The sequence below is a fragment of the Salvelinus alpinus genome, chromosome 2, assembly GCF_045679555.1.
Source record: "Salvelinus alpinus chromosome 2, SLU_Salpinus.1, whole genome shotgun sequence".
Classification (NCBI taxonomy): Eukaryota; Metazoa; Chordata; class Actinopteri; order Salmoniformes; family Salmonidae; genus Salvelinus; species Salvelinus alpinus.
In genome coordinates, this window is record NC_092087.1 from 53,445,075 (window position 1) to 53,589,253 (window position 144,179).

Genomic DNA, 144,179 nt, shown 5'->3' on the forward strand with positions numbered 1-144,179 from the left:
ATGGTGCTGAAGAAAGGAGCTGCTTCGTGTCTGAGCATGAAGTCCTTTCTAAACAAACTGGGTCCCGCTTATATACAGTACAACGCTTGGCTTACGCTAAAACATTTGTTGGAGTATTGTAGTTGAGTATGGCCACTGACGATCGGTTTACTACTTATTCCAATGTCCAATTGAATAACAGCCACCTTTCGAGAAAAAGATTTGAAGTTCCCCACTGGTTGAATCAAGGTTGATATAGGTCGTGTGTGTGTGTGTTTGCTAAACATTAACCCTCTTCGAACTGTAATGCCTTAAAATCACACGTTGCATTTAATGTATCACTGTGAAATGGAGAACAGGTAGGAGTCAGGTGATTGGATAGTGTTACAATGACCTCTATCATCTGTACAAGAGAAGTGCAGCTAGGCAGACTGAAGAGCATCAGTAATTGTAATGTATGGTTATCACTATAGGTAGCATCAGTGCACTGTATCCCAATCTGCTATGAACAAACAGAGAATGTGAAATAGTTCAATTAACCCTAGTTTTATTGTGGCTTGTAACCCTTCTATTAAACCTAGCTTATAACCCTTGCAGTATTATTCCATTGTTGTATGTACTGTATGTTAAAATCAACTTGACTGAATTGTTGTCCTTTACTATCTATTACCATTGGAGAATCTTTAAAAAAAGATTCATAAAATGCGTAACAGTAATTGCCTGTCTTCTATTCAATGGTGTTCCCAAATTTTTACTTGAATACATTACTTTCATACACCTTGTTACCTTTTCATTATTGAGATGAGAAAGACAGGATAAACCGTCGAACACAAGGCTCTCTGCACTGAACACTACCGGTGAGTTCATGGCTTAAGTAGATTTGATCTGTAGTTGGTACCTTCCCCTTATCTACACTGATTGACGTGGATTTAACAAGTGACATCAATAAGGTTGGAGTCAAGAACTGCCTACGGTGCTGGGTTTTTCCTGTGTGTATCACGAATGGTCCACCACCCTAAGGACATCCAGCCAACTTGACACAACTGTGGGAAGCATTGGAGTCAACATGGACCAGCATCCCTGTGGAACACTTTCGACACCTTGCAGAGTCCATGCCCCAGCAAATTAAGACTGTTCTGAGGGCAAAGTGGGGGTTCGTAATGTTTTGTACACCCAGTGTATATTGATACTGTAGATACTTCAAAAGGTATTTTCTGGTAGATTCCTGATCACAGCAAAGCAGATGTAATAGAACAGAAGCATCCACTGCCCCGTTGTGCATTCAATACCTCCATTGAGATACAACTGATTCATCAACTATCGTGTTGAAATGTTTGGATTTTTGGGATACAATTTTTCTCTGACGGGAGATCACGCAGACATCATAGTCCTGTAACTGAACAATAAGACAATAATTCCAAAGACCAAGGTTTTTTTTTTTCTCCATCAAATCAATGTATTTAACAGAATAGCTATCAAACAACATCACTTAGATTGAGGAACGAATACAGTCAAGAAGAGGAGGATGAGAAGAGTTTAAAAAACAACAACACAACTTGTCATTTTAACTCCATTGACGAAATAATTGCACAAAAGAAGACCCAGCGCTAGTTGAGACAAAAAAGCTAGAATTAACATACTCTCAGGGCAGGTTTCCCAGACACAGATTTAGTGTAGTTCTGGACTATGGAGAATTTCCATTAAAAATGCATTTTAGTCCAGGACTAGGTTTAATCTGGGGCTGGGAAACTGGCCCATAGTGTGCAATGATTCATTTGGTTAATTAGCACTTAATACATTGTTGTGCTGATAGGAAAAGTGTGTGTACAGTGTGGAGATAATATACAATTTATTCAATGTGATGAAGGCATACATGTATGTTTTGGGTTTACGTTGGATATTCTAGAAGTGGTTTAGAAAGTTACACATTTCGATCAAGATTTTTCTTACAAAACATCAAAGCAAAATGTGCAAACCAAAGAACAACCTTCAAAGTCCTTTCACAGAGCTTGATCAGTTAAAGTGTTATTTACATGTAAATACGCCAGCTTTTTTTGGAATACGTTTCCATTAAAGACCATTAGGAAACAAGGTATTTCAAAGTGTATGTCACGGAGAGCAAAATGTATCTTTCGATGAACTATGGGGTCTAAATACTCCTGAATCACGTCCTCTAATTGTCTCCTTTAATTCATAACTTCAGATACAGAAATACCTGGGTTGGTAGCTACCATACTGAACATAATTGCAAACATAACATGTAAAGTTTTGGCCCCATTTTTCTTGAGCTAAAATAAAATAACCCAGAAATGATTCATGCTGTATGCAAAAAAAAAGCATCTTTGTTTTTTTTTTAATATTATGTGCACAAATTTGTTTATATGTTAGTGAGCATTTATTCTTTGCCAAGAGCAGGAATCCATCCACCTGACATGTGTGGCATATCAAGAAGCTGATTAAACAGCATGATCATTACACATGTGCCCCTTGTGCTAGAGACAATAAAAGGCCACTCTAAAATGTACAGTTTTGTCACACAACACAATGCCACAGATATCTCAAGTTTTGAGGTGGGCATGCAATTGGCATGGTGACTGCAGGAATATCCAACAAAGATATTTCCAGAGAATGTAATGTTCATTTCTCTACCATAAGCCATAACATCATTTTAGGGAATTTAGCAGTACATCCAACTGGCCTCAAAACCGTAGCCCACGTGTAACCGTGCCAGCTCAGGACCTCCACATCTGGCTTCTTCACCTGTGGGATTGTAATAAAGCCCTTTTGTGGGGAAAAACTCATTCTGATTGTCTGGGCCAGGCTTCCCAGTAGGTGGACCTGGCTCCCAAGCGGGTGGGCCTATAACCTCCCAGGCCCACCCATGGCTGTGCCCCTGGCCAGTCATGTGAAATCCATAGATTAGGGCTAATTTATTTATTTAAAATGACTGATTTCCTTCTATGAACTGTAACTCAATAAAATCTCTGAGAATTGTTGCATGTTGCGTTTATATTTTTGTTCAATGTTTTATTTATTTAACCTTTTAACAGGCAAGTCGGTTAATAACAAATTCCTATTTACAATGACAGTCTACCCCGGCCAACCCTAACCCGGATGATGCAGGAATCCAATTGTGCACCCCCCTATGGGACTCCCAATCACGGTCGGTTGTGATACAGCCTAGAATCAAACCAGGGTCTGTAGTGACGTCTTTATCACTGAGATGCAGTGCCTTAGACTGCTGCGCCACTCAGGAGCCCGAAAGTATATATTGCTTTGTCCTTTCCATTCATTTCAGATCAGTGCTTATTAAGGAAAGGAGACAAAGGAAGGAAGATACTTCATACTATTGAGATACAGGCCTTCCCTGCATCCTTTCCACCCAACGACACCCTCATCTTCACCCATCACAACCCCAGTCAGAAACCCCAGTCAGAAATCATGGACAAAGCATTTAACAAAGGCGATGAGAAATAACGTTACATTTAAGAACCAAGACAACACGATCATGCCCTCTGGTGGTCTGTGACAATCTGAATTCAAACAAGCAGAAACAAATCTCAGATTAACAAACAACCAAACAAATCGATTCATAAATTAACATATATATTAAGCAGTTTTTGTCCAGGCCTCTGCTGGTGTAAAAATAATCATCCTTCTTAAGATAATCGGGAACATGCACTCCTGTTATTCCTATCTGGACACAGAACCAGACTCTAGAGCACACAGCTCTCAGTGCAGTCCGTGGTGCTGTCATCGGCCGATCGCCTCTTCAGTTCCCGGTCCTGTGTTTGGCGGAGGTGCACCTGGCTCCCCTGTCCCTTGTGTCGGGGCTCCTGGGGCTGGGTGTCTGATGACCCGTGGCCCAGCCATCTCTCGGCTTCCACCTGGAGGTAGGCCCGGACGCGGTGGAGCTGCGCCACGCTGCCGCTGAAGTCGATGACACGGCACTCGTATGTGCCCTCGTCTGACTGCTTGACGCTGGAGAGGCGGAGCTTGTGGGAGATGTTGCTCCCAGCCACTTTCACCACCTGTGGCAGGACATCATGTATTTGTGAGTCACGTGAATATGAATCATATTCCTGGGTTTCAACAGAAGTAATTGGGTTAATAATGAGTTAATCAATTTTAGTTAAGAGTCCATTTAGTTTACAGTGCAGTACTGTATAGTGTACATGGGTCTCCTCACACTTATTTTGGTGGCATCCTTAGACATCTCCTCCATTGGCCCCACCTATAAGGGATGTATTAAAATAAGTCAGGCATATGGCTGAAATAACATTAGCAAGTGACATACATTATCAATTGAGATATAATCAAACATGACTTCACATGTTTTTCTATGATTGTGTTTTGCTTTTAGTCTATTGATGTGAATATTGATGTGTATATTGATGTTTATTGATGTGCAGAGAGTATTTTGATGTGTATTGATGTATATACAGGGCTCAACTGTGAAAGAGACCTTGGTCTATTAACATGACTCCCTGTTAAACTGTTAAAATAAATGTAAATATATATACATATATTTACATATATATATATATATATATATATATATATATATATAGTATATACCGTATATGTCGACATACTTTCAAATATGTTACACGTCAGATAATCAACAAAGGAAAATGTGTTAGACTCCACCACCTGAACCATTGGAATTTTATACTGCGTACATATATTTGCTTTCGCACATCTGCAATTCAAAACCTTTAGCACTGTGCTCAAATAAACTAGTTTCTATCCACACTGGGAGGTATAATATATGTTTTGCTGTTGTTATGTCTGCTAGCTATTTCGTGGTGTCAATTGAAGAGGCTATCTGGGAAAGTTGGGGAGGGAAAGGTATTCATTTTTTTAAATAATATTTTATCTGTCTTTTTTCCCACTCCAGATACAAAACTTATGCGTACAAACAACAACTTACAGACGCACACAAACAATGGACACATCTCATTTGCACAGACCTGCATGCTCACACCCCCATCCCTAGTGCCTGCATTATTGTTTGCCACTTGGCCTTAAATTGTACCAATTCATTTTTCTCGGTCGCCAATGCTATTTCAATAATAAATCATTCGATTTTTTTCATTGTGTTAATGATGGCGGATTGATTGATTTCCAAGTTTTAATATACGTTTTTTTCAAGATCAGTGGGTATTGAAATATGCAGACAGACAGATTCAAATAAGTTTACATTGTAATACTTCTGACAGCCAACTTTCTTGCTCCGCCCATAACTTTTGGACTTCATAGCATTCCCAGAAATCATGGATTATTGAATCATTATTCGTTTTACACTTAAGACGTGACTCTGCTGTTGTGCTGTAGAATTTGTGAATTTTGTCTCTTGTACAATAAATTCTATACATTCGTTTATACTTGATTAAGCGTACATTTTCGTTAACTGTAATTTCGTTGGTTATGCTCCAACTTTCCCCCCATCTTGTGCCAACATCAGTTCTTTTTAAGTCTTGGTTCCAGTAGTTTATATTTCTTTCAGTTGGATATGCTCTCTACAAGGTTTTGTACAGTATATCTTCCCTATCATATGAACATCCTTTTTTGACTCAAATAAGATTCCCTCAAGATTGCTCTGGTGTCCAAAGGATTTCAAATCGACATTTTGTGATATGTAACCTTTAAGTTGCATGCATTTGAAACTATATACATTGGTCAGTCCAAAATTCATTTTTTATTCTGTCATGGAGCTAAATGTATTTCCTGTTACCAAGTCATTTATGGTCTCTATGCCTTTAGTTTTCCATTTGGACCAATTTATTCTGAAAACCTATCCAAGGATTGTTCCATAAGGTTGTATTTTTAGGGAGTGATATTTGTTCTTGTAGAATATGTTTCATTTTCTTCCATATTAGTATAGTGTTCTTAACTATGAAGTTGTTAATGATCTTAGGGGCATAGGTATGCATTATGCATCGAAACAGAGATTTGGAAAATCTATTCCTTCCTTTCTGCCAATTATAGTGTCTAGCATCACAGCAGGGGGTTTGAGTTTCCATAAGTTATAGTAGTCAACCTCCTCCCACAGTGCTAGTAAAATGCTAATCAGCAATTATGTATTATTTCCAATGCCAAGGGCTGCGGGTAATGCATTTCCTCTGCGTGCTGTATTATAGACAAATGTGGATTCAGTCGATTCAGTTCTGTCAACAGTAATGAACATTGTCTCTTTGTATGGTAACAGTGTGTTAACAAAGTCCATGTGGGCTTAATGATTGTTTTTTACATTTTTTAAATGTATTTTATTTAACCTTTATTTTTTTCAGGGAGTCATACTGAGACCAAGGTTTCCTTTACAGATGAGCCATGAATTACATAAATTACACATAACAAAATATAAATACAAAATGCAAGAAAAACACAGTCATAGAAAACAAACACATTCATCAGTAATAAGGTCCTCAATCAGCTTTCTGAATTGCCCTAAGAGGCACCAGAACATAAAAAAAAAGGTGTTCCACAAATAAGATGCACGAAAACTAAGAGCTGATTTATCTAACTCAATAGAAATCAAAGGAATTTCCAGAATTAGCCATACCTGAGACCGGATGTGGTAACTCGAATGTCTAAAGTTTAGTAATGATGTTAGGTACAGTGGGACTTTTTTGTAAAAGGGCTTTAGGAATTAAAACTTAGCAATGTATCAACCTATGTGACATCAAAGAAGGCCAACCAACTTTCTGCTAGAGAATACAGTAATGAGTACTAAAACTGTCACCCGTAATAAAGCGGAATGTGCTATGATAAACTGCATCTACTGGCTTTAATGTGTTCGTATAGATGATGTCGCCATAGTGTAGGACCAATAGGAACATCGACTGAATAATCTGCTTTCTACTATTTAGCGAGAGGCAAGACCTATTTCTATAGAAGAAGCCCATTTTTATTCTCAACTTCTTAAGTAACTCATCAACATGCTGTTTAAAAGACAGCTTTTCATCTATCCAGATGCCCAGATATTTGTAAGCATAGTGTCACGTATAAACCCTCTCTGGCCTCTAGGTCATCAGGCTGCTGATTATCCCGCACCATCGTCTTGCGGACCTGCGCCTCATGATACTCAGCTGGACTCCATCACCTACTTGATTATCTGCCCTATATCTGTCACTCCCCTTGGTTCTTTCCTCAGGTGTTATTGACTCTGTTTTCATGTCGGCGAGTTTGTGGTTCGTGTTTATTTTATTTATTAAAACACTCACTCCCTGAACTTGCTACCCGACTCTCAGCGCACTTGTTACAGAATAACACCTCACCTAAGGGAAGCAACAGGGAGTGTTTTTTTATTAAATAAATGACGAGGGGTCAGGGAACTGCTACAGGCCCTCAACCAGATCGCCAGGCTTCCCTCAGCCTCAGGCTCTCATGCCTCAGCCAGATCATCAGGCTCTCATGCCTCAGCCAGATCGCCAGGCTCCCCTGCCTCAGCCAGATCGCCAGGCTCCCCTGCCTCAGCCGGCTCGTTGGGCTTTCATGCCTCCGCCAAATCGCCAGGCTCCCCTGCTTCCACCAGCTCGTCAGGTTCTCATGCCTCAGCCGGATCGCCAGGCTCCCCTGCCTCAACCGATCTGTCAGGTTCCCGTGCCCCAGCTGACTCGACAGGTTCCTGTGACAGGTTTTCCTGGCGTGACAGGTTCTCGCGCATCAGCAGGGGTGACCAGTCCGCTCCTGATCCCCGGATTAGTCCCCTTTGAGGGCGTCCTGCGGCTGGAGCCGTGCGTCAGGGAGGGGCTACTGTCACGTATATTCCCTCTCCGGCCTCTAGGTCATCAGGCTGCTGATTATCCCACACACCTGTCACCATTGTCTCGTGCACCTGCACCTCATGACACTCACCTCATGACACTCACCTCATTTTATTTAATAAAACCCTCACTCCCTGAACTTGCTTCCCGACTCTCAGCGCACTCGTTACACACAGACACAATCGATATGGACACCATCCAAAGTACGTATGCTTAAATCAGACTTATTTTTATTCACTAGAGAACATATACTGAGTTTTACCTGCATTCAGTACTAATTTCAGCTCAATAAAGTTTTTCTGTAATACAATGAAGGCGGACTGTAGTTCAGATAGAGCCTGGTCAACCGTGGGGACAATAGTATACACAACAGTATCATCGGCATACAAGTGCAGGTTACAATTTTGTACATAAGTCGATATTGTTAATGTAAAAAAAGTACAGGACCCAGAATCGAACCCTGCAGGACACCTTTTGTAATATCCAGGAAACCTGAATTAACACCACTAGATATACAGTGCATTCGGAAAGTATTCATACCCCTTGCCATTTTCTTATCTTACAACCTTATTTTAAAATTGATTAAATGTTCCTCGTCAATCTACACACAATTCCCCATAATGACAAAGTGAAAACAGGTTTTTAGAAATGTTACATTTTATTTACATAAGTATTCAGACACTTTGCTGTTTCCATTAATTATGCTTGAGATGTTTTTACAACTTGATTGGAGTCTACTTGTGGTAAATTAAATTGGAGGAAACCTGGCACCATCCCTACAGTGAAGCATGGTGGTAGCAGCATCATGCTGTGGGGATGTTTTTCAGCAGCAGGGACTGGGAGACTATTCAGGATTGAGGGAAAGATGAACGGAGCAAAGTACATAGAGATCCTTGATAAAAACCTGCTCCAGAGCGCTCAGGACCTCAGACTGGGGCAAAGGTTCACCTTCCAACAGGACAATGACCCTAAGCACACAGCCAGAACCCGGACTTGAACCTGATCAAACATTTCTAAAGAGACCTGAAAATAGCTGTGCAGCGACGCTCCCCATCCAACCTGACAGAGCTTGAGAGGATCTGCAGAGAAGAATGGGAGAAACTTCCCAAATACAGGTGTGCCAAGTTTGTAGCGTTATGCCCAAGAATGCTCAAGGCTGTAATCGCTGCCAAAGGTGCTTCAATAAAGTACTGAGTAAAGGGTCTGAAAATGTATGTAAATAATGATATTTCAGTTCATTTAAAAAAAAAAATACATTTGCAAAAATGTCTAAAAATCTGTTTTTGCTTTGTCATTATGGGGTATTGTGTGTAGATTGATGAGGGGGAAAAAACTATTTTAGCAATTTTTGAATAAGGCTGTAACGCACCAAAAATCTTTTAATTCAAGGGGTCTAAATATTTTCAGAATGTACTGTACATTGAGTTTTATCTCTATAGTATTTTTTAACTAGTTACATGCAGCCTGGTCAAGGCCAATTGAGGAAAGCCTCTGAATTAGCAGTGAGTGATCAAAAGTATCGACATCCTTTGACAGGTCAATGAAGAGGGCAGCACAATGTTGCTTATTAGCCATACAGTTAACAACATCATTTATAACTAGGGATGCAGCAGAGATAGTTCTATGACCTGGTCTAAAACCCGACTGATGTACATTTAGAATACATTTAAAAAGTAATAAATATCTCAGCTGAGAATTAATCCAATATGGATGATAATGATAATCAGATACAGGGCTACTCTTTTATGAAACAAGAAAATAACTCAAGTGAATATTGTATGGACACTAGGAGGTTGGGAGGATGTTATACACACACCGACACATGTATCCCAAGTAGTGATTCGGGGCTCCATTTGTAACCTTTCAACAGGCAAACCAGGGTTGACAGTTACTAATATTTAGTGGGTGGATCTACATTGTTTAATTGTGCTCATCAAGTCCTGAGCTAACACAACCACTGCTACTCTATGTCAAACAGAATCACAGAACAGTAACTCGGATCATTGACTCACGTGTCACTCAAACACCCAAAAACATTCTCCCCTTAAAAGGCAAGTCCCGCCTCCGACCGTAACTTCCCTCTCAGCGGCTCACCTGATTGGAGGTCCAGGCGGGCTTCTCTGGCCAGTCTCTGTGGTTCTTCATGTACCACCACTGGATCTCCAGGGAGTAGGAGGGCCCCGCCCCCCGGAATGAACAGGCCATCTCCACATCCTGACCGCTATGCGTTGTGGTGTCATGAGGGACCTCCGTGAAGAGAGCTGAGTGGAGAAAGAGTGAAGAGACTGAGCATTTATACACCTGAAAAGTGAACAGAAAAAGTGACCAACCAGGGGTGGCACTGGAAATAAAAGTTATACATCTGTGCCTTTAAATCACAAAAGGGTCAAAAAGTCCCTGTCTGTGAAACCTTAGCAAAATAATTGCTAAAGGACAGTAACACTAAAAAATAGTGTTTCTTATTGGACATCTTCAGGTAGTCCCTCCCTGTTTCAGTCGTTTGTTTCCCATTTGGCACCTAATGAATACCACCCAGCTTTGCTGTGGGCTTTTTTGTTTTCTTGATCATTCAGAGGGCCAAAGTAGCCTGGGACATCTCTCAAACAAAGACATCACTCCCTCATATCCCCTATCTATCCCCACACATCCAGCTATTAGACCATCCCTTAGATGGTCCCTTAAAACACATGGCTAATTCATGGACTAATCATCCTTTATAACTTCACCGCCACAAAGGCTTCCTCCACCAAGAGCTTCAGTCTTATAGACAAGTCTTTGAAAGATAAGGTAGCCACTGGTATTCTGTTGAAGCGATGTGTTGTTGTTTAAGATGCACCATCTGCTATGCGGATAAAACTTCGGCAAGAAACAACAGGCGGATGAAGATAATTAAGTTGAAGGGCACTTTGGGGATTTTGGAGGGGATTTGCTTGTATGCTGTTGGGAGATGTTTTGTGTGTCTTAGTAAATTCTTAAAGACATTACAGATGTTTCAGACAAATGCAATTCGACTGGCTCATCTAATTGCCTTATGAGTCATGCTTTTTAAGGATGTTGTCCTTTAGGTAACGAGAAGCATGTGTACAAAATGTATCACAATAAATAACTTCAATAGATGTGGATAGTACGATTGTGAAAATCTGTGTCTTATCTAAGTGATTTACCCCTGAAAAGATGTACCCCTATGGATAAATAATTTAAAGTGTTGTAGGCATTTCTGTGTCCATTACATTTCGCAATCCTTCCTGACTGTCTATTGTTTTCCCATCTCTCCTGCAGCGACCCCTTGTGTATAGAACGTGCAAAGAAACACTACACCTGTCACACAGCAGCCTTTGTCTTGTGTTGTGATAAAATATTGTCCCAACATCCCTGCACGACAAAAGCTTAGAGAACACAATACACATTATCACCGTATCATGCCTCTATTAAATCAAGGTATATTCCAGGGGTCTCCAAATCCCATTCATGGAGTGCAGGCGTTTGCTTCAGCCTAGCATTAACACCCCTGTTTCAAATAATCAACTAATCATGATCTTCAATCTGGACCATGCTAAGTTAAATCAGGTGTGGCAGTCCTGGGCTGGAACGAAAGCCTGCATCCCCAGTAGCTCTTCAGGACAACTGGTTCATTTCGTTCACATCGATCATTTTGATCTATCTTCATTTGATCTATCATCACACTAATGATGGTGGTTAATAATGTGTGGTGAAACTAGATGTATGTTCAGTACATTCAGTTCCTGCTCTACACAGCGTAGAAGCCTGAGGTCATGTGTGATTGTACATTCATCACACCCCATTGAGTCTCACATTCTTTACAATAAAGATCGCTCTCTCTTGCTCACTCTCTCTCCATATTGATTTTATATGACTATGTACTTACAGTGGTGAGTTATTTTGGGAGTAAGTGCTTTGTGCTGTACAAGTGGATTTCTCCTATTTGTTTATTTTATAGTCTTGCACAAATATTGTTTCTCAATTAACAGATAATGCAGAGTAGTTCCAAGACAATTCAATTTTGCACAGGATACGAAAGATAGCTAAAAGAATGCATACAAGATGGAATGAAAACCTCATGGTTAAAATGTATTTTAAATGATTATACATCTGCCCATTTACCAAGGGATAATCAACTATTACCTCTTCTTGGTGAGGGCAAATGGTAAATATGTTAAAGGTACATAAACACTGCTGTACTTCAGCAGCCAAAGGCTTTAACCTTGAGAGGAAAGGCTGTGTTCTGAATTCCCTGCGTCTAGAACTATAACTATACGGGGTCCATCTCATAAACACCTGAGTGGTATACCACGAAGCAAGCTAGATCTAATCAGGGCGGACTACAGTAAAATGCTGCTAAATGAGCGGAAAAGTGAGAATTTGAGCAGGATGGAGGACAAGAAGAAAAATAATGACCGGGATGACTAATGTGAAGTTAAGAGGAGCTAAAAAAAGATGCCGGAAAATCGGAAGCAGATCTCCAAAAAGGAAACCTACATCTCCGGTTTATACACCTCCTGCTTTTCATGAATAATAAAATAAAACTGAGCTTGAGTACCTTGATCCTTCTACTTCTGATAGTAGCAGTGGAGGAGGAGCTATAGGAGGACAGGCTCACTGTAATGGCTGGATTGGAATAATGTAATGGCATCAAACTAATCAATCACATGAAAACCACTTATGACTCCGTTCCATTTATTCCATTCTAGCCATTACAATGAGCCTGTCCTCCTATAGCGCCTCCCACCAGCCTCCTCTGGATGGTAGTGATCATAGAGGGAGTGAAATGGAGATTGGGAAAGCTGTAGAGAGTAAGGGTGAGTCGAGGAGTGGAGAAAGAGCGGAGGGTCTGGAAGGTGCAGCTGCTGCTGTTCCTGAGAACGGTGGGAAGGAAGAAAGTTGGGAACTGAAAACTTGCGACCTGGAGTACGGTTCAAAGGAAAAGTTGACCATGAAAAGCGGACCCGTACGAGGTATCGTGGTGGGTAGAGAGTAGGCTAGGGGAGGTGCTGTCTGTCAAAGTAGTGTATTTATTATGATAGGATACATCTATCTTCCAGAGAGACCGAGTATTGCGCTAGACTGGGGGCGCGAGAGGTAACATGCTTTAGTCTATGAAATAAAGCTCCTCTGAAGAGGGTGATAACAGTGCCTTTAAAACAGCTAAATGTAAAAAATGCAATCTAAGTAATCCCCAAAAGTAATTATTTATCATGAGAGGGCCATAAACAATAACTAGCAATGCTGCATATTCCAAGAAAGGTTAAAATCTCACCTTTCAGGTACAAATTGTTATAAATTGCTGAGGTGTAGTCACTTTTGAGGACACAAGCTCAAGTACACAGTACAAATATGATACAAATATGAAAATACTAAATATTTTATATGATGTATTTCCTATTCAACAAAATGGTATGAATAAGGCTTGAAATTACTTATATTCTTTATAAATATAGTACAATCTAATGATACAATTACTAAGTATAAGATTTCACCTTCCTTATAATTGTAAAATACATATGTATATGTTTAGTGTAAGAGAACATTTGCATATTTTCTAAATGGTCTCTCTTGATCAAAATGCCTGCTCCCGTCGCTGTGAATGTCTCCCAGAGCTTTATCTTGGCTTCCTGAACTCTTTAGGCACTCACCTTTCATCTCATATTAATCTTGCCCGTCTATGAAAAACATAAAGTGTTTTTTTGTTTAAAAATGTACAAATTATTTTAGATGAATGGCTATAAATGTGCTACAGTGGTGGAACCACTCTCTCCCGCTGCACTACGATATATGGATTGCAGGCATGTGCTTTGTCAGTGTCTGCGATGTAGGGTTTAGACAGGAGTTGATGGACTGTCAGAAGAGCCAATGAAATGCTAAGAGTGACACTCCAGCTTCAAGTGGTTTCAGATTTCACATCCTATGTCACACAGAAAATATACTACTCTGTCCTTGGGAACCAGGGCTATTGCCTCAATGTAAGCCATTTCGATCTATGGTGTCCACAGATCGATTTATAAGTGAGAAGGGTCAAAATGTGGGCACTCAAATCATCATTAAATCATCATAAAAGCATAACCGTAACCGTAATCGTATACCCGACTGTAATTGATAGCATACAACAAACCATTTAACATGTGATTTCGCATTGGAGACCAAATAGTCTTATAGGCCTATGTAAATCCATGACTCTTGCATTTAACATGCAACTCACATAGACCTACACATAGTAAACCATATGCCGGTAATTAATAGACTATGAGGCTGGAACGTAATGCCCTATAACAGTAATAATCCCAATAGGCTTGGCGACATCTCACTGGCTCAGCGACCAGGAGATAGTAGGCTAGGCTCAGGGACCAGAAGATAGTAGGCTATGCTCAGGGACCAGGGGATAGTAGGTTAGGCTCAGGGACCAGAAGATAGTAGGCTTGTCTTAGGGACCAGAAGATAGTAGGCTTGTCTCAGGGACCAGAAGATAGTAGGCTTGTCTCAGGGACCAGAAGATAGTAGGCTTGTCTCAGGGACCAGAAGATAGTAGGCTATGCTAGGCTCAGGAGATAGTAGGCTAGGCTAGGTTCAGGGACCAGGAGATAGTAGGCTAGGCTAGGTTCAGGGACCAGGAGATAGTAGGCTAGGCTCAGGGACCAGGAGATAGTAGGCTAGGCTAGGTTCAGGGACCAGGAGATAGTAGGCTAGGCTCAGGGACCAGGAGGTAGTAGGTTAGGCTCAGGGACCAGGGGATAGTGACGAGGTGGCCACAAATGTAACCATTTAACACTAGGAGAGCAGAGAGCGTCATATTGACTCAAAACACATGCACTTTTTTATTACCCTGTCATTTTTAAAGTTATGTCCCACTCGTCCTTGACTTTTGCTAAACACGTCTAACACGCTATCGTTGTTAGAATCTTAATAACAAACATAATTTGTGTTCTAAGCAGTTTTAAGAGGACATATCAATGTTTCCCCCCTGCCTGTCAGGCAGCTGCAGCTAATGACGGCCCATTGAAACAAAATCTAAACTACATCGAAACTAATTCCACACTTATAATAATAGAGTTAGCCTAAAGACAACATTAAATTGACTATAGTCCAAATGGGTGAGAATATTATCAATTGTTAGATGGTATATGAATCATCTGATAAACAGCGCAGTTTGGAATGGACAACAGAGTCAGGGAAATGAAATGGAGTGCCAAAAAGTGACTTCTCTTACAGTGTCACAAGCAGGTAAGACGTTTTGATGTCTATATAGTATCAGAAAGAGCAGATTCTGCAGTTTCCAAATCACCTATGCTTGCCAAGCAACTCTGACAAATGAGCTATATTTCAAAATCTAACTTTTGAGGGCAGAATGACTGCTGTTACATCTGCTCCCCACATGCACTCCAACACTCAAAGCACAGTAATATATTTAAACTCAAAATCTGACATTCTGTTCTTTTGAAATGCATTTTTAATTCGTAAATGAATTCCTTAAGACCTGCCCTTAACAAATGAATAATGAATGGTCCTTGCGATGTTGTTTATTTAATGGATTTTAACACTTGAATTGTGGTGTTTTAGTGTTTATTCTTTTGCACATATAGCCTACAGTTGCATAAACGAATGAAAATGCTATTGTGTTCATTGAAATACATTTTCTTTCGGGGGGAGGTTCAGCACAGACTGAGCTCCCACAAGTCTGTCCTCGACGCTCCACTGCTCGCGGCCAGGGAGCAGCCTCATTTGTGAGAAGGAGAGAGAGAGAGGGACAGAGGGCGACAAGAGAGGGAATGTCAAGCAGGTCTGTCTTGTCAACTGGCGTAGACCATTGTAAAATGAGAGGGCTATCTGTCTTTCTCGTAGTAAAATGTGTCCCAGTGAACAAGCAAAATGCCTCTGCCCACTTGGGTGTGGTTTATGGAGCACAGGGTTATTTCATCACACCGGTACTGTCGTTTAAATTTATTTCACCGGCACATGCGCAAAACCAAGTAAACACCTGTAGATTTTGGTTACGTGCATGGTTTTTTTCGGCTACGATAGTAGGTCGAGGACCACGAGGAATCATGGTGGAAGTGGATGTCAAATTTGAAGTGCAGAGTTGGAGAAGATGAATAGACAACAGTAATAGTCGAAGAATGGAATGAAAAAGAAGAAGGTGTCGAAAATGGAAGGGTATGATAAGTGTATGTCGTACAAGGGTTCATTTCTTATTGGGCTGCGATTTTTTTAACAAAGATGTTTATCTGGGAGATCCATCTGGGGTCATGAAGAGGGTGAATCGTTTGCCTGTAAAAGTGAAATTAATCCGAGTAACCAGGAGCGGGCTTGTCCTAATAATTAATTATGTGCCTGAGGAATAGAGGACGAGGACAGCGGGCCTCACAAGAATCGTGTCGTCTGAAGTATCGCGCTTCGAACTCCGGAGTTGGGCATCTGTTAAGGGAGTCATCCCAGGGGTGTCGACGGATGTTCTCAAGGGTGTTGAGGGAAGTTAAGGCGGAAAACCTTGCATCGAGAATCCCAGGTGTGGTTAGTGCTCATCGCTTGACCCACATGGTAGATGGAGAAAAGGAAGAAAGCATGTCAGTTCTATCATTTTTGATAGTGAGCACTTAGGGTATATGAGGTAAGAGCATTTGTCCCAAAACCACTACAATGTAAAAACTGTAAAGGATTTGGCCATGTTTCAAGTGTGTGCAGACGAGTGGAGTGTACACAAATCGGAGTGAAGAACGGCTGTGTTGCAATTGTGGTGGGGATCATGACCCAGAGTTTGTGGAGTGCCCTATAAGGGTGAAAGAGGTTGAGGTGGCCAAAGATTGGGCGGGCAATCAAAAGAATTGATAGAACAAGTGACACTTGGGTTGAGGAGATGGTAGTGGATGCACTACAGCCCATAATTAATATTTGTCAACCAAGAGAACATGACAACATGTAAAGAAAGTGGAATATTTTGGTTACATTTTTGGTTTCGTTTGTTTTTTGGAATATATTATGTTTTCACCCTTCCCCTTTTACACCTTTTTTTGGCATTAAAGCTTCCCAGTTTTCACCCCACCAAGTAGGTGGCTGCAATAGACCATAATATGATGTAGTCCCCCGTAAAACCCCACAGAAGGAGGTCAGATGCATGTGTCATGTGCACGTACTTCCGTCTTGTGCACAAGACCAACTGAAGGACCAATACAACTGACAATCACAGACCATGGGTGTATCTCAATAGTCTTGAGATGACATCCTTTACTCATCTCATCTCCTTCATCGTCACACTGATCTGAAAGGAGTCAACATCAAATCAAATCAAATTTTATTGGTCACATACACATGTTTAGCAGATGTTATTGCGGGTGTAGCGAAATGCTTGTGTTCCTAGCTCCAACAGTGCAGCAGTATCTAACAGTGCAGTAGTATCTAAACATGATTCACAACAATACAAACAAATCCAAAAGTAAAAGAATGTAATTAAAAAATATATAAATATAAGATCGAGCAAGTTTAGATCTTACCGTGAAATGCTTACTTACAAGCCCTTAACCAACAGTGCAATTCAAGAAGAGTTAAGAAAATATTTACCAAATAAACAAAAATAAAAAATTATAAAAAGTAACATAACAATAACGAGGCTATATACAGGGGGTACCGGTACAGAGTCAGTGTGCAGGGGTACAGGTTAGAGGTCATTTGTACATGTAGGTAAGGGTGAAGTGACTATGCATAGATAATAAACAGCAAGTAGCAGCAGTGTACAAAACAAATGGGGGGGGGGGTCAATGTAATAGTCCAGCGGCCATTTGATTAACAGTTCAGCAGTCTTATGGCTTGGGGGTAGAAGCTGTTAAGGTGCCTTTTGGTCCTAGACTTGGCGCTCCGGTACCGCTTGCTGTGCGGTGGCAGAGAAAATAGTCTATGACTTGGGTGACTGGAGTTTCTGACAATTTCATGGGCTTTCCTCTGACACCGCCTATTATATAGGTCCTGGATTGCAGGAAGCTTGGCCCCAGTGATGTACTGGGCCATAAGCACTACCCTCTGCGGCGCCTTAAGGTCAGATGCCGAGCAGTTGCCATACCAGGCGGTGATGCAACCGGTCAGGATGCTCTCAATGGTGCAGCTGTAGAACATTTTGAGGATCTGGGGACCCATGCCAAATCTTTTCAGTCTCCTGAGGGGGACTGTCTTGGAGTTTTTGGACCATGACAGATCTTTGGTGATGTGGACACCCAGGAACTTGAAACTCTCGACCCACTCCACTACAGACCCGTAGATGTTAATGGAACAATGGTGGACATCTTGAAGCAAGTGGGGACAGCAGACTGGGATAGGGAGAGATTGAATTTGTCCGTAAATACTCCAGCCAGCTGGTCTGCGCATGCTCTGAGGACGCGGCTAGGGATGCCGTCTGGGCTGGCAGCCTTGCGAGGGTTAACACACTTAAATGTCTTACTCATGCTGGCCACGGAGAAGGATAGCCCACAGTCCTTGGTAGCGGGCTGCGTCGGTGGCACTGTGTTATCATCAAAGCAGACGAAGAAGGTGTTTAGCTTGTCCAGAAGCAAGACATCGGTGTCCGTGACGTGGCTGGTTTTCCCTTTGTAGTCCGTGATTGTCTGTCGACCCAGCCACATACGTGTCATGTCTAAGCCGTTGAATTGTGACTCCACTTTGTCTCTGTACTGACGTGTTGCCTGTTTGATTGTCTTATGGAAGGAATAACTACACTGTTCATTTTCGGCCATACTTCCAGTCACCTTGCCATGGTTACATACGGTGGTTCGCGCTTTCAGTTTTGCGCGAATGCTGCCATCTATCCACATTTTCTGGTTTGGGTAGATTTTAATAGTCACAGAACATCTCCTATACACTTCCTGATGAACTCCGTCACCGTATCCGTGTTTTCGTTGATGTTATTCTCAGAGGCTACCTGGAATATATCACAGTCCGCGTGATCAAAACAATCTTGAAACATGGATTCCGATTGGTCAGACCAGCATTGAATAGACCTTAGCACAGGTACTTCCTGTTTGAGTTTCTGTCTATAGGAAGGGAGGAGCAAAATGGAATCGTGATCAAATTTGTGGAAGGGAGGGCGGGGGAGGTCCTTGTAGGAATTTCGAAAAGTTGAGTAGCAGGGGTCCAATGTTTTACCAGCGCGAGTACTACAGTCAATGTGTTGGTAGAACTTCGGTAGCATTTTCCTCACATTTGCTTTGTTAAAAATAAATAAATACGGCCTCAGGATTTGTGGTTTCCAGATTGCATAAAGTCCAGTGTAGTTCTTTGATGGCCGTGGTATCGGCTTGAGGGCTGGGACTATAACCGAAGAGAATTCTCTTGGGAGGTAATATGGTCGGCATTTGATTGTGAGGTATTCTAGGTCGGGTGAACAAAAGGACTTCAGTTTCTGTTTGTTATCACAATCACACCAAGAGTGGTTAATCATGAAACATATACCACCGCCTTTCTTCTTCCCGGAGAGTTCTTAATTCCTGTCTGCACAATGTACTGAGAACCCAGATGGCTGAATGGACGGAAACAGTATATCTCGAGAGAACCATGTTTCCGTGAAACAAGGGGTTGTTACAATCCCTGATGTCTCTGGAAGGAGATCCTCGCCCTGAGCTCGTTTACTTTATTATCCAAAGACTGAGCGTTAGCAAGTATTGTACTCAGAAGTGGTGGATAGTGTGCACGCCTCCTGAGTCGGACTAGAAGTCCACTCCAAATAGCTCTTCTCCGCCAGTGGTGTTTTGGAGCAGCCTCTGGAATAAGTTAAATTGCCCTGGGGGGTACGAACAAAGGATCCAATTCGGGAAAGTCGTATTCTTGGTCGTAATGCTGGTGAGTTACCGCCTCTCTGATATTCAAAAGTTATTTCCGGCTGTATGTGATAACACCCAAAAAATCTGGGCTAATAATGTAAGAAATAACAAAAAAATTAAAATGAAGCTAGAAGCAGAGCTGCCATATCTGTCAGCGCCATCTTACATGTGGAAACCAATACTCCACTTTATACCGCTGAGATAAACCCAACAACACTTATGGAGGGCAATTTTCATGGTACATGCTACATTATAAAACTGGCTGAAAACTGCACACATATAATTTAAGGGTGCCTACACACACTTGAAATGCTCCAAAGGGTATATTACACCGAACAGAAAGTGACCCGAACATTGACCTTCCATTGAATCATGAACAGTGTGAAGGCATCCACCCTCCTTTTATAAAAGTGGTTTATTGGAACATCCAAATTAAAGTGTGGCATACCCAAGATAGCAACAGTGCTTGAGGCAGTCTACTGACAACAGCATACACCGGACAGCTGTTTGCTCATATTATCTAACTTAAAAGTAGCTAAACACGACCACAAATAAATAGGTGAAGGATGGTGATTGACAGAGAGAAAATGAACAAAAAGGATCACAGCGAAGTTATGAAAATTATGTTTTTTTGAACAATGAACTACAACTTTGGTTTGTGATCACTTTCATATGGGCATACAGCTTGAGAAGAGCCGTGAAAGAGAGTGAGCAGACAGTGAAGTCTAATATTGACAAACTGCCTTTGCTGCCCACAGTCTTCTGTATCCATAGCCTAACAGATGGAACCCTAAAGAAAAGCAAAGTCATCTCAAGGACAGCGATATGCAAGGAGTCCTGTATGAGGCTTAGATTTGGGATTCCACACCACAGTGGGATGGTCTTCGACATTTCCACGTAACAAAATCCCCATGAGCACTAACGTGAAGTTCATAGGAGCACATAAAATGAAAGATAAGATTCTATATTTTTTAGAAATTAAGGCATATACATTATTCAACCATTTTCCATCCTAAAAATGTGGAATAAGCAAAGAATTTGATTCTGGTATCAGATGAAAAAGCAGTCTTAGAAAATATTGAGCATAAAAAGTCTTAAAAGCTATTAACAATACATGAAAACACATTCATGTTGAATTAAAGACCCTGACAAATAATATCAACATTTATATTTAGCTTTGCAGAAATGATTTGCCTTCTGTAAATTTAAGAAATAATTGTCATTCTGTTACAAAAAACCCACCTATCTTTAAGATATTTTCTTATTTCTCTCCTTCATGAGGAGGGAAGATAATGACATTTCACAGAAGTAACTGTGGTTGCAGGATTACAAGATGATGTTATATTTACGCACCAAATGGTTGTTTCGATAAATCTCACCAGATTGGGTCTGCTGAATGATCGGGACCATTTCCTGATCCTGTGACTCTGCGATGAGGTTAACAGTGTGATAAGGGAAGTATAGGCTAATTGGAAAAACAGTTTAAACAGAATGTGATGTTATTTTTATTTCAAAGACGTGCTTTAGAGATTTGCATTAAGAATATTGGATTGTAGTAATAATGTGTCATACAGTAGATCCTATGTTTGGATTTCCTGAATCAAAGATGCACTGGACTGAATTATTGTTCTGATCTGTCCTTTCTCAAGGTTATGGTGGAGATGGTATCTAAATGCGCGGGAGGGGTAAATTTACCAAATGGTGTGGACCTCCTCTAACCACCTCAAAACCTCCTCTAACCAGCTGAAGAAATGGTGTTCACTACGGCCCTGTCCTGCACCACGTCTATCGAGTGACCTGAGTCCGAACCTAGCAATCGGTGTACAGCATCCAGTTGAAGTCATCAACTGCCTTTTCTCTCAGGAATACAACAGAAGTCCACATGGAGTGAGCATGGGGAGAGAACTTCTCTCATATTGCTGGTATACTGGCAGGCAAATGGACAAGACATAGTAGAGTTGTGGTGGGGTTCAGGTGAGACATTGAAATTGGGACATTGTCATGGGCCATCCACTTTGTATGTATCTTTGTATGTATACTGTTACATTGTATCCAATGTAACAGTATAACTTTAAACCGTCCCCTCGCCCCGACACGGGCGCGAACCAGGGACCTTCTGCACACATCAACAACGGTCGCCCACGAAGCATCGTTACCCATCGCTCCACAAAGGCCATTGGGACATTGTCATGGGCCATCCACTTTGAACTGTAAAGCTATCTGCAGAAGAAAAAATAAGAAATGCCACAAGATTGAGTGCCGGGAAAAAGGAGGGGATTGATCACCACTGCCCGTAATTGATTTAGACTTAGAATGTATAGTGATTTAGGCTAAGAATGAATTGAGATACTGATCTGCAATTATAACCCCGATGAGAAACTTAATACTAGAATTATGAGATGAATATATTGTGTAGTAATATAAATGTACATTCTGTCAGTGTGTTAAGTTGAGGGTTTTCATTTTGGGTGATAGAACCAATGTGAATCACTGAGCAATGTCATTCTAAATGTTGTTAGAATAACTATTTGGGTTTTAATTATGATTTGGAAGCTGAATGATTTTTAAAACTGCCTGATTGGAGAGATTTTTGGTATGTTAATCGGAGCAATTAATGTATTATGGATTGATTGTTTTGATTGTTGTTATGATGATTGTGACATAGGTAAAGAAGTTGTTGTGTACTGAAAATGTTGACCAATGACTATTCTCAGCATGCCTTGGTGAATGGAGAGGTGAACTCTCGTCCTGAGAGTAAAATTGATCCTAATCTATTGGATGAATATCCATTGACAAATTGTAATTTTTGATAATGATAATACTCAGGAACTATAGCAGGTTCATGCTAATGGCACATAGAGTCCATAGGCGATGCCTTATACATGGTGGAATCATGATACTTGTCCTAGGGCATGTTCATTAGGCACTAACCGGAATAAATGTTTTTTTTAAACCGTGTAATTCTGCTTTTAAATTGAGAGAATTCTCAAAATGGGGGAATGTGGTAGCATGATTACAATATAATGTTATATTTATGCACCAAATGTTTTTTATTTTTTATTTTTTTTATCCCCTTTTCTCCCCAATTTTCGTGGTATCCAATCGCTAGTAATTACTATCTTGTCTCATCGCTACAACTCCCGTACGGGCTCGGGAGAGACGAAGGTCGAAAGCCATGCGTCCTCCGAAGCACAACCCAACCAAGCCGCACTGCTTCTTAACACAGCGCGCCTCCAACCCGGAAGCCAGCCGCACCAATGTGTCGGAGGAAACACCGTGCACCCGCCCCCTCGGTTAGCGCGCACTGCGCCCGGCCCGCCACAGGAGTCGCTGGAGCGCGATGAGACAAGGATATCCCTACCGGCCAAACCCTCCCTAACCCGGACGACGCTAAGCCAATTGTGCGTCGCCCCACGGACCTCACGGTCGCGGCCAGCTGCGACAGAGCCTGGGCGCGAACCCAGACTCTGGTGGCGCAGCATAGCACTGCGATGCAGTGCTCTAGACCACTGCGCCACCCGGGAGGCCCCACCAAATGGTTGTTTTATTTATTAGAATAAGGTTCTGAGTTAACTGAGAGGAGTCTTTATGGAGCTTGGGCTGGCAACTGATTAAGTGATTGCTTGGTGATAAAAAAAACCTACAGCTGGCATTCCATAGCTCAGATGTGGTGGGAGTCACAGAGATAGAGATAGCCTGGAAGAACAGAACAAAGGCCTCAGTATTCCTAATTATCCTGGCAGATGACCACAGGATGAACCCAAAGTGGCTTATGTTGCCCTCAATCTATGTGGAAGGGGTTGAACCAGCTATGACTGAGCAATCTTGGCAACAGGTATTTAAGGAACAGCATGGTCTGTAAAGGGTAGGCAAGACTGTTGGGTCGTGGGTTTCATTATTGCAATAATTAATTGATATTGAATAAAGATTATTGTTTGAAGAAATGACAAAGTCTCTCTCAAATGAATATAATATTCCACCACATAACAAGATAGATCTACCAATTAGTTATAGTGTTTTTACTGCTAAAAATTTGGTTTAAGATTTAAGTGATTAATTTGGTTTAAGATTTAAGTGATTAAAATGCGTCATTCTGTTACCAAATCTGTAACAGAATAACCAAAAAATCTGAATGACTTCTGTTAAGGACCCTAGCACTAAACACCTCCCTCTGCAACTGGATCCTGGACTTCCTGACCAGCCCCCCAGGTGGTAAGGGTAGGCAACAACACATCCACTACACTTATCCTCAACACGGGGGCCCCTCAGGGGTGCATGCTCAGGCCCGTCCTGTACTCCCTGTTCACTCATGACTGCATGGCCAGGCACAACTCCAACACCATCTTTAAGTTTGCCGATGACACAACAGCGGTAGGCCTGATCACAGACAACGATGAGACAGCCTATAGGTAGGTGGTCAGAGATCTGGACGTGTGGTGCCAGGACAACAACCTCTCCCTCAACATGATCAAGACAAAGGAGATGATTGTGGACTACAGGAAAAAGAGGACCGAGCACACCCCCATTCTCATCGATGGGGCTGTAGTAGAGTAGGTTGAAAGCTTCAAGATCCTTGGTGTCCACATCACCAACAATCTATCATGGTCCATACACACCAAGACAGTCGTGAAGAGGGCACGACAAAGCCTATTCCCCCTCAGGAGACTGAAAAGATTTGGCATGGGTCCTCAGATCCTCAAAAAGTTCTACAGCTGCACCATTGAGAGCATCCTGACTGGTTGCATCACTGCCTGTTATGGCAACTGCTCGGCCTCCGACCACAAGGCAATGCAGAGGGTAGTGCGTATGGCTCAGTAGAGTACATCACTGGGGCCAAGCTTCCTGCCATCCAGGACCCCTATACCAGGTGGTGTCAGAGGTAGGCCATAAATTGTCAAAGACTCCAGCCACCATAGTCATAGACTGTTCTCTCTGCTACCGTACGGCAAGCGGTACCGGAGCGCGAAGTCTAGGTCGAAAAGGCTTCTTAACATTTTCTACCCCCAAGCCATAAGACTCCTGAAAAGCTAATCAAATGGCTACCCAGACTATGTGCATTTCCCCCCTCTTTTACGCTGCTGCTACTCTCAGTTTTTTATCTTTTTATAGTCACTTTAACTCTACCTACATGTACATATCACCTCAATTACCTCGACTAACCAGTGCCCCCGCACATTTACCCTGTACCGGTACCCCCTGTATATAGCCTCTCTATTGTTATTTTACTGCTGCTCTATTTGTTACTTTCTATTTTTTACTCAACACATTGCTGGTTAAGGGCTTGTAAGTAAGCATTTCACTGTAAGGTCTACTACACCTGTTGTACTCAGCGCATGTGACAAATATAATGTGATTTTATATGATTCAACTGAATTGGCTACAATGGGAGTTCATTGTAGTCACAAACCACAGTTGGGTCACCTGCTACTGGCATACTGTTATGTTCAGCTCATAACTGTTTTCTTTCTCTTTCTGTTGCGTGGTGGTCAAAGCAAAAGTGTGAAAACAGTCTGGACTGCCCTCCCTCTCTCTCTCCCTGTCTCTCTCTTTTCAGTTAATGTCACCTCTTCCAGCTCTTACTGACACCTACCCACGAGCCTCCTCTATTTCCATTTACTGTCACCAGCCCTCTCACCCACTAAGCACAGACTGACACCGGACGTCAATGGGCGTTGAAAAGTAGTTGAAATTTGTTCAGTCCAAATCTGAACCAATCATATATGTATTTTTCACAAGTTTGGACAGCTCAGTAACGTACAGTACAGTACAGTAAAGTAGAGTATAAGTCAGTACAATACATTACAGTACTATACAGTAGTGCACACTAGAGTAGAGTGAACTATACTCGACTGTGCTGTACTGTGATGTCCAAACTTGAAAATAGATGTCTCTGATTGGTGCAGATTTGATCCAGTCCATACAAACCAAATTTGTTACCATGGAATTGCCTTCTTATAGCTTTGAGGTAGACCTTGTTCTTTCAAATCCATCCAACCCAAAAGAGACTTATTAAAAATACTAATTCTGCAGACTCAAGCATGTTCTCTCGAATTCCCCTCCCTCTCTCTCGATTGTTATCGTTCACTCTCTCATATGTGTGTATCAGAGGAGGCTGCTGAGGGGAGGACAGCTCATAATAATGGCTGAAATGGAGGGAATGCAATGGAATCAAACCATGTGTTTGACGTATTTGATACCATTCCACTTATTCTGCTCCAGTCATTACCACGAGCCAGTCCTTCCCAATTAAGGTGCCACCAACCTCCTGTGGTGTGTATCCCTTTATTTTTCAGTCCTTCTTTCTCTCCCTCACCTACAGTTTCACACTCACACTGAGTTGCTTTCTTCCTCTAAAACAAACCCTCAGCTTTCTCCCTCTTGGTTCCCCTCTACTGAGAGCTGTTGCCTCTCCTCTTATTCTCTCACTCCTTCCTCCCACTCTATACCCCACTGCATCTCTGTTCTCTCTCTCTTTCTCACTCACTCCCTCTCTATAACTCCCCCATCTCTCTCTCTTCTCTCTCTCTCTCTCTCTCGCTGAGTGTGCAGTCCCTGTTCCTCCTCTCCTGTCTGGCGTACAGTGAGGCTCTCAGTGGCGCACTAATGCCAATGTGTCTCATGTGTGTCTGTGTGTGGGTGTGTGTGAGTGAGTGCAGAGTGGAAAGGACGTCTCTAGGTAGGAATTCCATCCATGATGTCCTTCTATACTCCAAGAGAGGAAGGATGCATGCAGCCTTGGCCCTACCAATTTACAGAGAATTAGAACCATTTCAAAGATCAAAGATGAAAACAAGAATTGTATCCTCTGTGTATAGGAAGAGAGAAATGGACAAATTGCATCTGAGAAAAAATAACACGGAAGAGTGATTCTCTATGCATTGACTGCATGCAAGGAAACAGTGAATTATTTTGCAAAATCAGCAACATGGTAACGTTCTTAATTAGAGTTGTTGATTTTCTTAACCATGCAGTGGTAGAGAGGGTTGTTCATGTGATGTTATTGTAATTCATCAAATTAGCATTTACAGTAACAAGGCACACCTGTGAATTGAAATGCATTCCAGATGACTACCTCATGAAGCTGGTTGAGAGAATGCCAAGAGTGTGCAAAGCTGTCATCAAGGCAAAGGGTGGCTTCTTTGAAGAATCTCAAGTTTTACATTTGTTTAACACTTTTTTGGTTACTACATGATTCCATATGTGTTATTTCATAGTTTTGATGTCCACAATGTAGAAAATAGTAAAAATAAAGGAAAACCCTTGAATGAGTAGGTATGTCCAAACTTTTGACTGGTACTGTATGTGTTTCTTAATCTTGTTTGTGCTTGCTCATGACTGTTTTAGAAATGTGGAAATAACTGGTTTCATATCAGTAATGCTCCAGGCTTAAAAAAAAAAAAGAGCACGATTCACTACATGGCCAAAGGAATGTGGACACCTGCTAGTCGAACATCTCATTCTAAAATCATGGGCATTAATACGGAGTTGGTCCTCCCTTTACTGCTATAACAGCCTCCACTCTTCTAGGAAAGGCTTTCCACTAGATGTTGGAACATTGCTGCAGGGCCTTGCTTCCATTCAGCCACAAGAGCATTCGTGAGGTCGGGCCTGGCTCGCAGCCAGTGTTCCAATTCATCCCAAAGGTGTTAGATAGGATTGAGGACAGGGCACTGTGCAAGCCAGTCAAATTCTTCCACACCGATCTAGACAAAACATTTCTGTATGAATCTCGCGTTGTACAAATCAGCTGGGCTAGAAAATCTGGACCCTCTCTTTCTAAAACTATCCGCCGCCATTGTTGCAACCCCTATTACCAGCCTGTTCAACCTCTCTTTCATATCGCCCGAGATCCCTAAAGATTGGAAAGCTGCCGCGGTCATCCCCCTCCTCAAGGGGGTGACACTCTAGACCCAAACTGCTATAGACCTATATCTATCCTGCCCTGCCTCTCTAAAGTCTTCGAAAGCCAAGTTAATAAACAGATAACTGACCATTTTGAATCCCACCGTACCTTCTCTGCTGTGCAATCCGATTTCCGAGCCGGTCACGAGTGCACGTCAGCCACGCACAAGGTACTAAACGATATCATAACCGCCATCGATAAAAGACAGTACTGTGCAGCTGTCTTCATCGACCTGGCCAAGGCTTTCGAATCACCGTATTCTTATCGGCAGACTCAATAGCCTTGGTTTCTCTAATGACTGCCTCGCCTGGTTCACCAACTACTTTGCAGACAGAGTTCAGTGTGTCAAATCGGAGGGCATGTTGTCCGGACCTCCGGCAGTCTCTATGGGGGTACCACAGGGTTCATTTCTCGGGCTGACTCGTTTCTCTGTATATATCAATGATGTCACTCTTGCTGCGGGCGATTCCCTGATCCACCTCTATGCAGACGACACCATTCTGTATACTTCTGGCCCTTCCTTGGACACTGTGCTAACTAACCTCCAAACGAGCTTCAATGCCATACAACACTCCTTCCATGGCCTCCAACTGCTCTTAAACGCTAGTAAAACCAAATGCATGCTTTTCAACCATTCGCTGCCCGCACCCGCCCGCCCGACTAGCATCACCACCCTGGACGGTTCTGACCTAGAATATGTGGACAACTATAAATACCTAGGTGTCTGGCTAGACTGTAAACTCTCCTTCCAGACTCATATTAACTTCTTATGGTTGCAGTCCAGTTAACGGGATCGATATGACAACAGCCAGTCGAAGTGCAGGGCGCCAAATTCAAAAAACAGAAATCTCATAATTAAAATTCCTCAGACATTCATGTGTCTTAAATCATTTTAAAGGTAATCTTGTTGTTAATCCCATCAAAGTGTCCGATTTCAAATAGGCTTTTCAGCGAAAGCACTACAAACGATTATGTTAGGTCACCACAAAACCACAATAATCACAGCCATTTTTTCCAGCTAAAGATAGCTTCACAAAAACCAGAATAGAGCTAAAATTAATCACTAACCTTTGATTATTTTCATCAGATGACACTCATAGGAATTCATGTTACACAATACATGCATGTTTTGTTTGATTAAATTCATATTTTATATAAAAAAATCTGAGTTTACATTGAGGCTACTAGATTCACTAGTGGCAAAAACATCAAGTGATTTTGCATAGCCACATCGTTTCAACAGAAATACTCATAAATATAGATGATAATACAAGTTATACACATGGAATTATAGATATACCTCTCCTTAATGCAATCGCTGTGTCAGATTACAAAAAAACTTTACGGAAAAAGAAACCCACGCTATAATCTGAGACGGCGCTCAAAAGTAAAACACCACAGCCGCAAAGATGGCGTCAACATAAACAAGAAAATATATGATAAATATTCCCTTTGATGATCTACATCAGAAAGCACACCAGGAATCCCAGGTCCACAATAAATGTTTGTTTTGTTCGAAAAAAATACGTTATTTATGTCCAAATACCTTCTTTTGTTAGCGCGTCTGGTTTACATATCCAAACGCTAATTCTGGTCAGCGTTATATCGGACAAAAACTTCAAAAAGTGATATTACCAGGGCCTCCCGGGTGGCGCAGTGGTCTAGGGCACTGCATCGCAGTGCTAGCTGCGCCACCAGAGTCTCTGGGTTCGCGCCCAGGCTCTGTCGCAGCCGGCCGCGACCGGGAGGTCCGTAGGGCGACACACAATTGGCCTAGCGTTGTCTGAGTTAGGGAGGGTTTGGCCGGTAGGGATATCCTTGTCTCATCGCGCTCCAGCGACTCCTGTGGCGGGCCGGGCGCAGTGCGCGCTAATCAAGGGGGCCAGGTGCACGGTGTTTCCTCCGACACATTGGTGCGGCTGGCTTCCAGGTTGGAGGCGCGCTGTGTTAAGAAGCAGTGCGGCTTGGTTGGGTTGTGCTTCGGAGGACGCGTGGCTTTTGACCTTCGTCTCTCCCGAGCCCGTACGGGAGTTGTAGCGATGAGACAAGATAGTAATTACTAGCGATTGGATACCACGAAAATTGGGGAGAAAAGGGGATACATTTTTTTTTTTTTATAAAATTTAAAAAAGTGATATTACCGGTCGAAGAAACATTTCAAACTAAGTACAGAATCAATCATTAGGATGTTTTTAACATATAGCTTCAATAAAGTTCAAACCGGAGTATTCTTTCTTGTCTTTGTGAGCAATGGAACGCAAGTGAGTACCATGAGGAAAAAGCATGATCAGAAAATGGCTGCTTGATGGACACCTGACTGATTCTGCTATCATTCTCTCCCACAACATCATAGAAGTCTCATTATAATTTCTATTGATGGTTGACATCTAGTGGAACCCCTAGGCAGTGCACAATCATTCATATCTCAAGGGGATTTCATTAGGGACTCTGGTGAATACATACAAGCTCAGATTTCTGACTTCCTGTTTTGATTTCAACTCGGGATTTTGCCTGCCAATATGAGTTCTGTTAATCTCACAGACATAATTCAAACAGTTTTAGAAACTTTAGAGTGTTTTCTATCCAATACTAATAATAATATGCAAATATTAGCAACTATGACTGAGGAGCAGGCCGTTTGATATGGGCACCTTTCATCCAAGCTACTCAATACTGCCCCTTCAGCCATAAGAAGTTAAACATCTCCGATCCAAAATCAAATCTAGAATCGGCTTTCTATTTCGCAACAAAGCCTCCTTCACTCACGCCGCCAAACTTACCCTAGTAAAACTGACTATCCTGCTGATCCTCGACTTCGGCGATGTCATCTACAAAATAGCTTCCAATACTCTACTCAGCAAACTGGATGCAGTCTATCACAGTATCTTCCGTTTTGTTACCTAATCACCTTATACCACCCACCACTGCGACCTGTATGCTCTAGTCGGCTGGCCCTCGCTACGTATTCGTCGCCAGACCCACTGGCTCCAGGTCATCTATAAGTCTATGCTAGGTAAAGCTCCGCCTTATCTCATTTCACTGGTCACGATAACAACACCCACCCGTAGCACATGTTCCAGCAGGTATATCTCACTGATCATCCCCAAAGCCAACACCTCATTTGGCCGCCTTTCCTTCCAGTTCTCTGCTGCCAGTGACTGGAACGAATTGCAAAAAAATCACTGAAGCTGGAGACTTTTATTTCCCTCACCAACTTTAAACATCAGCTATCTGAGCAGCTAACCGATCGCTGCAGCTGTACATAGTCCATCTGTAAATAGCCCATCCAATCTACCTACCTCATCCCCATACTGTTTTTAATTTACTTTTCTGATCTTTTGCACACCAGTATCTCTACTTGCACATCATCATCTGCTCATTTATCACTCCAATGTTAATCTGCTAAATTGTAATTCTTCGCTACCATGGCCTATTTATTGCCTACCTCCTCATGCCTTTTGCACACACTGTATATAGACGCTATTTTTTTTCTACTGTGTCATTGACTTGTTTATTGTGTTATTGGCTTGCTTATTGTTTATTCCATGTGTAACTCTGTGTTGTTGTCTGTCACACTGCTTTGCTTTATCATGGCCAGGTCGCAGTTGTAAATGAGAACTTGTTCTCAACTAGTCTACCTGGTTAAATAAAGGTGAAATAAAAAATAAATAAAAAAGAAGAATCCTAGAGTGTCAGCTAAAGACTTACAGAAATCTTTGGAACATGCTAACATCTCTGTTGACGAGTCTACGATACGTAAAACACTAAACAAGAATGGTGGTCATGGGAGGACACCACGGAAGAAGCCACTGCAGTCCAAAAAAAACTTTGTTGCACGTCTGAAGTTTGCAAAAGTGCACCTGGATGTTCCACAGCGCTACTGGCAACAGATGAAACTACAGTTGAGTTGTTTGGAAGGAACACACAACACTATGTGTGGAGAAAAAAAGGCACAACACACCAACATCAAAACCTCATCCCAACTGTAAAGTATGGGGGAGGGAGCATCATGGTTTGGAGCTGCTTTGCTGCCTTAGGCTATCTGTCCGCCAATTGAAGCTCAATAGAAGTTGGGTGATGCAACAGGACAACGACCCAAAACACAGAAGTAAACCAACAACAGAAAAGTCCTGACCTCAACCCAATTGAGATGCTGTGGCATGACCTCAAGAGAGCAGTTCACGACAGACATCCCAAGAATATTGCTGAAATGAAACAGTTTTGTAAAGAGAAATGGTCCAAAATTCCTCCTGACCGTTGTGCAGTTCTGATCTGCAACTAAAGAAAACGATTTGTTGAGGTTATTGCTGCCAAAGGAGGGTCAACCAGGTTATTAAATCCAAGGGTTCACATGCTTTTTCCACCCTGCACTGTGAAGGTTTACATGGTGTGTTCAATAAAGACACGAAAACAAGATCAGAAGATCAGATCAAATTTTATGACCAATTTATGCAGAAATCCAGGTATTTCCAAAGGGTTCACATATTTTTCTTGCCACTGTAGGTGTGCTTGATTTGGCTTGAGTGGGCAGGGTTTACACACGGGACCTTTGGTTTAAGTGCACCAGAAAAGTTATATCAAGCTCACCTAAAGTATTTGGAAGACAACATATATACTGTATGTACACGTCAAATACTAATTCCCAGCCTCCCGAGTGGCGCAGCGCTTGAGGCGTCATTACAGACCCGGGTTCAATCGCAGGCTGTGTCGCAGCTGGCCGCGACTGGGAGACCCATGAGGCAGCGCACAATTGGCCTAGCGTCGTCCGGGTTAGGGGAGGATTTGGCCGGCTGGGATGTCCTTGTCCCATCATGCTCTAGCGACTCCTTGTGGCGGGCTGGGCGCATGCATGCTGATTTCAGTCACCAGTTGTACGGTGTTTCCTCTGACACATTGGTGCGGCTGGCTTCCGGGTTAAGTGAGCAGTGTGTCAAGAAGCAGTGCGGCTTGGCAGGGTCGTGTTTCGGGGGACGCATGGCTCTCGACCTTCGCCTCTCCTGAGTCTGTATAGGAGTTGCAGCGATAGGACAAGACTGTAACTACCAATTGGATATCACGAAGTTGGGGTGAAAAAGGGGTAAAAAGATCATAATATAATAATATAATTATGCCCACTACACCTTTGGGTGGTGGACCATTCTTGATACATGGAAAACTGTTGAGCGTCAAAAACCCAGCATGACCATGGCTTATAAAATGCAACACTTTTTGTCACTGTTTCTCCTATTGTCCTGTTTGTCTTATTTATTCTACTATTGTGCAGGAAACCAGGGCCCAGTTTTTTTAAAGTTAATTCATCCGATTTCGGCAATCGGATAGGATTAAATGTTGGAATTGGGTTTTTCAAAACTGACATTTTTTATTCTGATCCTCTGAAAAGGAATAAGGATTTGGTAGTCCAATCTGACCTTTAAGCAGGATTAATTGTTATTTTTAAGTTTTTTCAAATCTCAAAGGTAGTTATTATGATAGTTTTGATGCCGGAAATCTGAATTATCTTGATCCCACTGGAAGGGTGGATTCAGGGGGGATTTGAAAGGTGAAAGGCACAACGTTTAAAAAACGTTCTTACATCTGAAAACCAAAGGTTCATTATGTTAAATTGACCCTAGTATAGGTATGTGGTCAGTTGTTATATTGAGACATGTCAAATACATGCATCTACTTACTTATAAGTGATATGAAAGCTGTAACATTTTTAAAAATCTTACGTTAATTTATGTAGTTAACTTTTTGTTTCCCCACGACAGTGTGGAAGTAGTACCACAACCTCTCCAGTAGATGACATGGTGTAGGCCTGTTCAAAGCACTGAAAATCCGGATTCTGTGATCTTGATATTGTTGTATGTGGGTCAGAATGATCCTATCCGATTATTTTCTGAACTTCTTGATGGAATAAAAGGCTTTAAACTCCAGGGCTGGATGGCATACTAGTTGAGGTATATCAAACCTTATTTGATGTACTCAGAGGGTCTGTTATTAGCATGTTTTAACCATTCCTATAAAAATGGTAGACTGTCAGACACTCAGCAAGAAGGTCTGATTTCACTATTACTGAAACAGGACCCAGGTGGTAAATAAAGATCCAGTCCATTTAAAAAACAGGAGGCCCCTTACACTTCCGTGTTGTGATGCAAAAATGAGAGCAAAATGCATAGAGTACAGAATTAAAAAGGTATTGTCAGATATTATTAATCCTAATCAGACAGGTGTTTTACATTGATGATACATTATAGATAATATAAGACAAGTACTGAAAACAATAGAATACTATGAAAAATCTGGGAAATCAGGCCTGGTATCCATAGCTTTGAAAAGGCCTTTGATAAAGTACGTTTGGAATTTATATAGAAATGCCTGGACTATTTTCTTTTTGGAGAATCTCTTATACAATGGGTTAAAATGATATATAGTAACCCCAGATGTCCCAAGAAATTATGGCTACTTCTCAGAAAGTATTAAACTGTCAAGAGGAGTAAAACAAGGTTGTCCACCATAGGCATATCTATTTATTATGGCTATCAAAATGTTAGTTATTAATATCAGATCCAACAATAATATCAAGGTGCTATAAATCCAGAGCTTAAAAACAAAAGTGCCATTGTATGCTGACGATTCATGTCTTTTTTTTTTATATCTGCATTTTGGATTGCTGCACAGCCACACAGAATTTTTGTAACCGCTCTGGATTACAATCAGTATTTACATTCCGAAAGGGAGAAATAATCTCACTTCAATACATTTTCATAGAAAGTCAGCAAAAAGAGAAAATCTTGCTGCTATGGAAAGGGCAATACCTGTCTATTTGAGGAAAAATCACCCTGATTAACTCTTTAGTCATATCCCAGTATACTTACTGCCTACACCTAAATACTTGTTTTTTTTTATTATATGAGCAAAAAATATTCCACTTTAGTTGGAACAGAAAGCCAGATCAAATTTAACAGGCCTATTTATTTATCGAATATGAATTTGGAGGGCAGAAAGGAGTAAATATTTAAACATTGGACCTCTCACTAAAGGCTTCAGTCATACAAAAGCTATACTTAAATCCAAAACCAGTTGTAGCAGATTAGTAAGAATGGCTCACCCCATGTTCAAGAATGGTATTTTTCTCATTATTCAGATTACAACCTCTCCCTTTCGGTTATCTGAAAATAAAATAATCTCCAAAATATTGCTATTTTTAAAAGAAGCCATAGAAAGCTGGTTTCAATTTCAGTTTAATCCACCAGAAAATACAGAACAAATATTATAGTTAAACTTGTGAAAGTATTCACCCCCTTGGCATTTTTCCTAATTTGTTGCCTTAAAACCTGGAATTAAAATAGATTTTGGGGGGGTTTGTATCATTTGATTTACACAACATGCCTACCACTTTAAAGATGCAAAATATTTTTTATTGTGAAACAAACAAGAAATAAGACAAAAAAAATTGAAAACTTGAGCGTGCAAAACTATTCACCCACCCAAAGTCAATACTTTGTAAAGCCACCTTTTGCAGCAATTACAGCTCCAAGTCTCTTGTGGTATGTCTCTATAAACTTGGCACATCTTGGATTTTTGCCCATTCTTCAAGGCAAAACAGCTCCAGCTCCTTCAAGTTGGATGGGTTCCGCTGGTGTACAGCAATCTTTTAGTCATACCACAGATTCTCAATTGGATTGAGGTCTGGGCTTTGACTAGGCCATTCCAAGACATTTAAATGTTTCCCCTTAAATCATTTGAATGTTGCTTTAGCAGTAAGCTTAGTGTCATTGTCCTGCTGGAAGGTGAACCTCCGTCCCAGTCTCAAATCTCTGGAAGACTGAAACAGGTTTCTCTCAAGAATTTCCCTGTATTTAGTGCAATCCATCATTCCTTCAATTCTGACCAGTTTCCCAGTTCCTGCCGATGAAAAATATCCCCACAGCATGATGCTGCCACCACCATGCTTCACTGTGGGGATGGTGTTCTCGGGGTGATGAGAGGTGTTGGGTTTGCGCCAGACATCGCGTTTCTTTGATGGCCAAAAAGCTACATTTTAGTCTCATCTGACCAGAGTACCTTCTTCCATATGTTTGGGGAGTCACCCACATGCCTTTTGGCAAACACCAAACATGTTTTCTTATTATTTTCTTTAAGCAATGGCTTTTTTCTGGCCACTCTTCCGTAATGCCCAGCTCTGTGGAGTGTATGGCCTAAAGTGGTCCTATGGACAGATACTCCAACCTCCGCTGTGGAGCTTTGCAGCTCCTTCAGGGTTATCTTTGGTTTCTTTGTTGCCTCTCTGATTAATGCCCTCCTTGCCTGGTCCGTGAGTTTTGGTGGGCGGCCCTCTCTTGGCAGGTTTGTTGTGGTGCCATATTATTTCTATGTTTTAAGAATTAATTTAGTTGTGCTCCGTGGGGTGTTCAAAGTTTCTGATATTTTTTTATAACCCAACCCTTATCTGTACTTCTCCACAACTTTGTTCCTGACCTGTTTGGAGAGCTCCTTGGTCTTCATGGTGCCGCTTGCTTTGTGGTGTTGCAGACTCTGGGGCCTTTCAGAACAGGTGTATATATACTGAGATCATGTGACAGATAGATTGTGACATGTGACACTTAGATTGCACACAGGTGGACATTATTTAATCAATTTTGTGACTTCTGAAGGTAATTGGTTGCACTAGATCTTATTTAGGAGCTTCATAGCAAAGGGGGTTAATACATATGCACGCACCACTTCCGTTTTTTTATTTTGTATAATTATTTGAATAAAGTAATTCTTTTTTTTATTTCACTTCACCAATTTGGACTATTTTGTGTATGTCCATTACATGAAACCATAATAGAAATCGATTTAAATTACAGGTTGTAATGCAACAAAATAGGAAAAATGCCAAGGGTGTAAAGGTTTTCTTCCAGGGGTGAAGGAGAGGACCAAAGTGCAGCGCGGCTAGTGTTAAACATGTTTAATGAAGAACAAGTGAACACTACAAACAACTTACAAAATAACAAACGTGCAAAACCGATACAGACCTATCTGGTGCAGAACACAAACACAGAGACAGGTAACATACACCCACAAAATCCCAACACAAAACAAGCCTCCTATATATGATTCTCAATCAGGGACAACGATTACCATCTGCCTCTGATTGAGAACCATATTAGGCTGGACATAGAAACAGACAAACTAGACACACAACATAGAATTCCCACCCAGCTCACGTCCTGACCAACTAAACACATACAAAACAACAGAAAACAGGTCAGGAACGTGACAAAGGGGGATGAATACTTTTGCAAGGCACTGTATACTAATTGATAAAAATATATATTTTTGTGAAGAAAAAAAAACGGTATAATCTTCGTAAATTATATCATAGGACTGGTGGAGTTATGTCACAGCATGCAGTTAGCAAAAATATATGGAAATGTCTGCTCTATCCAAAATTACAACCAACTGATTGCAGCATTACTGCAAAACTGGAAGAGGCAAGTGGAAGGGGGAGAAGGTAAGGAACTTGTCTGTCAGCCCGACATTAAAGACCAAAACTGTTTAAAGAAAATAGTGAACATAATGAAATGTAGCCTGTTTTGGGTCGCAGGTTCAGGAATGGTTAAAGAATTTAAACATTTACCTGGAGCTAACTCTGCAAGTAGCACTGCTGGGTGCCTTGAGGGTAGCTGAATAATACATTTAAAAAAGACTAATGTAAAATATACTGTCTCCATAAAATTGATATAGGTTTTTACTTCCAGCTTACACATACTAAGTATTGTTGTCAATTAGTTTACTCCAATTAGGGGAGGGGTGGTAAGGTTAGGGGAAAATACTAAAGAGGAACATATATTTAATTTAAAAAATATATATATATATATGTGTACACACAGTTGAAGTCGGAACTTTACATACACCTTAGCCAAATACATTTAAACTAGGTTTTTCACAATTCCTAACATTTAATCCTAGTAAAAATTCCCTGTCTTTGGTCAGCTTTTAAGAATGTGAAATGTCAGAATAATAGTAGAGAGAAGGATTTATTTCAGCTGTTATTTCTTTCATCACATTCCCAGTGGGTCAGACGTTTACATACACTCAATTAGTATTTGGTAGCATTGCCTTTAAATTGTTTAACTTGGGTAAAATATTTTGAACAATAAGTTGGGTGAATTTTGGCCCATTCCTCCTGACAGAGCTGATGTAACTGAGTCAGGTTTGTAGGCCTCCTTGCTCGCACACGCTTTTTCAGTTCTGCTCACACATTTTCTATAGGATTGAGGTCAGGGCTTTGTGATAGGCCCTCCAATACCTTGACTTTGTTGTCCTTGAGCCATTTTGCCACAACTTTGGAAGTATGCTTGGGGTCGTTGTCCATTTGGAAGACCCATTTGCGACCAAGCTTTAACTTCCTGACTGATGTCTTGAGATGTTGCTTAAATAAATCCTCATGATGTTCCTTTCTCATGATGCCATCTACTTTGTGACGTGCACCAGTCCCTCCTGCAGCAAAGCACCCCCACAACATGATGCTGCCACCCCCGTGTTCCATAGTTGGGATGGTGTTCTTCAGCTTGCAAGCATCCCCCTTTTTCCTCCAAACATAACGATGGTCATTATGGCCAAACAGTTCTATTTTTGTTTCATCAGACCAGAGGACATTTCTCCAAAAAGTACAATCTTTGTCCCCATGTGCAGTTGCAAATCGTAGTCTGGCTTTTCTATGGCGGTTTGGAGCAGTGGCTTCTACCTTGCTGAGCGGCCTTTCAGGTTATGTCGATATAGGACTCATTTTACTGTGGATATAGTTTCCTATATATATAGTTTCCTACAGGATCTTCACAAGGTCCTTTGCTGTTGTTCTGGGATTGATTTGCACTTTTCGCACCAAAGTACGTTCATCTCTAGGAGACAGAACGTGTCTCCTTCCTGAGCAGTATGACGGCTGCGTGGTCCCATGGTGTTCATACTTGCATACTATTGTTTGTACAGATGAACGTGGTACCTTCAGGCGTTTGGAATTTTTTCCCAAAGATGAACCAGACTTGTGGAGGTCCATCATTTTTTTTACTCCTGGTCTTGGCTGATTTCTTTTGATTTTCCCATAATGTCAAGCAAAGAGGCACTGAGTTTGAAGGTAGGCCTTGAAATACATCCACAGGTACACATCCAATTGACTCAAATTATGTAAATAAGCCTATCAGAAGCTTCTAAAGCCATGAGATCATTTTCTGGAATTTTCCAAGCTGTTTAAAGGCACAGTCAACTTAGTGTATGTAAACTTCTGACCCACTGGAATTGTGATACAGTGAATTATAAGTGAAATAATCTGTCTGTAAACAATTGTTGGAAAAATGACTTGTGTCGTGCACAAAGTAGATGTCCTAACCGACTTGCCAAAACTATAGTTTGTTAACAAGAAATTTGTGGAGTGGTTGAAAAACAAGTTTTAATGACTCCAACCTAAGTGGATGTAAACTTCCAACTTCAACTGTATATATGGGGGATTGGAAATGATGCAGACAATTACATTCATAGAAGCCAAAATCTATCTGCAATATTAAAGCTGCTCTACCCCCTAATAAAAAAATCCTAGAGGAAAACGTGATTCAGGCCTGGTTACAGTTTTGACTTAAATCGCCATGAAAATCTATGGAAGACTTGAAAATGTCTGTCTAGCAATGATCAACAACCAACTTGACAGAACTTGATAAAACTTGAATGTGCAAATATTGTACAATCCAGGTGTACAAAGCTCTAAGAGACTTACCCAGAAAGACTCAAAGCTGTAATCACAGCCATGTAATGACACAGGGGTGAGGATACTTATGTAAATTAGATATTTCTGTATTTCATTTTCAATAAATTAGCAAAAATGTATGAAAACATGTTTTCACTTTCACTTTGTCATTGTAGGGTATTATAAAACTAGTTGTTTTGACCCTGGATTCTAATTGGACAAGCAGCATTCCAAGCCGCGCTGTATTTGCTGGCACAGGCACACTATGCCTGCTAACAGTTCCATCTGAAAATTATCCCCATGCCTTCATAAGAATATAATGTTCATGCTGCTGTCCGAATCGTCTCTTGTATTTATCTCAACTCGCACATTATTTCCCCTTGCTTCCAGCCTAGCATTTAGTTTGGTACAGCGGGGGTTAATATAAGCCTAAAAACGTTTCACTTTTGAATTTTGATCTCTGTACTCAACATAGAGCGTGTCAAGACAATACAACTTTTTCCAAGCTAGATGAAATCAACCAACAACGTCATTAGAAATCACTCAACAACGACATTATCATGGACAAATCCAAGTAAATACCAATAGAAAAAAAGCTAAAACAAATGAAAATGCAGCTTGTGTACTGTCATTCCAGGTTCAATGTTTAACGTGAATGAGTTAGCTGAAAAGTTGGCTAGCTAGCTAGCAAGTGTCTGTCTGTAGCAACATGACCAAAATAACGAACAACCAGATTTTTATATGATTTTGTTTTGGGCTATATCTTCTGGTAGAATAATTACATTTTATGAATGTATTTATTAAAATTAAGTTGCATTCAAAATATGTAATTCATTGGTATTAATATGTTATTGATATGTTAGTGACACATTATTAAAGCAATAAGGCACATGAGGCAGTGCTGTATCATGAACACAGTCACAGGTAAATGGGTTGACCAACCCCCGCTGTCGCGTCTGGCCGAACAATGCCATTTACCTGTGACTATATTCATCATACTGTACAGCACGGCCTCTTGTCTCTTTATCACTTAATTGTGTGTAGATGTGTGAGAAAAAAAATCTGTTTAATCCATTTTGAATTCAGGCTGCAACACAACAAAATGTAGAATAAGTCAAGGAGTATGAATCCTTTCTGAAGGCACTGTATATACTGTATTTTTTTTCAATCATCACAGCGCTGCCTATACACTCACACATAAATACATACAATACAACCACAAACTCACTCACTCACACACACACATCTCCATCTACCCACTCACATCAACACATGCTGAGCACACACTTCTATCTACAACACATCATCACCACCAGCAAATAATGCTTGGAAAAGGGCTCTCTCTCTCTCTCTCTCTCTCTCTCTCGCTCTCTCTCTCCCTCTCTCTCTCTGTCTCTCTCTCTCTCTCTCTCTCTCTCTGTCTCCCTGCCTTATTGATCTGACAGATGTCAAATTGCCTTCCACCTCAGTATGCAGGCGCCTTCTTCCAGCGAAGTATAAAACATGACTTGTTGACAAACAGGCCATATCCCAGGGTGCTTTGTGCCAACGTCAGGTCCTGACAGGCCTGCTCAGCAAACATCCAGCACGTTCGTGACTTAAATCACATTAGTGTGGTGGGAAATCAATCCTCTAACCTTGGCTGGATGATAAGTCAACATGTTGCATACCTCCAGTCCGCTTCACTGGCCTCTCGCCACAGAGAACGACAGCGGGACTCAAACGGCAATATTTGAATTTCAATACTGACACCTTTGTGGTATTTCGTACTACCACAAAGATCATTCCAGGAGAGGGGAGCAGTTTCTAAATTGAAACATTCTTGTTCAGTCAACTTGAATAATGTTATGTACAGTCAGCCTTGCTAGCCAGCAATTTGAAATTTGCTACTGTGCAGTTTCAAGCAGAAAACTTACAAAGGCAGTGGTGTCATCCTCCCCCGGCAGTTGCAGACGATGCTCGTTTGAAGATGCAACACGTGCATTTTTAAACGCCCTACGCACACATGGCATTTTCACTGTATGACTTGGAGTGCTATGATAGAAATGTGTCCCTAACACGCAGACACTGCCGGCAGCTGTCGACTGAAGCCTCATTAAAAATTAAAAGGGGATAAATAATTAAATAAAGCGGAAAGTGCTTTAAGTAAATAAATATCTAAACAAATTCACGTAATATAGCTCAATCTCGAGAGACCCCCACTCTATAAAATTCGCTCCCTCCTCACGGGAGTCCAACATGAAATTAGACAGATAAATTCAGCTAGGAAGTACCAGCGTGAGGTCGATCTGGCAATCTCTTTTTATTTCTCTCTGTCTCTGTCTCTGTCTCTCTCTCTCTCTCTTTCAGTCTTTCAGTATTTCTAAAGGGAGTTGGATGAGTTTGGCCAAATCACAGTACTCTAATTACCATGGGTTAGAGCCATATGCGTTAGGTCTGGAACCGAGAACCAGATGCCTAATCAGGCAAAAGACGGACAACAGTGAAAGAAAACAAAAAAACACTGTTGTCATCGCTCATTCTCTCATTCCATTCAACACTTTCCATCCATCCTGCTTCTTTTCCTGCACTTGTTTTCTGTCAGGCCTAAATAGTAAACCTAAATGGTCATCCGTAGTCAACAAAGAGTAAGGATTGTAGTCACTGGACGTTCCGATCGCTTCGACCATTGTGTGTAGTTACTGTGCTTGTGAATTTGTAACTGAACTGTCATATCATGGAAATGTACTAACAAATAGATACTAGCTTGTAGAGTAATTTGTTGAAAATATCATATTACACAGTCGTCAGTCTTATACATGCAGAGAGTAATTTAAGAGCACCATCATCCCACATATAAACATACTGAGAGGTTTTGAGTGATACATGGCGTAAGGTATGTGATGTAACAGCAGTGTAATGACATTACTTTCATTAATCTGATGACTGTTATTATTTAATCCACTAACTATGTTTAATTTTTACCCAATTAAATTAATCATGTAACAATTAACTCATTAGGAATTTGGGGCACCACGGAAGAGGTTGTTTAAAGAAATGCCACCTCCCGAATTAAGCTCTAAAAGGTCTTTACCTATAACATCCATAAAACAGTCAACATATTAATTATAACCTCTATCATATCATCCTTCTGAACAGTCGTAACCTCATGCATCTGCAAAAACACCAGCCTTACTCATGATTCAGCACTACACAAATTGGACTAATTATTTCTTTACTAGCTAACTAAATATTAACACAAAATAAACATAACGTTACACACTTACTACATGAGACAAAGGTCCCTAGCAGACTGTTTAAAGTATGGTGGCTTGTTACACCGAAAATGAAGAGGTGTGGGGGAGAGAGAGAGAGAAAAAGGGACACTTATTGTTAACACATTTCAGAGCTATTCTCAAATTAATAAAATACATTGCATACGAACCGGCGCATATTTGGAATAAGAAATCATGAATGTATTTACTTGTGAGCGCCTTTGTTCACCATTTATCTCTGTCGGAACCAGGCCTTCTTAGGAAGGATGTGTGTTGGCCATTCAGCAGCACGCTTGTAAAGCTCTGCTTGTCCGAAATGGTCCGGACGCGTCTCTTCTACTGTAGATTGTTCACTCTGGAAGATAGCCAGCCGTGTCAACGGTTCCCATTGGTGATGATGGTAGGAGGATACAGTGATTTGAGACTCTTAGTAGGATGGGATGGTTTGAAGAGTAGTGTGATGGTCCCTCTTAGATTCCCTTTTCTTGATATCTGATTTAGGACAGCTATTCAACCATACCAGTGATTGTCTGGGAGGTGAGCTTTTTGCCTGCACCTCATGTTGATTATTCAGGATTCAGACCACTTTACACGCACAGCTGCAACCTGGCAATGTTCTGGTCACAAATGTTAATTCTTAGCCAGTCCTTTTAGCACTGGTCGAAAAGGACGGTTCCATCAGGCTGACATGTTCTTCTGACCTAACTCTGGGCGTGGCTACATAATGTGCAAAATATATGATTGGAAGTTATCTCTTATGACTCCTAAAATCACATTCCTATCTTAACAAACTACTTTAATAATTTTCCATATCATATGCACAACGTATTGGATGGAAACTTGACAGATAAAGGGGATATACTTTCCAAGTTGCAGTATTTCATCCATACAATTTTTAATGACATCACAAAATGAAAACCAATATGACATTCGTTTTCTATAGCTCCCCACTGACCATTCCCCACATTCTTATGTTAGAATTATTGTTCCAGTATTCACATTTGACCGTGTTTGAGTTTCATCAGGAACATTCTGTTAACAAAGCACATTCCTTGTGTTAAATGGAACCCCTACCTGTCCCAGACCTGCTGTTTTCAACTCTTAATTATCGGCTATGAAAAGCCAACTGACATTTATTCCTGATTATTATTTGACCATGCTTGTCATTTATGAACATTTTGAACATCTTGGCCATGTTCTGTTATAATCTCCACCCGGCACAGCCAGAAGAGGACTGGCCACCCCTCATAGCCTGGTTCCTCTCTAGGTTTCTTCCTAGGTTTTGGCCTTTCTAGGGAGTTTTTCCTAGCCACCGTGCTTCTACACCTGCATTGCTTGCTGTTTGGGGTTTTAGGCTGGGTTTCTGTACAGCACTTCGAGATATTAGCTGATGTACGAAGGGCTATATAAAATAAACTTGATTGATTGATTGATTAAATACTGGAGGGGGAAAAGAAAGTATCCCTCTCCTGTAATTTACAACAGGGTGTGAATGGTCGACCATCCCCCTGTGGGAGAGAGGGAGGCCTGGTTACTGTCAACCCCCGCCAGTCTGATCCTCACAGGACAGTCATAACAGCAGTGTCTGGAAACAGCTGGTGAATCCGTCTCACAGTTAAATGCAAAAAAATGTCAAATTAAATGTACCACCTTGAGATGACAGAGTCAAAGGGTCATTGACTCATCGCTTACATTTGAGTCACATCCGGATGGTGAGAGACAGAACCAAAATACATAGTGCTATAACAATAGGGATATACTGTATATCCTGGATACCCAGCACAAAGAAAATCCATGTAAACCTCCACCAAGGTGAATGCATACTGTATAGCCCTTGAGTAGTAGTACCTTTTGGGAATGAACAATGTGCACTAAAGTGATTAAAAAGTTTAATAATTAGGGCAGTCCAAATGGGATAGTTGCTGTAACAAACTGTTGCTTCTTGTATCAAGATAGCTAGTGTGTGAGCTGCTTCATGTGCTTGGCCCTCCTATGTTGAACATAATAAACGGCTCTCTATCCACCGGATGTGTACCAAACTCACTAAAAGTGGCAGTAATAAAGCCTCTCTTGAAAAAGCCAAACCTTGACCCGGAAAATATAAAAAACTATCGGCCTATATCGAATCTTCCATTCCTTTCAAAAAAATTTGAAAAAGCTGTTGCGCAGGAACTCACTGCCTTCCTGAAGACAAACAATGTATACGAAATGCTTCAGTCTGGTTTTAGACCCCATCATAGCACTGAGACTGCACTTGTGAAGGTGGTAAATGACCTTTTAATGGCGTCAGACCGAGGCTCTGCATCTGTCCTCGTGCTACTAGACCTTAGTGCTGCCTTTGACACCATCGATCACCACATTCTTTTGGAGAGACTGGAAACCCAAATTGGTCTACACGGACAAGTTCTGGCCTGGTTTAGATCTTATCTGTCGGAAAGATATCAGTTTGTCTCTGTGAATGGTTTGTCCTCTGACAAATCAACTGTCCATTTCGGTGTTCCTCAAGGTTCCGTTTTAGGACCACTATTGTTTTCACTATATATTTTACCTCTTGGGGATGTTATTCGAAAACATAATGTTAACTTTCACTGCTATGCGGATGACACACAGCTGTACATTTCAATGAAACATGGTGAAGCCCCAAAATTGCCCTCGCTAGAAGCCTGTGTTTCAGATATAAGGAAGTGGATGGCTGAAAACTTTCTACTTTTAAACTCGGACAAAACAGAGATGCTTGTTCTAGGTCCCAAGAAACAAAGAGATCTTCTGTTAAATCTGACAATTAATCTTGATGGTTGTAAAGTCGTCTCAAATACAACTGTGAAGGACCTCGGCGTTACTCTTGACCCTGATCTCTCTTTTGACGAACATATCAAGACTGTTTCAAGGACAGCTTTTTTCCATCTACGTAACATAGCAAAAATCTGAAATTTTCTGTCCAAAAATGATGCAGAAAAATTAATCCATGCATTTGTTACTTCTAGGTTAGACTACTGCAATGCTCTACTTTCCGGCTACCCGGATAAAGCACTAAATAAACTTCAGTTAGTGCTTAATACGGCTGCTAGAATCCTGACTAGAACCAAGAAATTTGATCATATTACTCCAGTGCTAGCTTCCCTACACTGGCTTCCTGTTAAGGCAAGGGCTGATTTCAAGGTTTTACTGTTAACCTATAAAGCGTTACATGGGCTTGCTCCTACCTATCTTTCCGAGTTGGTCCTGCCGTACATACCTACACGTACGCTACGGTCACAAGACGCAGGCCTCCTAATTGTCCCTAGAATTTCTAAGCAAACAGCTGGAGGCAGGGCTTTCTCCTATAGATCTCCAATTTTATGGCACGGTCTGCCTACCCATGTGAGAGACGCAGACTCGGTCTCAACCTTTATGTCTTTACTGAAGACTTATCTCTTCAGTAGGTCATATGATTGAGTGTAGTCTGGCCCAGGAGTGTGAAGGTGAACGGAAAGGCTCTGGAGCAACGAACCGCCCTTGCTGTCTCTGCCTGGCCGGTTCCCCTCTCTCCACTGGGATTCTCTGCCTCTAACCCTATTACAGGGGCTGAGTCACTGGCTTACTGGTGCTCTTTCATGCCGTCCCTAGGAGGGGTGCGTCACTTGAGTGGGTTGAGTTACTGACGTGATCTTCCTGTCTGGGTTGGCGCCCCCCCTTGGTTTGTGCTGTGGTGGAGATCTTTGTGGGCTATACTCGGCCTTGTCTCAGGATTGTAAGTTGGTGGTTGAAGATATCCCTCTAGTGGTGCGGGGGCTGTGCTTTGGCAAAGTGGGTGGGGTTATATCCTTCCTGTTTGGCCCTGTCCGGGGGTATCATCGGATGGGGCCACAGTGTCTCCTGACCCCTCCTGTCTCAGCCTCCAGTATTTATGCTGCAGTAGTTTATGTGTCGGGGGGCTAGGGTCAGTTGGTTATATCTGGAGTACTTCTCCTGTCTTATCCAGTGTCCTGTGTGAATTTAAGTATGCTCTCTCTAATTCTCTCCTTCTCTCTTTCTTTCTCTCTCTCAGAGGACCTGAGCCCTAGGACCATACGTCAGCACTACTGGGCATGATGACTCCTTGCTGTCCCCAGTCCACCTGGCCTTGCTGCTATTCCAGTTTCAACTGTTCTGCCTGCGGTTATGGAACCCCTACCTGTCCCAGACCTGCTGTTTTCAACTCTTAATGATCGGCTATGAAAAGCCAAACTGACATTTATTCCTGATTATTATTTGACCATGCTTGTCGCTTATGAACATTTTGAACATCTTGGCCATGTTCTGTTATAATCTCCACCCGGCACAGCCAGAAGAGGACTGGCCACCCCTCATAGCCTGGTTCCTCTCTAGGTTTCTTCCTAGGTTTTGGCCTTTCTAGGGAGTTTTTCCTAGCCACCGTGCTTCTACACCTGCATTGCTTGCTGTTTGGGGTTTTAGGCTGGGTTTCTGTACAGCACTTCGAGATATTAGCTGATGTACGAAGGGCTATATAAAATAAACTTGATTTGATTTGATGTTCAGTGTAGTGTAATGTTGGGAGTTTTAACTACTGCATTACAAGTAGGATAGTTGATCATGGTGCTTTGCATTGATCACACCTTATACTACGACAGACCAGTTCTGAAACATGTAGTTATGCTTAAAGTATAGCGTGCAAAGCACCACAAAAAAGACATGTAAAGAAAGTTATTGGTAGCTTAACAATTAGCTTTCAGAAATCTAGAGACGCAGGCCCTATTGTCACAGCAAAATAATCCTGCAGCAACAGGATTTGAACATTTAGTCCATGACGTTGGTTGATCGGTGGCTAAGATATTAGCTGGTAAAATGTAGGCTACGGTGGTTCTTCCTTTAAAAGTTACGAGTCTATGCCGCAACCGTTTGTGGTAGATGGTGGCATTCTGTCATTGCACCACACTATCACAATGGGGGAGTTAGAACACTGATCTATCGGTAGTCTAAACTGTGGCAATTAATGGAGGCGTTTTCAGTCTGGTAGTAATTAAAATATAATGTTAAACACCATCATTGCACAGAGTTCATGCAACTTATTATGTGACTTGTTAAGCACATTTTTACTCCTGAATTTATTTTGGCTTACTATAACAAAAGGCTTGAATTCTTATTGACTCAAGACAGATTTCAATTTTTTATTCATTTGTAAACATTTCGAAGAACGTATTTCCACTTTGACATTATGGGGTATTGTGTGTAGATCAGTGATACAAAATCTAAATTTAATCAACTTGTGGATACTTTTTGAAGGCACTGTATACAGCTTGGCACACCTGATTTGGGGAGTTTCTCCCATCCTTCTCTGCAGGTCCTCCCCCAATTGCTCAGATGGTCGCAGCACAGCTATTTTCAGGTCCCTCCAGAGATGTTCGATTGGGTTCAAGTCCGGGCCCTGGCTGGGCCACTCAAGGACATTCAGCAACTTGTACCGAAGCCACTCTTGCGTTGCTTTGGCTGTGTGCTTAGGGTCATTGTCCTGTTGGAAGATGAACCTTTGCCCCAGTCTGAGGTCCTGAGCTCTCTGGAGCAGATTTTCATCAAGGATCTCTCTGTACTTTGCTCCATTCATCTTTCCCTCGATCCTGACTATTATCCCAGTCCCTGCCACTACAGCATGATGCTGCTGTTGTCAGGTTTCTTCTAGACGTGACGCTTGGCATTCAGGCCAAAAAATCTTGTTTCTCATGGTCTGATAGTCCTTTAGATACCTTTTGGCAAACTCCAAGTGGGGAGTCATGTGCCTATTACTGAGGAGTGGCTTCCCTCTGGCCACTCTTCCAAAAAGGCCTGATTGGTGGAGCGCTGCAGAGATGGTTGTCCTTCTGGAAGGTTCTCTCATCTCGACAGAGGACCTCTGGAGCTCTGTCAGAGTGACCATTGGGTTCTTAGTCACTTCCCTGACCAAGGCCCCTCTCCCCCAATTACTCAGTTTGGCCAGGTGTACAGCTTTAGGAAGAGTCTTGGTGGTTCCAAACGTCTTTCATTTAAGAATGATGCAGACAACTGTGTTCTTGTGGACAATGCTGCAGAAATGTTTTGGTACCCTTCCCCAAATCTGTGCCTCAACACAATCCTGTCTCGGAGCTCTACGGGCAATTCGTTTGACCTCATGGCTTGGTTTTTGCTCTGCCATGCACTGTCAACTGTGGGACCTTATATAGACAGGTGTGTGCCTTTCCAAATCATGTCCAATCGATTGAATTTACAACAGGTTGTAGATCAAGTTGTAGAAACATCTCAAGGATGATCAATGGAAACAGGATGCACCTGAGCTCAGGGTCTGAATACTTATGTAAATAGGGTATTTGTTTTATTATTATTTTTTATACATTTGCAAAAATTTCTAAAAAACTGTTTTTGCTTTGTCATTATGGGGCATTGTGTGCAGATTGATGTGGAAAAAATGTATTTAATAAAAAAAAATCATAAGGCTGTAACGTAACAAAATGTGGAAAAAGTGAAGTGGTCTGATACTTTCCAAATGCACTGTATATATACACAGTACCAGTCAAAAGTTTGGACACACCTACTCATTCCAGGGTTTTTCTTTATTTTGACTATATTCTACATTGTAGAATAATAGTGAAGACATCAAAACTATGAAATAACACATATGGAATCATGTAATGTAGTAACTGTAACGAAGACGCTGTTAGTAGAGAAGCAGGTGCAGGTGAAACTTTTAATAAAACAACAAAGGAGACAACATAACAGTAGCGTCTGTGCATAAACACAGGATCAATACGGACTGGGGAAGGAACCTAAGATATAGGGGAGGTAATAAGTGAGGTAATGGAGTCCATGTGTGCCTCATGATGACGTGCATGTGCGCATAATGATTGATGCCAGGTGCGTGTTATGATGGATCCCAGGACTGGTGGTTAGTATACCGGCAACATCGAACGCCAGAGGGGAGGAGCGGGAGTAGACAAAAAAGTGTTAAACATGAAATTATTTTTATATTTGAGATTCTTCAAATTAGCCACATTTTGCCTTGATGACAGCTTGGCAAACTGTTGGCATTCTCTCAACCAGTTCAATTAACAAGTGTGCCTTGTTAAAAGTTATTTTGTGGAATTTCTTTCCTTCTTAATGCATTTGAGCCAACCAGTTGTGTTGTGACAAGGTAGGGGTGGTATACAGAAGATAACCCTATTTGGTAAAAGACCAAGTCCATATTATGGCAAGAACAGCTCAAATAAGCAAAGAGAAACATGTACTGGCTTAAGCAGGGGGACACGTCTGGCACTGCAGGATTTGAGTCCCTGGCGGCGTAGTGTGTTACTGATGGTAGGCTTTGTTACTTTGGTCCCAGCTCTCTGCCGGTCATTCACTAGGTCCCCCCGTGTGGTTCTGAGATTTTTGCTCACCGTTCTTGTGATCATTTTGACCCCACGGGGTGAGATCTTGCGTGGGGCCCCAGATCGAGGGAGATTATCAGTGGTCTTGTATGTCTTCCATTTCCTAATAATTGCTCCCACAGTTGATTTCTTCAAACCAAGCTGCTTACCTATTGCAGATTCAGTCTTCCCAGCCTGGTGCAGGTCTACAATTTTGTTTCTGGTGTCCTTTTACAGCTCTTTGGTCTTGGCCATAGTGGAGTTTGGAGTGTGACTGTTTGAGGTTGTGGACAGGTGTCTTTTATACTGATAACAAGTTCAAACAGGTGCCATTAATACAGGTAACGCGTGGAGGACAGAGGAGCCTCTTAAAGAAGAAGTTACAGGTCTGTGAGAGCCAGAAATCTTGCTTGTTTGTAGGTGATCAAATACTTATTTTCCACCATAATTTGCAAATAAATTCATTAAAAATCCTACAATGTGATTTTCTGGATTTCTTTTCCTCATTTCGTCTGTCATAGTTGAAGTGTACCTATGATGAAAATTACAGGCCTCTCTCATCTTTTTAAGTGGGAGAACTTGCACAATTGGTGGCTGACTAAATACTTTTTTGCCCCACTGTATATAGTGCATACAGCTTTGGGGCTTACAAGTCAGAATTTCTTATAGCCTGATTTTCAAGCCATTAATGTACATAATTTTTAGATGTCACTACTGAACACCCGCCATTTGCATATCCACACATACTCAGCTGTATGGCTTACAAGAGTTGAATTTCATATACTTTTCAAGACATCAATGTAGCAGTAGAACAAACATATCTCAATAATCTGATTTGATATCTGAATATATACTGAACAAAAATATAAATACAACATGAAACAATTTCAATGATTTTACTTAGTTACAGTTCATATAAGGAAATAAATCAGTTGAAATAAATAAATTAAGCCCTAATCTATGGATTTCACATGACTGGGCAGGGGCGCAGCCATGGGTGGGCCTGGGAGGCATAAGCCCACGCATTTAGGAACCAGGCCCAGTCAATCAAAATGAGTTTTTTCCCACAAAAGGGCTTCATCGCAGACAGAAATACTCCTCAGTTTCATCAGCTGTCCAAGTTCGCTTGTCTCAGACAAAGCCGTAGGTGAAGAAGCCGGATGTGGAGGTCCTGGGCTGGCGTGGTTACACAAAGTCTGTGGTTGTGAGGCCGGTTGTACTCCCGAATTCTCTAAAACAACATTGGAGGCGGCTTATGATAGAGAAAGTGCACACTCCCTCAAAACGTGTGGCATTGTGTTGTGTGACAAAAATTCATATTTTAAAGTGGCCTTATATTGTCTCCAGCACAAGGTGCACTTGTGTAATAAGGTTGAATACTTTTCCGGTATTTTACAAATGTTCCATGTCCCAAAAACAAAAGCGTAATTCAAAAGCATTATAAAGCATTTAAATAGGCCGAGGTCTGGATTTGAATAAAGCTTTGATCGAAAATGCAAGCCTGATGCTACCTGAGCCTGATGAGACATACATTAAATACATTGGACCTTTAACGAGCCCAAGCCCAAAAAAGCCAAAATGATTGTGTCGTTATCCAATAGGATAGGCTATATGATATAGGCTAGTGCACAATACACACGACAAGCTTACATTTTAGCATATAAGCTTGGTAGGGCAAAAAAATAAATAAGTGGAAAGCATGCCAGCAAAGCCACAACACAACACAACAGTAAACAATACATGAATTGCGCTATAACTGTGACAAACGGTGCCCACAAACTGTTGGGGCCTATATAAAGCTGTCCCAACAGCAGTCCCAACATCTTACCACTGCTACACATGGTTATCAGCGGAGCCTTGTCTGGCAGCGAAACAGTTCATTCAGCCTCATTTACTGAATAAAAAAACCATAGCTGATATGGCTGACTTGCTTTAGCAAATGTGGTTTCTAATGACAATTGAGATGTACAAACTATGGCATAAGGGGACGACATGCGCATAAGAGGCAATTCGTAATTTCGATTCAGACAATGAGTGAGCTAGGACAGACGTAACGTTAGTCAATATAACTTTGTTTTGCACTTTTGAAATGTACAGCGACAGAATTCAGAACATGGGCCGTTCTTACAGTGCTCTCCCTGTACACCAAGTTAGAACCGTAGGATAAATAAAGGGGGCATATAAGAAGACAATAAAAGCTCTTACAATATTCAATGACTGCATTTCTCTAAAACAGGTTATAGGCTACGGTAGAACAGTAGGCGAAATGAAAGAGAGGTAAATAGACCAAATTATTAGGCTAAGATTGTGAAAGTGTGATGTTGACAAGATCATTCCAATAAAAGCTACTGTATATATAACGTGATTTGACGTCATTTTATCTGTGGCCAATGACCTTGAGCCTTCTTGGATGGGCACTTCTATGGCAGCAGCCGAAGGGCTACAATTTTCAATGTCTCCTCTTACACTTGGCAGTGACGTAAAGTCCCCATGAGTGACAGAACACTGAGACAATCACGGTGCAACGCTCCGTATTTTCTGCTGGCTAGCCCCACCACCACAAAAAGCACTGAGCTAGGCTGAAACACCTGCCTTTTGGAGCATTATTTATATATATATATATATATATATATATATATATATATATAATTTTTTACATTGTTTGGAAACTGATATGTAACACGTATTAATGCCAAAATAACATGCAAAACAGGCAAGCCCCAAAAAATAAATGCTAAAAATGTGGGGCTCAAAACAGGTGGGGCTCTGGTTATGGGTTTGAATAAATAACTGCTATAGTCTACCGCCATCGCGCTTTCAATTCTTCTTTCAAACTACCCATGAGTTCTATTGGCTGCTGTATTTAACATTGAGCTTGCGTCCCTCTTGGAATAGTCTATTGGTATAGGAAATACAAAAAAATGATGTCCAGCAAGCTATTCTAGTTCAAGAGCTAAGGAGTGCTTTTTTAAGGAGAAGCCAGTGGAGCAGAGGTATTGCGCAAGAGGCAGTGGCTATACGTTAGAAGCTTATTATGCATAACCCATCATGAATTAGCTAAATATAAGGCTAATACTACATTTCATGTATTACCTGAAAGAGGTAGACTTGGATTTAGGTCTATATATAGGATCTATATTTAGGGCCGTATATCAATCTAGAACAGGACGATCTATTTTGGATGCAATTTGAATGGAGTTGATGGAGAGAAAGACTGCTAAAGTGATTGGCTGTTATAAAACTCTGCATTTTCAATTCAAAAAACAAATCATTACAATTAAAGCCCAAGGTGACCCCCAAAAGTCAGATGGAGATGGGTAAATTAGACGCGCATTCTGTCTTTATATCCCTGTAGCATAGGCTATGCTGTAACAAATGTAGGCCTACATGTCACAAGAAAAAACGTTACCATGATGAGATGATAGGTCGACATGCATTGTGAACTGTGCTCCATACTGAGATGGGCTGTCTGTCCCCACCTTGAGCATTGATGATTCATCATGCAGAGGCCATAGAGAAGCCAGATTTGGACTTTGCATATCATTTAATAGTTATATTTCACACTATGCTGTTAATAAATTATTTATATTATAATTTACCGGTTTCTCACAGTTATTTATCCCGGGAAAAGGGAGTGATTGTGGGCGGTAAATCCCGGTAATCGGGATCCTACCATTTAACCCTCCTGTGTAATGATCATGCTGTTTAATCAGCTTCTTGATATGCCGCACCTGTCAGGTGGATGGATTATCTTGACAAATCAGAAATGCTCACTAACAGGGACGTTAACAAATTTGTGTACAAAGTTTGAGAGGAATAAGCTTTGTGTGTGTATGGAAAATTTCAGGGATCTTTAATTTCAGCTCAAGAAACATTTGACCAACACTTTACACATTGTGTTTCGATTTCTGTTCAGTCTCCAATGTAGGCTACAGCAGAACACACAAATCAGAATATATAGGCCTCCTACTTATGTGATAACATGAAGTGCATATTCAGATTAACTTCACAGTACAGAACAAGTTTGTAAAGGAAAAAGATGTTCCTACCTTTAGTTTTCAAAAATCTCCCTCAACACAGACATTTCCCTTGTGCGTCTTCTCCCTATTTCTTGTTTTGCTCCTGGTGTCTGTGACATCTGTGTCCTTTAGAAATCCATGATCTCACATAGGGAACTGGCTTGAATTTGATCAGGGGTGGGATAACAAGGTTCAGAAAGAGAAGCCCTGATGTGGTGGAGGTATGCAGAGGGGCGCAGGTTAAGGTGCAAATCAGATTCATATGATAAAATCCCCACTCGCATTCTACATTGGTGCTGACTGCCACCAACAGCTCTTCAACCTGTCTAGGATAGGGGTTCGCTAGCGGAACTCCTCCCACATTCCACTGAAAAGGCAGAGCGCGGGGGCGCTAGAGAGCGTGCTATGGAGTAGACGTGCATTGCTAGAGCTCCGCTCAATTTTGAAACAAATTAATATTTATCTTAACCTCTCACAACCTATAACTTCAAACAAATATGAAAAAAGGAAAAGGCAACAAAAAAGGGGGCGCTAAACAAGATAATTGGAATGAGATAGACAACGAACCAATTTCAACGTCGCCGACCCACGAGGAGCTAGCTGAAGAGGCTAGCTTCCAAGAGTTCCCCACAGAACCTACTCAAAGTGACATACTGGCTGCCATAAACGCACTAAGCAAGAAGGTGGACACAAGGTTGGCTGATATCTCAAAGAGTATTGGGACTTTGGCCGAAACTGTGAAGGCAACTAAGGGAAGGGTGCACGAGGTTGAGCAGACGACAATCGATCACGAGGCCAGGCTACAGGACATAGAGAAACAGTGCGCAACGTTCAAAAATGACAACAAAACCCTGAAGGCCCGACTGGAAATGCTCGAGTCGCATTCAAGACGCCAGAACATCCGAATATGTGGGATCCAGGAGGACACTGAGAAAGGGAAACCCACTGAATTTGTCTCGGAGCTGATACCGGCATTGCTGGGGAGTGAACACTTCAAAACGGCCATCCTGATCGACCGCGCACACAGAGCACAGGCAACGAAGCCGGCCAAGGGCGGGCCACCAAGGCCATTCATTGTAAGGCTGCACTATCCCCACACCAGGGATCTCATCCTCAAGCTGGCTAGTCAAAAGTTCCCCCTTAACTACAACGGAGCCAGGGTGTCTTTCTACCCAGATCTTACCTTGGAGGTGAGGAACCAACGGAAAGAGTATGATGAGGTACGCAACAAATGCAGGGCGGCCAACATCCGATATGGATTCCTCTTCCCAGCCCGGTTTAAGGTGACAGTCGAGGGATCAACACGTACGTTTGACAACGCAAAAGAGGCCGATCTGTTCTTGACAAGCAAGCTCCCCGGCTGAGGATACAGAACGGCTGTGCCAGCAGGCTAAATGGCCAAATACAGGCCAGGAATGTGTGTGAATTGAATTTCCGGCCTATGTCTTTTCGATCAGAAGATCAGAAATTGGGACTTATATGATAGGTGAGATGTTGTGGCTAATATAGCATTGTTTGGCATGTCATGTTTTAACGCCACTCACCCCCTAACGTGAGAGTTAAGTTAAGTGTTATTTAATATTAGTTTATATGCGGAGCATCTATAGACGACGAGTTAGTTCAAGCTTTATGTCTAGACACCCTAAGGTTTGTGTGTTAGTCAAGGAGCGCTTCGTTTGGGGAAGTCACTCAGTAAAGGGACGGGTGGAGGGACGGGAGGGGGGATGGGGTCTGTGTTTTATGTTCACGTTTATTAGTACAGGTGGCATGACAAGCTCCCGCACGGCGGGACGTTTTTCTTCAGGGTTTTGTTTGACAGCAGCAATTTGCTTTAAAATAAGAAATGCCACATAGTGACCGAGCACAGAGTAGACCAGGTGGAATAAAGATAGTCAGCTGGAACTGTAATGGATTAGGGCATGTCGTGAAACGAGCTAAGGTTTTTTCTCATCTTAAATCACTGGGTGCTGACATAGTGCTTCTTCAAGAAACTCATATTAAACGCTCCGCGCAGGCCAAGCTACGAGTCGGCTGGATCGGTCAGATATACCAGTCTAACTTTGATGCAAAAGCGAGAGGGGTAGCAATCCTGATAAGGAAAAACATTCCTTTTGTTTACTCAACCTCGATTTCAGATCCTAATGGTCGGTATATTATTGTGGCTGGTACACTGAATTCAAAACCAATAACCTTGGTCAATTTATATGGACCCAACTTCGATGATCCATTATTTTTTCAAAGGGTATTTAAGGCCATACCAAATATCTCGGATACAAGTGTTATTGTTGGAGGTGACTTTAACTGTACGTTAGATCCTCTTTTAGATAAACAGCTATCAAGGTCACTTCAACAATCAAATGCCAGTGTCTGTCTAAATACATTGATGACAAACCTTAACATTGTCGATATTTGGAGACTGACGCACCCAACAGACAGGGATTATTCTTTCTTTTCATCAGTTCATAAATCATATTCCAGAATTGACTATTTTCTGTTGGACTCCAAACTAATTTCAGCAGCTGAGTCGGTTACCTATCACCCCATTCTAATTACGGACCACTCTCCTCTGTCCATGGTGCTGAAACTCGACAATATGTCGACAGGTCGGCGATCGTGGCGCTTAGACGCATACCTGTTGAAAGATGAGGCTTTTTGTCAGTATTTGAAGGAGCAGATTGCCTTTTTCCTCAGTACTAACGACACGGGGGATGTTGACGACTCCACCCTTTGGGAATCTCTAAAGGCGGTGATTAGAGGTTACATTATTTCTTATACATCAGAGAGGAAGAAACGTGCCAATACTAGGCTGAGAGAAATTGAAAGAGAGTTAGGGGAACAGGAGAACGTTTTTAGGACAAATTCCTCGTATACAGTCCTTGAGAAGATCACAAAGTTAAAGTATGAATACAATACCATCCTTTCGAAACGGGTGGGCTCTTTACTTGCTAGAACGCAACAAAGTTATTTTGAACTGGGGGACAAACCACATAAATTATTAGCAAGACAGCTAAGGCAGGTACAAGCATCTAGAGCTATTCACAAAATAAAAGACAAGAAGGGTAAAATAGTAACAGATCCGCAGGACATTAATAAATGCTTTGCGCAGTTTTACTCAGAGCTATACCAATCAAAATGCGATGCTACTGATCCACAAACTATGGAACGCTTTCTCGCTGAATGTGAACTTCCTAAACTAGACAGGGGGGCAGCTGCCGCACTCGATGCAGGGATAACCTTAGATGAAATTAACACAGCGATAGCACAATTTCCAAACAGCAAGGCCCCTGGGCCCGATGGATATGTAATAGAATTCTATAAGAAGTACTGCGCTAGTCTATCTCCACTTATGCTGCGAATGTTTCAACAATCCAAAGAAAATACCAAACTCCCGCAAACACTGTATGAGGCTACAATAGCCCTGATCTTGAAAAAAGATAGAGATTCCATGGAGATGTCGTCGTATCGCCCCGTGTCGTTACTCCCCATAGAAAACAAGGTGTTGACAAAGATATTGGCAAACCGATTGAAAAAATATATTTCCGACATCATACACCCTGACCAGACAGGTTTTATCCCGGGCCGACATATATACTACAATTTGAGACGCCTTTTCAACGTAATGTATCATGATCATAAAGTTGAGGCAGTGGTAATAGCTCTTGATGCAGAGAAGGCGTTTGATCAGATTGAGTGGAAGTATATGATGTCGGTTCTGGAGCATTTCGGATTTGGAAAGGAATTTATTAATTGGATAAGAATTATTTATGCACACCCAATGGCGTCCGTTGTGACCAATCAGGAAATGTCGCAGTCATTCCGCCTGTTCAAGGGGTGCCGACAGGGGTGCCCTATTTCGCCTGCTCTCTTCGCTATAGCCATGGAACCCCTTGCTACTCGCATTCGGGCATGTGCCGATATAGCTTCTGTTAAAATAAAAGACACACAGCACAAAATTTCCCTATATGCAGACGATGTTCTTTTGTTTTTGTCTAAGCCTAAAACTTCTATTCCACCATTACTTAACTTGATAAACACATTCGGCTCCTTCTCTGGCTACAAGATAAACTGGCAAAAAAGTGAGTTGATGCCAATATCACGGCCTGTGGATATGCAATTTCTGCAATCTACCCCGTTTAGAACAGTGAGGGACAAGTTCACAAGCCTTGGCATTGTAGTGACAAGAGACCTTGACCAGCTATTGAAAGTGAATTGGGACATGAAAATATATCAGCTTAAACAAAATATAGATTTCTGGAAAACTCTGCCTATTTCCTTGGTTGGTCGTATAAACGCTATTAAAATGGTTGTCCTACCCAGGCTTCTTTACCTCTTCCAATGTCTACCCAATTTCATACCACAAAGCTATTTTAAGAAACTGGATTCAATAGTAACTCCATTTTTATGGGATAACAAGGCAGCCAGAATTTCAAAGAAGCATTTATGCAAGTACAAGATAGAGGGGGGCTTTGGCCTTCCTCACTTCAAACTGTATTATTGGGCTGCTAATCTGAACATTGTGTCTTTCTGGAGGGAAAGTTTACCTGCGATGAGACAGAAGGATATGCCTTCATGGCTTTTGATCGAGCAGGCCTCCTGTCAACGTTCCTCACTCCCTGCACTTGTTAATAGCCCATCATATGTGAAAAAACCCACTTATGACTCCAATCCAGTCATTTGTCATACGCTTAGGATCTGGAAACAGATTAGGGATTTTCTTAACATACCCACTGTTTACATAGACAGCCCGATTAGCCTGAATCATGCTTTCCACCCTGCATTGGATGATGTGGTGTTTTCACAGTGGAGGGAGAAGGGGCTCACAACAATTGGTAATTTATACATAGATGGTCAGTTAGCTTCATTTCAACAATTACAGGCAAAGTTCAACATGCCAACAACACATTTTTTCAGATACCTCCAAATCAGGAATTTCTTAAGGACACATATCCCACAGTATGGCATTAAGCCCAATAGTCCTACATTAGATAGCTTGATACTTGTCAAACCCCATTCAAAAGGGTCGGTCTCTAGACTGTATGATGTGCTACAGGCCCACATAGAGGTATCCACAGACACCATTAAAAGGGCTTGGGAACAAGAACTTGGTTCAGAAATCTCAAATGAGGACTGGATAGAAGCTCTCAGGAATATAAACCACAGTTCAGTGAATGCCAGACACAACCTTGTACAGTTTAAGGTGATACACAGGTTACACTACTCAAAAGTAAAACTGCATAAAATATTCCCGGACACCTCACCACTGTGTGAGAGGTGCAAGCAGGATGAGGGGACGTTGACCCACTTATTCTGGACATGCCCTAAATTACATGCTTACTGGGCTCTCATTTTTGATTACTTATCTAAGGCCTTTGATAGAGTTCTAGCCCCAGACCCATTGATCGCTCTGTTTGGTACAGTTGATGGGAATAACCAGGAAGGGAAAGCTGTCTCTCTGTGTACTCTATTAGCCAAAAGGCTCATATTGCAATTTTGGAAATTGGAGACTGTACCTACCTTTGAAATGTGTTTACGGGATTTAGGGAATGTAATACATATGGAAAAGATTCGATACAACACCTCCAATAGAAGTCCATTGTTTTACAAAATATGGCAGCCGATACTGGATAAATGGTCTAGCCCCGCTTCATAACTGGGCTGACGATCTGCTGCTACTCTGTGCTGTACTCCACTCAATATTTATTTTTGGCTGAACTACACTGCTTGTAATGACTATATGCTGTCTTCTTATACATGTACCACCTAATAGGATTTTGTTTTATTTTGTGTATGTGTGAGTTAACTTTTGTTTTGTCCTCTAAACTGGCCATCCCATTCAACAGTACAATGAATGTCATTGTTTGTATTGCTGTCTTTTTTACTTTATTTTTATTGGAAAATAATAAACATATTATAAAAAAAAAAAAAAAAAAAAAAGGCAGAGCGCGAAATTCAAATATTTCTAAAAAATATTTTTTAACTTTCACACATTAACAAGTCCAATACACCAAATGAAAGATACAGATCTTGTGAATCCAGCCATCATTTCCGATTTTTTAAATGTTTTACAGGGAAGACAAAATATGTATTTCTATTAGCTAACCACCATAGCAAAAGACACCACTTTTTTTTCTCCACCATTTTTTTTCTGCATGGGTAGCCATCACTAATTCGACCAAATAAAGATATAAATAGCCACTAACCAAGAAAGAACTTCATCAGATGACAGTCTGATAACATATTTATTGTATAGCATATGTTTTGTTAGAAAAATGTGCATATTTCAGGTATAAATCACAGTTCTACATTGCAGCTGCAATCTGAAATAGCGTCGATGCAGGCAGAATAATTACAGAGACCAACGTCAAATACCTAATTACTCATCATAAAACATTTCTGAAAAATACACAGCGTACAGCAAATGAAAGCCCAACATCTTGTGAATCCAGCCAATATGTCAGATTTTTTAAGTGTTTTACAGCGAAAACACAATATAGCATTATATTAGCTTAGCACAATAGCCAGAAACACAACCGCATTTACCAGCAGCACAGGTTAGCGATCGTAACAATACAGCAAAAGATATATAATTTTGGACTAACCTTGATATACTTCATCAGATGACAGTCCTGTAACATCATATTACACAATGCATATAGGTTTTGTTCGAAAATGTGCATATTTAGCAGCACAAATCGTGGTTATACAATGTGATCAGTGGCAACAGGTCATGCATTCTGGCCGGCGCCATCTTGGAAAGGCACCTAATCTAATCAATAAATAATCGTAAACTTGACAAAAAAATACAGGTTGGACAGCAAATGAAAGATGCATTAGTTATTAATGCAACCGCTGAGTTAGATTTTTAAAATTAACGTTACTAGACATACAGTGTGCGTTACAGCCAGACTAGTGCCGCAATAATGGCGGACAAATCCGTTTACATTTTTCCACATAAATACGGAATAACATCATAAATAGCTCTTACTTTTGGACGAGCTTCCATCAGAATCTTGGGCAAGTGGTCCTTTGTCCAAAAGAATCGTTGCTTGGTTGTAAAACGTCGTCTTCAACTTCGGAATTAGCAGCTAACAATAGCTATGTGGCCACAACATGCCCAAATCCTCAAAACGCAATACTAAGGAAATTCCGAAAATAGCAATATACTCGCATAAACTGATATAACTCGGTTTAAAATAACTTCGTTATGATGTTTCTAACACCTATATCGAATTAAATTACAGACGGATATATCTAAGGTTGATAACTGAGCGTTTCAAAATGCCATCCTGAGGTCTTGCTTTGCGCAATGACGAACGTCGAAAAGAGAGCTCCCTTCGTTCCTTGGCCTTTTATAAAGTCTGAGATCTACGTAGAAACTCCATTCCAATTCTCATTGGTTACTGACATCCAGGGGAAGGCGGGTGCAGTTCATGTCGACCCATAGGATACATACAGAGCTTTAAACTGATCTGAGAACAGAGCCTCATTTTCAGACCTTCGCAGTTCCTGTCATGGATTTCGCTGCAGAAAGAGTTCTGGTTCACCCACAGACATAATTCAAACGGTTTTAGAAACTAGAGATTGTTTTCTATCCAATAGTAATAATAATATGCATATTGTACGAGCAAGAATAGAGTACGAGGCCGTTTAAATTGGGTACGATTTTCCCCCAAAGTGAAAACAGCACCCCCTGTCCTCATCAGGTTAAGTCCATCTAGAATGGCTCCTTTATCATTACCATTAGTGTACCTGTACTACCTGTACTGCCTGTATGACCCTAAGTGGACTGTCAATGCCAAACCGCTGGCAGAGAGATTCTATCTCTGTTTCTCTGTACAGTGCTCCTGCGTCCTCCGCCCAGTATTGGGCGTAAAGCATCTTCAGCTCCTTGATGAACTGGCTGTATCCTGTATTGTCCACCGCCCGTCCTCCTTGAGATAACATTCTAGCCTCCATGTTCCTCGCCAAGCCCTCGAAAAACTCCTTCTGATTAAGGACTCTGTCGCTGGGTCTTCCATCATTCAGTTTGACGCCTTGGAAAGAGTTCTCCTCAATCCCTCTCTGGCTGAGTCGTGTGTGTGTCGGCCTGGCTGCTCTGCCATTGCAATGCTTCCCTGATGACTGCCCTGTGTGCAGTAATAATTGTGCAATCTCTCTTTTGGAGCACGAGTGACAATTCAGATAGTTCTTGAGGTGCATCAAACATAAAGCCGAGATTGTTAACAAACGCATGCGATGATATTTGCATGGCAAGGCCATTTAAGCTTGGGGTGCATCCTCAGCTGCTGTGGTGAAATGCTTGTGAAGAGCCAGGTAATTTTTCCACACAGACTCTACAGTTCGAAAACTGGATGCCACCCATCAAAGATCATGCCGCTTTTGCACAGCTGAATGTCTAAACTCTCTGTGCACTCCCTTAGCTCCATTCGTTTTTTTGTTGGATACGCTATGAAGCGTATATAGCTTGTCCATAAGTATTATAAAATAATTGATTGCTCTCATCTCTTTTACCACATTGCCTACTGCGAGCTCAAGCCTGTGTGCCGAGCATTGCCAAACAGTTATATTAGGGAAGAGGGCCTGGAGCCTTGTTACTACTTCGCTCTTGCATCGCAGCATGACAGACGCACAATCACACGTAATTCCAATGAGGATTTTGGAGAGAAGGTCCTCAGTAAACTTCACACCCTCTAACCTGGATAACAGATTACGGACAATTCCACCAGCAGATACAGTTGAAGTCGGAAGTTTACATACACCTTAGACAAATACATTTAAACTCCGTTTTTCACAATTCCTGACATTTAATCCGAGTAAAAATTCCCTGTCTTAGGTCAGTTAGGATCACCACTTTATTTTAAGAATGTGAAAGGTCAGAATAATAGTATAGAGAATTATTTATTTCAGCTTTTATTTATTTCGTCACATTCCCAGTGAGTCAGAAGTTTACATACACTCAATTAGTATTTGGTAGCATTGCCTTTAAATTGTTTAACTTGGGTCAAACGTTTCGAGTAGCCTTCCACAACCTTCCCACAATAAGTTGGGTGAATTTTGGCCCATTCCTCCTGACAGAGCTGGTGTAACTGAGTCAGGTAACTGTAGGCCTCCTTGCTCGCACACGCTATTTCAGTTCTGCTCACAAATGTTCTATAGGATGAGGTCAGGGCTTTGTGATGGCCACTCCAATATCTTGACTTTGTTGTCCTTAAGCCATTTTGCCACAGCTTTGTAAGTATGCTTGGGGTCATTGTCCTTTTGGAAGACCATTTGCGACCAAGCTTTAACTTCCTGACTTGAAATGTTGCTTCAATATATCCACATCATTTTCCTGCCTCGTGGTGCCATCTATTTTGTGAATTGCACCAGTCCCTCCTGCAGCAAAGCACCCCCACAACATGATGCTGCCACCCCTGTGCTTCATGGTTGGGATGGTGTTCTTCGGCTTGCAAGCGTCCCCCTTTTTCCTCCAAACATAACGATGGTCATTATAGTCAAAACAGTTCCATTTTAGTTTCATCAGACCAGAGGACATTTCTCCAAAAAGTACGAACTTTGTCCCCATGTGCAGTTGCAAATCTGTCTGTAAACAATTGTTGGAAAAATGACTTGTGTCATGCACAAAGTAGATGTCTTAACTGACTTGCCAAAACTCTAGTTTGTTAACAAGAAATTTGTGGAGTGGTTGAAAAACGAGTTTTAATGACTCCAAACTTCCGACTTAAACTGTACATCCTCCAGTTCCACAAGATCAACAAAAATGTTTGCTGGTACGTCCATATCTGCCAGGTAAAGTCTGATGTATAAAATCAAAGCACTCTTTTTATTCAAATTAGTAGCCTCATCGAGCATTAGGCTGATTTTGTGAGAGCACTCTACTATTCTTTTCAATAGTTTTCACTTCATTTCAGATTGAGTATGATGCTGTATGTTGGAGCAAGCAACATTGCAATGGACAATTATCCCCATGTCAAGTCCATTTAACTCCTGTCAGTCAATTTCTTGCTAAAAATTGTGAGCGGGCCTGTGACGTTCAGACTTTGGCTGTAGTGTCAATGTTTTTATTTTGAGTGTTAACTATAACCTGTGTTAAGGTGTCCTCTTTAGCCTTGTCTACAATGCTTGCTGCCGCTAATTGGGCCTTGGTTTGGGCATGTTCCCCCCCCCCCCCTCTATAATGGTGTCGGAGGTGATGCTGAATAGGCGGGAATAGCAGCGCTGCTAGTTAAGGCTTCGTCATCAGGAACAGTTTTCCCCTCATTCCTCTCATCCGCCACTGACAGTTCTCTGGCTCATTTCGGGTTCGATTCACCATCTTTTTCAGGATTTTTGGACTTGCAAATCTTCATTAAAGTTGATTGCCTTTGCTTATCCATTTTTGATTAGTCTTTTCCATGTTTCAAATTCAGTAGGGAGACTACTAGCCTATGCAATCTGACATGATTACCTAGGGACCTCTTCACTAGCTGACCACCACTGCCAAGACCTGCTTCAAAATCAGTTACTTAACTTGCCGGCCCACCCCATAACCTACAGTGGGGAGAACAAGTATTTGATACACTGCCGATTTTGCAGGTTTTCCTACTTATAAAGCATTTAGAGGTCTGTAATTTTTATCATAGGTACACTTCAACTGTGAGAGACGGAATCTAAAACAAAAATCCAGAAAATCACATTGTATGATTTTTAAGTAATTAATTTGTATTTTATTGCATGACATAAGTATTTGATCACCTACCAACCAGTAAGATTTCCGGCTCTCACAGACCTGTTAGTTTTTCTTTACGACGCCCTCCTGTTCTCCACTCATTACCTGTATTAACTGCACCTGTTTGAACTCGTTACCTGTATAAAAGACACCTGTCCACACACTCAATCAAACAGACTCCAACCTCTCCACAATGGCCAAGACCAGAGAGCTGTGTAAGGACATCAGGGATAAAATTGTAGACCTGCACAAGGCTGGGATGGGCTACAGGACAATAGGCAAGCAGCTTGGTGAGAAGGCAACAACTGTTGGCGCAATTATTAGAAAATGGAAGAAGTTCAAGATGACGGTCAATCACCCTCGGTCTGGGGCTCCATGCAAGATCTCACCTCGTGGGGCATCAATGATCATGAGGAAGGTGAGGGATCAGCCCAGAACTACACGGCAGGACCTGGTCAATGACCTGAAGAGAGCTGGGACCACAGTCTCAAAGAAAACCATTAGTAACACACTACGCCGTCATGGATTAAAATCCTGCAGCGCACGCAAGGTCCCCCTGCTCAAGCCAGCGCATGTCCAGGCCCGTCTGAAGTTTGCCAATGACCATCTGGATGATCCAGAGGAGGAATGGGAGAAGGTCATGTGGTCTGATGAGACAAAAATAGAGCTTTTTGGTCTAAACTCCACTCGCTGTGTTTGGAGGAAGAAGAAGGATGAGTACAACCCCAAGAACACCATCCCAACTGTGAAGCATGGAGGTGGAAACATCATTCTTTGGGGATGCTTTTCTGCAAAGGGGACAGGACGACTGCACCGTATTGAGGGGAGGATGGATGGGGCCATGTATCGCGAGATCTTGGCCAACAACCTCCTTCCCTCAGTAAGAGCATTGAAGATGGGTCGTGGCTGGGTCTTCCAGAATGACAACGACCCAAAACACACAGCCAGGGCAACTAAGGAGTGGCTCCGTAAGAAGCATCTCAAGGTCCTGGAGTGGCCTAGCCAGTCTCCAGACCTGAACCCAATAGAAAATCTTTGGAGGGAGCTGAAAGTCCGTATTGCCCAGCGACAGCCCCGAAACCTGAAGGATCTGGAGAAGGTCTGTATGGAGGAGTGGGCCAAAATCCCTGCTGCAGTGTGTGCAAACCTGGTCAAGAACTACAGGAAACGTCTGATCTCTGTAATTGCAAACAAAGGTTTCTGTACCAAATATTAAGTTCTGCTTTTCTGATGTATCAAATACTTATGTCATGCAATAAAATGTTAATTAATTACTTAAAAATCATACAATGTGATTTTCTGGATTTTTGTTTTAGATTCCGTCTCTCACAGTTGAAGTGTACCTATGATAAAAATTACACACCTCTACATGCTTTGTAAGTAGGAAAACCTGCAAAATCGGCAGTGTATCAAATACTTGTTCTCCCCACTGTATATGTGCAAATAAGAGAGCAGGTCTGAAATCAGTTTGGAAGGATAGGATGATTGCACAGAAGGATCGCTGTGTTTTTACATTATGGTTTTTCAGGGAGGTGGGAGAAATAACCAGGAGGCAACTTGACTTAACTCTGATCGCTTTAAAAAAATGTTTACAATGCAAACAGTGAACAAATTGTATAAATAATGCCGTGAGAGGTACCGTAGCCGGGCAAATAGGTGCCGGAACGAACAAGGTCAAATCTGAGAGGTGCCGGATCTCTGTTCTGGCAGGATCTGGCTCAAATTAAGCATTGCTGGCACCTACTACCATACTCAGTTCAAAGGCACTTTTGTCTTGCCCATTCACCCTCTGAATGGCACAAATACACAATCCTTGTCTCAATTGTCTCAAGGCTTAAACATCCTTCTTTAACCTGTCTCATGCCCTTAATCTACACTGATTGAAGCAGATCTAACAAGTCACATCAATAAGGGATCATAGATTTCACATGGTCAGTCTGTCATGGAAAGAGCAGTGGATATTATGATAATTCTATATTATTATTGTTTGATTTGGTCCAGGCTCATTTGTATCCAGGCCCAGATAAGTGCATTCGTCTGGGGTTTCGTGGCCACTGCTCATCCGATGTGTACAGGTCTGTAGGTCTAACACCTGTGCAGCTAGGCGGAACATTGCATGGCTTCGGAAGGGAAGGTGAAGAAGTCAGGTCTAACAACACCTGGCTCCTTTGACACGTGTGTCTGGGTCTGCCCCGGTCCTGTCAATCTCACAGCATCAGGTCTCGGGAAGGATTCAGAGAGAAAATACGAGGGAGGGTGGGGAAATGTCAAATCAAATCAAATCTAAATGTATTAGTCACACGCGGCGAATACAACAGTGAACATGCTGACTTACGAGCCCCTAACCGACAGTGCAGTTTCAAAAAATACGGATAAGAATAAGAGATAAAAGTAACAAGTAATTAAAGAGCAGCAGTAAAAAATAACTATATATACAGGGGTGTGCCGGTACAGAGTCAATGTGCGGGGGCACCGGTTAGTTGAGGTAGTATGTACATGTAGGTAGAGTTAATTAAAGTGACTATGCATAGATGACAACAGAGAGTGGCAGTGGTGTGGAGAGGGGGTGGGGGGGGGCAGGCAATGTCGATTGTGTGTCCATGTGTACCTGGAAGTGCAAAAATGAGCACAGTACAAGACATAAGAATTACCCTAGTAGGTCAAATGTGACATGGGACGTCATAATTGTTCACGACGACACCAAAACGTCTAGCAAAGATGGCACATCGTTGTCTGGTAAGATATCCTGGTAACAACCATCAGAACAAAAACACCAGACAACACCGGATGATCCGGATCAACACAACACCAGATGTGTTTCTCCTGGTCGCTAAAAAAGCATGAAAAAAACCATAATCTGTAGGCCTATACAACCTGACCATGACCTCACAAAATATGTTATTGTAGTTGAAATCCGTTTGCCCTAGAACACTGTTTTGTTGAATATTCTGCACTGTGAAGGCATAGTCCAAATTTGGCACCGTTTGAAATCCCACCCAACAGAACGTCAATGTACTCTGATTGTTTCACCATGTAATCATTGTTCACACTAAATTTACCGTCTGGGCGTACTGTATAAGTTAATTACGCACAAAACGTCTTTGAAATCCTCCTCCACACTCTGCTTGGTGTCCATTTAATGAGTCTCATCTGCCCAGGCAGTTTGCATTGGCTTTCAATTTAATGTGGCTCTGGCTGTGAGAGAGGGGCCAGCAGATTGGACACTTACACTGTCACAGCAGAGGGTCGTGACAGAGACCTGGTGAGTGAGTGGAGCAGAATGACAGGTCTGAAATGGATGAAGTGATGCACAGTGGTGTGTTTTGGAGGAGGACACCGGGGTAAGTAGAGCTCCACTTTGTAGCAAAGATTGAACCTTGGAGGGTCAATCCACAAGATTTATACACAAAAGTAGTTCTCTAAGACTATATGATTGGTCTGGGAATTTGTTTCTGTGGTAGAATTATACTGTTATTAGGAAATCGCATGTTTCCTGTCAAATGTTTACTGTTAGTCTGACACCAAAAAGAAGTCTGTCACCAACGTCACATTTTGTCACATTCAGTCTCAGGAAGTTGGAAATACTTAACATATAAATGTGTTGCATTTCAATATGACGGTCATCCGAGAGTCTTGTAGGACCAACACACGGATTCTGAAATAGGCACATGCTTCTCTACCATGTTATCAATTGAATGTGGTTTAATAACAATTAGGCTCCTGGGGAGTTTGGGGCTAGACCTGGCACTGAATTTATGGCAAGGAATATCAAAATAAATGCTCTGAGCCTTTGATCTGTTGAGAGGACTCTTCGGCAATCAAGATCACAGGCAGTGTAACATTTCGATAAATATGTAGGTCCACAGAACGTGACACTTAGCAGGGAGCCTAGGGGATTGGGCTTTGTGCAAGTCTGCAAGGCCTTATCTATTATTGGCTGCAGAAAGCCTGGATATCCCCCATGTGAGGTTCAAGATTCAAAGGGTTTACTGTGCAAAACTGGTGAAGAACTCACTCAAACAGGTGTATTGAAGGCTCCATATTCGCAGTTCTGAACTTTCATCTGTGGTAAAAACTGGTTCCATGAGATGGAATTCTTCACGTTTGACTCTCTGATACCTGTGGTATTTGCTGTAGGTACATGAATCATAGCATCCAAGTTGTGAATAACTCCTGAACAGCAAACTCTAGTTCAACCATTAGGCAATGGAAAGGGTATAGAGACAGACATAACCTTAATGCTGGTCACATTAGTAGAAGTGTAGCCATTCTGCACTGCACTAACCATTACAGCTCCTTAAAAGGTGAACCAGAAAAACCCTCCAGCGAGGCAGGGTGTTGAGATGAAGACATGAAGTGCAATGTTAACTTTGTTCCCCTTGGTCTTCTGATGGAGGGGAGTGTTGTGGGGAATTAACATTGGGTCAAACTTATGTTAGCCTAAATGAAATGAGTAAATCCAATAGTAAGTGGTTCAAGGAAGTACATTTTAAACCACTACTTTCCGTGGGGCGGGACATTTTGATCTGATTCGTTTTCGTCTACGCTACCTTTCTCTCTCCGACCCCTTTTCCAAATGTGTAAAACAGCCTGACACTGGTGCAAAAAGGGATGTCATGGAAGAAGGTGTATCGGTGTATCGGTATAGGTGTATCTACAGTTAAAATATACATATATAATAATCACTCTAATTACCAGATCTGCATATTGAGATGTATTATTATTTTGCTCTAGTTGTCAATGGCGATTCCAAATTAGGATTGTGTTCTTTCAACGGTGTTGTTGTGTAAAGCAGATACCCGTCATCAGTTATTGCCAGTTCTTCAAATTAGTATTTTTAATGCTAGAATATAACAAGGATGACATGTGGAAATATGTTCTCTGCCTAATAGGCAACGTGCGAGTAATGGACAATAAAAACTGTTCTTGTTGTTTTCAATTTCTTTCTCTCATTTTACTGACATTCAGATCTAATGAATTGAATCGAACTGGGCTGATGTGCCTTTTCCTCTATTGTGATTGTCTGAATGTGAATAAGGGCTCTATTCAATCAGATCCGCTTCAGCCGACATCCACATAGAGGTTGTTTGACGGTGGAGCAGGTGGAACTGCGTTAGAGCTATCAGATCCACAAGCGGCTCCTGGCATTATACCTAAAGCGGACAATGCCAGTGGCTGAACGGAGTCACATTAAGAGAAATCCCATGCAGACCACTTTCTTGTTTTGAACTTGTGGCTTTGTGAGAATGATGGCTAAAGCAGTTCCAACACCAGCAACACATCTGCTATGCCGCTGTCTGCTATGACTGGTTAAGGCTTGATCTGATGGAATCTAGGCCTAAGTGAGCCTATAATGTTGTTTCTGAACTTTTCTTCCATTTTCATTGGCAAGGGGATCTAATGAACTGAACAAAATGGTCTGATATACCTTATGTTGTGATTGAAGACTGCCATCTTACAAAGTGAGAAAATAATGAGCTGCTGTATATGACTATCTGCACATTCTTGTTTTTGCTGTTTGTGCATGTGGCTAGTAGTTTTTCGATTGACTTATTGATGGTGACAGTGATGAGGATGATGATTGTATTGTCGTTGATGTTATTATTATTAAAATTACAACTATTATTACTCTTAATATAGCTATTAATATGACTGTGTTTATGATTAATGCCAATATTATGAGTAATATTATTATTACTTATTGGTGAAGATAACAAGGGAATAAAAGGTAGGAACTTGGTGGTGATTAGGTATTTATCACATTTCAGGTAAGATCCAAATGCAGACTGTGTTGAAGTAACAATGTTTATTACAGCAACAGGGGCAGGCAAACGACAGGTCAATGCAGGCAGGGGTCGGTAATCCAGAGTAGTGGGGCAAAGGTACAGGACGGCAGGCAGGCTCAGGGTCAGGACAGGCAAAGGACAAAACCAGGAGAGTGAGAAAAGAAAGACTAGGGAAAAGCAGGAGCTGAGACAAAACGCAGGTTGCCTTGACAAACAAGACGAACTGGCAACAGACGAACAGAGAACACAGGTATAAATACACAGGAGATAATGGGGAAGATGGGTGACACCTGGAGGGGGTGGAGACAATCACCAAGACAGGTGAAACAGATCAGGGTGTGACCGTATTGATGATGGTTGTTGTTGTCAATATTGGTATTGACAATACTGTGGAGGAGGATTTCAAAGACTTTTTGTGCGTAATTAACTTAGACAGTACGCCCAGACGGTAAATTTAGTGTGAACAATGATTACATGGTGAAACAATCAGAGTACATTGACGTTCTGTTGGGTGGGATTTCAAACGGTGCCAAATTGGACTGTGCCTTCACAGTGCTTTATCCTATCCTAGGTATTCCTTAAAGAGGTGGGGTTTCAGGTGTCTCCGGAAGGTGGTGATTGACTCCGCTGACCTGGCGTCGTGAGGGAGTTTGTTCCACCATTGGGGGGCCAGAGCAGCGAACAGTTTTGACTGGGCTGAGCGGGAACTGTACTTCCTCAGAGGTAGGGAGGCGAGCAGGCCAGAGGTGGATGAACGCAGTGCCCTTGTTTGGGTGTAGGGCCTGATCAGAGCCTGAAGGTACGGAGGTGCCGTTCCCCTCACAGCTCCGTAGGCAAGCACCATGGTCTTGTAGCGGATGCGAGCTTCAACTGGAAGCCAGTGGAGAGAGCGGAGGAGCGGGGTGACGTGAGAGAACTTGGGAAGGTTGAACACCAGACGGGCTGCGGCGTTCTGGATGAGTTGTAGGGGTTTAATGGCGCAGGCAGGGAGCCCAGCCAACAGCGAGTTGCAGTAATCCAGACGGGAGATGACAAGTGCCTGGATTAGGACCTGCGCCGCTTCCTGTGTGAGGCAGGGTCGTACTCTGCGAATGTTGTAGAGCATGAACCTACAGGAACGGGTCACCGCCTTGATGTTAGTTGAGAACGACAGGGTGTTGTCCAGGATCACGCCAAGGTTCTTAGCACTCTGGGAGGAGGACACAATGGAGTTGTCAACCGTGATGGCGAGATCATGGAACGGGCAGTCCTTCCCCGGGAGGAAGAGCAGCTCTGTCTTGCCGAGGTTCAGCTTGAGGTGGTGATCCGTCATCCACACTGATATGTCTGCCAGACATGCAGAGATGTCTGGCCGGTGTTGTCTGCTGTTTTGTTCTGATGGTTGTTACCTGGATATCTTACCAGACAACGATGTGCCATCTTTGCTTGACGTCTTGGTGTCATCGTGAACAAAATATACATATTTTCCTTGTGATAAGCTGATGCCTCTACAATTAGGGAACCAATTTACAACCAGACAATTATGACGTCCCATGTCGCATTTTACCTACTAGAGTAGATCTTATGTCTTGTACTGTGTTCATTCTTGCTCTTCCAGGTACACATGGACACACACTCAACATTGCCCCCCCCCCCCCCTTTCCCTCCTCTTTTCTCTGTGCAACCTTCCGAGACCTGATGCTGTGAGATTGACAGGACCGGGGCAGACCCAGACACACGTGTCAAAGGAGCCAGGTGTTGTTAGACCTGACTTCTTCACCTTCCCTTCCGATGCCATGCAATGTTCCGCCTAGCTGCACAGGTGTTAGACCTACAGACCTGTACACATCGGATGAGCAGTGGCCATGCAGGGCCACGAAACCCGGGACAAATGCACTTATCTGGAGCTGGATACAAATGAGCCTGGGCTAAACATAACACACGCTCTATGGAACACTGCATTGGCTGCTGTGTTCTATAATATAAAATGCCATCTAGCATATGCTTTTATCCAACACAACTTACAAGTGCATACATCACCCACATTTTACATATGGGTGAACCCATGGGGAATCAAACCCTCAATCCTTGGCATTTGCAAGCAGGGTACACTACCCACTGAGCCACACATAAGTGTCTGGCCTGATAAATCAAAATCAAAGTTTATTGGTCGTGTACACAGATTTGCTGATGTTACCGCAGGTGCAGCGAAATGCTTGTGTTTCTAGCTCCAACAGTGCAGTAATAATACCAACCAAAACAATATGCACATAATCCAAAAAGTAAAAAGAAAGAAATGAAGAAATATCAGAACAAACAATGTGAGAGTTTATATATATACATATATCACAGATCCTCCACCAAATTTCACACTGGGTGCGAGACACTGTGGCTTGTAGGCCTCTCCAGGTCTCGCACCCACTGTGAAAGTTGGTGGAGGATCGGTGATGATCTGGGGGTGCTTCAGCAAGGCTGGAATCGGGCAGATTTGTCTTTGTGAAGGACGCATGAATCAAGCCACGTACAAGGATGTCCTGGAAGAAAACTTGCTTCCTCCTGCTCTGACAATGTTCCCCAACTCTGAGGATTGGTTTTTCCAGCAGGACAATGCTCCATGCCACACAGCCAGGTCAATCAAGGTGTTGATGGAGGACCACCTGATCAAGACCCTGTCATGGCCAGCCAAATCTCCAGACCTGAACCCCACTGAAAACCTCTGGAATGTGATCAAGAGAAAGATGGATGGTCACAAGCCATCAAACAAAGCTGAGCTGCTTGAATTTTTTCGCCAGGAGTGGCATAAAGTCACCCAACATCATTGTGAAAGACTGGTGGAGAGCATGCCAAGACACATGAAAGCTGTGTTTGAAAATCAGGGTTATTCCACCAAATACTGATTTCTGAACTCTTCCTAAGTTAAAACATTAGTATTGTGTTGTTTAAAAATGAATATGAACTTTGCATTATTTGAGGTCTGACAACTCTGCATCGTTGTTGTTATTTTTACCAGTTGTCATTTTCTGCAAATAAATGCTCTAAATGACAATATTTTTATTTGGAATTTGGGATAAATGTTATCAGTAGTTTATAGAATAAAATCCCCGAAAAGATTTTACCCAAACACATACCTATAAATAGTAAAACCAGAGAAACTGATAATTTTGCAGTGGTCTCTGAATTGTTTCCAGAGCTGTATATATACAGTATATATATATACAGTACAAGTCAAAGGTTTGGACACACCTACTCATTCAAGGGTATTTCTTTATTTTTACTATTTTATACATTGCAAAATAATAGTGAAGACATCAACACTATGAAATAACACTTACGGAATCATGTAGTAACCCAAAAAGTGTTAAACAAATCAAAATATATTTTATATTTGAGATTCTTCAAAGTAGCCACCCTTTGCCTTGATAACAGCTTTGCACACTCTCAACCAGCTTCGATGTAGAATGTAAAAATAAAGGAAAACCCTTGTGTACTGTAAATATATATATATATATAGAGAGAGAAAGATATGTTTACTATGCCTTCAGAAATAATTCACACCCCTTGACTTCTTCCACATTTTGTTGTGTTAAAGTCTGAATTAAAAATTTATGAAATTGAGATTTTGTGTCACAGGCCTACAAATGACAGGGTATGACCATAATAGCGGTTTTGAAAAATGATGAAAAATGATTTTAAAGTAGACATTGAATATCCCTTTGAGCAGTGGTGAAGTTATTAATGACTTCTAGAGTCAATTGACGCACCGGTGCATCAATCTAAGTAACATAATAAAAAAATCCACATCAAAATCTATCAGTTTAAGATAGAGATATCTGTTTAATAATCCATCAGATCTGCCTGTCGTGGCCTTCCGCATCTGCGGTGGAGGGTGGCCGAGCTACAGCGGAGTTTGTCAGACCATGAGATATCCTGAAAACTGGTCTTATCATGAAAACGTCTATAGCCACCGAACGGTTTGGCCTACAATCGATTACGACCACTCTATGGAAAGGGGAGACACTCGCGAGTGTCACGGGACTTGTCTGTAGGTAACTGGTACCGACTTTAAAAATGTAATGTAAGTATAGAGGTAGTTTTGTGTCTACGCAAAAAAGGGGTTAAATATGTGTAAAAAAAAAAAAGCTTTCTTATAAACTCAGCAAAAAAATAAACGTCCCTTTTTCAGGACCCTTTCTTTCAAAGATAATTTTTAAAAATCCAAATTACTTCACAGATCTTCATCGTTCTGTGCGTGATTTCCTGCAAGACAGGAATGTCAGTGTTCTGCCATGGCCAGCGAAGATCCCGGATCTCAATCCCATTGAGCACGTCTGTGACCTGTTGGATCGGAGGGTGAGGGCTTGGGCCATTCCCCCCAGAAATGTCCGGGAACTTGCAGGTGCCTTAAGGAAGAGTGGGGTAACATCTCACAGCAAGAACTGGCAAATCTGGTGCAGTCCATGAGGAGGAGATGCACTGCATTACTTAATGGTGGCCACACCAGATACTGACTGTTACTTATGATTTCTGTTAGTCACATGTCTGTGGAACTTGTTTAAGTCTCAGTTGTTGAATCTTGTTGTGTTCATAACATGTGTAAATATTTGTAAGTTTGCTGAAAATAAACGCAGTTGACAGTGAGAGGACGTTTCCTTTTTTGCTTTTTTTGCTGATGTCCTAGATATAGGACTGACACATGATTTATTTTTGGACTGTATTTTTTGCCATTTATGAATGTGTTATTCAATGCGTTTCTATGGGCTATAGTAGTAAAGGCTAAATTTAACATTTTATCAAATAATTGTTTAATATTTTGGGGGGATACCTAAAGGGGTCCTAAAATTCAAAATCAAATAGCTCAATGATCCATGGTATGGCCATCTTAAAACAATTCCATGTCAGCTTAGAATCCCCCAAAGATACGGGAGTCCTTCCCAATCGGAGAGAAAGGAATGCGCTTAGGGATTTCACCATGAGGTCAGCGATGACATTAAAACAGTTACAGAGATAGGAGAAAACTGAGGATGGATCAACAACATCGTAGTTTCTTCACAATACTAATACTAATCTAAATGACAGAGTAAAAAGAAGGAAGCCTGCACAGCATAATACTATTCCAAAACATGCATTCTGTTTGCTTTAAGGCAAAAAATGTGACAAAGAAATGTACTTTATGTCCTGAATACAAAGCACTCTATGTTTGGGGCAAATCCAACACAACACATCACTGAGTGCCACTTTTCATATTTTCAAGCATGGTGGTAGTTGCATCATGTTATGGGTATGCTTGTCATTCGCAAAGACTGGGGAGTTCTTTAGCGTGAAAAGAAATGGAATAGAGCTAAGCACAGGCAACATCTTAGAGGAAAATCTGGTTCAGTCTGCTTTCCAACAGACACTGGGAGAAAAATCCACCTTTCAGTAAGACAATAACATAAAACACAAGGCTAAATATACACTGGAGTTGGTAAACAGACAATACTCAATGTTTGTGAGTGGCTTAGTTACAGTTCTGGAAATCTATGGCAAGACTTGAAAATGGCTGTCTAGTAATGATCAGCAACCAATTTGACAGAGCATTAAAAAAAATCAAGAATAATGTGCAAATATTGTACAAGACAGGTGTGCAAAACTCTTAGAGATTTACCCAGAAAGGCTCACAGCTGTAATCACTGCCAAAGGTGGTTCTACCATGTATTGACTCAGGGGTATAAAAAATAGTGCAATGCCTTCAGAAAGTATTCATACCCCTTGACTTATTCGACATGTTATTGTGTTACAACCTGAATTACAAATAGATTAAATCGATTTTTTCTCTCAACCATCTAAACACATAATGACAAAGTGAAAACATGCTTACATTTTTTTGCGCAAATGTATTGAAAATAAAATACAGAAATATCTAATTTACATACTGTAAGTATTCACACCCCTGAGTAAACACATGTTAGAATCACCTTTGATAGCGATGACAGCTGTGAGTCTTTCTGGGTGTGTTTCTAAGAGCTTTGCACACCTGGATTGTACAATATTTGCACATTACTCTAAAAAATGTATTCAAGCTGTTTACACACCATTTTCTGAATACATACAGTGCATTCAGAAAATATTCAGACCCCTTGACTTTTTCCACATTTTGTTACATTATAGCCTTATTCTAAAATGTATTAAATAGTTTTTTCCCTCATCAATCTACACACAACACCAAGTAATGTTAAAGCAAAAAGATGTTTCGAATTTTTTGCTAATTTATAAAATAAGAAAAACTGAAATATTACATTTACATACTGTAAGTATTCAAAGCCTTTGTTCAGTACTTTGTTGAAGCACCTTTGGCAGCAATTACAGCATCAAGTCTTCTGGGGTATGATGCTACAAACTTGGCACACCTGTATTTGTTTCTCTCATTTTTCTCTGCAGATCCTGTCAAGCTCTGTCAGGTTGGATGGGGAGCGTTGCTGCACAGCTATTTTCAGGTATCTACAGAGATGTTCGATCGGGTTCAAGTCCAGGCTCTGGCTGGGCCACTCAAGGACATTCAGAGACGTGTCCGGAAGCGTTGTCTTGGCTGTGTGCGTAGGGTCGTTGTCTTGTTGTAAGGTGCATCTTTGCCCCAGTCTGAGGTGCTGAGCGCTCTGGAGCAGGTTTTCATCAAGGATCTCTCTGTACTTTGCTCCATTCATCTTTCCCTTGATCCTGACGAGTCTCCCAGTCCCTGCCACTGAAAAACATCCCCACAGCATGATGCTGCCACCACCATGCTTCACCGTAGGGATGGTGCCAGGTTTCCTTCAGATGTGAAGTTTGGCATTCAGGCCAAACAGTTCAATCTTGGATTCATCAGACCAGAGAATTTTAATTCTCATGGTCTCAGAGTCTTTACGTGCCCTTTGGAAAACTCCAAGTGGACTGTAATGTGTCTTTTACTGGCCACTCCACCATAAAGGCCTGATTGGTGGAGTGCTACAGAGATGGTTGTCCTTCTGGAAGGTTCTCCCATCTCCACAGAGGAACTCTAGAGCTCTGTCAGAGTGACCATCAATATCTTGGTTACTTGTTTTTTTTCTCAGTGTCTGTTGGGGCAGGGGCTCCCGAGTCAATCCTGTCTTGGAGCTCTACGGACAATTCCTTTGACCTCATGGCTTGGTTTTTGCTCTGACATACACTGTCAACTGTGGGACCTTATATAGACAGGTGTGTTCCTTTCCAAATCATGTCCAATCAATTGAATTTACCACAGGACTCCAATCATGTTGTAGAAACATACCAAGGATGAAAAATGGAAGCAGGATGCACCTGAGCTCAAATTCAAGTCTCATAAAAAAGGGTTGAAATACTTATGTAAATAAGGTATTTATGTTTAAAAAAATGTATACATTTGCAAAAAATTCTAAAAACCAGTTTTCGCTTTGTTATTATGGGGTATTGTGTATAGATTGCTGATGATTTTTTTTAAATCCATTTTAGAATAAGTCTATCATAACAAAATGTGGGAAAAGTTAAGGGGTCTTAATACTTTCTGAAGGCACTGTATACAGTATAGTTGGAGAACCTTGTTATAGACAGTATGGACAGCATATGAATATAAAAGGTTTGTACAGCAGTAGTTATATAGGATGAGCCATGACTAGAATACAGTATACTGAATACATATAAAGTCAAATCAAATTGTATTGGTAGGATACACATATTTTGCAGATATTATCTGAGGTTTGTAGCTCCAACAGTGCAGTAACACATTACACACAAAAAAAAGTGCGTAAAAAACATTATTAAACTGACAAGTGTTCAATGTCTCTATGCACATAGGGTGAAGCAGTCTCTAAGGTGCTGGGGAGAGTACCAGGTGGTAGCCGGCTAGTAACAGTGTCTAAGGAAAGGGTACTGGGGGGAGGCCGGCTAGTGATGACTGTTTAACATGCTGATGGCATAGAGATAGAAGCTGTTTATCAGTCTCTTGGTCCCAGATTTGATGCACCTGTACTGTGTCCTCCTTCTAAATGGAAGCGGGGTGAACAGGCCATGGCTCGTGTGGCTGATGTCCTTGATGAACTTCTTGGCCTTCCTGTGACACCGGGTGTCCTGGAGGGCAGGCAGTGTGCCCCCGATAATGCTTTGGTCTGACCTCACCACCCTCTGGAGAGCACTGCGGTTGTGGACGGTGTATTTGCCATACCAGGTGGTATTGGTATTTGGTATTTATTAGGATCCCCATTAGCCGCTGCAAAAGCATCAGCTACTCTTCCTGTGATCCACATGAAACATGACATAATACATAATACAGAACATTATTAGTCAAGGACTGAAATACATATGTCACGCCCTGACCTTAGAGAGCCTTTTTATTTCTCTATTTGGTTAGGTCAGGGTATGATTTGGGTGGGCATTCTAGTTTTCTATTTCTTTGTTGGCCAGGTATGGTTCCCAATCAGAGGCAGAGTTCTGTCGTTGTTTCTGATTAGGAATCATACTTAGGCAGCCTGTTTTTCCACCCTAGTTTGTGGGATGTTGTTTTTGCACAGTAGCTGTACAGCCCTGCAGAACTTTACGTTAGTTTTTTTCCCTTTGTTGTTTTTGGGGATCATTCTAATAAAATACGATGAACACTTTCCACGCTGCGCTTTGGTCTCATTCTGACAACGGACGTAACAGAACATCCCACCACCAAAGGACCAAGCAGCGTGGCCAGGAGGAGCAGGGCTCCTGGGCTCGGGAGAAAAGTGAGTGGAGGACATCATGGACATGGGAGGAGATTATGGCAGGGGACAAGACCCTGCCATGGAAGCAAGCGGAGGCAGCGAAGGAGGATTAACGACGACTCCGGGAGTCGCAACCAACGACGGAGGCCCGAGAGGCAGTCCCCCAAACATTTTTTGGGGGGGCACACGGAGTGGGGTGAACCAGAGCCAGTCAGGGAGTTGAGTGTGGAGCTCGACGCAAGATTCCGGAGAGAGGTGCTGGCGTTGAGCTGTATAGCCCTGCAGAACTTTACGTTAGTTTTTTTCCCTTTGTTGTTTTGGGTGTTCATTCTAATAAAATACGATGAACACTTTCCACACTGCGCTTTGGTCTCATTCCGACGACAGACGTAACAACATACATCTAAAACGTCACACATAGCCTACATATCAAAACATACACCCAATATCTAGGTCTAATACATACAGTGGCGACCCGTCATTCAGGGCAGGTGGGCCCCACCTTTTAGGTTAAAAATAAATAAATATATTTTTTATTTTATTTTATTAATTGGGGGGCTTGTCTGCTTTGCGTGTTATTTTGGCATTAATACATGTCACATATCAGCTTGCAAACAATGTATAAAAAAACATTCATTGAGTTAATAAAGCCGTATACAAACATGGCCTCTTTTTTGATTTCTTGAGTAAGGCAGCCTAGCTCAGTGCTTTCTGTGGTGGTGGGGAAGCAGAAAATACAGAGTTGAGCCTGATTGGTTTTCTGTCATTCCCAATTCTAAGGTTAGAGCTCAAAAATGTTTGCCCCTTGGGTTCTGCCATAGAGTTATTTTAGAAGTGCCCATCCAAGAAGGCTCAAGGTCAGTAGAATCCACATTTGTTTAAGTAAGTCTGCCATATCAGCTATGTTTTTCTGTGTAGTGGCTTTGCTGGCATGCATCCCACTTTTTTTTGTCCCACCAAGATTTACATGCTAAAATCGCCACTGAATACATAGTACAATGCAAATTACAACACAAGATATATAAAATGGCTGTGTCTCTTCACGGTCCCGTTTGTGCAGTCAGGTGTTCTTTTACCTGGTTTTTTTCAACTGTTTTTATTTCTAGCTTGAGTTACCTGGTGTGGCAGAGTTATATGTAGTCAAATCAAATCAAACTTTATTTGCCACATGCGCCGAATACAACAAGTGTAGACTTTACCGTGAAATGCTTTCTTACAAGCCCTTAACCAACGGTGCAGTTCAAGAAGAAGAAAATATTTACCAACTAGGCTAAAATAAAAAGTAATACTAAAAAGTAACACAATAAGAATAACAATAACGAGGCTATATACCAGGGGCACCGGTAGCGAGTCAGTGTGCAGGGGTACAGGCTAGTTGAGGTAATCTGTACATGTAGGTGGGGGCGAAGTGACTATGCATAGGTACCTAACAAACAGTGAGTAGCAGCAGTGTACAAGGGGAGGAGGGGGGGCTAGAAGCTGTCCTGGGCCATTCGCACTACCCTCTGTAGCGCCTTGTGGTCAGATGCCAAGAAGTTGCCATACCAGGCAGTGATGCAACCGGTCAGGATGCTCTCGATGGTGCAGCTGTAGAACCTTTTGAGGATCTGGGGACCCATGCCAAATCTTTTCATTCTCCTGAGGGGGAAAATGTTTTGTCGTGCCCTCTTCGCAACTGTCTTGGTATGTTTGGACCATGATAGTTCGTTGGTGATGTGGACACCAAGGAACTTGATACTCTCGACCCGCTCCACTACAGCCCCGTCAATGTTAAATGGGGGCCTGTTCAGCCCACCTTTTCCTGTAGACCACGATCAGGTCCTTTGTCTTGCTCATATTGAGGGAGAGGTTGTTGTCCTGGCACCACACAGCCAGTTCTCTGACCTCCTCCCTATAAGCCGTCTCATCGTTGTTGGTGATCAGGGTTACCACTGTTATGTCGTCAGCAAACTTGATCATGGTGTTGGAGTCGTGTTTGGCCACGCAGTCGTGGGTGAACAGGGAATACAGGAGGGGACTAACTACACACCCCTGCGGCGCTCCAGTGTTAAGGATCAGCATGGCAGACGTGTTGTTGCCTACTCTTACCACCTGGGGGCGGCCCGTCAGGAAGTCCAGGATCCAGTTGCAGAGGGAGGTTTTTAGTCCCAGAGTCCTTAGCTTAGTATTGAGCTTCGTGGGCACTATGGTGTTGAACGCTGAGCTGTAGTCAGTGAACAGCATTCTCACATAGGTGTTCCTTTTGTCCAGGTGAGAAAGAGCAGTGTGGAGTGCGATTGAGATTGTGTCATCTGTGGATCTGTTGGGGCGGTATGCAAATTGGAGTGGGTCTAGGGTGTCCAGGAGGATGCTGTTGATGTGAGCTGTGACCAGCCTTTCAAAGCACTTCATGGCTACTGACATGAGTGCCACAGGGCTGTAATAATTTAGGCAGGTTACCTTCGCTTTCTTGGGCACAGGGACTATGGTGGTCTGCTGGAAACATGTAGGTATTACAGACTCGGTCAGGGAGAGGTTGAAAATGTCAGTGAAGATACTTGACAGTTGGTCCACGCATGCTTTGTGTACACGTACTGGTAATCCGTCTGGCCCAGCGGCTTTGTGAATGTTGACCTGTTTAAAGGTTTTGTTCACATCGGCTACCGAGAGCGTTAGCCGATGTCATTGCTCTATTTAATACTTTGCGCTTCCCAGCCTCTGTATACACTTTCCCTCTGTATACATCTAAGTGCAACACGTGCTGCTTTGTTCTGGACCAACTGCAATTGACCTATGTCCTTCTTAGCTGCACATGACCACAAAGCTGGGCAGTGGCCCAGCTGCGACAAAACTAGGGTTCAGGGCAGGGTACTGGTCAGCCTGTCTGATCAACTGAGATGTCATGAAGGCAGAGCAACACCCTATCATGGACAGACCTCTTCCCATTTTAGCAACCATTGAGTCTATATGTTTTGACCATTGAGTCTATATGTTTTGACCATGACAGCTTGCTATCTAGGGTTACACCCACCAGTTTAGTCTCCTCAACTTGCTCAATAGCCACATGGTACAGTGATAGAGCCCGGAAGGATGCTCTCAATGGTGCATCTGTAGCCTCCTGAGGTTGAAGAGGCGCTGTTGCAGCTTTTTCACCACACTGTCTGTGTGAAAGGACCATTTCAGGTTGTCAGTGATGTGCACGCCGAGCAACTTGAAGCTTTTGACCCTCTCCACTGCGGCCCCGTCGATGTGGACGGGGTACATGCTCTCTCTGCTGTCTCCCGTAGTCCACGATCAGCTAATTTGTTTAGTTGACGCTGAGGTACGACTTAACCTCAATGGGATGCAGCTCTCATTTCGGTTGAGAAGCCGGTCACCTCCAAGAGTGAAACAAAAGGCAATTTTTTCCAGATCACCAAAGAGAGAACAGCTAATGAAGATAGTAGGATCTGAGTTATAGCTACGGCTACAGTAGCCTATTTTGAATTGATGAGCTTTCCCCTTTTATGAAATTCCGAACCTGAGCCATTCTCTTTTGTGGCTGGTTAGACGTAAGACTGGGGAGAGAACATTGCAGTTAAACCCCATTTTAATGAACTCCCTTTGGGAGTGATGCGCGTAATCGATTTTTCTACCCATCCAAGATTGTCAATTCATCCAGCGCCAGTATACGCTACACTCATTCATATTGATTTGGCTAAAGCTGACGCGCTAAGGAGAGAGAGAGAGAGAGAGAGAGAGAGAGAGAGAGAGAGAGAGAGAGAGAGAGAGAGAGAGAGAGAGAGAGAGAGAGAGAGAGAGAGAGAGAGAGAGAGAGAGAGAGAGAGAGAGAGAGAGAGAGAGAGAGAGAGAGAGAGAGAGAGAGAGAGAGAGAGAGAGAGAGAGAGAGAGAGAGAGAGAGCTCCTGGGACAGAATAGAGAGACACAATGATAAAGTGTTTATCGCAGACGATCAAATTAAATTGTATAGCAGCCTGCAGTTAGAGCCAAAATACTGTAGAAACATCTTTGTGACAGGTAATATGGCAAAAATGCAGTGCCACACCAATTAGGAAGCTTCTAGTGAGCTACATTTTATCTGAGAATGTACAAGCACGCTCATTGCTGGTAAGATACTGCTGTTAAAATAATGCATCAACATGTCATTGCTGTTCTTGTCCATTAGTGTTCTGTATGTTCTATGTTTTGTGTCAACCCCAGGATAAATAGCTGCTGCTTCTTCAACAGCTAATGGGGATCTGAACGAAAATCTGAAAAAAAATCATGAAATCATTAAAAAAAAGTCCAGAAATCTTCATAAGATAGATTGGTTTATTCATGTTTCCTCCGAACCTAACTCCAGGGTCTCAGGGTGTGGGCTCATTAACATTTTTGAAAACTCATTTTTGTAGATAACATGATTGATTGATTAATACAGATTTTAAACTATTGCTTTGTCTGTCCAATCCATTACCAATGTCTCCCATAGGACCTTAGAACAGGGAACGATTACACACATCCATTGTCACTGAGCAGGTGATGGGTACAAAAAAATAATCTATTAGAAAGTGAAATGAGACTCTGCACACTGCACTCTTATATGAGGTCTTTTTCACCCGTTATTCCCATAGTAACTTCCTAATAAGTAAGTCATAAATTTACCCTCAAAATACCGTGACTAGTGCCCTCACTCCTGCCATATATGGGTCTGAATCACCTGCCACCTATCTACACCTTCCCTCCAAAAATCCTCCCCTTAAAATCCCACCTCTGCCAACAATGCACACCCCTGCCACCCTTGATTTCACAGCACGCAAACGAAGCAAAAGTTGAAAAAGAAAATATATCCTCCTACAAGCTTAAAATGACATGGATGATTTATAGCTTTGGGACATGAACATTGATTTTCCTCTTGTCTGTATTGTTCTGTCAGTAAATTAGCCCAAGATGCACTGCTACCTAACTGGAAATACCATATACGAAATTCAACAGCAATTGCTCAAAACAGTTGCTCCAAATATAGCATTGTCAGATATCAAGTTTGAACCGCCCCTCACAAAATGGTCTTTGAGGTCATAAAATGGTATTGTACTGTTGGATTAATGTAACAGTTGTTCCAGGTTGACATGAACTCATTCATCTTTTCAATACTCCAACTTGCCATATAATGGACTGTTGCGTTCATTAATATCACACATCATTAATGTATTATAATAGCAAAGCAATCTTCACGGATACACGCTAAAGAGTCCAGGGAAGTCTTAAGAGCCAAATTGATTAAAAATGATATTCTGTCATAAAGATGTTAATGATTGAATGATTTATTTAATTTAAGTGTCATACACCTAGCTACCGGTGCCCGGTCCACATGGGCTTACAAGACACTATTAATGTGTCCCAACTTTATACTCTAAACAATAGTTGCAACTATCATCACCATCTTGACATCAGTCAACCCCACCCAATCACAATAGTCGCGAGTGCATGGCACAATGTATCAGTTGTTTTAAATATGCAACATAATGAATTGGCTACATAATTACCGACGGAATTAAACCTACCATTTCCAGATATATGATTGTCCACCTCGGTTCGCACAGTCGGTTTGTAAGCGGCGTTAAGTTGAATATAGAGTGCCATACAATGTAAAATCCATATTATCACTCCAAATGCTCCCATTGCTTTTGTTTCTTGTTTCAAGTCGTGGACGAAAAGCTCATATTAGGCGGAGCACGCTCACTAAATAGTATCCAAATCCTTCCTGGGTGACAGCACCCTCGGAAATACAAAATAGCACTGGACAAAAATTGCGCTATGACGCGCGAGGTGTTACCTATTCGCCTTTCGGGATATTATCAGCACTGGTTCCCTGTATTTCGGCAAGCAAGCACCTCCAGTAGAGGCGGACGGAGAAATACATGGGGACAAGTGCAGTGGCTTGCAGAGAAAGTAAATTAGGCGGAGGGATCTAGAAAAATTATAGGCCTACTGTTATTAACTTTTATAACAAGTTACATTCGGGGATCTGAAGTTTTAACATCCGTTACTCTGAATACTCTTTATAAAAATATATGTTCAATAGTCAAAGCTGTTATTCTTACTTCTTTACAAATGTTTTTTTACTTGCTATATAGGCAACTCAAAAAGGTAGCCTAATGTGTATTTTTCTGAGCATAGGCAACGTTTACAATTGCAGTTGGCCTGTATTGCATTCCATATACCTAGCATGGCATAGCAATCTATCTATTCATCAGTTTATTCAAGAAAGACCACGACATTCAAATCTCCCCAAATCATCGGGGAAAAAAGCATCTCAAAATCATTCCACTATAATATAATGGATATATTTGGGTTAGACATATGATTCTCAGCCTACTGCAAACAGATTGATCCCATAGAAATGTTACTTTATGCGAGACTGTCCTTTTCCAAACCACTAGAGGAACACATCAACTAACCTGCTGTCATCACATCTAACACAGGGCATTATAGCGTTATTAACCTAGGACTCAGCGCTACTACAGCTGTTAGCCGAACCGTACATTTCCTCCTATGGGGCTCGTATTGGCATGCAGTGAGCTCGCAGGCTCTTAATTAAGGGACACGTGTGGTTGAACACATAGTGTAGTTGAACACCTACACAGGGCATTAATTTTAAAAAAACATGTGAGCCTCGTTCGTCATACTGAATGAGCTACGTTTGGCAACACTAGCTTCTGTACAAGTTAATAAGGGTTCTGCCCACATATAGATGTAGAGTGGTTCGTTCTGCGTTGTGTACTTTTAATTAGGACACTGCCACAACTGCAGGTCTGCCGGTTGGATTCTTTTTATATGCCCTGCACACGAAGAGACAACCCACAATATTTTAGCCCTTGGCGCAGTCACAGCTCTCAGGCACCTGCGCAAGCACATGGACACTCACTCAAACACTGTCCCAAATACTCACAAGTTACAATAGGTACCCTAGTTAGCGAGCTTGATGAAACTTGTTAACATAAATCTTTATATTGTCCACATTGTAACAAACGTATGGTTGCATAGCAGCACATTGTGTAACATTACCACGATGCTTTATTGAACAATTTCGGAGCCAAGGACAACATACCTTGCTAGCCGAAGGTCAGGCAAAAGAGAACAATAAGGGTGTACGGGCTACATAGAGACAAATCAATCCTTTCTCTTGTAGAAAAGGCAAGTTTTTGCTGCTTACTGTACTGTACAGCTGCTCAAGCAAACATAATTCCTACAGTCATGAGGTCTCACCAAGCCACAAGCTAACAAAGGCCTTCTGATTCTCTGGTTACAGTCACACACAACACACGATTGAGCTTCAAGTGTCCTTACAATTGGAATTCATTGAATGTCCCAACTCTCACATAAACAACAGTGGCTTGGTTAACATAACGTCTCCTCACATTGGCCTACCCTCTTCATTCCATCTCTCACAGCCTGTGCTGTCTGTGAAAGCTTTGCAGCACATTGCAAAGATAGATTTTCCTTGATCTTTGTCCCGTTTCAGTATACTAATTAATTGAGGAGATCTACTTAAAAGCATTTAAATTGTCAACAGGGTTGTGTTCAGTAGGCAGGCACAAAAACAGAAAATGTGCTGTCTTACTAGTTTAGTTGACATACTTACCAAGGCTTGGATACAATAATACATGTATTGATAATGTATCTCGAGGAATCAGCATTCTCTTGTTAACAATTCAACAAACTAAACATACCGACCTGCTAGTAGGCCTTAACAAGACATTCAACCTATTTAGCTCTATACGTTTCTAAGAAGTACAGTACCAGTCAAAGTTTAGACACACCTACTGTACTTTTTTACTATTTTCTACATTGTAGAATAATAGTAAAGACATCAAATCCACGAAATAAGACATATGGAATCATGTAGTAACCAAAAAAAGTGTTATACAAATCTAAATATATTGTATATTTGAGATTCTTCAAAGTAGCCACCCTTTGCCTTGATGACAGCTTTGCACACACTTGGCATTCTCTCAACCAGCTTCCTGAGGAATGCTTTTCCAACAGTCTTGAAGGAGTTCCCATATATGAGCATTTGTTGGCTGCTTTTCCTTCACTCTGCGGTCCAACTCATCCCAAACAATCACAATTGGGTTGAGGTTGGGTGATTGTGGAAGCCAGGTTATCTGATACAGCACTCCATCACTCTCCTTCTTGTTAAAATAGCCCTTACACAGCCTGGAGATGTGTTGGGTCATTGTCATGTTGAAAAACAAATGATAGTTCCACTAAGCGCAAACCAGATGGGATGGCGTATCACTGTAGAACGCTGTGGTAGCCATGCTGGTTAAGTGTGCCTTGAATTAACTGACAGTGTCACCAGCAAAGCACCCCCACACCATCACGCCTCCTCCTCCAGGCTTCACGGTGGGAACCACACATGTGGGATCATCCGTTCACCTACTATGTGTCTCACAAAGACACAGCGGTTGGAACCAAAAATATCAAATTTGGACTCATCAGACCAAAGGACAGATTTCCATTGATCTAATGTCCATTGCTTGTGTTTCTTGGCCCAAGCAAGTCTCTTCTTATTATTGGTGTCCTTTATTAGTGGTTTCTTTGCAGCAATTCAACCATGAAGGCCTGAATCACGCAGTCTGTTCTTTGAACTCTGTGAAGCATTTATTTGGGCTGCAATTTCTGAGTCTGGTAACTCTAATGAACGCATCCTCTGCAGCAGAGGTAACTCTGGGTCTTCCTTTCCTGTAGCGGTCCTCATGTGAGCCAGTTTCATCATAGCGCTTGATGGTTTTTGCGACTGCACGTGAAGAAACTTTCAAAGTTCTTGACATTATCCGCATTGACTGACCTTCATGTCTTAAAGTAATGATGGACTGTTGTTTCTCTTTGCTTATTTGAGCTGTTCTTGCCATAATATGGACTTGGTCTTTTACCAAATAGGGCTATCTTCTGTATACCACCCCAACCTTGTCGCAACACAATTGATTAGCTCAAACGCATTAAGAAGGAAATAAATTCCACAAATTAACTTTTAACAAGGCACACCTGTTATTGAAATGCATTCCAGGTGACTACCTCATGAAGCTTGTTGAGATAATGCCAAGAGTTTGCAAAGCTCTCATCAAGACAATGGGTGGCTATTAATTACCATTAGCACTAAGGAGGACTATTTATCCTGTTGACAAAACTCCATCTGTGGTACAATGTTCAATGTGGGGGACAAACTGCTAGGAACATTGAAAATTATGCAGTTATGAGTCTGTAGTATTATTTGCAGATTAAGATTATTCATAATTTTTCCCATCTAATTTCATTTTTTGAACTTCCGATTTCATATGAGGTTGAACTTCAGAGAGCAATATGAAAATATTCCTGTCAATGAGAATGAAGTGGTTTTATTTACACTGAGTGTACAAAACATTAGGAACCTTCCTAATATTGAGTTGCAGAACCCTTTGCCTTCAGAACAGCCTCAGTCGGGGCATGGACTCTACAAGGTGTCTACAGGTGTTCCACAGGGATGCTGGCCCATGTTGACTCCAATGCTTACAACAGTTGTGTCAAGTTGGCTGGATGTCGTTTGGGTGGTGGACCATTCTTGATACACACAGGAAACTGTTGAGCGTGAAAAACCCAACAGCGTTACAGTTCTTGACACACTCAAACCAGTGCGCCTGGCACCTTCTACCATACCACGTTCAAAGGTTGTCTTGCCCATTAACCCTCTGAATGGCACAAGTACATCATCCATGTCTTAATTGTCTCAAGACTTACAAATCCTTCTTTAAACTGTCTCCTCCCCTTCATCTACACCGATTGAAGTGGATTTAACAAGAGACATCAACAAGGGATCATAGCTTTCACCTGGATTCACCTGGTCATTCTATGTCATGGAAAGAGAAAGTGTTCCTAACATTTTGTATACTCAGTGTATATTCTATATTTAGCTTTATCTGAGTACATGATATACATTTTTCAGTTTGAATATCATCTATTTGAGCATTTAATTAACATACAGCACTCTATGTTATATCAAACCTGGAAATGTTTGTTTCTCTCAAGAAGACATACAGTAGGATTTGAACATCCCCTTTGAAGAGAAGTCAGAAATCCTGTCAAAGACTTGAAAAGCAGTTAACCTTTAGGGTCTTGCAGAAACTCTCTCATTTTGACTTTTTGTCAGGTCCATGTCTTTTTTTCTTCTCTCCAGGAGCTCCACTCCTCTCTGCTCTCTCCCTGGAAGTGTCATGTCCAGGCTGCAGCCGGGGGAGCTGTGGGGGAAGTGAAACTGATGTATGCAGACGTGAGGCACTGAGAAGGACACAACACCTGCCTGGCAGCCCTGAGCTCCACACCTCCCCGGCACTAAATGCTTTAGACAGCCCATCCAGAGATGTGGAAGGTATGTGTTCGTGTGTGTGTAGAACTGGAAGAATGTCAAAGCTGTGGCTTTTCCATGGTCTTTAAACTCAGAATGTATTGAGTTTCTGACACATTACTATAGGTTGACTGTTTAACATTTACATTACATTTAAGTCATTTAGCAGACGCTCTTATCCAGAGTGACTTACAAATTGGTGCATTCACCTTATGATATCCAGTGGAACAACCACTTTACAATAGTGCATCTAACTCTTTTAAGGGGGGGGGGGGGGGTTAGAAGGATTACTTTATCCTATCCTAGGTATTCCTTAAAGAGGTGGGGTTTCAGGTGTCTCCGGAAGGTGGTGATTGACTCCGCTGACCTGGCGTCGTGAGGGAGTTTGTTCCACCATTGGGGTGCCAGAGCAGCGAACAGTTTTGACTGGGCTGAGCGGGAACTGTACTTCCTCAGAGGTAGGGAGGCGAGCAGGCCAGAGGTGGATGAACGCAGTGCCCTTGTTTGGGTGTAGGGCCTGATCAGAGCCTGAAGGTACGGAGGTGCCGTTCCCCTCACAGCTCCGTAGGCAAGCACCATGGTCTTGTAGCGGATGCGAGCTTCAACTGGAAGCCAGTGGAGAGAGCGGAGGAGCGGGGTGACGTGAGAGAACTTGGGAAAGTTGAACACCAGACGGGCTGCGGCGTTCTGGATGAGTTGTAGGGGTTTAATGGCACAGGCAGGGAGCCCAGCCAACAGCGAGTTGCAGTAATCCAGACGGGAGATGACAAGTGCCTGGATTAGGACCTGCGCCGCTTCCTGCGTGAGGCAGGGTCGTACTCTGCGAATGTTGTAGAGCATGAACCTACAGGAACGGGTCACCGCCTTGATGCTAGTTGAGAACGACAGGGTGTTGTCCAGGATCACGCCAAGGTTCTTAGCACTCTGGGAGGAGGACACAATGGAGTTGTCAACCGTGATGGCGAGATCATGGAACGGGCAGTCCTTCCCCGGGAGGAAGAGCAGCTCCGTCTTGCCGAGGTTCAGCTTGAGGTGGTGATCCGTCATCCACACTGATATGTCTGCCAGACATGCAGAGATGCGATTCACCACCTGGTTATCAGAGGGGGGAAAGGAGAAGATTAATTGTGTGTCGTCTGCATAGCAATGATAGGAGAGACCATGTGAGGATATGACAGAGCCAAGTGACTTGGTGTATAGCGAGAATAGGAGAGGGCCTAGAACAGAGCCCTGGGGGACACCAGTGGTGAGAGCACGTGGTGCGGAGACAGATTCTCGCCACGCCACCTGGTAGGAGCGACCTGTCAGGTAGGGCGCAATCCAAGCGTGGACCTTGCCGGAGATGCCCAGCTCGGAGAGGGTGGAGAGGAGGATCTGATGGTTCACAGTATCAAAGGCAGCCGATAGGTCTAGAAGGATGAGAGCAGAGGAGACTGATTTAACTGCTGCATTTGAATACAATATTATACATTTATGAGGCCAATTTACTTTGAAGTCCAGTGCACCATCAACAGGTAGAACACAATGGCTATTCTCTTGAATTCTCTCAACCATGCATACTTCTTCTACTTGTACTCTGTCATGAAAGAAATATGATTGTAGGCATTGTTCATGATGGAATCAATAATTGACTTTCTCAAAGACAGGTTGTCAGTATGTGTAGGCATAAATGTGTCTGGCTATATGTTAGACTTTCTGTTAAGTAATGGAACTTGTAAGCATTTTCTGATGGATTTCTGATGGCTTTGAATGTCACGCAAAATGACGCTGGAGAGACGAAGCAGGTACGGGGAGTAACATTTAATAAATGACGGACATATAACGAGACAAGCACAGCGTCAGCAAACAAAAACTTAGACAAGAAACAATCAATGCAGCAGCAGGGAACAGAGCAAGGGAACAGACAAATATAGGGGAGGAAATTAACATGTAATAAGTGAGTCCAGGTGAGTCCATTAACGCTGATGCGAGTGACGAGAGAAGGCAGGTGTGGGTGATGGATGGCAGGAGCGTGTGATGCAGGGTAATCTGGCGCCCTCAAGCGCCAGGGGGAGGGAAAGAGCGGGAGCAGACGTGACAGTACCCCCCCACTAGGGGCGCCACCCGGCGTCCCACCTGGGCAAACCGGCCGAGACATGGGCGCTGGGCAAGCCGGTTGAGGCGTGGAAGCCCGACGAACCGGCTGGAGCGTGACAGCCTGGCGAGCCGGCTGAGGCATGGGAGCCTGACGATCCGGCTGAGTCCAGACGCCTGTCGATCCCGCTGAGGAAACCCGATGATCCGGTGGATTGTGACGTTGGATGGGAAGCCACCGAGCCAACCGAGGCAATGAAACCTCTCGAGCCAGCCAGGGCATGAAAGCTCGATGGGCTGGCTTAGGCACCCCCGGTTCCATCGGCGGCAGAATCCACCCCCGACGTCACCGACAAAACAAACAACAAACAAACAAAAAACTCCTGGACAGGCTGGGCAGACAAGAACTGACGATCCAGCTGAGGCCCGACGTGGGATGGGCGCCATCCGAGCCAACCGGGGCAAGGAAACCTCTCGAGCCTGCTAGGGCGTGGAAGCCCGACGAGCAGGCTAGGCACCCCCGGTTCCATCGGTGGTGACCCAGAGCCGATGCCACTATACCAACCAGAACGCCAGTACTCCCCGATGCTTCGTGTGATGGCTTCTGCATTCTGTCACGCAAAATGACGCTGGAGAGACGAAGCAGGTACGGGGAGTAACATTTAATAAATGACGGACATATAACGAGACAAGCACAGCGTCAGCAAACAAAAACTTAGACAAGAAACAATCAATGCAGCAGCAGGGAACAGAGCAAGGGAACAGACAAATATAGGGGAGGAAATTAACATGTAATAAGTGAGTCCAGGTGAGTCTATTAACGCTGATGCGAGTGACGAGAGAAGGCAGGTGTGGGTGATGGATGGCAGAAGCGTGTGATGCAGGGTAATCTGGCGCCCTCAAGCGCCAGGGGGAGGGAAAGAGCGGGAGCAGACGTGACATTGAAGTTCTGTTACATCTGCTGATATTCCAAAAAGGCAAAGGAATGTGTAGTTTGTCTTGAAAATGGCTTCTCTCCTGTGTAGTTACTTTTTTCACCACTGTTGTTTACCTCATCCACCATTTTAATGCCGGTAGAACAAAATATATATTAGCTCCCATGTGACCAGAGACCTCGACACCTTTATGAATATTAAACCATGCTCCGAGCTTTGGAGAAACCAAATATCCGGAGCTTTACTGCAAGCGGTAATGGCTTAATGTGGGTGAAGCTGTTTGCGTGCTCAATTGTTGCCAGTGTTATGAGGCTGTTTCGGGAAGCCGCTGCTATCCTTTATAAGATCAGCAGGGATTTAGATCCGGAGGCGTTTAATTCCCCGGGCTTCACTTTCTCCAATGGCTAAAGCTCTTTAGCATGTACAGTGGCTTCAGAAAGTACATTATTTACACCCCTTGACTTTTTCCACATTTTGTTGTGTTATAGTCTGAATTTAAAATGTATTGCATTGATATATGAAATTTTGACAAATTCATTTAAAATGAAAAGCTGAAATGTCTTGAGTCAATAAGTCTTCAATCCCTTTGAATGACTACATATCTGTACCCCACACATACAATTATCTGTAAGGTCCCTCAGTCAGGCAGTGAATTTCAAACACAGATTCAACCTCAAAGACCAGGGAGGTTTTCCAATGCCTTCCAAAGAAGGGCACTTATTTTCAGGATGAAAAAGATACGGAATGAAGCAAAGCAGGAAAGCCTGGTCTGCTTTTCACCAGGACACCAACCTAAAACACAAAGGCAAATCTACACGGGAGTTTCTTACCAAAAAGACAGTGAATGTTCCCAGAGTGGCCGAGTTACAGTTTTGACTTAAATCTGCTTGAAGTCTATTGCAAGACTTAAAAATGGTTGTCTACCAATGATCAACAAATTTGCAGAGCTTAAAGAATTTTGAAAATAATAATGGGCAAATATTGTACAATCCAGGTGTGCAACACTCTTAGAGCCCAGAAAGACTCACAGCTGTAATCACTGCCAAAGGTGATTCTAACATGTATTGACTCAGGGGTGTGAATACTTTTGTAAATTATTTCTGAAAACAGGTTTTCACTTTGTCATTATAGGGTATTGTGTGTAGATGGGTGAAATATATATATATAATACATTGAATTCAGACTGTAACGCAACAAAATGTGGAATAAGTCAAAGGGTATAAATACTTTCTGAAGTTACTGTAAATGACATGGGTATCCCCCCCCAAAACTGAGACTATTTTGTGAGTAAAATGTAGGGAGTGGGAAATGTAACTTTGCACAGTAAGGATGTGCAGGGATTATGCTTTGAGGAGAGTTTCTCTCGGGTCAGTGAGAGACTGAAAAAGCATAATGGAACAGAAACAGGGGTAAATGTGTGGAGGCCTGGTTTTCTATTTTGGAACCTGGGAGGGAAGTATGACTGGCAATACAAGGAAAGTGGCAGTACATTGTTTTGATAGCACTAAAACAGCACTTGTAAGACTAAATCGGTATTCATTACTCTGTATTCACCATAACATGTCAGCTGTAGCGATATAATTCTATAACCAACTACAACTACATGCTAAACAAACAATGTATTTTGTATTGTAGGGCTATCCAGCTGACAGACCATATAGGCTGTGTCTACTGCTGCATTGCAGTCCTGGCTACGGTGTTGCATTTGCCAAAATGACCTCTAAATACCGTTGTATTTTCACACAAGTTTTCAACAGAAGGAATACATGTTTTTTTTCACACCCCAGTCAGCCCCTTCCTGTGTCTCCACCTGTCATCGGGCTGACCGTTCAGGAAAAATGATATGATGGTGAAACTTCGCCGCCGTTTCCTGGTTCACTGACTATAACTTCCTGCTCCAGTAGATCTTTCGCTGTTCATTTCCAGAGCAATTTCAACTCGCTGCCTCGGAGAGCGGAGATGTCAACCAGCCACCCAACAGCTGGAGTTTCTGAACATGAACTTACTTTAGCATTCGCTGCCTTCCTCCCAAGGGTTAATATGGCTTGACAGAGACATGACATTAATATGGATATGGCTATGAAAAGAGGCCACTGGTTGTGATGAATGGGCCACACATGACATGCATCCGGCATGACGTCTCTGGCGGTTTGGGGAACAATATGCATCACAATTGGCATTCCATCACATCAACTGCATTGGGGAGACCTGTATGGTCTTGTTTGTCCATATATGAATGATTGTAAACACTTTAGGCCCCATTGAAGCCTTGCCACAGATCATCCCTTGAGCAGTGTATCCCTATGCATTTGGCAGTTGGATGGATGGATGTATAGCTCTCAACAGACACAGAATCTTACGAGACTTGCATTTGACAAGCAAGAGACAAATGCACTGATACAGTATGTGCATTACGGTGGTAACTGGAGTTGTTCATACACTGCTGTGCCTGATTACTGCACTTAATGTACAACCAACCCCCCAAGGTCTAACGGCCTGGGGCTGGGTCTCTACTAAGCTAACATATGGAATTGTTTTAAGAAGGTTATGTCAAGAATAATTTAGATATTTCATTTTGAATTTGAGTTCCCCTGTAAGTACATAAAAAAGTTTTCAAATTATTTGATGAATCATTGAATTTGGCCTTATTGCTATTAGCCCATAGAAACGCATTGAATAACATTTTCATACATGGCAAAACATACAGTAAAAAAAAATACCGAACGGTAGTACGTTTGGAAGTGTCGGTCGTATATCTGAGACATTTTACCCATATTAACCAATTTCTTCTGGCACTAAATTACTTCCATATTCACTGAGTGTACAAAACATGATCAGGTGAATCCAGGTGAAGCTATGATCCCTTATTGATGTCACTTCCAATCAGTGAAATCCAATCAGTGAAAATCAGCGTTTCCCAAACTCAGTCCTCGGGACCGCAAGTGGTGCAGGTTTAGATTTTTTGCCCTAACACTATACAGCTGATTCAAATGATCAAAGCTTTTTGATTAGTTTGATTATTTGAATCAGCTGTGTAGGGCTAGGGAAAAACCAAAACGTGCACCCCTTGGGGTCCCGGGGACCGAGTTTGGGAAACGCTGGTGTAGATGAAGGGGATGAGACATTAGGTGCAGTAAAAAAAATATTTTTAAGCCTTGATACTATTGAGATATGTGTCAGAGGGTGAATGGGCAAGACAAAATATTTAAGTGCCTTTGAAAGGGGGTATGGTAGAAGGTGCCAGGCGCACCGGTTTGAGTGTGTCAAGAACTGCAACGCTGTTGGGTTTTTCACACTCAACAGTTTCCTGTGTTTATCAAGAATGGTCCACCACCCAAAGGACATCCAGCAAACTTGACACAACTGTGGAAAGCATTGGAGTCAACATGGGCCAGTCCATGCCCAGACGAATTGAGGCTGTTCTGAAGGCAAAAGGGTCTGTAACTCAATATTAGGAAGGATCCTAATGTTTTATACACTCAGTGTATACTTCCATTTATTTTTTTTAACTGGTACTGGGTTATCTTCAGATGAGTCTTGTCAGGCTTTTGGGCATCCTGGGGCAAAACAACTGACATGTACACTACCGTTCAAAAGTTTGGGGTCACTTAGATATTTCCTTGTTTTTGAAAGAAAAGCACATTTTTTGTCCATGAAAATAACATGAAATTGATCAGAAATTATGTGTAGACATTGTTCATGTTGTAAATGATTATTGTAGCTGGAAACGGCAGATGTTTTATGGAATATCAAATTAGGCGTACAGAGGCCCATTATCAGCAACCATCACTCCTGTGTTCCAATGGCACGTTGTGTTAGCTAATCCAAGTTTATCATTTTAAAAGGCTAATTGGTCAATAGAAAACGCTTTTTCAATTATCTTAGCACAGCTGAAAACTGTTGTTCTGATTAAAGAAGCAATAAAACTGTCCTTCTTTAGACTAGTTGAGTATCTGGAGCATCAGCATTTGTGGGTTCGATTACAGGTTCAAAATGGCCAGAAACAAAGACCTTTCTTCTGAAACTCATCAGTCTATCCTTGTTCTGAGAAATGAAAGCTATTCCATGCGTGAAAATGCCAAGAAACTGAAGATCTCGTACAATGCTGTGTACTACTCCCTTCACAGAACAGTGAAAATTGTCTCTAACCAGAATAGAAAGAGGAGTGGGAGGTCCCAGTGCACAACTGAGCATGAGGACAAGTACATTAGAGTGTCTAGTTTGAGAAACAGGTCCGTCACAAGTCCTCAACTGGCAGCTTCATTAAATAGTACCTGCAAAACACCAGTCTCAAGGTCAACAATGAAGAGGCAGGATGCTGGCCTTCTCGGCAGAGTTCCTCTGTCCAGTGTCTGTGTTCTTTTGCCCATCTTAATCTTTTATTTTAATTGGCCAGTCTGAGATATGGCTTTTTCTTTGCAAGGCCAGCATCCCGGAGTCGCCTCTTCACTGTTGACCTTGAGACTGGTGTTTGCTGGTTGCTGATAATGGGCATCTGTACGCCTATGTAGATATTCCATAAAAAAATATGCCGTTTCCGGCTACAATACTCATTTACAACATCAACAATGTCTACACTATATTTCTGATCAATTTTATGTTTTTTTAATGGACCAAAAATATGCTTTTCTTTCAAAAACAATACATTTCTAAGTGACCCCAAACTTTTGAACGGTAGTGTACGTGTTTGTGAGTCTCACCTTTCGATGGTGGGGTCATTTAGTGTGTAGCCCAAACGGTTCGGACGCTACAGACAGAAGTTGTCAGATCGGCGGTACCAACTTCCAATCAGTCCCCTGACGTTTGTGGGGGTCATAACAAAACGGAGAACACCATCGTGTTCGTGAGAGTCTCATCTTTCCATAGAGGGTTCATTAGTTTTATTTATTTAATTTTACATTTTAAGGGGTGGATCAGCTTTAATATTGCAGATAGATTGTTTCTTCCATCAATGTAATTGTCTGCATCATTTCCAATCCCCCATATATTTTTGAGGGTAAATATATATATCCATATACATACACATATGCATACATATACACATATACACATATATACATACACATACCTATATAGACATACATACTTTTTTTTAGAATATACCTTTATTATTCCCCGCAAACCCTACCACCCTTCCCCCAATTGGAGTAAACTAATAAGCAATAACACTTAGGCTTCTACCTTCAGTTTATACATCTTATACACATTTTACAGACACAATCTATTTTACAATAGTTATATTTTGTTTGTTTTTAGTCCTTCCTCTATTTCTGATGTCATTTAGTGTGTAGCCCAAACTATTCGGACGCTACAGACAGAAGTTGTCAGATCGGCGGTACCAACTTCAGATGAGTCCCCTGACGCTTGTGGGGGTAGTAACAAAACGGAGAACACCATCGTGTTCGTGAGTGTGTAGGCCAAACCATACTGACGCTACAGACGCTTTCGTGAGAAGACCAATTTTCGAGAAGTCTTCTGGTCTGATAAACACAGCTGTAACTCTGCCACCTTTTACCGCAGGTGAGGAAGGTCTACATTGGCGGATCCGGGGGCAAAAAAACAGGAATCTCTAGCTTAAACAGATGGATTTTGATAGGGATTTTGTTATTACGCTAATTAGATTTCAGCGGAGGCGCTGACATCGACTCTATATGACTCGGTGATCGATGACGCACCCTTTTGTCTCGTAAATGTGTCACAAATCTATAACCGTATGTCATGCTTTATAAAGTGTTCATAAACGTGGCATAAGTGTGTCACATAATCACCAACGTCAAATGTGACATAACCTACTATGTCGAATATGACATAAACATGTGCTTTACGAAAGGTGACATGTTGTGCTGCAGGATCACACACGCTCTAAAGTCATGTTACCTTGATGAAAGCCTCCAACATAAGGACATTGAAAGTGGCTTTCTTCTGTAACCAAGGTACATGTTCCCCAGTACACAAACACCCACACAACAATATAACAATTCATACCATGCGGTGCTGGGCCCAGTCAGGGCTTTGACACATTCACCCACTCCCCTGCTGAAAGATCAGCCACAAAATGTTGGCACCATTGTAACAGGTTGTGAACAAGCCCTGGTCTCCAGCATGGGAACGGAAGAGGAATACCTGGTGGCTAGGTGGTATCCGGTAGGACTATTCCAAATCATCTTGGCTCTGACACACACACACACACACACACACACACACACACACACACACACACACACACACACACACACACACACACACACACACACACACACACACACACACACACACACACACACACACACACACACACACACAAACGCAAGCTTTGCAGGTCCATCAACACATCTAAATATCTCTCACACCCTACAGTAACCTGTGGATTATGGAATCGTTCATAATTTAGCAGAGCGTTTAGCAGAGACTTTGTTTGAAGTGAGACACCTTCAGTCATTAATAAAACATCCATAAAGACTCTATCGCATGACGCTGTACTTACTTTAAAGTCCGACACCTTTGGTCATTCATCACACACACATAAATGCCTTATATCGTATGATGCTGTACTTACTATAAAGTCCGACACCTTTGGTCATTCATCACACACACATAAATGCCTTATATCGTATGACGCTGTACTTACTATAAAGTCAGACACCTTTGGTCATTCATCACACACACATAAATGCCTTATATCGTATGACGCTGTACTTACTATAAAGTCAGACACCTTTGGTCATTCATTACACATATATGTATTTATTTATTTTTATTTCACCTTTATTTAACCAGGTAGGCAAGTTGAGAACAAGTTCTCATTTACAATTGCGACCTGGCAAAGATAAAGCAAAGCAGTTCGACACAGAGTTACACATGGAATAAAACAAACATACAGTCAATAATACAGTAGAACAAAAGTCTATATACAATGTGAGCAAATGAGGTGAGATAAGGGAGGTAAAGGTCATGGTGGAGAAGTAAATACAATATAGCAAGTAAAACACTGTAAAGGTAGATTTGCAGTGGAAGAATGTGCAAAGTAGAAAGAGAAATAATGGGGTGCAAAGGAGCAAAATAAATAAATACAGTAGGGGAAGAGGTAGTTGTTTGGGCTAAATTATAGATGGGCTATGTACAGGTGCAGTAATCTGTGAGCTGCTCTGACAGCTGGTGCATAAAGCTAGTGAGGGAGATAAGTGTTTCCAATTTCAGAGATTTTTGTAGTTCATTCCAGTCATTGGCAGCAGATAACTGGAAGGAGAGGCGGCCAAAGGAGGAATTGGTTTTGGGGGTGACCAGAGAGATATACCTGCTGGAGCGCGTGCTACAGGTGGGTGCTGCTATGGTGACCAGCGAGCTGAGATAAGGCGGGACTTTATCTAGCAGGGTCTTGTAGATGACCTGGAGCCAGTGGGTTTGGCGACGAGTATGAAGCGAGGGCCAGCTGTCACGTTCCTGACCTGTTTTCTGTTGTTTTGTATGTGTGTGATGGTCAGGGCGTGAGTTTTGGGTGGGCAGTCTATGTTTGCTGTTTCTATGTTGGTTTTGGGTTGCCTGGTATGGCTCTTAATTAGAGGCAGGTGTTTTGCGTTTTCCTCTAATTGAGAGTCATATTAAGGTAGGTTGTTCTCACTGTTTGTTTGTGGGTGATTGTCGCTGTGTCTGTGTATTTTGCACCACACGGTACTGTCTCGTTCGTTCGGTCGTTCCTGTTTATGTGTTCCTCGTTTCATGTAAGTTCATAGTTTAGGTCTGTCTAGTTCGTTTTGTTATTTTGTTAATCATTCAAGTGTATTTCGTTTCGTGTTTTTCCGTCTTGTCAAATAAACATTATGTATTCATCACCCGCTGCGCCTTGGTCTACTCACTCACCGAGGGACGGCCGTTACACCAGCCAACGAGAGCGTACAGGTCGCAGTGGTGCGTAGTATATGGGGCTTTGGTGACAAAACGGATGGCACTGTGATAGACTGCATCCAATTTATTGAGTAGGGTATTGGAAGCTATTTTGTAAATGACATCGCTGAAGTCGAGGATCGATAGGATGGTCAGTTTTACGAGGGTATGTTTGGCAGCATGAGTGAAAGATGCTTTGTTGCGAAATAGGAAGCCAATTCTAGATTTAACTTTGGATTGGAGATGTTTGGAGATGTGAGTCTGGATGGAGAGTTTACAGTCTAACCAGACACCTAGGAATTTGAAGTTGTCCACATATTCTAAGTCAGAACCGTCCAGAGTAGTGATGCTGGACAGGCGGGCAGGTGCAGGCAGCGATCAGTTGAATAGCATTCATTTAGTTTTACTTGTATTTAAGAGCAGTTGGAGGCCACGGAGGGAGAGTTGTATGAACAGCAACGTCTGGTAAGACAAGGGGCAGCGGTATACGTATTTTTATAAACAACAGCTGGTGCACGATATCTAAGGAAGTCTCGAGCTATTGCTCGCCTGAGGTAGAGTTTCTCATGATAAGCTGCAGACCACACTACCTACCGAGAGAGTTTTCATCTACAGTTGAAGTCGGAAGTTTACATACACCTTAGCCAAATACATTTAAAAACTCAGTTTTTCACATTTCCTGACATTTAATCAGAGTAAAAATTCCCTGTCTTAGGTTGGTTAGGATCACCACTTTATTTTAAGAATGTGAAATGTCAGAATAATAGTAGAGAGAATGATTTATTTCAGCTTTTATTTATTTCATCACATTCCCAGTGGGTCAGACGTGTACATACACTCAATTAGTATTTGGTTACATTGCATGTAAGTTGTTTAACTTGGGTCAAACGTTTCGGGTAGCCTTCCACAAGCTTCCCACAATAAGCTGGGTGAATTTTGGCCCATTCCTCCTGACAGAGCTGGTGTAACTGAGTCAGGTTGGTAGGCCTCCTTGCTTGCACGCACTTTTTCAGTTCTGCCCAAAAATGTTCAATAGGATTGAGGTCAGGGCTTTGTGATGGCCACTCCATTATCTTGACTTTGTTGTCCTTGAGCCATTTTTCCACAACTTTGGAAGTATGCTTGGGGTCATTGTCCATTTGGAAGACCCATTTGCGACCAAGCTTTAACTTCCTGACTGATGTCTTGAGATGATGCTTCAATATATCCACATAATTTTCCTGCCTCATGATGCCATCTACTTTGTGAATTGCACCAGTCCCTCCTGCAGCAAAGCAGTCCCACAACATGTTGCTGCCACCCCCGTGCTTCACGGTTGGGTTGGTGTTCTTCGGCTTGCAAGACTCACCCTTTTTCCTCCAAACATAACGATGGTCATTATGGCCAATTTCTCCAAAAAGCATGATCTTTGTCCCCATTGCAGTTGCAAACAGTAGTCTGGCATTTCTATGGCGGTTATGGAGCAGTGGCTTCTTCCTTGCTGAGCGGCCTTTCAGGTTATGTCGATATAGGACTCATTTTACTGTGGATATAGATACTTTTGTACTTTTGTCTTTGCTGTTGGGAATGATTTGCACTTTTCGCACTAAACTACGTCCATCTCTAGGAGACAGAACACGTCTCCTTCCTGAGCAGTATGATGGCTGCGTGGTTCCATGGTTTTTATACTTACGTACTATTGTTTGTACAGATGAACGTGGTACCTTCAGGCGGTTTGGAAATTGCTCCCAAGGAGGTCTTGGCTGATTTCATTTGATTTTCCCATGGTGTCAAGCAAAGAGGCACTGAGTTTGAAAGTAGGCCTTGACATACATCCACAGGTACACCTCCAATTGACTCAAATTATGTCAATAAGCCTATCAGAAGCTTCTAAAGCCATGACATCATGTTCTGGAATTTTCCAAGCTGCTTAAAGGCACAGTCAACTTGGTGTATGTAAACTTCTGACCAACTGGAATTGTGATACTGTGAATTCTAAGTGAAATAATCTATCTGTTAGATGGAAAAATTACTTGTGTCATGCACAAAGTAGATGCCCTAACCGACTTTCTAAATATATAGTTTGTTAACAAGAAATTTGTGGAGTGGTTGAAAAAAGAGTTTTAATGACTCCAACCTAAGTGTATGTAAACTTATCACTTCAACTGTATATTCTTTGTAGCTGTTTACATACCACCACAGTCAGAGGCTGGCACTAAGATAGCACTGAATGATCATTATCTGCCATAAGCAAACAAGAAAACGCTCACCCAGAGGCGTTATCTATGCATAGTCACTTTAATTAACTCTACCTACATGTACATACTACCTCAACTAACTGGTGCGCCCGCACATTGACTCTGTACCGGCAGCCTCCTGTATATATATTTTTTTTTTTATTGCTGCTCTTTAATTACTTGTTACTTTCATCTCTTATTCTTATCCATATTTTTTGAAACTGCACTGTTGGTTAGGGGCTCGTAAGTAAGCATTTCACTGTAAGGTCTACCTACACCTAGTAGCCGGGGACATTAATGCAGGGAAACTTCAATTAGTGTTACCAAATTTATATCAGCATGTTAAATGTGCAACCAGAGGTAAAAGAACTCTGGACCACCTATACTCCATACACAAAGATGCATACAAAGCTCTTCCTCTTCCTCAATTTGGCAAATCTGACCATAATTCCATCATCCTGATTCCTGGTTACAAGCAAAAATTTAAGCAGGAAGCACCAGTGACTAGATCAATTAAAAAGTGATCAGATAAAGCCGATGCTAAGCTACAGGACTGTTTTTCTAGCACAGACTGTTATCTATGCATTGATGCACGGGCCGCCCCCAAGTGGTAAGGGTAGGTAACAGCACATCTTCCATGCTGATCCTCAACACGGGGCCCTCAGGGGTGCGTGCTCAGCTCCCTCCTGTACTCCCTGTTCACTCATGACTGCACAACCAGGCACGACTCCAACACCATCATTACATTTGCCAATGACACAACAGTGGTAGGCCTGATCACCAACAACAACGAGACAGCCTATAGGGAGGAGGTCAGAGACCTGTCCGTGTTGTGCCAGGACAACAACCTCTTCCTCAAGGTGATCAAGACAAAGGAGATGATTGTGGACTACAGGAAAAAGAAGACCGAGCACACCCCCATTCTCATCGACGGGGCTGTAGTGGAGCAGGTTGAGAGCTTTAAGTTCCTTGGTGTTCACATCACCAACAAACTAACATGGTCCAAGCACACCATGACAGTTGTGAAGCGGGCATGACAAAACCTATTCCCCCTCAGGAGACTGAAAAGATTTGGCATAGGTCCTCAGATCCCCAAAAGGCTCTACAGCAGCACTATCGAGAGCATTCTGCCTGGTTGCATCACTGCCTGGTATGGCAACTGCTCTGCCTCTGACCACAAGGCACTACAGAGGGTAGTGCGAATCCAGGACCTCTACACCAGGCGGTGTAAGAGGAAGGCCCTGAAAATTGTCAAAGACTCCAGCCACCCTAGGCATAGACTGTTCTCTCTGCTACCACACGGCAAGCGATACCGGATCGCCAAGTCTAGGTCCAAGAGCTTCTACCCCCAAGCCATAAGACTCCTGAACATCTATTCAAATGGCTACCCAGACTTTTTTCATTGCCCCCCCCCCCCCCCCTGCATCTCCACACCACTGCCACTCTGTTGTTATCTATGCATAGTCACTTTAATTAACTCTACCTACATGTACATACTACCTCAACTAACTGGTGCGCCCGCACATTGACTCTGTACCGGCAGCCCCCTGTATATATCGTTGTTTTTTACTTTAATTACTTTAGTTTTTTACTTTAATTACTTGTTACTTTCATCTCTTATTCTTATCCATATTTTTTGAAACTCGTAAGTAAGCATTTCACTGTAAGGTCTACCTACACCTGTTGTATTCAGTGCATGTGACTAATAACATTTGATTTAATTTGATTTAACGTTCCTATAAAGTTAATAGGAAAGTGAATCATTGAAACCACCTAAATATATACTCACATTCACAGAAAATTTAGTATTTTAAACTTTAATGTTCATTTTCCAACTGCTTTTTCTATAATCCTACAGGCTCTGTATCATTCTCCATACCTTATATTCCAATGCATCCAACATCATGCATGCCCGCCGTGGTATTGGGCAGCTGCCATTTAAGAACTCATCTGGTTTAGAAATCAAACTCTGGTTATCTTATTACAGAGCACATTGTACAACTTTTTTTTCGAGAAGATTGTATTGCAAAGAATGCTATATGTGTCAGCTATTCCATATGTATTGGCTAATATGCATATGCAGCTGTCATTTTTAAATCTCCATTATAGCATATAGGACACACACATCTTTCTATCTATACACTTTTATTTGGGTGTGTTTCTTTAAGCCTGCAGCTAGTCACTTGAAATGAGACAATCATGCCAAAAACAGGATTCAAAATGTAATTAACTGACAGAGAGATAGCTAATGAAACACTAGCTTACTAAACAGGCACAAAGACATTTACAGTATAAGCTGCCCAAGCTAGTCAACTGTAACCTTGGCTAGCTTTCAATAAATTGGGTAATTGGTCAACGGAGTTCTCTCTTCATATGATCAAGACCATTCGTATTGCATGCTTCATATTTTTTAAGAGCACTCGAAAAACATATCTTATTTCAGTCTTTGGAAGCTAATTTTAGTTCCTCTTTACACACTGACTGCAGATCACGATTTCATGGTGATTGGTTCAAAGTTGAGCTGTTTGCAATTTTGCCAGAGCAGAATGTTGAAGTATATTTCTTTTGTAGAAAATGTGTGAGAATTAAAGGTGGCAACAACTTTTACAGTAATCATACAAATATTTAATTGTCATATAATAAAAATCAGCTTCTCCCTCGAAGTAGATCGATCAACTTCACTGTTTTCACCGTCGGCCCACCATCTAAATAGCCTACTTGCCGGTAATGGAGTGGGCTGCAGCTATGGAACAAAACCCTGCACATGAGCAGAAATCTCTGTATCTTAAGCCACGGAACTTTTGGGTTCCAGAATATCTGGAAACGGAGCCACTCTGATAAATATATCTGTATTTTGGCTTATGGCCACATCTACAACCAACTTCGGAAATTTCTTGGGAAGAGTAATATTTACAGAACATGAAAACATATATGTTTTCACATATACAGCCACTCCTCCCTCTTTTTGTAATCTATCACACCTGAAGATATTGTAACCACCAATTTCAATGTCCTTATCCGAGACCGAACCATTCAGCCAAGTCTCTAAGAGAACCAGTATATCAGGGCTTGTGTCCATATTACGACTGACAACACCCATGGAAGTATGGTCATCTGTAGCAGTGCGACGATAACGCTGCGATATAATGGGAGGGATTACCTGAGCGGGGCTCTGACTGTTAATGAGTCAATCTCTTAACTGACTGTTGATAAGTCATTATTGTTGTACTTTTTGTAACACTTCATTTGAAATAAAATACTTAGAAACTGCAAACTGCATTATGTTGTAGTAATAAACTGGCATGTTGTCAATGCATGTGCTTATATAATTCATTTGCTGTGTGATTCTCTTTCTTCCTTCAAACATTTAAATTCTTAGAAACATAAGCCATTCCGAAAATCGGTCTTCTCACGAAAACGTCTGTAGCGTCTGAATGGTTTGACCAACAAACTAATGTGTCTGAATGGTTTGACCAACAAACTAATGTGAAAAAAAGGAGATTCTCATGAACACGATGGTGTTCTTCGTTTTGCTCTACGACCCACAAGGGTCAAGGGACTCATCTGAAGTTAACCGGTACCGGTTGAATTTCTTTTATTGAAGAAGGAAGGTAGTTTTGTGCATACCCAAAAAAGGCATTAAATATGTGTAACAAAAAAATATATAAATATTTCCTGAGCTTTCTTATATCTCATAGACAAAGGACAACCACTTCAAAACCTTGTTTCTTATGCTCATTGTTTGACTGACATATGGAATTGTTTTAAGATGGTCATACTATGGATCTTTTAGCTAGTTGATTTTGAATTTCAGGACCCCTTTAGGTATAAAAAAATATTTATGTAGCAAAATTTGAAATTGTGTTTTTTACATTGGATAAAAGTAGAGACTTTGAGCTACAAAATAATATATCATACACTGCAGTTGAGGAACAATGGGAAAGTAAGTTTGCTTTGAAAGTTGATAAACTTATGAGTCGGGAGAAAAAGGCCCTTGAATAGTTTGGTACACCTACTGGAGAACTATTATTTATCTACATCCATTCAGCATCGTTCACACCCTCGTAAGCCTTAGCCCCACCCATCTCTTTTAGGAGGCCATGTGGTAAACACAAGCTAAATCAAATTAAATCTAGGTTTATTTGTCATATGCACAGGATACAGAAGGTGTAAATGGTACAGTGAGGTGGTATCAACATCAAAAATAGAAAGTGTCGAGATAAAAATATTTTGTAAATATTTAATTAATATTAAATTCTGCTTACCCGACACACTTGTCTAAATTGATGGGTAATGTGAAGGAAATGCTCTAACCACCCCCCAGCCACATCTAGTTAAGTGGATGGAAAACAATTTTCTAGACATGTACACTTGTTCATGAAATACAATAAATGGCAATAATTACCCCCAGACACACCTGGCTAATTTGATGGGTCATGTAATAATCCGGCCAAAGTGGAGTCTTTTGTTGAGACGTAGTTAGCTAGCTAGCTAGTTAAACAATGAACCGGCATAATCCCGACTCATACTACTACCAATACAAACATTGTCATAGCTGTGGCATGAATCTGCAGGTACCTAAAGCTAACAAACTCGGTTCAATGTCAGCTAGCTAACATTAGGCTATAACTAGCAATGCAAATGGATTTCTGATTCAAATCATATTACCATACAGATCATACACGTAACTTTAGCTAGTGAGCCAGCACGCTAACATTTGCTAGCTAACTTGCAATAAAAACAACTTTATGACAAAATTAGAAACGCATATCAGAAAATTTAGCTAGACTCTTATGCGTATATATGGATGAACACTTCACAGCAGACAGGAACCATTTCACTCTGTTTTGTTTGTAGCTACATTTTGTTTGGTCAGCCTTGTGTCAAGTCACTCCGGATCACGCTGACCGTGGCGTGTGCAGAAAGTAGCCCATCACTTTTTCTGTCTGTCGATAGCTCCTGCTAAATTCAGGGCATCAATGTTGTTGAGAAAAGTAGCAAAACTTTTGTAGTTCTCGATGGCTAACGTTATATCTTTACAAAACAGCGTGGTAGAAAGGACTGTCAACACATACTGAATAGCTCACGTTATAGACAAAAGCATGCTACATGGCAGACCAATCAAAACTCATCTCCCGGCATGTCCGGGAGATGAGCCCATCCATTATCTCAGCCAATCATGGCTTGCTGGAAGGTTCCTCCATTTTTCCGTGGCTAAACCAACTAGGCTCGTAATTTAACAATTGTATTTATGGATGGAATACACATTTGTTATTAAGGCACATGAAAGTTCACATGTTCCAGAAGGCATTTCAGCCAAAAAACTAATTTTGATAAAAAAGTCACAAATATTGAATATGGCCTTTACTACTACAGCCCAGAGAAACAAAATGAATAACAATAATAAAAGGCAGAAATGTCACGACTTCTCCCGAAGTCGTTGCCTCTCCTTGTTCGGGCGGTGTTCGGCGGTCGACGTCACCGGTCTTCTAGCCATCATCATTTTCCATTGGTTTTGTCTTGTCTTCCCACACACCTGTTTTCAATCCCATCCATTACCTCTTGTGTATTTAACCCTCTGTTTCCCCTCATGTCTTTGTCAGAGATTGTTTCTTGTTAGTATTGTTTTTTATGTGTATAGGTGCGCGACGGGTCTTTGTACCCATATTTGTTTAAGTTCGTTTCTTATTAGTGTTATGGAGCATGTATTTGGACATTCATTAAAAGACTCCATTTTACACTCCATTTGACTCTCCTGCGCCTGACTTCCCTGCCACCTATACACACGACTCTGACAGAATCTCTGACCATAATATGAAGTCAGCAGGAGAGGACACTACGCTCATGGAGGTGGAGGAACGCGTCCGGGAACAAACGGAGGAGATTGAATGTTTGAGCGCCGTCATGGATCGCATTGTCCAGAATATGGACCGCTGGGAGAGACAGGGAGTTTCTCCAGCGCCTCCACTCCCACAACCAGGGTATTCCTTGAACACTTTCTCCCCTCCTGAACCGAACAAAATCCATTTACCCCTACCCACTGGATACAACGGAGATACTGCCGGCTGCCAGGGTTTCCTCCTTAAACTGAAGTTGTATCTGGCCACGGTCTCCCCAGTACCATCGGACCGTGAGAAGAGTTGCGCCCTCGTCTCATGCCTCACCGGGAAAGCCCGGGAGTGGGCCAGCGCTGTGTGTAGAGAGGAGGATGCGGCGTTGGACCATTTTGAGGAGTTCATCCGCCATTTCCGGATGGTATTCGACCACCCATCCGAAGGCAAAGCGGCGGGTGAGCGCCTCTATCATCTGAGGCAGGAGACGAGGAGTGCACAGGAGTTTGCTTTGGAGTTTAGAACCTTGGCTGCCGGCGCTGGATGGAGCGACAGGGCCCTGATCGACCATTACCGCTGTAGTCTACGCGAGGACGTCCGTCGGGAGCTGGCCTGTAGAGACACCACCCTCAACTTCGACCAGCTGGTGGACATGTCCATCAGGCTGGACAACATGCTGGCTACTCGTGGACGTCTAGATCGGGGTCTGGTTGTTCCATCCTCCCGCACCCTCTCTCCCGAACCTATGGAATTGGGAGGGATGGTGCGCAGGGAGACCGGAGGGGGTTCCCGCTCGAGCACCATCTATGGTCGCAGAGATCACACTGCTGGTCGGTGCCGGGTTGGTTCCTCTGAGAATAGAGAAGGCAGGCAGGGCACTCTGGCATCACCCCAGGTGAGTAGGCACCATTCTCATCCAGAGCCCTCTGTCGCACTAATGTTTGTCTCTGTCACTTTTCCGGATTTTTCCCTGCATTCCCAGTATAAGGCGCTAGTAGATTCAGGCGCAGCTGGGAATTTCATTAATAAAGATTTAGCTCATAGTTTAGGGATCCCTATTGTTTCTGTGGATATGCCTTTCCCTATTCATGCCTTAGATAGTCGACCATTAGGTTCAGGGTTTATCAGGGAGGTCACCGCACCTTTGTGTATGATAACGCAGGAGGGTCACAAGGAGAAGATTAGTCTTTTCCTTATTGATTCTCCTGCGTATTCTGTGGTGCTAGGCCTACCCTGGTTAACTTGTCATAACCCCACTGTTTCTTGGCCACAGAGGGCTCTCACAGGGTGGTCGCAAGAGTGCTCAGGTAGGTGTTTAGGGGTTTCCGTTGGTGCTACTACGGTGGAAAGTCCAGACCAGGTCTCCACCGTGCGCATTCCCCCCGATATGCCGTTTTGGCTCTCGCCTTCTGTAAAAAGAAAGCGACTCAATTACCACCCCATCGACGGGGGGATTGTGCGATAGATCTCCTGGTAGACGCTGCATATCCCAGGAGTCACGTGTATCCCCTGTCGCAAGCGGAGACGGTGGCTATGGATACATATATCTCTGAATCGCTGCGTCAGGGGTTCATTCAGCCATCCGTTTCACCAGCCTCTTCGAGTTTCTTTTTTGTGAAGAAGAAGGATGGCGGTTTACGCCCGTGCATTGATTATCGATGTCTCAATAAAATCACGGTGAAATATAGTTACCTGTTACCTCTGATAAATACAGTTATTGAGTCAATGCACGGGGCACGCTTCTTCACAAAATTGGATCTCAGGAGTGCGTACAATCTGGTGCGTATTCGGAAGGGTGATGAGTGGAAGACGGCATTTAGCACCACCTCAGGTCATTATGAGTACCTTGTCATGCCATATGGGTTGATGAATGCTCCATCAGTCTTCCAATCATTTGTAGATGAGATCTTCAGGGACCTGCAGGGTGTAGTGGTGTATATCGATGATATTCTGATATGCTCGGCGCGTGTAGCGGAGTATGTGTCCCTGGTGCGCAGGGTGCTTGGTCGCCTGTTGGAGCATGATCTATATGTCAAGGCTGAGAAATGCTTGTTCTTCCAACAATCCATCTCCTTCCTAGGGCATCGGATTTCCACTTCAGGAGTGGAAATGGAGAGCGACCGCATTACAGCCGTGCGTAATTGGCCGACTCCAACCACGGTAAAGGAGGTGCAGCGTTTTTTAGGGTTTGCCAATTACTACCGGAGGTTTATCCGGGGTTTTGGTCAGGTGGCTGCTCCCATTACCTCACTGCTAAAGGGGGGCCCGGTGCGCTTGCAGTGGTCGGCTGAGGCGAACAGGGCTTTTGGACACCTGAAGACTCTGTTTACCTCGGTGCCTGTGTTGGCTCATCCGGATCCCTCTTTGCCATTCATAGTGGAGGTGGACGCATCCGAAGCTGGGATAGGAGCAGTGCTCTCTCAGCGTTCGGGTGTGCCACTGAAGCTTCGCCCCTGTGCTTTCTTTTCGAAGAAGTTCAGCTCGGCGGAGCGAAACTATGATGTGGGGGACCGGGAGCTGTTAGCTGTCGTACAAGCCTTGAAGGCGTGGAGGCATTGGCTTGAGGGGGCTAAACACCCTTTTCTCCTCTGGACTGACCACTGCAATCTGGAGTACATCCGGCAGGCGAAGAGACTGAATCCTCGCCAGGCAAGGTGGGCCATGTTTTTCACTCGTTTTGTGTTTACCCTTACTTACAGACCAGGCTCCCAGAACGTCAAGGCAGACGCATTGTCTCGGCTGTATGACACAGAGGAGCGGTCCATGGATCCCACTCCCATACTCCCAGCTTCGTGTTTGGTGGCGCCAGTAGTGTGGGAGCTGGACGCGGACATTGAGCGGCCGTCACATGCAGAGCCCTCTCTTCCTGAGTGTCCAGCTGGTCGTCTGTACGTTCCGTCTGCTGTCCGCGACCGATTGATCTATTGGGCTCACACGTCACCCTCCTCTGGTCATCCTGGGATAGGTCGGACGATGCGCTGTCTTGATGGGAGGTACTGGTGGCCCACTTTAGCCAAGGACGTGAGGGTTTATGTTTCCTCCTGCTCGGTGTGCGCCCAGTGCAAGGCTCCTAGACACCTGCCCAGAGGTAAGCTTCAACCTTTACCCGTTCCTCAACGGCCGTGGTCGCACCTGTCGGTGGATTTTTTGACTGATCTTCCACCTTCACAGGGTTACACCACGATCCTGGTCGTTGTGGATCGGTTTTCGAAGTCCTGTCGTCTCCTCCCTTTGCCCGGTCTCCCTACGGCCTTACAAACTGCAGAGGCCCTGTTTACACACGTTTTCCGGCACTATGGGGTGCCTGAGGATATAGTGTCTGATCGGGGTCCCCAGTTCACATCAAGGGTCTGGAAGGCGTTCATGGAACGTCTGGGGATCTCGGTTAGTCTTACCTCAGAGAGAGTTAACCAGGATGTGGGCAGGTTTTTGCGGTCCTATTGCCAGGACCGGCCGGGGTAGTGGGCGAAGTTCGTGCCCTGGGCAGAGATGGCCCAGAACTCGCTACGTCACTCCTCCACTAACCTCACTCCTTTTCAATGTGTATTAGGGTATCAGCCGGTTCTGGCTCCTTGGCATCAGAGCCAGACCGAGGCTCCTGCGGTGGACAATTGGTTTCGGCGCGCTGAGGAAACCTGGGAGGCAGCCCACGTCCACCTTCAGCGCGCCATAAGGTGCCAGAAACTTGGCGCAAACCGTCGCCGCAGTGAGGCCCCGGTGTTCGCACCAGGGGACAGGGTCTGGCTCTCGACCCGAAACCTGCCCCTCCGCCTGCTCTGCCGGAAGCTGGGTCCGTGGTTTGTGGGGACGTTTAAAGTCCTTAGGAGAGTGAACGAGGTATGTTATAGGTTACAACTGCCCACTAATTACCGTATTAACCCCTCGTTCCATGTGTCTCTCCTCAGGCCGGTGGTGGCTGGCCCGCTCCAGGAGGCTGAAGTGCGTGAAGTTCCTCCGCCTCCTCTTGACATCGAGGGGGTCCAGGCGTACTCTGTTCGATCCATTTTGGATTTGAGACGTCGGGCGAGGGGCCTTCAGTACCTCGTGGACTGGGAGGGGTACGGGCCGGAGGACGTTTTAGATCCTTCCATGTTAAAAGAATTCCACCGCCTCCATCCGGATCGCCCTGCACCTCGCCCTCCGGGTCATCCCCGAGGCCGGTGTCGACGCGCTGCTGGTACCGCGCGTCAGGGGGGGGGGTACTGTCACGACTTCTGCCGAAGTCGTTGCCTCTCCTTGTTCGGGCGGTGTTCGGTGGTCGACGTCACCGGACGTCACCGGTCTTCTAGCCATCATCATTTTCATTTTTATTGAAGAAGGAAGGTAGTTTTGTGCATACCCAAAAAAGGCATTAAATATGTGTAACAAAAAAATATATAGATATTTCCTGAGCTTTCTTATATCTCATAGACAAAGGACAAATACTTCAAAACCTTGTTTCTTATGCTTATTGTTTGACTGACATATGGAATTGTTTTAAGATGGTCATACTATGGATCTTTTAGCTAGTTGATTTTGAATTTCAGGACCCCTTTAGGTATAAAAAAAAAATGTATGTAGCAAAATTTGAAATTGTGTTTTTTACATTGGATAAAAGTAGAGACTTTGAGCTACAAAATAGTATATCATACACTGCAGTTGAGGAACAATGGGAAAGTAAGTCTGCTTTGAAAGTTGATAAACTTATAACCCCACTTTTGAGAAAAAGGCCCTTGAATAGTTTGGTACACCTACTGGAGAACTATTATTTATCTACATCCATTCAGCATCGTTCACACCCTCGTAAGCCTTAGCCCCACCCATCTCTTTTAGGATTCACATGTGAGGCCATGTGGTAAACACAAGCTAAATCAAATTAAATCTAGGGTTATTTGTCATATGCACAGGATACAGAAGGTGTAAATGGTACAGTGAGGTGGTATCAACATCAAAAATAGAAAGTGTCGAGATAAAATATTTTGTAAATATTTAATTAATATTCAATTCTGCTTACCCGACACACTTGTCTAAATTGATGGGTAATGTGAAGGAAATGCTCTAACCACCCCCCAGCCACATCTAGTTAAGTGGATGGAAAACAATTTTCTAGACATGTACACTTGTTCATGAAATACAATAAATGGCAATAATTACCCCCAGACACACCTGGCTAATTTGATGGGTCATGTAATAATCCGGCCAAAGTGGAGTCTTTTGTTGAGACGTAGTTAGCTAGCTAGCTAGTTAAACAATGAACCGGCATAATCCCGACTCATACTACTACCAATACAAACATTGTCATAGCTGTGGCATGAATCTGAAGGTACCTAAAGCTAACAAACTCGGTTCAATGTCAGCTAGCTAACATTAGGCTATAACTAGCAATGCAAATGGATTTCTGATTCAAATCATATTACCATACAGATCATACACGTAACTTTAGCTAGTGAGCCAGCACGCTAACATTTGCTAAATAACTTGCAATAAAAACAACTTTATGACAAAATTAGAAACGCATATCAGAAAATTTAGCTAGACTCTTATGCGTATACAGTATATGGATGAACACTTCACAGCAGACAGGAACCATTTCACTCTGTTTTGTTTGTAGCTACATTTTGTTTGGTCAGCCTTGTGTCAAGTCACTCCGGATCACGCTGACCGTGGCGTGTGCAGAAAGTAGCCCATCACTTTTTCTGTCTGTCGATAGCTCCTGCTAAATTCAGGGCATCAATGTTGTTGAGAAAAGTAGCAAAACTTTTGTAGTTCTCGATGGCTAACGTTATATCTTTACAAAACAGCGTGGTAGAAAGGACTGTCAACACATACTGAATAGCTCACGTTATAGACAAAAGCATGCTACATGGCAGACCAATCAAAACTCATCTCCCGGCATGTCCGGGAGATGAGCCCATCCATTATCTCAGCCAATCATGGCTTGCTGGAAGGTTCCTCCATTTTTCCGTGGCTAAACCAACTAGGCTCGTAATGTAACAATTGTATTCGTATTTATGGATGGAATACACATTTGTTATTAAGGCACATGAAAGTTCACATGTTCCAGAAGGCATTTCAGCCAAAAAACTAATTTTGATAAAAAAGTCACAAATATTGAATATGGCCTTTACTACTACAGCCCAGAGAAACAAAATGAATAACAATAATAAAAGGCAGAAATGTCACGACTTCTCCCGAAGTCGTTGCCTCTCCTTGTTCGGGCGGTGTTCGGCGGTCGACGTCACCGGTCTTGTAGCCATCATCATTTTCCATTGGTTTTGTCTTGTCTTCCCACACACCTGTTTTCAATCCCATCCATTACCTCTTGTGTATTTAACCCTCTGTTTCCCCTCATGTCTTTGTCAGAGATTGTTTCTTGTTAGTATTGTTTTTTATGTGTATAGGTGCGCGACGGGTCTTTGTACCCATATTTGTTTAAGTTCGTTTCTTATTAGTGTTATGGAGCATGTATTTGGACATTCATTAAAAGACTCAATTTTACACTCCATTTGACTCTCCTGCGCCTGACTTCCCTGCCACCTATACACACGACTCTGACAAGAAAATACAGTCTAAAAACAAATGATAAGAAACAAGGTTTAAGTGTGTCTGTCCTATATCTATGAAATATAAGAAAGCTCAGGAAATATACTGTATATATTTTTGTTAACCCATTTTTTGGGGGTAGACACAAAACTACCTACATACTTCAATTCATTTTTTACAACCGGTACCAGTTACCTTCCAGCGAGTCCCGTGACAGTTGAAGAGCAAAACGGAGAACACCATCGTGTTCGTGAGAATCTCCCCTTTTTTTTACATTAGTTTGTAGGTCAACCATACACACATTTTCGTGAGAAACGATTTTTGGGATGTCTCATGGTCTGACAAACACCGCTCTAGCTCTGCCACCTGATAACGCAGAAGCAGAAGTGCAACGTCAGTGGCTGTGGAGGATTGAGATGCAACCCAATGAAAAAAACATATCTCTAGCTTAAACTGACAGATTCTGATGGGGATTTGTTTATTATGTTACTTAGATTGACGCACCGGTGAGTCAATCGACTCTTGGTGTCACGCCCTGATCTGTTTCACCTGTCCTTGTGATTGGGTGTCGCTTATTTTCCCCGGTGTATTTATCCCTGTATTTCCTGTCTCTCTTTGCCGGTTTTGACCCTTGCCTGTTTTCTGGACTCTGTACCCACCTGCCTGACCCTTCTGCCTGCCCTGACCTCGAGTCTGCCTGCCACACTGTACCTCCTGGACTCTGAACTGGTTTTGACCTTTTGCCTGTCCACGACCATTCTCTTGCCACCCTTTTGGATTATAATAAATATCAAAGATTCAAACCATCTGCCTCACGTGTCTGCATCTGGGTCTCGCCTTGTCACCTTATACTAGGGGGTTTTAAAGGCGGAAAATAACTGAATTGTAGGCCAATGAAGTTCTCTCTGCCAGTATTTGCGTTTGATCTAGTTCATATTTCAGTTGTTAACACTGCTTTATCCACTTTAACTATCATCAGTGTATATGACATCTTAAAAAAGCTCTGACGAAGGCCAAAATGCCAACATTGAATAAAATAAGTTATACTAGCTAGAGCAGTCTGGGAGTTTCTCTTCTCTCGCATTATTATCACATTGTTCCCATGCACCTGTAACAAGATAACTCAGATGTGCGAGTGCTTAAAATTGTTTATCTGACACTTAATTTAAGTTCTGTGATTTGGGAAAATGGGAAAATCGAGAGGCGCACCACAAACCAAGCCATATCCCACCCCAAAATGTTAAAAAATAAACAAAAATGGTGATGGTATGAGTCCTCCATCAGCTGTAACAATCGCAGTGTTGCACAGTAAATGTTGAATAAGTACCATGGCCTTCATTGAAATGCAATGTAACAGGCTACAGCTGCTCTAGGGTAGCAAAACAAGTGGTTGGCTGGCAGCAGCTGTTGCGCGCAGGGCTCAATATTAATCTAAATCAGTTGGTGCCAAATTACCTTCAACGCAGCGAGCAGGTGGATAATGAGCTGAGGCAGGGGACGGTGATCTGGAACGTGAGGGGGGTGTTCGTGCAGAAACTAGCTACTTTAGCTGGTCTTTGCTGGTCTTTTGACCGGAACGTTCGTTATCTGGCCCACCTCCATTGAGAACCTTTTTCTGCAAATATAGCCTTTGATCATTTCGAGAGTTCTTCGGTGGCAAATAATCTCGACACTCTCGTGATGACAAATGGTTTGGCTCAATTGAAGATAGTGTAGCAACATGGTGTTCTGTTTCCGCAAGTGGTTCACAATGGTTAGAGATTGCAATTGGTAGCATTGGTTAAGGTCAAGTGTTCTCAAGTACAAAACCACTACATTTAAGCAAACTGGTTATCCCCTTGCCGGCATTGATGAGGGTGGGGATGCCAACAGACATGAATAGCTGCAAGAACAGGTAGAGCTACAATTTATTGAGGTTGTCGACAAAGGTACAGATAGGCTAGACTAAAAGTAAAAGTTAAGGAGGCATGTGAAGCTTCAGACAACTTTCATGTTTCAGTCTGCCATCTCAGACCCCAGAGATTTGACGTGGCTTGTCAAATTACATTTCAAATGTTTGACTCGTGGCCTGGGTGAATAGGTGTCTCAGAACTTTAAGGTTAATTAACTTCTCCTTCCCACCACACATACCCACACCACTCCACTCCACCCCAATGATGGGCTATTGAGATGCTGGGTAATTAAAATGAATTGACCTGTGAAATGAACGTGTCTTTCTGCAGGCTGAGACAGATCGATGAGATGGATATTCTGGTATGGATAGAGAGGGTGAAGAGACGAGGGATATTGGAGAGGTTATGGAAAGGTAGGTAACTCTCCCGTAGTCATGCTGCCAATCAATACAAAATGTATACAATTTTAGATGGATATCGCTCCATAGAATATTTTCAATATGGTGTGACCCCAGCTTCTGTAAGGTTTGCTGTAACAGTTTTATGGCTGTTTGCAGATACATACTGTACATGTTTGTTGATTTGAATGATCTACGAAAGAGACAAACATTATTCCGGTAGGATTTGAAATTGAAAAGAGGAGCATTTACGATTTCAGTGAACTACCTGGTTATGTAACAGAATCCTTGTCGGAACAGTGTCTTGAGGGAAGAAAGACACAGGTTTCTGCCGCTTTTCCACTGAGGTTAATATTGTACTTGGACATCCATCTCTATTTCCTAACGCAATTTTATGGTCAGAGTGCAGTGTGCGAACACACACACACACACACACACACACACACAATATTGTACTTGGACATCCATCTCTATTTCCTAACGCAATTTTATGGTCAGAGTGCAGTGTGCGAACACACACACACACACACACACACACACACACACACACACACACACACACACACACACACACACACACACACACACACACACACACACACACACACACACACACACACACACACACACACACACACACAGAGGAGTTAAATTATGTTTTACACCACAGTGAATACCTCACAGAGAGTTGGACCAGTGACATGGGCTGCCCATATGACTGATATTCTGTAGTTGTAGAATAACAAATGAACTTCCTATATTTGTTGCAGGGCCCCAACACTGCTCTCAGTCTCCCAGGTATGGGACATTGGGAGAGGAGCCTGGTGGGTAGGCTAGGCTATTGGCATGTCATGCACATGGCCTTCGTGGCATTGACAGATAGGCCACTCCTCTCTCTGACCCTCAGCCGGCTCTTTTTATCTACTCCTGCTGTTTTATTAGTTACCCCACTGAAGGGAGAGAGGGAGAGAGATAGGGAGAGAGAAGGAAACAGAGAGGGGTGGGCGAGAGGGAGAGAGGGGTAGTTTATTAACCATTACCATGCCAATTATCAGGAGACAGTGTTTATATAACCGTATGGCTTGTTGAGTGTTGGAAGGCAGAATGGATACCCCCTATCTAGGTACCCCCAAAAACAAATCAGGCTGTACAAAACCTTAATTATTCAAATAGGAAACACTTGAGTAAATGAGGTATGCAAAGTATATTGAAAGCAGGTTCTAGCACACAGGTGCGGTTCCTGAGAATATTAAGCAATTAACATCCCATCATGCTCAGGGTCATGTATAAAAATTCCCAGTTGCCCATTATTATGACTACCATGGCTAGAAGAAGAGATCTCAGTAACTTTGAAAGAGGGGTCTCAAATTAGCATAGGGGGTTTAAATGGTGTGTGTGTGTGTGTGTCTCAGTCACCAGATCTCAACCCAATTGAACACTTATGGGAGATTCTGGAGCGGCATCTGAGACAGCGTTTTCCAACACAATCAACAAAACACCAAATGATGGTATTTCTCGTGGAAGAATGGTGTCTAGAATTCCAGACACTTGTAGAACATATGCCAAGGCACATTGACGCTGTTCTGGCGGTTAGTGGTGGTCCAACGACATATTAAGACACTCTATGTGGCCGTTTCCTTCATGTTGGCATATGTCTCCTATGAAGATGTATTGGTTATATGTCACCTATGCAGTGCCTTCAAGGAAGTATTCACACCCCTTGATTTTTTCCCACATTTTGTTGTGTTACAGCCTGAATTTAAAATGGATTACATTGAGATGTTTTGTCACTGGCCTACACGCAATACCCCATAATGTCAATGTGGATTTATATTTATTTTTATAAGTTAATAAAAAATGAAAATCTGAAATGTTTTGAGTAAATAAGTATTCAACCTCTTTGTTATGGCAAGCCTAAATAAGTTAATGAGTAAAAATGTGTTTAACAAGTCACATAATAAATTGTATGGACTGTGCAATAATAATGTTTAACATGATTTTTGAATGACTGCCTCATCGCTGTACCCCACACGTACAATTGTCTGTAAAGGTTCCTCAGTCGAGCAGTGAGTTTCAAACGCAGATTCAACCACAAAGACCAGGGAGGTTTTCCAATACCTATCAAGGAAGGGCACCTATTGGTACAGTAGATGGGTAAAAAAAAGCAGACATTGAATATTCCTTTGAGCGTGGTGAAGTTATTAATTACACTTTGGATTGTGTATCAATACACCCAGTCACTACAAAGATAGAGTAAAAAGGAAGCCTGTACAAAATACAACTATTCCAAAACATGCATCCTGTTCAACAAGGCACTAAAGTAATACTGCAAAAAATGTAGCAAAGCAATTAACTCTAAGTCCTGAACACAAAGTGTTATGTTTGGGGCGAATCCAATACAACACATTACTGAGTGCCACTCTCCATATTTTCAAGCATAATGGTGACTGCATTATTTTATGGGTACACTTGTAATAGTTAAGGAGCTAAGCGCAGGCGAAATCCTAGAGGAAAACCTGGTTCAGTCTGCTTTCCATTAGACACTGGGAGATGAATTCACCTTTTGGCAGGACAATAACCTAAAACACAAGGCTACACTGGAGTTGCCTACCAAGAATACATTTAATGTTCCTGAGTGGGCGAGTTACAGTTTTGACTGAAATCTACTTATATATATATAAAGACCTGAAAGTGGTTGTCTAGCAAGGATCAACAACCAATTTGACAGAGCTTGAATCATTTTGAAAATAATAATAGGCAAATGTTGCACAATCCAGGTGTGGAAAGCGCTTAGAGACTTACCCAGAAAGACTCAGAGCTGTAATCGCTGCCAAACGAGCTTCTAGTATTGACTCAGGGGTGTGAATACTTATGTGTTTGAGATATTTAATTTTCAATAAATGTGCAAACATTTCTCAAAACATGTTTTCACTTTGTCATTAAGGGGTATTGTGTGTAGATGGGTGAGAACAAACATCTATTTAATCCATTTTGAATTCAGGCTGGAACACAACAGAATGTTGAATGAGTCAAGGGGTGTGAATACTTTCTGAAGGCACTGTATTAGACAGCCTTATTTCAACAATGACCCTTTTAATGCAACATACCGCTTTAGGAGGCTATTCAAAAAAAGTCAGTGACCTTGAAATACACTGCTAATGACTATGTCCCAGACTTCTGTTGAATGTGAAGAGCGTGAGAAACATTAACATGCATTACAAAGGCATTCATCATAAGAGCATAGGTATATCCTAGGGATATGCTACCGTATGCCCTTTAATAGCATTCTGCCGTTGCCTGCCTCCCTGGCCATAGATTTTAATGATGCTATGTGAATGCTAAGGAGTGCGTATTCCATATTGGATTCTGCCATTGGATGACCTGATTACATGTAAAGCCTCAAGGGCCAGTGATATGAATTGATCCAAGCTACACACTTAAAGTATCCCAAGTGGCACCTTATTCCCTATGTAGTGCACTACTTTTGACCAAAGTCTTGTGAAAAGTTGTGCACTATGCAGGGAATAGGGTGCCATTTGGGACATAATATTGGAATTCAGTTTAGAATGCTGTATATCAGAGTGGTGATGAAAATATATTCACATGGTTTCATTGTTAAAGTGAATAGACGCTGTGCTAGCCTTCATAGGAATGGTTTTAGATACACTACCGTTCAAAAGTTTGGGGTCACTTAGAAATGTCCTTGATTTTGAATGAAAAACACACTTTTTGTGCATCAAAATAACATCAAATCGATCAGAAATACAGTGTAGACTTTGTTAATGTTGTTAATGACTATTGTATCTGGAAATGGCTGATTTTTATGTCATTTCTACATAGGTGTACAAAGGCCCATTATCAGCAACCATCACTCTTGTGTTCCAATGGCAATTTGTGTTAGCTAATTCAAGTTTATCATTTTAAAAGGCTAATTGATCATCAGAAAACCCTTTTGCAATTATGTTCGCACAGCTGAAAACTGTTGTCCTGATTAAAGAAGCAATAAAACTAAAGAAGCAATAAGACTAGTTGAGTATTTGGAGAATCAGCATTTGTGTGTTCGATTAAAGGCTCAAAATGGCCAGAAACAAAGTACTTTCTTCTGAAACTCGTCTATTCTTGTTCTGAGAAATGAAGGCTATTCCATGTGAGAAAACTGAAGATCTCGTACAACGCTGTATTCTACTCCCTTCACAGAACAGAGCAAACTGGCTCTAACCAGAATAGAAAGAGGAGTGGGAGGCCCGGTGCACAACTGAGCAAGAGGACAAGTACATTAGAGTGTCTAGTTTGAGAAACAGACGCCTCACAAGTCCTCAACTGGCAGCTTCAATAAATAGTACCCACAAAACAACAGTCTCAACGTCAACAGTGAAGAGGCGACTCCGGGATGCTGGCCTTCTAGGCAGAGTTCCTCTGTCCAGTGTCTGTGTTCTTTTGCACATCTTAATCTTTTATTTTTATTGGCCAGTCTGAGATATGGCTTTTTCTTTGCAACTAGAAGGCCAGCATCCCGGAGTCGCCTCTTCACTGTTCACTGCCGTTTCCAGCTACAATAGTCATTTACAACATTAACAATGTCTACATTGTATTTCTGATCAATTTGATGTTATTTTAATTGTCAAAAAAAAAGGAAAGGAAATTTCTAAGTGACCCCAAACTTTTGAACGGTAGTGTACAGTATGTGCACAGTATATCAATGCACAAATTCAGCAGATGTAATGCCAAATGCCATCTCTTGTCACAATGTTTTCTCTCTGTAAGGTTGGGCTTATTAGTTGAAAAAAGCATGTGTTTACTGAAAGGGGGTACTGCATAGGCTACTGAAAGAAGGTAAATGTCCACTCATAGTGATCTCCAACTTCTTTGCCTATATGTTTGAATAATGAATAATGCATACACCCTGAAAACTGCATATTCTCATTCAATCATACTTTACAAGTATTCCAGTGTATCTGTGGACTGCAACAAGGCTTTTCAGCAGCATCTTAGATTCATTTAATACCATGTTTTCCTGTGTGTGTGTGTGTGTGTGTGTGTGTGTGTGTGTGTGTGTGTGTGTGTGTGTGTGTGTGTGTGTGTGTGTGTGTGTGTGTGTGTGTGTGTGTGTGTGTGTGTGTGTGTGTGTGTGTGTGTGTGTATGCGGGTGCCTGTGGTAGGGTGTGAAAGGTTGTTTAATAGAGGTAATCATTTCTCCCTGATGGGTGTCGACAAAGCTCCCTGCCACGGTTCCATTACTACCCTTCCCTCGCTATTATTTTCCCCACCAGCAGTTTTCAATTTAGATTGTAAAAACTAGTTGGTTCTTCTTTTAGCGTGCCAGGAAGTTTATTCGGGGACAGCTTATTTTCGCTCTGAGGAAGGTGAATTGGAATAAGTAATGCCTATTCAAGGCAATGATGCTGAAAACATTCATCTCAACTACATGTACATTAGACCAAGTATTTGGACTTCAGGTGAAAAAAGCTTCTTGATAATATAATGATTGTTACAACCGCGGGACGGTTGAGCTAACGTAGGCTAATGTGATTAACATGAGGTTGTAAGTAACAAAAATAATTCCCAGGACATAGACATATCTGATTGGGCTGGGCAGAAAGCTTAAAGTCTTGTTAATCTAACTGCACTGTCCAATTTACAGTAGCTTTTACATTGAAAGAATACCATGCTATTGTTTGAGTAGAGTGCACAATTATGAACATGAAAATGTATTAATAAACCAATTAGACACATTTGGGCAGTCTTGATACAACATTTTGAACAGAAAAACAATGGTTCATTGGACCAGTCTAAAACTTGGCACAAACACTGCTACCAATTAGCTGGCCTAACCTGTGAATAATACATTATGGCCTTTCTCTTGCATTTCAAAGATGATGATCTTAAACCAGATCTAATATGTTATATTCTCCTACATTAATTTCGCATGTCCACAAACTTCAGTGTTTCCTTTCAAATGGTATCAAGAATATGCATTTCCTTGTTTCAGGTCCTGAGCTACAGGCAGTTAGATTTTGGTATGTCATTTTAGGTGAAAATTGAAAAAAAGAGGACGATCCCACAACTCAACTCCCATCAAAGTACACCCATATTTGGCTGATTTCTGCAGGGTAGGATGATGAATATATTAAAGACAATAGTAGGAGGAGCCCATAGAAAACAAACAAATGATATTACCTGTAGTACTTCTGTACATCTCCGCACAGCAGTTGCAGAAGCTCGTCCACTCTACGAATAGCTTGCCCTTGCAGATATTGGTACGAGTAAGGAAAAATCTGCAAAAAATATATGTTTTAATGGTGGGGGGCGGTTGTGTAACTGCCTCTCTTGGTTACACTAAATCAGACAGTACAGATTAGCTTCAATGTATTGCTACAAAGAGTACCAACCTCTCTGCCTTGTTTTTCATTTCACTGTTATGGTTAAAGAAGGATCATCTAAAATTGGCCACCCGGTCTCCCGGGTGGCGCAGTGGTCTAGGGCACTGCATCGCAGTGCTAGCTGCGCCACCAGAGTCTCTGGGTTCGCACCCAGGCTGGGCTGGGTTCGCGCCCAGGCTCTGTCGCAGCCGGCCGCAACCGGGAGATCCGTGGGGCGACGCACAATTGGCATAGCGTCGTCCGGGTTAGGGAGGGTTTGGCCGGTAGGGATATCCTTGTCTCAGTATGTAAAAACGTAATAAAATGTATGCACTCTACTGTAAGTCGCTCTGGATAAGAGCGTCTGCTAAATGACTAAAATGTAAATGTAAATGTAAATGTAATTCTGCGTAAGAAAGCCAATGGTCCCTCAAGTAGGCTGTGACATGGCTGCTACCCAGTTAGTCCAGTTCTCTGAACTGATGTTTTCTGAAACTGTTCGTCTTGTGGAGAACAACTTACAGAAAGGTAGTACACGTTTGTTATTAAAGCACATGAAAGTTCACATCTTTCAGAACGAATTTCTGCAAAAAAAAACATTTTTATTTTAAAAATTATGTTTACATTCAAATTCCTCTCCTGACTTGCAACATGCGCTTAATTTCCTGAAACGAGTCACATAATACAATGAAGAGCTGCACTATTAAAGGAAGCTAGGCATATGTTGCACATCGCTACTTCACAGGAGAGGCATTTGAAAAAACAACAAAACATTTTTTATTCAAAATGGGATTTTGGGCAGAAATGGCTTCTGGAACATGTTCATGTGCATTAATAAGAAACGTGTAAGCCATCTGTAAATACATATAAAATTGTTAAATTACGAGCCTAGTTGGTGTAGCCACAGAAAAAGACAGGAACCTTTCTGCAAGCCATGATTGGCTGAGATAACGGATGGGCTGGACATGCCGAGAGATGAGTTCAGATTGGTCTGCCATGTAGCATGCTTCTGTCTATAACGTGAGCTGCTCAGTGTAGATATTCCTTGCTACTGTGGATTTTTTGAAAGATATAGTAGCCATAGAGAACTGCAAAGGTGTTGCTACTGCTCTCAACAGCATTGCTGCCCTGAATTTAGCAGGTGCTATCAACAAAGACCAGTGGGAAAAAGTTGTGATGGACTACTTTCTGGATGACGATCGTGCCAAGCTCACTCTGAAAATTAATATGACGATGAGGAAATCCCTGACTAAAGTGAAAACATTTTCATTGAACCAGACATTGTAGAGTATTCTGATGACAGTGACGGGGAAGAAACGGCGATCAACAGTGTTATTGTCACGGAAGAAGTTGACTTAGTTTAGAAATCAGTGTAATGCCCTTTGGAAACAGAAAATTCTGGCATTTGATTGCATCCATGATAGAGAAGTGATGTTTTACTTAATTAAAGGGGTTCCAGTCTGCCGTGAAACATTCATCCATGAATACGGGTAAGTGTCTAACTACATTTTCAGATATTATGTTTCTAATTTTGTCAGAAAGTCATTTTCATTGCAAGTTAAATCGTACTGTTAGCTAGCTAACTAACGCCAGTTTACTAGCTCGCTAGCTAACGTTACGTGAATGATCTGTGTAGTAATATTATTTGTATCTCAAAAATCATTTTGGATTGCTAGTTAAAACTTCTTATGGCTGCAAGGGGCAGTATTGAGTAGCCAGTTAAATCGTGCCCATTTCAAACGGCCTCGTACTCAATTCTTGCTCGTACAATATGCATATTATTATTACTATTGGATAGAAAACACTCTCTAGTTTCTAAAACCGTTTGAATTATTTCTCTGAGTGAAACAGAAGTCATTCTGCAGCACACTTCCTGACCAGGAAGTGGAATGTCAGAAATCGATGCTCTGTTCAACTTCCTGCCTATACATGGGCATGATACGTAAGAGTCTACATACACTTCATACACCTTCCCCTGGTTGTCAAGAGGCGGTGAGAGAAAAAATTTCGTGTTTATCCTGGTCTGAGGTGGAATTAAAGCTCTTTGTTTGACGTGACCGTCCACTTCCTGTTTCTGGAGCGTGCGAAAGAGGACATGGATTTGCCTTCTGTTTTGCTCTCGTTATGGATGACTAACATCTCCGTCTTAGATTTTATTTGATACATGTGACCATATCATCGTAAAGTATGTTTTTTCAATATAGTTTAATCAGATTATTGACATTTTTTCGGGAGTTTTGCCGTGTTCCGTTCTCTGACTTTGTTTACGTTGGAGAGATCCGTGCCACTTGGCAAGTGCCCATGCTAAATCAAGAGGGAAATTTGCCATTCCAGATCCAAACAACGACTGTTCTGGACAAAGGACACCTTGTCCAACATTCTGACGGAAGATCACCAAAAGTAAGAAACATTTTATGATGCTATTTCTAATATCTGTCGTGCATGTGAACTGGTCGTGGGCGCCCAAGTGTTTCTGGCTATTGTGGCTATGCTAATATAACGCTACATTTTGTTTTCGCTGTAAAACATTTAATAAATCGGAAATATTGTCTGGAATCACAAGATGCCTGTCTTTCAATTGCTGTACACTATGTATTTTTCAGAAATGTTTTATGATGAGTAATTAGGTATTTGACGTTGGTGTCTGTAAATATTATGGCTGCTTTCGGTGCAATTTCTGATTGTAGCTGAAATGTAAACTATGATTTATACCTGAAATATGCAAATTTTTCGAACAAAACATATGCTATACAATAAATATGTTATCAGACTGTCATCTGATGAAGTTGTTTCTTGGTTAGTGGCTATTTATATCTTTATTTGGTCGAATTTGTGATAGCTAGTGATGGAGTAAAAAACTGATAGAGTAAGAAAAGTGGTGTCTTTTGCTAATAGGTTAGCTAATAGGTTAGCTAATGGTTAGCTAATAGATTTACATATTTTGTCTTCCCTGTAAAACATTTTAAAAATCGGACATGTTGGCTTGATTCACAAGATGTGTACCTTTCATATGCTGTATTGGACTTGTTAATGTGTGAAAGTTAAATATTTAAAAAATATATATTTTGAATTTCGCGCCCTGCACTTTGAGCTGGCTGTTGTCATAAGTGTACCGACGTCGGGCTTGCACGCCAAACAGGTTAAAGCCTAATGTTAGCTAGCTATCTAACAATTAACCTGATGGTTAGCTTTAGCTACCTGCAGATTCATACTACAGCATTTAATTGATGGTGGCTAGCTATGACAATCCATATGTATTTCTAGTACTAGTACTGTATGGTTGTGATCATGGTTAATTTTTTATCTATCTAGCTAGCTGCATCTCTAAACAAAAGCCTCCACTTCGCCAGATGATTACATGACCCATCAAGTTAGCCAGGTGTGTCTGGGGGTGATTATGGATGTAACTACACTACCTTACTCACTTTGTTTAGCACATGGCCTCATATGTGAATTCTTAAAGAGGTGGGTGGGGCTAAGGCTTAAGAGGGTGTGAACGATGCTGAATGGGTGTAGACAAAGAAGAGCTCCTCAACAGATGTAAACTCAGCAAAAAAAAGAAACATAATGTGTCCCTGAACAAAGGGGGTGTCAAAACGAAAAGTAACAGTCAGCATCTGGTGTGGCCACCAGCTGCATTAAGTACTGCAGTGCATCTCCTCCTCATGGACTGCACCAGATTTCCCAGTTCTTGCTGTGAGATGCTACCCCACTCTTCCACCAAGGCACCTGCAAGTTCCCGTACATTTCTGGGGGGAATGGCCCTAGCCCTCACGCTCATATCCAACAGGTCCCAGACGTGCTCAATGGGATTGAGATCCGGGCTCTTCGCTGGCCATGGTAGAACACTGACATTCCTGTGTTGCAGGAAATCACGCACAGAACAAGCAGTGTGGCTGGTGGCATTGTCATGCTGGAGGGTCATGTCAGGATGAGCCTGCAGGAAGAGTATCACATGAGGGTGGAGGATGTCTTCCCTGTAACGCACAGCGTTGAGATTGCCTGCAATGACAACAAGCTCAGTCCGATGATGCTGTGACACACCGCCCCAGACCATGACGGACCGTCCACCTCCAAATCGATCCCTCTCCAGAGTACAGGCCTCGGTGTAAAACTAATTCCTTTGACGATAAACGCAAATCTGACCATCACCACTGGTGAGACAAATCAGCGACTCGTCAGTGAAGAGCACTTTTTGCCAGTCCTGTCTGGGTTTGTGCCCATAGGCGACGTTGTTGCCGGTGATGTCTGGTGAGGACCTGCCTTTACAACAGGCCTACAAGCCCTCAGTCCAGCGTCTCTCAGCCTATTGCGGACAGTCTGAGCACTGATGGAGGGATTGTGCTTTCCTTGTGTAACTTGGGCAGTTGTTGTTGCCATCCTGTACCTGTCCCTCAGGTGTGATGTTCGGATGTACGGATCATGTGCAGGTGTTGTTACACGTGGTCTGCCACTGCGAGGACGATCGATTAGTTGTCCGTCCTGTCTCCCTGTAGCGCTGTCTTAGGCGTCTCACAGTACGCCCATTGCAATTTATTGCCCTGGCCACATCTCCAGTCCTCATGCCTCCTTGCAGCATGCCTAAGGCACGTTCACGCAGATGAGCAGGGACCCTGGGCATCTTTCTTTTGGTGTTTTTCAGAGTCCATAGAAAGGCCTCTTTAGTGTCCTAAGTTTTCACAACTGTGACCGTAATTGCCTACCGTCTGTAAGCTGTTATTGTCTTAACGACCGTTCCACGTTCCACGACCGTTCCACGACCGTTCCACAGGTGCATGTTCATTAATTGTTTATGGTTCATTGAACAAGCGTGGGAAACAGTGTTAAAACCCTTTACAATGAAGATCTGTGAGGTTTTGGGGATTTTTACGAATTAACCCTGAAAGACAGGGTCCTGAAAAAGGGATGTTTCTTTTTTTGCTGAGTTTATAAAAACATACAAAGGCCATTTTCTCAAGTGGGGTTACAAGTTTATCAGCTTTCAAAGCAGAATTTTTTTCTCATTGTTCCTCAACTGCAATGTATGATGTACCATTTTGTAGTTCTGAGTCCGTACTTTTATTCAATGTAAAAAACAACATTTCAAATTTTGCAACATTAGACTGAAAGTGGTCGATCACACTTGGAGAATTTTTACATATTGTCCCGCGTAATTTACCGATGGACTCTAGCTAGCCCCATAGGGATATCCAAATTGAATCAAAATTTATCACGGGCATTGTGATTGAGTCTACCACGTACAGATGCACTCCAAATTGATGATTACTTGTTTGCTGCCAGCTGTGGCATGTGAAGACATCATACTATGAAATACCGCATATTGAATCATGTAGTAACCATTTTCTCAAAAGTGAATTTACAAGTTTATCAACTTTCAAAGCAGAATTACTTTCCCATTGCTCCTCAAAAATGCAGTGTATGATATCCAATTTTGTAGCTCTGAGTCTCTACCTTTATCCAATGTAAAAACCACAATTTCCAATTTTGCTAGTCACAAATGAAAATCTGAAATATCTTGAGTCAATAAGTATTGTACCCCTTTGTTATTGTCACTGGTGTAGAGAGGACTAGGCAGGAGGCAGTCACAGGTTTAGAACTACTGAATTTATTTAAGCACCATAGATCAAAGCGGAACAAATATAAAGAACTCAGGAAATAGGAGGAGAGAGTCCTCTCAGGAAAACAAGTAACATGTACAATGACCGACAAAGACAAATGGCAGAGGGAGTATATATACAGTTATAGAGTGGGGATTGGAACCAGGTGTGTGTAATGATGATGAGACAAGTCCGGGGTTGATGAGCCGTTGAAAGCCGACGATACCGAACGTCTGAGTTAGACAGCAAAGCGAAGGCTGGTGTGACAGTTATGGCAAGTTCAGGAGTTCAGGATATGTTCTTTGATAGCTTCAGAGAATAACATCAACATATATACTGACACGGTGACTGAGATTATCAGGAAGTGTATAGGAGATGTTGTTCCCACTGTGACTATTAAAACCTACCCTAACCAGAAACCGTGGATAGATGGCAGAATTTGCACAAAACTGAACGCACGAACCACCACATTTAACCATGGCAAGGTGACGGAGAATATGGCAGAATTCAAACAGTGTAGTTATTCCCTCCGCAATGCAATCAAACAGGCAAAATGTCAGTATAGAAACAAAGTGGAGTCATAATTCAACGGCTCAGACACGAGATGTATGTGGCAGGGTCTACAGACAATCACGGACTACAAAAGGAAAACCAGCCACGTCTTGCTTCCGGAAAAGCTAAACACCTTCTTCGCACTCTTTGAGGATAACACAGTGCCACCGAAGCGGCCCGCTACCAAGGACTGTGGGCTCTCCTTCTCCGTGGCCGACGTGAGTAAGACATTTAAGCATGTTAACCCTCGCAAGGCTGCCGGCCCAGTCGGCATCCCTAGCCGCGTCCTCAGAGAATGTGCAGACCAGCTAGCTGGTGTGTTTACGGACATATTCAATTTCTCCCTGTCCCAGTCTGCTGTCCCCACATGTTTCAAGATGACCACCATTTGTCCTGTTCCCAAGAAAGCAAAGGTAACTGAACTAAATGACGGTCGCCCTGTAGCACTCACTTCTGTCATCATGAAGTGCTTTGAGAGACTAGTCAAGGATCATATCACCTCTAACATACCTGTCACCCTAGACCCACTTCAATTTGCTTACCGCCCCAATAGATCCACAGATGATGCAATCACCATCAGACTGCGCACTGCCCTATTCCATCTGGACTCTGGACAAGAGGAATACCTATGTAAGAATGCTGTTCATTGACTATAGCTCAGCATTCAACACCATAGTACCCTCCAAGCTCATCCTCAAGCTCGAGGCCCTGCGTCTGAACCCCGTTCTGTGAAACTGGGTCCTGAAATTCCTGACGGGCCGCCCCCAGATGGTGAATATAGGAAACAACACCTCCACTTCCCTGATCCTCAACACTGGGACCCCACAAGGGTGCGTGCTCAGCTCCCTCCTGTACTCCCTGCTCACCCAAGACAGTGTGGCCAAGCACGCCTCCAACTCAATCATCAGTTGAGTTTACAGATGATCCAACAGTAGTAGTCTTGATTACCAACAATGACGAGACAGCCTACAGGGAGGAGGTGAGGGCTCTGGGAGTGTGGTGCCAGGAAAATAACCTCTCACTCAACATCAACAAAACAAACAAGATGATTGTGGACTTCAGGAAAGAGCAGAGGGCGCACCCCCATTCCCACATCAACGGGACCACAGTGTAGAAGGTGGAAAGCTTCAAGTTTCTCGGACTACACATCACTGACAAACTGAAATGGTCCACCCACACAGACAGTGTGGTGAAGAGGGTGCAACAGAGCCTCTTCAACCTCAGGAGGATGAAGAAATTTGGCTTGGCAACTAAAACCCTCACAAACTTTACAGATGCACAATTAAGAGCATCCTATCATGCTGTATCACCGCTTGTTACGGCAACTGCACCGCATGCAATCGCAGGGCTCTTCAGAGAGTGGTGCGGTCTGTCCAACACATCACCGGGGGCAAACTCTACCTGCCCTCCAGGACACCTACAGCACCCACTGTCACAGGAAGGCCAAAAAGATCACCAAGGACAACAACCACCCAAGCCACTGCCTGTTCACCCCACTATCGTCCAGAAGGCGAGGTCAGTACAGGTGCATCAAAGCTGGGACTGATAGACTGAAAAACAGCTCCTATCTCAAGGCCATCAGACTGTTAAACTGCCAACACTAGCACATATAGGCTTCTGCCTATATTCATAGACTTGAAATCACTGGCCACTTTAATAAACGGAAACCTAGTCACTTTAATAATGTTTACATATCTTGCATTACTCATATGTATATACTGTATTTTATACTATTCCACTGTGTCTCAGTCTATGCCACTCTGACATTGCTTGTCCCTATATTTTATATTCTTAATTACATTCCGATGGTGTACCAATGTAATCAAGATTTGAAATTATGAAGTTTTTGTTAAATCTGTTTCATCTTCTTGTGTCAATTTGCATAGTACAAATGATTTATGATTATTTTCTGGCCCCCTGACAATCCGCTCATGAAAAAAATGGCCCACTTGTGGTGCCAGTGGACAGTGAAGAACGGGTAAGTTAACTATTTAAATTAACATAAATAAAGGTTAAGTGTTTAACTAGATTACATGGCTCCCTCAATTGTTATTTCAAATACGTGACTTCACAGCAACTGCTAGCTAGTGCATGTTAGAAAGCTAGCTATACCAATATGAAATTTTGCTAGCTACCTAGCAGGCTCAGGTAAATAAAATTCCCGCAAAGTACTTTACCACAGTATATCTCACAGCAACGTCTCAGAGCCACGTCATGACATTTGTAAATGAAAGAGAACTAGGTTGTCTCTGTTGTTACATTCCCACAAGACAAACTCAATATGCTGCTGATCTTTGATTTTTATTAGACACTTTTTGTGCAGGACAACAAAGTGGATAAATAGGTCCTGAAGGTGAAAATCTGATATTGAAGGTGAATCTAGCTCAGAAACCACATAGCTTGGTAGATAGAACTAAGTGTAATTGTTTTGTAATCTATTCAATTATATATATCAGTTGCATTCAACTTGCTGTTATTGCCTTGAGATGTAGAATATTAATTGCTTTGCATTAGTTGTTATTGCATTTGTTCTTATGTTATGTTGCCTTGACTCTTATCTCTGTTTAATAAGCTCTCCAGCTCTCTGTTTTAATACGCTCTATTATCTCTGTACTGATATGTGTGCAGCTGGTGGATGCTGCTGGTTGTGAATGTGATGTAGGGGAATGAAAATAGAGATGTAAGACAAGTTGCTGCGGTGGAAAACATTAAGTTGAAACTTCAGCGGGAGGAAACTCCACACAATTCAAGGTTGCTGTGTTTATGTTAGGGGAATGTAGTGTGAGTGACACCTCGGTACAACTCCAGACGGTTCAAGGTTGCTGCGGTCATGTTTGGGAAAGTAGCGGGAGTGATACTTCGTTGCAACTCCATACGATTCAAGGTTGCTTCATTCACGTTAGGGGGACATAGCAGGGTTGAAACTGTGGGGTTCCATATGATTCAAGAGATTACATGTTACCCCAGGAAACACTTTACTGGTGTTAATTGTAATAAAGTCTATTTTACCCCAGGATACCCATTGCTGGCGGTAACTGTAGATGAAAGGTAGCTTTTGTCACGGCAACAAAGTAACTTTATTCACGTCAGGGGAATTTAGCAAAACAAGGTAGAGTGCCTAGTGAAAGTCTGCACACCCCTTGCACAGTCTTCACATTTTGCTGCCTTAAAATTAATTCTAAAAAGGGATTACATTAGATTTTCCTCCAACAGATTTACATATCTTACTCCACATTTTCAAAGTGATAGAAAGTTATAGATTTCTTTTTTTTATTTATAAAAAATGTATTAAAAAAAATAAAAAATGAAGATGTCTTGATTGAGTAGGTCTTCACACTCCAGAGTTAATACTTGGTGGAAGCCTTAAAGGCTTTGCATGGTTAATCAGTGGTCTCAAGTGGCTGTATTTATGCAATGCAGCCTCCGCAGACATTAGGGAGCTCATACTTTTTGCGCGGAGCAGAGCAGAGCTACTGAGAAGGAAGTTGTCAAGGAAGTGAGTTTGTGTTTATACAGAACGTACCGCCCCCACCTACCGTCAACCAATCATTTCGATGCAGAGCTTTAAGGAGCACTCTGCATTGTTACAAAATTTAAGAGGAGCACAGCGATGCGGTACGGAGCTTAATTAGGCCTCTGTGTGCCTCAAGAGGCTCCGCAATTTCGCCACACCCTCCATAAGAAGCTTCTGATCACATTTTCGGATCAAGCATTTATTGGGTTTTGCAGCTGTGAATAATTTTTATAATATTCTACCGACTTTGATCAACTCTTAGTGCAACATATGTGATGGACTGGCTCGATTCAGTCTTATTTAGCTAAATTTGTTTTTTTTACTTTGGTGTCACGTTCTGACCTTAGTTCCTTTTTTATGTCTTTATTTTAGTTTGGTCAGGGCGTGAGTTGGGGTGGGCATTCTATGTTGTTTTTCTATGTTTTGGTCTGTACATTATATTTCTATGTGTTTGGCCTAGTATGGTTCTCAATCAGAGGCAGGTGTCGATCGTTGTCTCTGATTGAGAATCATACTTAGGTAGCCTGTTTTCCCACTATGGGTGGTGGGTAGTTATTTTCCGTTTCAGTGTTTGCACCATACGGGACTGTGTCGGTTTTCATGTATTCTCTTGTTCTTTTTGTATTTTGTATTCGGTCTCGATTAAACGATATTATGGATACGTACCACGCTGCATTTTGGTCCTCCTCTCCTTCCACCAACGAAAGCTGTTACAATTGGATAAAAGACTCAGAGCTAGAACATTTGATATCATACTCTACAGTTGAGGAACAGTGGGAAAGTAATTCTGCTTTGAAAGTTGATAAACTTGTAACCTCACTTTTGAGAAAACGGCCCTTGAATGTTTTGGTAGACCTACTGGAGAGCTCTTCTTTAGCATCGTTCACACCCTATTAATGAACATTCTATTGTCATCCGACGTCAAACTTGTCACTGTCGTTATGAAAAAGTATAAACACAGAAATTACAGGCTGGTGCTCCAAAATAGCATAACTAGTGTATTTTAAATCTAATCCAACGAGTCGCCCTGGATAATATGCTATGCGATCACACAGGCAGACTGCTATAGTGAAGCAGATTAACAGGATGCATCAAGTATACTATTATGAGTGGAGCTTACTTCTTTGTGCTCTGGAGAGATTTCAGGTAGTTGGTCAGAAGGCTCTGGAGGTCCTTGGACCATTTGGTATCTGTAGCATCTGGAAAGAGATGGATAGAGGTAGTGAGTGTTCTTGAAATAGAACCCTCACCCCTGACCTCCTACTGGCCCAGGGCCTCCTGCTTAACCCTCTAATCACAGTATCTTACTCCAGGAGTATACAGGTTACATCTGTAGGATCTAGCTAGCTAGCTAATGGGATCTAGCTAATCCTGATTCGTCCAAATAATCAATGAAGAAAACCCTAAATGAGGAACTACTGCTGCTCGTAATTACATAATTAGACATTTACATGTGAATCTGCCAACGAGAGATTACTAGCTAGGTAACTAGCAAGCTAACTACATTACTAAGGTTGCTGCGTTCTAAGTTGGGAATTATTTTACAGCTTGCATTGATGATAGCAGTATCATGATAGCAGTTTGTCGGATGGAGATCTCTCTCGAGCTGTGACCAGCTGTCTACAACCTTAGGTACGGATAACGTGATTGACTGACGTGATCAGCAGAGATAGTACCATGGATAGATTGGTTTAGAGTTTAGTACTCAGCGGTGTTTACCTGTCCAGCTAGCAAGAGTTGACATTGCCAACAAATGGAAATGTGTTCCATTAGACACTGTTAAAACATTCGCGCAGAGAAAAGCACCAGGTATATTTACCATAGAATTTTATTCAGCATTCTGGGAGTAGCGCACCTATTTACTCAAATGACAACACGTCACTTAATTCAGTGCTTCCTAGTTCCATGTATCAAATAGTAATCTCAGTTATATTTAAAACCAGGAAAATCTGGAGTCCCCTGCATATTACAGACCTATAAATGTAATAAATTGCGACAATAAAATAATAACAAAACTTATAAGCAACAGAATGGCAAAAGTCTTACCAGACTTCATACATATTAATCAAACATGGGTTTATTAAAAATAGACACTAACAAATAAATGTGTCAGTATAATACAATAAGATGTAGATTTATCAATAGTAGCTGTTGATGCCAAAAATACTTTTGACTGTCCCAAATGGCCTTTTTCAGTCCAAACTTTGGAAGCTGTCAACTTTCCGCATGAAATAATACATTTCAGTAAGACATTATATAAATATTCTAAAGCAAAAATATATACCAATAATACATTATCTGATAAATGTTTTTTGGGGGTGGCAGGTAGCCTTATTTGCAGACGATCTCCTGATATACCTGACTAAAATTGAAAAATCAATGCCCCCCTTGTAAAAAATATTTTCAGAATATTTTCCTAAAATCTCAGGATATAAAATGAATGTGGAAAAAATAAAAATAATAACTCATGATCTACAGCAATCCTGTAAGTGGACCACAATTTTTTTTTAAATACTTAGGATGCTTAACAACAAACAACAAATATATAAAGATAACTTTATACCATTACTCAACAACATGAACGCAGATCTAATTAAATGGAACAATCTTCCCATAAATCTTACAGGTAGAATAAACCTCTTCAGAATGGCATGGCTCCCAATGTTTTAACATTTATTTTTGGTAATACCAATTGAAGACATTCTTTAAAAAAGTATACTCGGTCATAACAGACTTTATATCGGCTGTCAGGTATGCGTCACTGGCTGTAAGGGAGTCAGGTGCAGGAGAGCAGATATTGGGTAGCCAACGGAGCCTTTTATTTAGGCGAACCTAAAGCCCACGGCAAAGTGAACACGAAATAACAATACGGGTTAACATAACCCAGCGCAACAGACTAACGTGCGCATAATATGAAACAGAATAAACAATACCACACAAAGACATGGGGGAAACAGAGAGTTAAATACACAACACATAATGAGGGAAAACAAGACAATACAAATGGAAAATGAAAAATGGATCGGCGTTGGCTAGAAGACCGGCGACGTCGACGTCGACCGCTGAGCACCGCCAGAACAAGGAGAGGCATCGACTTCGGCAGAAGTCATGATTTGTTAATACCCCTCCTCATCTAGGATAGTGAAGATCTTCTTGCCTGCTAATTTGCATTGCACATCCTCTGAGGTGGGATTGGAGAAGTGTTGGCGCTGTATGGCCTTGTTCAGGTCCTTAGGATCCAAACACACCCTAAGAGAGCCATTTTATTTTATGTTATGACTAGGCTGCTCACCCACACTGTTGGTTTTGTTACTTTGTTGACCACACATCTCTGCTCGTGAATGTCCAAAGTCTCTTTCAGCCTGTCAAGCTCAGTATATAGGATTTTCCTACATCCATGAACAACAGCAGGGACTTTTGGATCAATGTAGATGTGGTGCTGGCTTGGAAACTCAGAGTCCTCTCTGGGATATGTGGGACGCTAGCGTCCCGCATGGCCAACATCCAGTGAAAATGCAGAGCGCCAAATTCAAATAAATTACTACAAAAATTTTACTTTCATGAAATTACACATGCAATACACCAAATTAAAGCTACACTTGTTGTGAATCCAGCCAATGTGTCAGATTTCAAAAAGGCTTTACGACGAAAGCACACCAAACGATTATGTTAGGTGAGTGCCTATTCACAGAATAACACAGCCATTTTTCCAGCCAAAGAGAGGAGTCACAAAAAGCATAAATAGAGATAAAATGAATCACTGACCTTTGATGATCTTCATCAGATGACACTCATAGGACTTCATGTTACACAATACATGTATGTTTTGTTCGATAAAGTTCATATTTATATCCAAAAATCTCAGTTTACATTGGCGAGTTACGTTCAGTAATGTTTTGCTTCCAAACATCCGGTGATTTTGCAGAGCGCCACAACAAGCCAAAGAGATACTCACTGCACATGTCGATGAAATACATGTGCTATACATGGAACGTCAGATAAATAGCACCTTAATGCAACCACTATGTCAGACTTCACAAAAGCTTTACGGATAAAGCATACTATGCAATAATCTGAGTACATGCACTCAGAGCCCAAAGAAGCCAAAGAGATATCCGCCATGTTGCGGAGTCAACAAAGTCAGAAATAGCATTATGAATATTCGCTTACCTTTGATGATCTTCATCAGAATGCACTCATAGGAATTTCATGTTCCACAACAAACGCTTCGTTTGCGTGTTTAGTACACAATCCAAACTGACGACGCGCTGGCAGGTCCAGGCGAAAGTTCAGACGAAAAATCATATTACAGTTCGTAGAAACATGTCAAACTAAGTATAGAATCAATCTTTAGGATGTTTTTATCATAAATCTTCAATAATGTTCCAACCGGAGAATTCCTTTGTCTTCAGAAATGCAATGGAACGCAAGCTACCTCTCATGTGAATGCGCATGGCCAGCTCGTGGCACTCTGTCAGACCTCTGACTCAATCCCCTCTCAATCCCCCCTCCTTTATAGTAGAAGCATCAAACAAGGTTCTAAAGACTGTTGACATCTAGTGGAAACCTTAGGAAGTGCAATATGACCCATTCCCACTGTATCTTGGATAGGCAAAGAGTTGAAACACTTCAAACCTCAGATTTCCCACTTCCTGGTTGGATTTTTTCTCAGGTTTTTGCCTGCCATATGAGTTCTGTTATACTCACAGACATCATTCAAACAGTTTTAGAAAGGTCAGAGTGTTTTCTATCCAAATATACTAATTATATGCATATTCTAGCTTTTAGGACAGAGTAGCAGGCAGTTTACTCTGGGCACCTTTATATCCCAGCTACTCAATACTGCTCCACCTGTCCCAAAGAAGTTAAACACAGATGCATAGCGCTTGAGTAGCTCTTCCATGGAGCAAGCGGAGCATGGCATGCAACTGTTGCAACTTTTCTGATGAGGTCAAGCTGCACACAGGCCTCTCTCTGCTTAGTAGTGGTGTGTCAAATGCATCTGTAACAGAACTGTAGATGGGCTTGTTTGTGCCGCGTGTGCACTTGCAATGTCATGATGTCCTTTGGTTTAATGCGGATGCCTTCATGTACTATGAGTACAGTCTCAGTCTCTTTCACTTTGAATTGCATGCACAAACTGTTCTGTGCTATTGCTAGCTGACATAGCTTTAGCCTGAGTTTATGTAACTTATTTTGCACGGCAAACATCTATGGCCTTAGCTAGGGTCAAATCTGAAATACAGAGAAGTTTCTCTCTTAGTCCACCGTTTGTGACGTTAAACACAATTTTGTCCCTTAGCATTAGATCCTCAGTGTCTTTGAACGCACAGCTGCTTGCTCTCAGTTTCAGTTCGGTTATAAACTTGTCAATACCTGCATGTTCATTGAACTTGTGTGCCCAAAACTGATGTCTCTCGAACACAGTATTCCTGCGTGGTGCACAGTAGTTTTCAAAGGCTTTCATGACCTTGGCCAGTTTCTTGTTTCCCGTGTCGGCATATGTGATCTCCATCATGTTGTATATCTCCAGTGCGTCTTCGCCAATGCAGTGTAGCAAAATTGCTATTTTCCTAGCCTCTGGCTTGTCATTTAGCCCACTGGCTAAGTAGTACAAGTTCCACCATTTCACATTTCCGCCAATTTTATGCAAAGTTTCCAGTCAATAACAACGGAGATGGTGGTGTAAACAACTGCGTTGCTGCTAATCACAGGCTTGATAGCTAACAATATCAAAGTATGTTGTTTAACTCACATTAGCGTTAGCCTGCTACCTAGCCACTAATTTCAGTAGCCTGCTGGTGAAGTCCACATTCTCACTCATGCAGCTAGCACTGGAATTTTTCCCCTCCGTTTTTTTGTTTAATCTTCTGACACTGCTGACACTTCTGACACCATGTTGTGCTCTAGATAGCAGGGTAGAATTAACTTGACAATAGAGACTGAAGTACTATTACTTTTAGCTTAATATCTGAAGCATGGTAAGAATTAACACTGTGCATGCAGGCACACTTCAAACTGCAAGACCGCTCATTTACATATCCCCTTGACCTAAAAACATTGAGTGATACTGATTGGCTGTTAAATACAAGGGCGTTATGGACTATCATTAAAGGTGTATAGCTCCATATAATACAGTTTCATCGCTGCCAGATTGTTAATGTACTTGTCAGACTGGCTTTAAGACTGTCACATCTACTTCTGCTCCCCCTCTCCGGCACTTGACATCGCCGCTCTACAAACACCTGGCCTGGCAACCCTCATTACGCACATTTGCGCCCAATCATGAGGCACACCTGGACTCCATCACTACCCTGATTTCTTCCCCTTTATTTAGCTCTCCTTTGTTATCACCCACCAGGCAATATTGTTTATGTTTCCATGTTAGACGCCGCTCTTGTTTTGTATGGTTCCATGTTCTTCGTCATTAAACCACTAACTGCACTTGCTTCCTGACTCCCTTCTCCCCATTCCATCCAATGGATGGAATGAGCCGGCGCTCCACACCTTGTTCAGAAGAGGATTGCGTGAGGAGGTCCAGTCGGAGCTGGCATGCCGAGACAACACTCTCTCATTGGATGCACTCATCATGATGGCCACCCGTCTGAATAACCTCCTCCAGGAGCGTCGGCACTCCCGTCGCCTCTCTCCCTTCTTTTGACCTGGAGGTTTACCAGGATCTCCAGGAGGTTTTCTCCAAGACTTGTGCCACTTGTCTCCCTCCTCATCTCCCCTGGGACTGTACCATCGACCTGCTAGCAGACTCTGCGCCTCAGCACAGCCACATTTACCCCCTGTCGGTGGCTGATACCAAGGGTATGGATGTGTACATCCAGGAGGCTCTCTAACAGGGTTTCATCCTCCCATCCAGCTCCACTGTGCGGGCTGGTTTCTTCTTCGTGGCCAAGAAGGGGGGGGGGGTCTCCGTTTGTGTATTGACTACAGAGATCTCAATGCCATCGCCACCAAGCACCGCTATTGAACAGCTCCGCCGTGCCCTTTTTTTTACCAAGCTGGACCTGCGGAGTGCCTACAATTTTATCTGCATCCAGGAGGGACATGAATGGAAGACGACCTTCAGCACTGTGTACTTTGTGATGCCTTATGGTTTAGCCAATGCTCTGTCGGTGTTCCAGGCATTCGTGAATGAGGTGTTTCGGGACATGCTTGGGCGCCAGGTGGTCATGTATATCGACGACATCCTGCTCTACTCAGCCACCTTGGAGGAGCACATCGCCCATGACCGGGTAGTCCTGGGACGCCTCATGGAGAACCATCTGTACGTCAAAGCGGAGAAGTGCCTGTTCCATCAGGCCGCCGTCTCCTTCTTTGGATATCGGAACAGCCTGCAGGGAGTGATTATGGAGGAAAGGAAGGTACCAGTCCCAACCACCATAAAGGGACTACAATGGTTTGTAGGGCTGTTCAAGGTCCTCCAGAGGGCCAATGAGGTAACATACAGGTTACACATGCCCATTAACTACCGGATCTCACCATCTTTTAATGTTTCCTTCCTCAGGCCGGTGATTTCCTGGTTCCCTGGCTGATGCTGCTCCCCACGACCCCCCCCCCCCGCGCCTATGTCGTCAGATCACTCCAGGACTGCCAACGTCGTGGGGGGCGGCTTCAGTACCTGGTGGACTGGGAGGGGTACGGTCCAGAGAACGGTGCTGGGTTCCGGTGGGTGACATTCTAGATCCCAACATCAATTCCACCTTCGCTGTCTAGACCGGTCCTCTCCTAGCCCTCTGGGCCGTCCTCCTGGCCGGCGTTGTCCCGTGCAGCTGGAGCCACGCGTCGAGGCGTGGGGGGGGTTCTGTCACATCTACTCCTGCTCCCCCTCTTCAGCGTTCAACGTCGCCAGTCTACTAACGACCGGTCCTGGCAATCCCTAATTACGCACACCTGGCTACCCTCATTATGCACACATGCGCCACATCATGAGGCACACCTGGACTCCATCACTACCCTGATTACTTCCCCTTTATCTAGCACTCCTTTGTTGTCACCCACCAGGCAATTTTGTTCATGTTTCCATGTTAGACGCCTCTCTTGTTTTGTTTCGTTCCATGTTCTTCGTCATTAAACTCACTAACTGCAATTGCTTCCTGAATCCCTGCGTCTACATTACAAAGACCCTGCATGTGTATGTAGGATGTGGTGATTTGTGTGCTCTGGTGTCCTTTGTCAATGAAGGCTCGACGGCAAGACAGATAAAAGGTCTTAGTCCATCTTTTGTGGCAAAGGATGATGTCAAAAGCAGGCAGGTGTAAATACTGATGGACATGCATGAAAGTGCCATGGCCTCTTGGAGCTGTGGCTTTCAGAAGCCTGTATGTCTCCTATGTAGACTTTTACGTGATTGATAATATATTTTACAGTGTGCCTTACATTCTGAAACTAATTTCCATAACTTTTCCAGGCCAAAAAAACGATATAAACATTTGATGACCTTTCCAGGATTTTCATGACCATACGAACCCTGGATTTGACAACTTGAAACAGCGCATTGTGCTCATTCTCAAGGTGTGCATTCTTAATCTCGAACAGCCTCCTAGCCACTGTGTGTGAATCTGGGCCTGTAATAGGCTACGTTGTTTTATAGAGGAGTCAGTACACAGTTCCCCAAAAAGTAGAGCTACGCCCCAAGTTAAGCACTGGTTAGTGAAACATAGGGTATGTTAAGTCCCAGAAAGCGGGACAGCTCTGAAATTAGAGCATTGAGTCTGTCAGGTAAAATCACAGAGACAGTGGTAGACAATGGAGATGTCCGAGCTCTACACCAATGTTGAGTTTGGCGTTGACAATAATGGGGCTGCAGAACGGGTTGAGAATCTTTATACCAATGAAGATGGTATAACTTCTTTATATCAATTATCATGACTCCAGAAGCAAGGAAAATTATTTCACCCCAAAGAGCAGATATTGGGCTAAAACCCCAGGTACTGAGAGTTCAGAGAGGAGACTGCTGCAGTGTGTCTTGTACTTCTGTGTGTTCTCCTACTGTCTGGGATCATAGGCCTCTGTGTGACTATAATGAAGTGATGGGCAGTTTTGAGGAGAACATCTTAGTTTATTAAACCAACTACTCAGCAGAAAGAGACCAGTTCCAGACCAGGTACAATGCCATGACTAAAGAGAAAGACCAGCCCCAGGTATAGAGAGAATATCTCCAGGCAAAGTTCTCTGTGCTAGAACAACGTGTAAAATAGGGATGGGGGTATTACAAGTGTAATTACCAAATGTTGCTAACGCTAGCTAGCTAGCTAGCCACTAAATCTAACTTGTTTTCTCAAAATGTGTTAGCTAGCTAATTTACCAGTGTAATTTAATTTACCAATTCCCATCTGCTGTCGATCTCTGGATACAATTTGAGAGCACTAGTTAGCTCCAAAAGTAGTTATAGCTTTGACTGCATGCTGACAGTGAATTCAGAGGCATTCAGTGGCTAGCTACATTAAAAACCTAATTTGACCAGTTTACCATACCCAATAGTTTCCTAATTATCAATGGGTAGTCTGTGTTTAATTTCATTATTTATTAGAAACACAGTTTGGGATCATTGTGAGAGGATTTCGCCAGTGGTTGAATGGGGAAGTAGGCTTCCTGGGGAAATCTAACCAAGGGGGGAGGGGCTTAGCGAAGGGTCAATTGGGTGGACGGCACATCACTGACCAGAGGGTACTGATGGAGAGGACAGCCTGATTGGGGCATGGAGGATTGTGCTGCACGATGGTCTGATGTTTCTACCCCAGAGGAGAGTTGGTATGCGTGCAACAGATTGCACTTTTGAATATGTCATAAAATGGCCTACCTGTCTCTGAACTGTAACCAAAATAATCCATTACAGTAAATTATGGCTCTGTCACGTTTATATACAGTACATTAATACTGTACCAATTTTTGTGTTTTATTATACAATTATTATGAATTTCTTAAATTGTATGTCTTTGTTTTTACTGTATTCAATCTCTTGGAAAGACATCCAAATAATCTTAATCTTTCAATAAACAACTGTTTCATACACAAATTGAGTTTGGAAACTTTTCTCAGGTTTTCTTTCTTCTCCTACATAAGGTTTCTGGCAAGTAGTGGACATTTCCATTCTCAGCGTACCCTCTCTTTCCTACCCTCCCATGCAGTCAACTGACTTCAATTCGTTTTGACTGTACCATTCCGTAGCCCATGATCCTGCGCTCCATTGGTAATAGCCACACGTCTCTAAGCGGCCGGTCCTCCATTAGTGACACTGATTAACCCCAGGGTGTCTGTCCGCTCTTCAGCTGATGGGGCCGGACAGGGGATGTCCTGGAATCAGGGCGGCCGGGAAGCGGGGGAGACCAGCAGCTTTGTTAAAATGTATGAGTTTTATCACATCTCATTGAGGCCACTTCATTGTCTGATTGAAACAGAACCCTATAAGAGTGCCATTGGATGAGATTTGGTATTTCCATTTTCACCGAGGTGTTGACCACCAGGCTGCCAATTTGGAAAAAGAAAAAAATGGGCTTGCTCAAATGTGTTCCCTCCTCATAGCATATGGCTCAATTCTACTACTGAGAAGCAGAGGATGGCTTTTACACTGGTAGGGGAAAGAAAAGTGTTCTGAAGTGTCTTCGGGATGTTTTTGAAGCAAGAAAAAGGGAGATCTTGTTTTTTTGCATATTGCGGAAAGAAGAAGCACGCGTATGTACGAACAAACCTCAACGCAAGAGGATTTTATGAGATTTGATAGTTTGAAAGATCCAACTTTTGATACCAATGTAGTGACACCAAGTCAGAGTATGTTATCGAACTTATGATCCATAACGTTATAAAGGCTATAAAGGTTAACATATTACAAGCTCACACAAGTTCTTATTTATTTTGATCTATGAAGAATTTGTCTTTACGCGCCAACAAGGCCAGGTGAGAGTTACAGTATCCATTTAAATATCTTGGCAGTTAAGTCCAAAAAGAAGTGCTAGGACTGAACTATGGAAACTTAATGAAATACACACAAAAAAGGTTTATCTTACAATACATTTCTACAGTGTTCTGCACATGTTTAAACGGAAGGCTTTCGATCAACCAATTTTAATCTTCTTTAATGTTGTCAATTGCATAAC

General features: G+C 42.2%; 1 protein-coding gene across 1 annotated transcript; it reads right to left on the bottom strand.

Moving 5' to 3' along the window:
- Nucleotides 1–1,409: 1,409 nt before the first annotated feature.
- On the bottom strand, nt 1,410–84,827 carry LOC139564755 (V-set and transmembrane domain-containing protein 2-like protein). Its single transcript, XM_071384544.1, has 4 exons — nt 84,482–84,827; nt 9,843–10,009; nt 4,169–4,213; nt 1,410–4,010 (listed from the first exon to the last, which is right to left on the bottom strand). The coding sequence occupies exons 1-4, from the start codon at nt 84,597–84,599 to the stop codon at nt 3,696–3,698; spliced, it is 645 nt and encodes a 214-aa protein (XP_071240645.1). The 5' UTR covers nt 84,600–84,827; the 3' UTR covers nt 1,410–3,695.
- Between the last annotated feature and the right edge of the window lie 59,352 nt (nt 84,828–144,179).

Bases quoted from the DNA above. Each gene is read 5' to 3' on its own strand.
- LOC139564755 (XM_071384544.1), bottom strand. From the start codon at position 84,599: ATGGGAGCATTTGGAGTGATAATATGGATTTTACATTGTATGGCACTC. The intron at 10,010-84,481 runs GTAGGTTTAATT...TTCTCCACTCAG, and splicing joins CAATCATATATCTGGAAATG to CTCTCTTCACGGAGGTCCCT. The intron at 4,011-4,168 runs GTGAGGAGACCC...GTCCTGCCACAG, and splicing joins AGGATGCCACCAAAATAAGT to GTGGTGAAAGTGGCTGGGAG.